This window comes from Leucoraja erinacea, chromosome 33 (assembly GCF_028641065.1).
Source record: "Leucoraja erinacea ecotype New England chromosome 33, Leri_hhj_1, whole genome shotgun sequence".
Lineage (NCBI taxonomy): Eukaryota > Metazoa > Chordata > Chondrichthyes > Rajiformes > Rajidae > Leucoraja > Leucoraja erinaceus.
This window is the reverse complement of record NC_073409.1, coordinates 16158773-16302951: the sequence shown is the minus strand read 5'-3', so window position 1 is coordinate 16302951 and position 144179 is coordinate 16158773. Positions and strand designations below refer to the sequence as shown.

The 144179-nt window shown below is 41.2% G+C and overlaps 1 protein-coding gene and 1 long non-coding RNA gene across 7 annotated transcripts; one reads left to right on the top strand and one right to left on the bottom strand.

Annotated features, from left to right (window-relative positions):
- Positions 1 to 32243: 32243 nt before the first annotated feature.
- glceb (glucuronic acid epimerase b) lies at positions 32244 to 87443 on the bottom strand. Of its 6 annotated transcripts, none has more exons than XM_055661452.1 (5): positions 87166 to 87443; positions 57783 to 57840; positions 55419 to 56044; positions 37203 to 37448; positions 32244 to 36362 (listed from the first exon to the last, which is right to left on the bottom strand). In XM_055661452.1, exons 3-5 carry the CDS (start codon positions 56029 to 56031, stop codon positions 35338 to 35340), a joined length of 1884 nt encoding a protein of 627 aa, XP_055517427.1. In that variant the 5' UTR covers positions 56032 to 56044; positions 57783 to 57840; positions 87166 to 87443; the 3' UTR covers positions 32244 to 35337. The 6 variants fall into 6 exon arrangements, with proteins under 6 accessions (XP_055517427.1, XP_055517429.1, XP_055517428.1 ...); XM_055661454.1 differs by lacking the exon at positions 87166 to 87443 and adding an exon at positions 86621 to 86895 and having other exon boundaries at positions 57783 to 57843; XM_055661453.1 differs by lacking the exon at positions 87166 to 87443 and adding an exon at positions 86621 to 86895.
- On the top strand, positions 87035 to 93371 carry LOC129712751 (uncharacterized). The gene is made up of 2 exons (XR_008726124.1): positions 87035 to 87125; positions 92082 to 93371. It is a non-coding gene; the product is annotated as an uncharacterized LOC129712751 (long non-coding RNA).
- The last annotated feature ends 50808 nt before the right edge of the window (positions 93372 to 144179 follow it).

The following is a 144179-nucleotide window of genomic DNA, read 5'->3' as shown; positions in this document are numbered from 1 at the left end:
GCCCCGGGATACACCCGGGCCACCCCACTTCAGCTCCCCCCTCCCACTCGCAACAATTCAGACTCACCCATGACCCCTAAGGAAAACTGCCGTGTGACAAAAACCTTACCCCACAGGAGTTGTAGGCCATTACCACAACAGCCCACCCAACCACACCGCACGCCCACCCCCATTTGAGACACACCTTCAAACAAACCCCCCTCCCCAGCACACACATCACACACCACCAACTTGAGAACAGACTTTTTCTGGAGGGCCGATTATATTCGACAGTTTTAGCCCCCGCACCACACTGACGCTTCCTCTCTCAGACCGGCAGTATCTATGCGGACAGCCCCACCACAAAGGGCCGATTGCACATTCAATCCCGAAGGGTCTACCAGCCGACGCATCCCCAACGGCCACAAAAGACCTCACTATCCCCCCTCTGCCACCACCAAGCTCTTTCATATATTAAAACAACTCTCCCGCCAGCACCCTTTTTTTTCCACAATTTCGTTTTGCTAGCCCCCAACATTTGATTTCTCCATCCCCACCATCATTACAGCATACCCCCCCACCTGAAATGTTGGACCTACAAATCCACTCATCACACCAAGAAGACCCCTAATTTTCAGACCAAACGTCGACAAGCCCAGGGCAGAAACACCAGCCGCCCCACCCATACCAGGCACAACGCACCCACTTGTTACCCCATACGAGGTAGCAGAGTCACGGACGACCAACATCTCCATCTTCCTATTTTCTGGACGCGCCTGCCCCCCTATTATATTCTGGCTCAAACACATTTGACACCCCCTGACGCACATTCTCAACTCTTCCTAGCCCGCACCACACACTCCCATAGCACACACCAACCACACCCAACAATCTTTCCACTCCATCAGCCGTATCAGCCCTACACAACCCCCAGTGCCCCACGAACACTTCAACAGTTTTAACAACACTGGTGCTCCAACACCAACCACCCTTTTCAACGCAGTTAGCGGGGACAGGTCGAAATATTCAAACCACAGGGCCCACACCAGGAGCACCAAAGCCCACTCCATTCGTTTTAACCAACAACCTCTCAGACAACACCCCCCCCCTTCACGGCACACGCACTCCACCACGATTGGATGCCGACCGATGCTCCGACCCCCTTTCTTGAACATCAGCAACCTAGAGTCCTTTATGGGTTCTGTGATCACCACCACCCATGCGCACACACCCCCAAGCGGCCCTATCACACCAACCCCATCTACCTGCCACACAGCTTCCATCTTACCACACACCACCCCACCTTAACGACGTTTCTTTTATATTCCAAACCCCATACACCGGCCCAGCCCTAGCTAACAACCTCACCCACAATTCCTTTTTCCCCCATTGTTACACCACCAATCCACCCCACCCGGTCTTACCCTTGACACTTGTATTAACAAACCAGCAACGAGCCAACTACCAAACACCTCCCCAGGTCTATCCAAGGCGACCGCATAAAACAACACATTTAACCCACATCTGAGCACACGAAGAAGCCCCACCAACGTATAACTGGCTGTTGGTTTATGAAGTACAGGTCTTGAGTACTAACAACTACTGAGGCACCCACCCCAGCCACACCGAGCTAAAGCACCCCCACACAACCTGAGTAACACGAAGTACTCTACGTGTTCATGGTACCCACAGGATGTTTACGTTTATTATTCAATCAAAGTCACCCTCACACAAACAACCATGTTTTTCTGAACAAATACTCCACTCCACCCCCTTCCTCCCCTTCGAGACAGGTTAATAGCGCTCCAAACAAACAAAAAAACAACAAAAAAACCAGAAAAAACAGAAAACTGTTGGAGATAACCCGGGAGTTACTCTCAAGTCAACCACGTGTACAGATACCAGGACAGGGAATACGCCCAATGTAAGTAAAGTCATTGCAGCTTGAGAGGGTAAACGCCCATGAGACGGAGTGGCCCATGGGAGATGGTCCCGTGATTATGAACTCATGGGCCCCCTACCAACAACGAAGTACCCCCCCTCCACTGAGGGTCGGAACCAACAGGACGAATGGTGGTACATGGATGGTCATCGCATGGAACCGGCAGCAACTTATCTTAAGCAGATTAACAACCATGGTCTTGCCCCGTCGCGAGCTAGACGCCACCCACAAACCATGATATTTTTGCGAGGACATAACCCCACCAAAAAAACACTCACCACGGACAGGCTTCCCCACAGTAAACACACCCATCATCACACACACCATCCAGGGAACCATACAGCGCAATAGTCACACAACCACTCACCTACAACTCTATCCATCCACGCACCACATCGGTGGGATACACCGACCCGTAACACACACACACCACCCAAAACACCCCCAACGGACAACAACACAAACCATGTGGACCATAGGGAGTTCCCCCTCTCTCCACACGGTGGGACTGGTCCAACCTAATCACCCAACACCCCCACCCCCAATGGAGGGCACAGGCACGCTTCAACAGTAAACACCCTCACCACGCCGACCCAGGCACGAGGAGTAAACCATGTGACGGACCCTAGGGCAGAACCCCACACACCATCCCACCCCCCACCCCCCGATCACCTTTTCCCCCACACCCCCCCCACCCCCCCACCCCCCCCACCCACCCCCCCCCCCCGCCGCCGATTCTACCACGTGGACCAGTAGCGCCCCTCCTCATCTGTACACCCCCCACCATCCTTCCCTACCCACCGCTTCCCCCCTTTTCCCGCATCGCGCACCCCCATGCGCCCCCCCCCCCTTCCGCGCAGCCCCCCTGTGCTCCACCCCCCACCCTCCTGGGCCCCCCTCTTGCGTTTGTCGCATCCGTTCTTCAGCGCTTGCTCCTTTCCCCCAGGCCTCGCCCTGCTTTCACTCCGCTGACCCCTCTTTCGCTTTCCTACCGTTTCCTTGCATTCCTTCTCTCCAATTGGACCCCCCCCCCCCGTTACCCCCGATTTTTTCTCCGTACCCCCCCCACCCCCCCCCCTCGACCCCTGCCTCTACCCCATTTTTTCTAACAGTTTACCACCCCGCCCTCTGGTTTGCCCCTACATTTTACCTTTGCGCCTCCCTCCCTCACTGATAGTCAACCTGGCCTGTAGTTTTCTGTCTCCTTACAGCTCTTTTCCTTCTCACATAAAGCCATTGCAAGGAAGGGTTTTAGGAAGCTTCCCACTTTCCCTATTCTGATCAGGAACCTGACGTTTCCGTCGCTTAGTTTAGTTAAAGCTACCAGGGTGGAAAAACAGACCCTGCGTCCACCACCCCGCCACCCACCACAGCCCCCAATCACCGTACATCCCCTAACTATATTCCTACACATTAGGGGGAGAGTTTACAGAAGCCAATTAACTTACCAACCTGCATGCCAATTGGACTGTGGGAGGAAACTGGAGCACCCAAAGAAAACCATTGGCGGTCACAGGGGGGCACCCCTATGCGAAGAACGTACAACACATACGAGTCAGACCACCCTCCTTCCCGCAGACTCAACCTCTGTGACCCCCGACATCCACGTCGATTAACCCCAGCGCCCGGTAGGACAACTCCCCAATCTGCTATTCTAGACCGGGCCCCGAACTCTGACTATGCCCCTGTTTATCTATGACTAATCATAGTCTTTTAGTTTCGACTGACCCCATTCTCCCCGCCTCCCCCTCCCCCCCCCCCCGACCCCCGGCTGCAATAGTTTCTGTATTACCCAACTCTCTATACCGATGCACACAAGTTTAATATTTTCTGACTTTTTATTATCTCCCCTCGTTTCACCTACAATCGGGTAGACAGCTCCATGGGCTAATTTCCCCTTCGAGCAACTTATGGCTACACTGTACAAACGGATCTAAACGTTTCATTTCTGCTGCGCGTCCCACTCGCTGACCACTGATCCGACTCCACCTTATTCCTTTGAAGAACTGATCCGAACTCTGTGTAAGAGATGTGCGTCATCACCAATACTGACAGTAGCGGACATATGGGACTGTTGTACCTGTTTTGTCCCTGCGGTTTTTTCATATCCCACTGTAAAAATTTTCATTTGTCGCTTGTTACACACAGTATCCCCTGCGTTTTCGTAGTTTTTACTATATTTTTATTATCTCTTTTCTTTATTGTTTGTGTTGGACAGTGGTTTTGTTGGTGTTGTTTGTTTGTTTTTTTTTTTCTTTGTTTTTTTTTGGTCGGCTTGGGTTTTAGTTTTTAGGCTTAGCACTGGTTCTCTTCAATCTGATTTGTTGTTATTTTGATACCATTTTCGTTTTTTTAAGACATGTCCCAATGCCTTGTTTTTTTGGTGGGTTTTTTGGTCTGTTTTTCTTGTTTAGAAGTGTTGCTGTGCGGTGGGATGGGTTTTTTTTTGTTTCTTCTCTGTTTATAGGAGACTAGTACTCCATGTTATTTTTTTTAATATTCTTTTGTTGTGTTTTTTTTTGGTTTTTTGGGGGTTATATCGTTTCAGGACTGGGTGGCTGTTTCTTTTGCATGTTTGTTATGATTTTTGTTAGTTGTGTTTAGTTTTTGGTTTCCATTTTTGTTGGATGATCCTTTTGTGTTGAACGGTGCAACCTTCTGGAGGGTAAATAGGGATGGTTGTTGGGATTGTTCTTATTGTTGTTTTCTAATAGATGCCAGCTTTGTAGCCCCACAAGATGGCCTAAAATGAGAAATCAAAACCCTAATCACCATCATCACGACCCAATGCCCGTATTTTCAATGCAATGCATATGCTGTTGGGTGTTGTTGGTTGAAGAGTTTTTCTTTATGATTTTTTGTTCTGTCTTTTCCCTGTTGTTTGATTTGGTCCTGGACTTTATAACTCATATGTCTTTTTTTTGTTGTTGTTTTTGGTTTGGTCTTACTTCACCCAGAGTGACACCCAGCCTGGGGGAACGAGGGGGGGTCCCCTTAGCCGTTGGGATGTAAGTGTTTGGGAGAACCCTGTGGGAAGTTGGACGGCCAAATGTGTCATATCCTGTCCAACATTTTAACTTACCTATTCCAGTTTGCATGCTTGTTAACCTTGGTGCACATGATGATAATAAGCCTGAATTGGCATTTGCTGGAAACTGGAACAAGAGGTGTTCATTAAAGGAGATGTACGCGGCAAGTATTCTTACACAGAAAATATTGTATATCGGGAACGAGCTCCAAGGAATGGTGGCAGATATGACAGAGGCATTTTGGAGGCTTTTAGATAGGCACATGGATATGCAGGGAATGGAGGGTGATGGATCACATGTAGGCAGGTGAGATTAGTTTACATTGGCATCATGTGTGGCGCGGACATTGTGGGCTGAAGGGCCTGCTCCCGTGCTGTACGGATCTATGGTCGATGTTTTGTGTTCAGGGGCTGGTGTGGGAAGTGGACAAATATTGTCAGAGTGGCCTCCTTCCGAGACCAGGATTGCAGCAGGATTTAGTGATGGGCGCGAGCAGTTGACTCTGTCCAAGGTGAGCAGATAGAATCTCGTGCCTCACCGTTACCCCAGCAATGAGCCACAAGCTGGGGGTCACAAGCTGGAGGGGGGGGTCACAAACTACATTGTAACTAATGAAGATAACTTTGTAGATTGGTTATTTCCTACTAACCAATTGTAGTGATTGTTAGTAGTTGCACCACCTAATATGCGATTCATATTGCCAAGAACTTGCCTATGCCATTCAGTATGAGTAGCTGCCAGGAACTGTAATGTCCTGCAGACCGATGCTGTAAGTGAACTTTACTAAACATTTGTTGTATCTTGATGTGTGTTTGACTCGACTCATTACAAACCTCCTACAAGGTTAACTATGGGTCACAGCTGGTAGAGCTGCTACCTCACAGGTCCAGAGACCCAGGTCCAATCTTCACCTCCAATGCTGTCTGTGTGGAGTCTGCACGTTCTCCCAGTGGCCACATGGCTTCCCTTTGGGTGCTCCAGTTTCTGCCCACATCTCTAGGGTGTGCAGCTCAGTAGGTTAAATAGTTGCTGTAAATTGTCACTTGTGTCCCTGCAATGTTAAATCCAGTTTATCAAATAGTTTCACCTAAACACCCTCATTTGCCAGACTACACACCAAAGGCTGAGCAATCCCCAGCCAGAACTTCACCAACCTCTACAGATGTGTGTAAAAACGCATTTTATCAGGGTGCATCACAGCATGGTTTGGGAACAGCTCCATCCAAGACCATGGACATTGCAGAGAACTGTGGAGGCTACGCAGACCATCACACAAACCACCCTCCCTTCCATTGATTCCATCTGCACTTCACGCTGCCTCAGCAAGGCCACCAGCACAATCTAGGATGAGTCTCACCCCTGGTAACTCCATCTTTTCCTCTCACCCATCAAGCAAGAGGTTTAGAAGTGTGAAAATGCACACCTCCTGTTTCAGGGACAGTTTCTTCCAAACTGCCAGAAGGCTACTGAACCATCCTACCAACAACTAAAGAATGGTCCTGAGCTACTATCTACCTCATTGGAGACCCTCGGACTATCTATAATCGGACTTTACCTTGCACTATATGTTATTCCCTATATCCTGTATCTGTATACTTTGGACGACTCTATTGTAATCATGTATAGCCTTTCTGCTGACTAGAGAGCACGCAACAAAAGCTTTTGACTGAGCCTTGGTACACATGACAATAAAGTAAACTAAACTAAATCAAACTAAACCTGAAAGAACAACATATATTGAAGGCCACAGCTACCTCCATGAATGTCTCGTACAACAATGTGTCACAAGTCAATACCATCCTTTTTTTTGGAAAAAGGTACACTTATACTTACAAACATTGCTTGCCTCTAATACTTAAATGTATTCACTCCCAGGATGTGAACAACATTAACAGAGCCAGTATTTACTGCTCACTGACTCCCCCGACTCTGTCTGAAGAAGAGTCTCGACCCAAAACGTCACCCATTTCTTCTATCTAGAGATGCTGCTGAGTTACTCCAGCATTTTATGTCTACCTTCGATAGACTGTTCATAGTTAATCCTATTTCTCAAGATTTGAAGATGCATATAGGACATCAAATCTTTGAAATAAAGATGATGAGGGAATACTAGGAGAGCAGAGAAAACACTTCAAAGATGTTCTAAAGCTTCTTTGAAAACATCTCGTCAACAAGGGGAGCAAAGTGGCGCAGTAGTAGAGCTGTTGCCTTACATCACCAGAGACCTGGGTTTGATCCCGACTATGGGCGCTGGAGTTTGTACATTCTCCCTGTGACCACGTGGGTTTTCTCCAGGTGCTGCGGTTTCCTCCCACACTCCAAAGTGGCTTCTGTAAACGATGTCCCCTGGTGTGTAGGATATTGAACTAGTGGGAACGGGAGATTGATGGGCGCTCTGGGCTTAGTGGGCCAAAGGGCCTCTTTCCGTGCTGTATCTCTAATCTAAACTTGGCCAATGAGTGGTCATGAATGTCCATGAATGCCCTGAGAGCCTCATGTCTCCATCTCAGATCCATGTGGTTACCAGGAAAAGGGATGGAAGTGTACGACACTTCATAAGGTCACGAGGGATAGGAGTTGAATGAGCTATTTCACTGAGCTATTTTTTCCAGTCTTGGCCTTCAGCTTTTAATCTCTATTTGCATAGCGTACACATGCATAAGTCACCATAAGTCACCTTATTATGGCATTATTTGCACAAGGAAAAAGTCCAAAGTCTGGAGTCCATACACCAGTCCATACTTGTATAGACTGGTGTATATACCCTCTCATACGTCCATACCTGGTGGTTCAGAGGTGACAGAGGCCAGAACTCTGAAAAAACTAGGCTCAATAATGACCAACCCCACTCACCCACTCCACGCCCTGAAGGTGATCAAGTGCAGCATCTTCAGTCAGAGACTGATTGCACCAATGTGCAAAACGGAGAGACATAGGAAGTCTTGTATACCAGCTGCTATAAGGTTTTATAATGCACAAAAATTTTAACTTATTATGTATTGAAGATATCTGTTGAAATGTGTGGTGTTATGTCTGTCTTGAAGCTGTTGTGGCACTGTAATTTCCTGTAAAGGATTATTAAAGGTTATTCTATTCTATTCTATTCTACCTGTTCATAAGTGATAGGAGTTGAATTAGGCCATTCGGCCCATCAAGTCTACTCTGTCATTCAATCATGGCTGATCTATCTCTCTCCTAACCCCATTCTCTCCATAACCTCTGACACCTGTACTAATCGAGAATCTATCTATTTCTGCCTTAAAATAAATAAATATATATACATATATATATACATATACATATACATATACATATATATACTTCCTCAAATTCTCAGCAGCCCCATCAACCACTTCCTGCCCTACCCGTGCAAGCCCAATGGGTCTGGCACTCATCCCTTCAACCAACTCGGCAATAGTGGAAGCAAATCATTCTCAACTCCAGCGGAGAGAGGGGGAGGAATGATAGGCCAGAGTGGATGAGACATAGGGATGTTAGCAGTGGAACCTCTACACCTTGAGGGAAGCTGAGAAGACAATTCAGAGATCCATCATGAAATCAGCACCCTTTCCTCCTTTGCCTTCTATGATAAGGATGGTCACGAGTAACTCTGTGAGTGCGTCGTGCTTAGATTCTGTCCACTTCCCTCCAGGTGGAGCTATTGTGTCAGGAAATGGAATAGTTTACAAATGATAAACCCCTGGAGGAACTTCGTGGGTCAGGCGGCATCTGTGGAGGCCAAGCAATGGTCGACATCAGGACCTTTGTTTTGCCTCCACAGAGGCTGCCCAACACATTGTTCCAATGGTTTGTAGAAGCAAAGAACTGCAGATGCTGGTTGACAAAAGAAAACAAAAAATGCTGGAGTAACTCAGCAGGTCAGGCATCATCTCTGGAGAACATGGATAGGTGACATTTTGGGTCTGGACCAAAATCAAAAAAGGGAAATCGGAAGAAGGGTTCCAACCTGAAAAGTCGCATATCCATGTTCTCCAGAGATGCTGCCTGACCCGCTGAGTTATTCCAGCATTCATGTTTTCCAGAGGTTTTTTCCCCCCAGATTCCAGCCACTGCAGCCTGACCCTGGTCTCTGCCGTATTGGTGACCCTTGGGGGGGGGGGGGGGGGGGGGGGGGGGGGGGGGTGGGGGGGGTGGGCGGGGGGGGGATCAGTCAAGGACTGGCTCAGGCTGAACTTCGACCTCCTCTCCCACCATCATCGACACTTCTTACCCAAGTTTCCACATTCTGGTTGGATTTGACAGTCAACAGTAGCCAGTGAGGGCCAGAGAGAAAAGGAGGGTGGGAGCAGACATTAGTGGTGGAAAAGTCCCATAAAAACAGCAGAACATATGATAAGCAGCCATGCAAAATAAAAATCTGGGCACTATCTCTCACTCAGGAAATGAATGCATTAAAATGCTTTGTATAATTTATGGAAATAATTGCAACAGTGATATGATTTGCTGGGAGCTGATTAAATGCCAAGCTTGCAAACTAGGACATTTGATAATTTTGAATGGTTCCCTGCAGTAACTATCATTATTGCAGTCACTTCTCATGCTGCTGTTGATGCTCAATAGCAACACTGGCATGCAACATGCAATGTGTAACATACAACATGCAGTGTGTAACATGCAACATGCAGTGGGTAACATGCAACATGCAGTGTGTAACATTAATACTGAAATGGAGTGAAATCATATTTTACATACAACCTCAGGAAGAATAGAATCATTTTTATACGGTTATTGAACATGGACTACAGAAACAGACCCTTCACATCAGATCCACAGACTATCCCATCGTCCTAGCCCAACACTCATCCCTGGAACACCTGGATAAGAGAGACACCTACGCCAGACCCCTATTCATAGCCTACAGCTCTGCCTTTAATACCATCATACCATCCAAGCTTATCACCAAACGCACGGTACTTGGTGTCAGCATTCATCTCCAAGACTTGATCCTTAACATCATGACCAACAGACCCCAATCAATGAGGATCGGGGACAAACCATCCTCCACGATAGTCCTCAATATAGGGGCTCCTCAAGGATGCGTTCTCAGTCTCCTTCTTTACTCCTTGTGCACCCACGACTGTGCAGCCATGTACAAATCCAATTCACTTCTCAAATTCGCAGACGACACCACCATTGTGGGCTGGATATGAACGAATGATGAGATGGAGAACAGGAAGGAGATCGAGAACCTCGTGTCTTGGTGTCGAGACAACAACCTTTCTCTCAATGTCAGCAAAACAAAGGAGATAGTGATGGACGTCAGGAAGTGAAGCGGTTTACATACCCCAATTTGCATTGATGGCACCAAAGTAGAGATGGTCGAAGACTTCCTAGGAGTCAATATCACCACCAACTTCTCCTGGACCACCCATATTCAAGCAACGACCAAGAAGGCATACCAACGCCTCTACGTCCATAGAAGGCTTAGGAAGTTCGGCATGTCCCCGACAACTCTCACCAACTTCTACAGATGCGCCGCAGAAAGCATTTTATCAGGATGCATCACAGGTTGGTTTGGGAACAGCTCCATTCCAAACAGCAAGAAATTGCAGCGAATTGTGGACGCAGCCCAGACCATCACACAAACCAACCACCCTTCTATCGACTTCACTTATACCTCACGCTGCCTCGGCAAGGCTGGTTACAATCAAGGACGAGTTACACCCTGGCCACTCCCTCTTCTCCCCTCTCCCATCACGCAATAGATATAGAAGTGTGAAAACGCACACCTCCAGATTCAGGGACAGTTTCTTCCCAGCTGTTGTTAGCCAACGGAATCACCCTACCACAACCAGAGAGCAGTGCTGAACTACTATCTTTCTCAATGGGGGCCCTCATACTATCCTGGATTGAACTTTGCTGGCTTTACCTTGTACTAAACGTTATCACCTTATCATGTATCTGTACACTGTAAATGGCTCAATTGTGACAATAAAACTAAACTGAAATTCAGCTCAATCTCTGTGCTGTACACGATGCCAAGTTAAACTAATCTCATCTGCCAGCACGTGATCCAGATCCCCCCATTCCATGGGAACTTTTAATTGGAAGTCTTCTTTTCTGTGGTGGGTGGGGGAAGGGGGAAACTGTTTTGATCCCAGTCCTACCTGGTCGGAGATGCGGTTTTCTTCCGAACCGCTTCTTCGTCCTCTCTGTGCGGCCTACCATTGAGCTGGAGCAGCGCTGGAGCGACGATTTCCTGCTGGGATTACAGCTTCGCTGGCGGTGCAGATGCTGGGACACCAACACCAGCATGGAGCGGGCGATGGCTTACCGGATCGCCTTCGGGTAAGCTCCGGGGCACTGGGAACGCCGACTGCAACATCGCTGAGCTGCGGTTGCAGAGCGTCCAGCCGCGGGCGGGCGGCCCAGGATTTCAACACCGCGGGGCCTGGTGTCCGAGTTCACCAGTGTCAGAGGTCCGGCCAGCGGGGCCTGAGAACTTTGGACATTGCAGTCTTCAGGGAGGAAGCGGCCGCTTCAGTCCTGGCCGCTGAAGAATGTTCACCCGACGCCGATGATCCAGCTTCGCGGCAGAGGGCCCGAGAACATCGAGTTGGCTGAGGAGGCCACATATAGACCCCGACCTCGGGTGGACTATGAGGGGGGAGAACTGGATATTTTTAGTGCCTTCCCTCACAGTGAATTCTGCTGTGGGGGGACGTTTCATGTTGATTTCTATAGTGTACTGTTCTGTGTTTTTTTTTCTTTTTTTTTTTCTTTTTTCTCTTTTTTGTTTTGTATGGATATATTGACATTTGGTCTGTTCTATTAATTTAATCAAACTCTGTAAAGCACTTTGGCTCAAATACTGGTTTTGTTGAAAAGTGCTATATAAATAAAGATTATTATTATTATTATTCCCTGCATATCCATGTGGCCATCTAAAAATCCCTTAAACACCACTACCGTATCTCCCTCCACCAACACCCCTGGCAGCATATTTCCAGGCACCAGCCAACCTCAGCAGACAAAACCTGCCCCACATATCTCCTTTGAACTTTACCCCTCTCAACTGATCAGCATTATAGTCTTTTGACACCATTGGATAAAAGATGCAAAGAAATCTACCTTATCTATCCCTCTCAATTTTATATACTTCCATCAGGTCTCACCCCACCTTCAATCAGATCTCCCCTCAACTAATCCAAATCTGTCCACCTCTTCCCGTAGCTAGAGTTATATTCATATATGATTATATACTTAAGTGGTTATTGATTTATTAAATGTTATATATTATTCATGTGTACTGCGTGTGCAGGCCGGTTAAGCTGCTGCACTGTTATGTATGTGACAATTAAACACTCTGGAATTAGACAATTAGCAATGAACGGAGTGAGATTTGCTTTATCAAGTATTACACCAAGTACCAGGCTGTTAAGGTTCACATTGTACTGTCTGTCACCAGTGCTTCTCTTCTTCCACTGTGTTATCTTGTGGATTAGACAGTGCACAAGATTGATATACTGAGTAAATATGTACAGGACCAGAGTTGAGATAAAGAGTATTCTCTTTTGAAACATAGCATGGTTATAATCTGCAAGAAAGTGGATATAGACCAGATAAATCCCTGACCGTGTTCAAATATAGTTTTTTGGGTTATTTCACTGATAAGAAGGTACACAATCTCGATAACAAACAGCTAACGTCAAATTAAAGGCTTTGTGTGATCTATACTATTTGTTATGCTTTAGACATACCGTACAGCGTGGAAACAGGCTCTTCGCCCCACCAAGTCTGCGCCATCAACAATCACCCCATACACTAACACTAGTCTTGCACACTAGGGATAATATTATTATTTATGTCTGAAGAAGGGTCTCGACCTGAAACATCACCCATTCTTTCTCTCCAGAGATGCTGCCTGTCCCACTGAGTTACTCCAGCTTTTTGGGTCTATCTTAGGGATAATACAGTTTACAATTTTTTTTCATCGAAGCCAATTAGCCTACAAACCTCTAAGTCTTATCAGGAGAAAACCAGAGCACCCAGAGAAAACCCACGTGGTCTCGGGGAGAACGTACAAACGGACAGCACCCGTGGTCGGGATCTAACTGGGGTCTCTGGCATTGTAAGGCGGCAACTCCCCTGATGCACCACTGTGCCGCCCTTGTTGGTGTAGAAGTTTGGATGAATGGAAGGGGAATTGTTTAATATGGCTCATCCAGTTGTAATTATTGAAAACATATGAAACAAGGCCAACAGCAGCATTACAGTGGAGACTGAAGGTTCTGCCCAGGTCTTTGTGGCTCTGGAGAAGTAGTTTGGTCACTCAGAGTGATGGGGAGAGGTGTAAACGCCTTTCTCTGCCATCTAGTTATTACATGGAGAAGTGAAACCACGACTCCATGAGAACATAAACAGAAGAAACGATGATAGATGGTGGGGCAGCAAGCCACATGAACAGAAGGAGTTATTCAGAGACTCAAGACTGCAGTCTCAAGCAAAACGCAAAGTGCTAGAGAAACTCAACGGGTCAGGCAGCATCTGTGGAGGGAATGTTTCAGATCGAGACCCTTGGTCAGGCTGATTGAAGGAGTTATTTACCATGCTCATGTGTTTCCTAAGCAGAAGAGTGGAGTGCAGATAAACTGCTAATTATGAAGATCTTCCTAAGAGACCTTCAGAGACATATTAAGGATGTAATTTAGACATTTCTCTTTGGTGCTTTTTATACTTGGTGACTAACATGTGAGGTTGTTCAATTATAAAATAAAATCCATTCACAGCATGCTTTAATGAGGCATATTAACTCAAGATGAAAGATGGGAGATCAGAGACCGGCTTATGACTCAAGACAAGCTGAATGAGAGGCATAAACACAGCAGATGGAACATGATGTGGAAAAAGATAAGGTTTTACACTTTGCTGCATAGAACAGGAAAGCTGAATATACCTTTAAGTGGTTCACAAGTTACAGGACTAGAATTAGGCCATTCGGCCCATCGCGTCTACTCTGCCATTCTATCATGGCTGATCTCAGCCTCCTAATCCCATTTTCCTGCCTTCTCCCCATAACCCTCCACACGCGTTCTAATCAAGAACTTGTCTTAAAAATATCCACTGACTTGGCCTCCACAGCACTTTGTGGCAATGAATTCCACAGATTAACTGTCCTCTGACTAAAGAGGTTCATCCTCACCTCTGTTTTAAAAGGGCGCCCTTTATATCTGAGGCTATGACCTCTGATCCTAGACTCTCCCACCAATGGAAACATCCTTCCCACATCCACTCTATCTGTGCCTTTCATTATTGTGTAAGTTTCAATGAGGTCCTCCCTCAAATTTCTAAACTCCAGCGAGTCGAGGCTCAGTGCTGACAAGCTCTGGGAGATGGGGAGAGTGATGATAGAAACATAGAAATTAGATGCAGGAGTAGGCCATTCGGCCCTTCGAGCCTGCACCGCCATTCAATATGATCATGGCTGATCATCCAACTCAGTATCCCGTACCTGCCTTCTCTCCATACCCCCTGATCCCCTTAGCCACAAGGGCCACATCTAACTCCCTCTTAAATATAGCCAATGAACTGGCCTCAACTACCCTCTGTGGCAGAGAGTTCCAGAGATTCACCACTCTCTGTGTGAAAAAGGTTTCTCCTCATCTCGGTTTTAAAGGATTTCTCCTTTATCCTTAAGCTGTGACCCCTTGTCCTGGACTTCCCTAACATCGGGAACAATCTTCCTGCATCTAGCCTGTCCAACCCCTTTAAGAATTTTGTAAGTTTCTATAAGATCCCCTCTCAATCTTCTAAATTCTAGAGAGTATAAACACCAAGTCTATCCAGTCTTTCTTCATAAGACAGTCCTGACATCCCAGGAATCAGTCTGGTGAACCGTCTCTGCACTCCCTCTATGGCAATAATGTCCTTCCTCAGATTTGGAGACCAAAACTGTACGCAATACTCCAGATAGATTGGGACTATCAAGCAGTGAGAGATTGGGACATGTTTCTGCTCAGAGACCCGGTGTAGTTGTTCACAGGTGAGTGCAACTCATGAGGCTGCTCATACATTCAACTTAGAGATCGTACATCTTCTGAAATAACCAGCCACATTCCCATTCCCATACTCACCTTTCTGTCTCGGGCCACTTTAAAAAAACACAAATAGTTTCTACAATCACTGGAGGAACATCTGTAGAACTCATTGCCACAGAGGGCTGTGGAGGCCAAGAGTGGATATTTTTAAGGCATAGACAAATTCTTGATTAGAACGGGTGTCAAGGGTTATGGGGAGAAGGCAGAAAAATGGGATTAGGAGGCAGAGATCAGCCATGATTGAATGGCGGAGTAGACTCGATGGGCCGAATGGCCTAATTCTACCCCTATAACGTGAACCTGTGAGAAGATCATGTACAAGTTCATCAGGTGGAAGGACAAAGTCCATTTCCTCCACAGATGCTGACTGACCCCTCTAGTTACTCCAACACTTTGTGTTTCACTCAGGATTCCAGCATCTGCAGTTATTTGCATCTCCAATCTGCTCAGCAGGTCAGGCAGCATCTGTGGAGACAAGGGGGTAGTCAATGTTTGGGGGGCCGTGATCCTTCAAACTGGACCGAGCTGATTGTTGCCCCAGATATCAGTTCCTGCAGTCTCTTGTGACTCATCTGCATGAAGGTTGCACACCAGAAATAATTTACTCTTCAAGTGATCTGAGGTCGACAAGGCTCAGTATAAAAGGAACCGTCTCCCTTGCTTTGCACTTTTAAAATTATCTTTCTACAAAGCCAATTTCTCACTCGTTGCAGCACAAATTCCCAAGCCTGACATTCAGAATTAAACTACATACCAATGCTCTTTTGTCACAGCAGCTTAAAAGCAACATTGCTCAAACTGAACCTTGGAGAAGGAGATGTGCATTAATATTTTAGAGTGCTTCATAACAGCAATCTCCACATCGGAATCCGAAAGTAATCCCAAAGCATCACATTCACAAATCAAACAAAATAGTTTTGTCCTTGAATATTACGGGGGCTTTCACAATGTTAAAGTGCAACTAGGCAAGCTAACCTTCGATGCCAATCTCATCCACTTCATACACTGAGATGTTTGAAAGATGCGAGTTGGTTAGAACTGGGTGGCACAGTGGTCAAGCTGCTGCCATACAGCGACAGAGACCTGGGTTCAATCCTGACCTCGGGTGCTGTAGATGGCTAGTGCATGTGCCTTTAACATAGTGACCTCACTTTCTACCTGCTAGACTCCGACAACGTTACTTTGCTGGGCGCCCGGGCGTGCCAAGACCTCGGTTCTGGTCTTCAATTGGAGGCGTGGGTTCGGATCCCACTTCTGACACCATGTAAAGAAAGTCTCACCAACACATCGTGTCTTTACTAATTGTTTATTAACAGTTCACAAGTACTACAGTTTTAGCTGTACGTGGTCTGTCACCGGAGCTAGAGAGAGAGAACTATAGGCGGGGAGGTTGCAATTATACATCTAATAAGGGGAGTGGTTAGTGGTGGTGAGGTCACTATGTTAAAGGCACATGCACTAGCCATCTACAGGTGCTATCTGTGTGGAGTTTGCGTGTTCTCCCTGTGACTGCATGGGTTTTGTCCAGGTGCTCGGGTTTCCTCCCACATCCCAAAGGCATGTGGGTTTGTAGTTTGTTCAAGAAGGAACTGCAGATGGTGGAAGATCGAAGGTACACAAAATTGCTGGAGAAACTCAGCGGGTGCAGCAGCATCTATGGAGCGAAGGAAATAGGCGACGTTTCGGGACGAAACGTCGCCTATTTCCTTCGCTCCATAGATGCTGCTGCACCCGCTGAGTTTCTCCAGCAATTTTTTGTACCTTGGGTTTGTAGTTTGATTGGGCTCTGTAAATTGTCCAAAACGTGCAGGGAGTGGATGGGAAAGTGTGAACGGGTGATCGATGGTCGTCTTGGACCCGGTGGGACAAAGAGCCGGTTTCCACGCTGTATCTCTTAATCAGAAACAGGTGACCAAATGCATGCTCGAAAAGATAGCTTAGAAATTGAAAGATTAGTACATTTAGGGAGAGAACTCGAGAACCTGTTGATGGTTCAAAGCCAAACGGTGATGAAGATGGGGACGGCGCAAGAAGCCGACATCGAAAGAACACAAATCTTTGCCAAAATACAGAGAAACTGCAAGCGATTAAAAAAACATAAAAACAGAAAATGCTGCCAACACTCAGCAGGTCATGTGGGGAGTCCGAGGAGAGAGAAATACTTAACGTATCGAAACTGGTTCTGATGAAGTGTCCCAGAGTTGAAACATTAACTCTATCTCTTCCCCGCTGGTGTTGCTGAACACCAAGATCTAGAGAGGTTTTGGAGATGGGAGAGAGGAGGTTATTCAAAATAAGGGCACGAGTGTTTGGAATTGTAGAGTTTTGGGGATGGAGGTTTGGTGGATCAGCGAGCAGAGGACAGATGATGGATGAGAGGAGTGGGCTGGCAAGAGTGGAGATAGATAACTTCTTGGTCAGTACGGGTGTCAGGGGTTATGGAGAGACCGCAGGGGGACGGGGTTAAGAGGGAAAGACAGATCAGCCATGTTTGAATGGCGAATGGGCCGAATGGCCTAATTCAGCACCTATTACTTATGAACACGTGTGAATTTATAAGAGGGACCGGAGTATAGACTCCAGACTTTGGACTGTTTTTGTGTGCAAATAGTGCCATAATATGGGGACTTATGCATGTTTAAGCTATGCAAAAAAGTGAGTAACAGCTGAAAGTCAAGACTGCAAAAATAGCCGAGTGAATGTATCAACATGCCTGGCAATGTGCCACTGCAGTACTGTTGGGCTTTTGATCATTCTGATTTAATCTGGGAAAGCTGATATCATCATCAGGGCACTCGGAGTTACTGAGCCCAGGAATGCCAGAGGGGGGAATTAACATCCGCACAGATAGACTAATTAACTGAAGGTGCTTCTGCAGTAATTGCACTGCTAATTCAGCTCCCCAAGTCTCAACAGATTCCCAAAGTTAGTTCTGGTGATGCCACCAGCATTCAGATGGAACTTTGCAAACACCAACTGCAGGGACCAGAATAATATTGCATGGTTTTGCAACACGCTTAACAAGGATGCCCGTAAATAGAGTCAAAAAGTGATACAGCACGGAAACAGGCCTTTCGGCCCAACTTGCCCCTGCTGACCAAGACCATTGTGCCATATCTACACTTGTCTCACTTGGCCCATACTGTCTAAACCTTTCCTATCCACATGCCAGTTTAAATGTCTTTTAAATGCTGTTATTGTACCTACCACAACTACCTCTCCAGCAGCTCATGCAGTGAACTCACCACCCTCTGTATGAAGATGTTGCCCCTCAGAATTCTATTAAATCTTACCTCCTACTCTGGGTAAAAAGACTATGTGCATTCACCGTATCCATTTCCTCATGATCTATAAGATATCCCCTGAACCCTAAAGACCACCTAAGCTAAAAGCCGACTGTGATGGCAGCTCAAAACCCATCCCCAACACCAAGAGACAAGAGTGGGAGACCTTCTTTGGTCTGAAGAAGGGTTCCGAGGCAAAACGTCACCCATCCTTTTTTCTCCAGAGATGCTGCCTTACCCTCTGAGTAACACCAGCACTTTGTGCCTATCAAAAGGACAAGGGCAGCAGGTGTGTTAGAACACCACCACCTGCAGGCCTCGCTCCACATTGCACCACATCCAGACTAGAAAATATTTTTGCTATTTAACCACAAGAGAATTGTCTAATTAAAAAAGCTTTCTAAAATTTCTTCTTCAAAACAGTCGATCAAATGAAGTCGCATGAAATCCAACTGCGGGTCCTTTGCATGTACGTTATAACACCAATTCATTAGATGCTGTTTTAACACTTGTCACTATAATGGAGGGTGAAAGAATTATTTTCAATACAAAAAGCAAGCAAACACTACAGGCATCAGAAATGTTGCTACAATTTGGATTATTGTAAGAGTCTTAACTTCAAGGAGATAGACCCAAAATGTTGGAGTACCCAGGTAAGGTTGCATCTCTGTAAAAAAAAAAGAGGGAATAGGTGACATTTCGGATCGAAATAATTCTTCAGACTTCAGGTTTTGACCCAAATTATTACCTATTCCTTTTATCCAGAGATGCCACCTGACCTGCTGAGTTATTCCAGTATTTTGTATTTATTTTCATTGTAAACCAGCATCTGGAGCACATCATATTGGGGGTAGGATATTGACATGGATAGAGAACTGGTTGGCAGACAGGGAGCAAAGAGTAGGAATTAACGGGTCCTTTTCAGAATGGCAGGTAGTGACTAGCGGGCTGCCGCAAGGCTCGGTGCTGGGACCCCAGTTATTTACAATATATATTTTAACGATTTAGTCGAGGGAATTAAATGTAAAATCTCCAAGTTTGCAGATGACACAAAGCTGGGTGGTAGTATGAGCTGCGATGAGGTTGCAGGGTGACTTGAATAGGCATGGCAAATGCAGCATAATGTGGATAAATGTGAGGTTATCCACTTTGGTGGCATGAAAAGGAAGGCAGATTATTATCTGAATGGTGTCAGATTAGGAAAAGGGGGAGTGCAACGAGACCTGGGTATGCTTGTACATCAGTCAATGAAAGTAACTATGCAAGTATAGCAGGCAGTGAAGAAAGCTAATGGCATGTTGGCCTTCATTTTGAGAGGATTTGAGTTTAGGAGCAAGGAGGTCCTACTGCAGCTGTACAGGGCCCTGGTGAGATCGCACCTGGAGTATTGTGTACAATTTTGGTCTCCTAGTTTGAGGAAGGACATTATAGCTATTGATTGAGTGCAATGTAGGTTCACCAGGTTAATTGCTGGGATGGCGGGGCTTACATATGATGAAAGAATGGGTCAACTGGGCTTGTATTCACTGGAATTTGGAAGGATGAGAGGATATCTTATAAAAACATATAAAATTCTTAAAGGATTGGACAGACTAGATGCAGGAAAAATGTTCCCGATGTTGGGGGAGTTCAGAAACAGGGGTCACAGTTTAAGAATAAGGGGTAGGCCATTTGGGACTGAGATGAAGAAAAACTCACACTGAGAGTTGTGAATCTGTGGAATTCTCTGCCACAGAAGGCAGTGGAAGCCAATTCACTGGATGTTTTCAAGAGAGTTAGATTTAGCTCTTAGGGTTCAAGGAATCAAGGGATATGGTGAAAAAGCAGGAACGGGGTACTGACGTTAGATGACCAGCCATGATCATATTGAATGGTGGTGCTGGCTCTAAGGGCCGAATGGACTACTCCTGCACCTATTTTTTTATGTTCCTCTGAGGATCTCAGAGCAGAGCCATGACATGTGGGCAGGATTGCATTTCTGTCTCAACCTGATCACAATCACATCCATACAGAGGCAATCATGGCCCAAGTCAATAAATTAACCAAAAGACCATACAAGCTAAAATAAATATAGCATTTATTCATACAATAGAAAATGCACAGACATTACAAGGCAAGTGCATTACAGATCAATCACAACCACATTACATTCTCCAGTGGAAAATCATTCAAGTTAAACAAGTTAAAAATAATTGTACAGAGCTTAATGTCTTGGAACCCAAGCTGTCTTTTGATTTAGAAACAAAGAACTGCAGTTGCAGGTTTACAAAAAAAATGATACAAAGTGCTGGAGTAACTCAGCGGGTCAAGCGCATTTCTATAGAATATGGATAGGTGACATTTCAGGTCGGGACCCTTCTTCAGACTGATTGTGGGGGTGGGGGAAGAAGAGGAGGGGCAGGACAAAACCAGGCGAGGCGGGGTTGGTAGACAGATAGTTGGATGCAGGCCAGAGATGAAAGACAAGGCATGGGACAAAAGGATTGAAGAGTTTTGAATTGTGAAGCTAGAGGAAGAAATGTAGGTGAAAGGAGAGGGGGACGCAGAGATATAGATGCAAATTCAGGTGGGGAACAGGGATGACGTTGGGTGGGGCAAAATAAACAGGGGCGGGGGCTGATAGTTACCTAACATTAGAGAATTCAATGTTCCTACCATTCGGTTTTGAGCTATCCAAGCAGAATCTGGAATGCTGTTCCTCAAGTTTGTACGTGACTGGCTTCTGATTTTCTCTCTATTTCTGTCTGTCTCTCACTATCTCTCTCATTTCCAATTCATGGATCTTGCATGCATATTTCCTTTTTAGCTAGAGCTATGAATTTCTTCACTAAATAAATATTGATAACAAACACTATTGGTTTACAGAATGAAATTGCCATTAGAACTCCAATAGTGTGTACTTACAGCTTCCAAAATTTACTGATGTTAATTCGACTACCAATGATACCAATAAAAAAAAAACACTTAACCAATTTAGCAACGTCAAGACAAATGTATACTGCAGCACACGACCCCAATTAAATCTCAAAGCAAATTCTCAGCTCTGTTCTATTCATATTCATTGACAGAAAACACTATTTCATATTTAAGAGGGCAATTTAAACTTGCTGAAATGAATATTTAAAATTTTACACACATACAGAAACCTGAAATGTCATGTATATTCAGATATTAGCTCAAAGAAAACAAATGCGGTAACAATGCTGCTGATGCAGGCAGTAATAATGTATTAGTGGGAAGCACTGCTCAATGTTGCGAGAGTTCTATAGATGGAATTTTCAGGACATTCATGAAATATTTAACTTTGTCAAAGTTTTTGTTTGAAAAAACTAATTTTCATGCTGTCCAGCATCACATTGCATTGCTATTTTAACTTCTCTTTGCAGTACTTTCACTTCTGGAACTAACCATACCCACTCCTGGCTATCGTTTCTAACTGCAGACTTGATCAAACATTTGGAAGATCCTTGTCATTTCTTGCTTTATTCACAGATTTATTGTAGAAAAGATGTCACTCCAAAAAAAAAAAATTCAACCTACATCACTAACTCTTTTTTATTTAAGAAGGAACTGCAGATGCTGGAAAATCGAAGGGAGACAAAAATACTGGAGAAACTCAGCGGGCAAGGCAGCATCTATGGAGCGAAGGACATAGGCGACGTTTCGGGCTGAAACCCTTCTTCAGACTGATGTGAGGGTGGGGAGGGGGGACGACAACTTAGAACATGAACGAATGAAAATGCTGCCGGACTCTTGTGTACTGCCTCAGTGTAACCTACTATATACACTCATGTACTTAAGTATAATTGTGCCTATGTATTGTAAGATTTTTATGATCTGTATGCAAAAAGGAATTTCACTGTACTTGGGTATATGTAACAATTAAGCACCATTGAGACTGGTTTCCTCAAAATGCTCAATCAGGGAATGTGTGTTTCATTTGGTCCCTTTGAACATGAGACAGGAGCAGAATAAGGCAATTCGGCCCATTGAGTCTGCTCCATCATTCTTCCATGGCTGATCTATTTCCCCCTCTCAATCCCATTCCCCTGCCTTCTCCCCAGAGCTATCAGGATTGAACCTGGATTACAGACACAGTGGGGCAGCTGCCCAACGAGCTGCGCCTCTCGTTTGCTCTGAAGGAAGAGAAATCAGAAGACTGCTTCTCTCGGTCTCATTTCAATTGTACAGTAGCTCTTGAAAGAGCACGTGACCCTGGCGGAATTGCTGCTATTGTGTAGAAAACCAGAAAGTTAACAAATACTTCAATTGGATGCAATCTTACACGCGATACTCCCAAGACACCAGCACAGCGGGGGAGGTCGGTCAATTGTTGGACGAATTGTTGGACTGTCTGGGAACCAAGTAGTAAAAATACATTCACCTATAATAAATATCTAAGGGAGACAAGAGAAGATTGTTTAGTCATTTATGTGAAGATGATCCAGAGAGCAATAACACAGGCAGCAACAGTAAAGAGTACCCATGGAATATATGGTCAGAAGATGATGGATGAGGCAATCTTGTGCACTTGCACAGCAAGACTACTTAAAGCCACTTGCTCATGTGCCTTCCACACATAAATATCCACACGATTGGATTGTGCAATGCCCTCCCAGCCCAAAATTGATTTCCCTCCCAGAGTAAACTGTGTCCACAATCATTTCCAAGTGGAAATGCAGCAGTTACAAAGTTAGCCTGGGCACCTCGGATCACAAACCATCCCTGATGTTTGCCTGCCATCAGATGTGCAGGCAAACATCCTACAAAACATGTTTCAATCCCGACCGACATAAACTGAAGATTAAATCGCTATAAACAACTGTTGTGGAACACAAAGGGGGCACATCATGCAATGGCCTTCACTTAGTCACGAGTTAAAGGGCTGACACTGATCTGACTGCACACTGCCAAAGCATCTTGTGGTTTCTTCAAAGAGCTCACATAGGAAGGGAATGTGTGCTGCAACATTTGGTTGCTCTGACCACAAGACATAGGTGCAGAATTGGGCCACGAGTCTGCTTCGCAATACGATCACGGCTGATCTATTTTTCCCTCTCAACCCCATTCTCCTGCCTTATCCCCGTAACCTTTGACACCCTTAAGGGCCTGTCCCACTTGCCGATTTTTTTTGGCGACTGCCGGCATCATTGACTGACGTATCAGGTCACTGAAGAATTTGCGGCGTGACGCGGCGGTGAATCGGCGTGATGACGTATGATGCGCAGCGTTTTTTTTCCCCAAGTGTTGTAACAATTTTTTGTCGCTGCTGGGTTTTGAAATGTTCAAAATCTTTTGGTGACACTGACATGACGCCGGTAATCGGCAAGAAAAAAAATGGCCAAGTGGGAAAGGCCCTTTACTAATCAAGAACCTATCAATCTCCACATTAACATTATCCAATGTCTTCCATCCGAGTCAATGAACTCCAGATTTACCACCCTCTGGCTAAAGAAATTCCTCCACATCTCCATTCCTTTTAATCGAAGGCTGCGTTCTCTAATCCTAGACTCTCCCCAATTTACCCATCCTTCATGGTGAAAGTCCAAGGTCATGTTTTGGGTGCCAGTCACAATTCCATTGTGGTTACCATCATCATCTTCTTCCATAACACTTCACTTTTGCTCGCTGTGCTCCACTGCCTCTGATGTGGTGGTGACGGGGATGTGCTGCTCACTCTCATATGCTCCGCTTCCTCTGGTATGGTGGTCAGGGGGCAATGGGAGGGTGAGAGGTAGGTCTCTCCTTTTATTCCACTAAGACAAGAGTTCTACATCGAAATGAAGCTTCTGATGGAGTCACACACAGTCAAGATGTTTTCTGTGGATCATTGCAAAATAAACTGTTGTCAGTTGATGTTCTCTCCCCAAAGCTTATGCCTTCCCTCTAAAATATACTATGCAGTATATACATGCTTCAAGAATTCCTAGCCCGAGGTGTTTTGCTCAGGGAAATCACACGAGGGAAACTAATCAAATCTTATTTTTGGATTTGATGTGGAATATTTAATTACGATCTAAAATCTCAGTCTCAGTGGTTTACTGAGAACAACTTGGTGTGAAACACACTCATTATTTCTTTGCCGTCATATTCAACATTCATTTGCCAGGAGTGGGCAGTTAACAAAGAGCTTGCAGAGATGATCCAAGATCAAGCAAGCTATATATTTGCTTCATTGTCGAAACACGGAATATTATCATTGTAGAAACACGGAATTTTTCCTGGTGCTCCTCCCACACTACAAGATGTACAGGTTTGAAGGTTAATTGGCTTCAGTAAATTGTCCCTAGTGTGCAGGATAGTGCTAATGTACGGGGTGATCGCTGGTTGGTGCCGAAGGGCCTGCTCCACACTGTATCTCTGAAGTCTAAAGTTAAAGAACATAAACATCAGTGCAAGATATAAGGAACTTGTAGCATGACATATTAAGGGTTGTAAGCAAGGCAAACATGGGCGACCTTTGATCCATCGCTGCCCAATCCTCTCCCCCAATAGGTTTTCTCACGTCTGGGTTTGATGTAGAATATTTAATTAATTTGAAAGCAAATGCTACAAATCTGTAATAAAACCAGAAAATACTGGAAATATTCAGAAAACCAAATTGTATCTGTGGAGAGAGAAACAGAGTTAATGACTCGGGACGCACTAGGAACTGCAGATGCTGGAATATTGAGTAAAGCACAAAGTGCTGGAGGAACAGTGCAACAGGCAGCATCTGTGGAGTGAATGGACAAGCCATGCTCCAGGTCTGGACCATTCTTTCACATTGAAGAAGGGTCCCTCTACGAAATATCATGATTATTCCCTCCACGGATGCTGCCTGAACTAGTGAGTTCCTCCAGCATCTTTTACTTAGGCTTCAAGATCTTTCTTCAGATTCATTGCTGATTAAACAACAATGTGTTTCAATACAAGGAACAGCAGATGCTGGTATACAAGAAAAGACACAAAGTGCTGGAGTAACTCAGCAGGTCAGGCAGCATATCTGGTGACACTTTGGTTGGGACCTTTCTTTAGGCAATTCCTTCACCTTTTTTTACCAAATGAAGATTACATCAGAAAGTCCGAAGAAGGGTTTCGGCCCGAAAAGTTGCCCATTTCCTTTGCTCCATAGATGCTGCCTCGCCCGCTGAGTTTCACCAGCATTTTTGTCTACCTTAGATGTATATTAAGCGTTTTTGTTTTCCCAGCCAGTTTTAGAGATTTAAATCAAACTTTAAGAATTTCTTCTCTCTTGGCGTTAGTACTGCATTATTTTTCTGGATACTACAAGTTGGAAAATCAGCCTCCACAAATTAAATATTCTGCATTGAGCTGGACTCTATCTCTGATTTGAGCAATTTAAAACTAAAGCACATGTATCCAGAATTAAGGCACTGAGCATTTCTGTATTTCCCCATTGAAGACATTAAGCAACTGGCAATTCAAAATGATCACCAAGATAATGCTTTTCTTTCTCTGCCTTAACTAGAACAAAGTTGATAAATATGACAGCGGATGATGTAAAAGTTAAATTAAAAATAACACATTTGGTTCTGGTTGCCAAATACATCTGCTACTTGAGATCAAAGAACAGCATTAATTTTGCAGCTGCTTTCATAATGTAGCCACGTAGCCTGGTTTATAATAATTCCCCCGACTCTCACCCACATAACATGGAGCAATGACATGCCGCTTTCCAGAGCTTAAAGCAATTATAATTTGATTTCGCTTTGCAGCCCATCACCCCTCAGGGTTATTAGACTTTCCTATCACATCTTGCAGATTCCACCCTGCACTCTCTCCTCCCCCAACACAATCCCTTTAATTGCTGCAAGTCCAGGCAGTCAACTTCTCCATGCACCGGAGAACATCTTGCAAAATTATTCTTCAGCAGAAGAAAATTGTAATCTTTGCAAACTTGGGTTACAACCTGGGGCATTACTGAGGGAGGGGGACCATTGCTAAAGAGGCAACCTTTTAGGTCAGCTTTGAGAAAGTGCATGGAAAAAGATCCTTTGACCCACTGAGTGCACCGAGTCGAACATCGATCACCCGTTCACACTAGTTCTGTTATCCCACTTCCTCATTCACTCCCTACACATTAGAGTCAATTTTATAGAGGTCAATTAATCAACAAACCCACACTTCCCTGGGATGTGGGAGGAAACCGGAGCACCTGGAGGAAATCCACTCAGTCGTGTGCAAACTCCACACAGACAGCAGCCGAGGTCAGGATTAAATGTGGAATTTGGTGCCGAGACAGCAGAACAAAAATCCGTGCCCGTTTCCTTAGTTAATTGGCCCACCGAGTCTGTGCCGACCAGCAATCCCCTTACACTAGCACTACCCTACACACTAGGGACATTTTTACAATATTTACCGAAGCCAAATTAACCTCCAAACCCGTACGTCTTTGGAATGTGGGAGAAAACCAGAGCACTCGGGGAAAACCTATGAGGTCACTGTGAGAACGTACAAACTCCGTACAGACAGCACCCATAGTCAGGATTGAACCCAGGTATCTACCACTGGTTAATGTGTGGCCCTTAGTGGAGCAGAATAAATCTTACAGTTCAACTTATAAAACACAAGTTTTCTTGCATCCCAGTCCTTCATAACATATTAAAAAAAAATTTTAGCTCCAACCTAAGAATTTTAAAATTGTTTTTCCTTGTGCTTGTATTTCAAAAACCTTGGACAGTCCTATTAACGTTATTCGTATCAGGCTCACAATCCGATCGGCCATCCCCTTTCCAGCTACTATTGAATGGTGAAGGCCACAAAAAAAAAACACAACTTCATCCATCTGTTTGAGTTCTGCAACGTTAGATCACAGTTAATTCTCTCAATCCTCCCCCTCAGGGTGTACTGGTTATGATTCAGCTGTTGTTATTAACAGCTATCTTTACTTTTTATCTTCCTCCACTTATCACTTCACAGGGAAACAAGACGGCAGGATCAGGATCACGGTTGATCTACTCCAGGCTTTGTGCTAAGTGGCCCTACCACTCAATCCTCCTTTCTCCCAAACACTTACCCACATCCACTCTAATCAGCTGGCTGCCACAACTCTCTGGGTCAGAGAATTCCACACATTCACCACCCTCTACAAGAAGAAATTTCCCTGTACCTGGGTTTTAAATGACATGCCCCTTCTCGAGTCCCTGGTGAAAACATCTCAATATCTACACTGTTGTGACCCGTAGGATTTTACAACTTTCAATAAGATCATCTCTCATTCTTCTACAAAGAATGCAGACCCAAAATCAGTTTAACCTGTTGACGGGATAATCCTCATGCCACGAATCGGCCTGGTGATTCTCCTTTAGACCATTCCAGTGTTGTTGCATCCTTTCTTAGGAACCCGTTCTTAGTGCTCTGGGTGAGGTCTCATCAACATCTGTATAATTGCAACTTCCTGATTTCAAAAAACCAACTCCTTTGCAATAAGGCAAATTGTATATTGGCATTTAAATACTTGTTGTATCTGGTTACTAACCTTCTTGTGGTTGATGCACAAAAACACTTGGATCCCCTTGCACTCGTTTGCAGTCTTTCCATTTAGATTACCATTTTCATTCCTCTTCCTAACCCATGCCGTCTGGCACAAAACTCCATTCGACTGGATTTCACCAATTTACTCATCCATTTATTATCCATTGCAGAATCGTAATATTCCGTTCCACCTTTGGGGTCATCGGCTAACCTGGGTACCTTGTATCTGCCCCTTTCATCTGACATTTTAAAAAAAAGGGGGAAATAAATGCTGAAAATGCTCGGTTCAGTCAGAATTCTCAGAAAGAGAAAGAGTTAACATCTCAAGCTGGAGATTCTGCTTTAGAGCTGGGAAAGTGGGGAAGCAAGAGTTTCTGATACAGGGTCTTGACTGGAAACGTCCACCATCCCTCTGCCTTCAAAGATACAGTATTAGGTACAGTTCCACCAACAATTAAATTTGTGCTTAAGTGAAAAAGGAAATCAGTTTAAAGTTTCAGACAGGGTGAATGAGGAATGGATTGGACAAAACAGGAATTCCCAGGCTTCTGAGATATGATGATTTGCATCCTTGGACATCTTTTAAAACCTCCTCACCAAACCTGCCTTTTCATTTCTTCCCACCATAGAAAACACCTGGTCTTTTGAATACTTCCGTCAATGCGTTCTTTTAATTTCAATGACTAAAACGTGACAGAACATTAAATCATGGAGGAATTAGGAACTGCAGATGCTGGAATATTGTGTAGAACACAAAGTGCCGAAGTTACGCAGTGGTCAGAATGCTGCCTTTCCCGCTGAGTCACTCCGACGTTGTGTTCAAAGCAATAATCATACTTGATACTTTTCTGATGGAAAGTCTGTTTTACAGCAAGCAGTATTGTCATTGTTTGAACCACTGGGGCAGCCGATCAGACACATTCAAAATGGGGAGGGCGAGGAGTCCAAGATCACGGCTCATTTCAGTACCAATAAGTTAAAATAAGGGTGAGGTCCTTCAGGCAGAGTGTAAGGAACAAGGAAAGAGGTTAAAAATAGCCAAGTTAACAACAGAAAAATCTGATATTCTGGTACCCAATTGAAGGAAATCTTGTGGCTGGCTCACTCATTGTGGGCAGCGGTAGAGTTGCTGCCTTAAAAAACATGCAGTGCCCGAGTCCCAGGTTTTATCCCGACCATGAGTGCTGTCTGTACGTGGGTTTTCTCCGCGATCTTCGGTTTCCTCCCACAATCCAAAGATGTACAGGTTTGTAGATTGACTTGGTATAAAATGGAAATTGTCCCTAGCGTGTGTAGGATAGTGTTAATCCACGATAGCGGGAATCGCTGGTCGGCGCGGGCCCGGTGGGCCGAAGGGTCTGTTTCCGCGCTGAATCTCTGGACATTGTCTGCAGTTTGAGCTAGCAGTTTCGAGTAACAGCAGGGGGTACAACAAGAGACAATGGTCAAGACAGCGAGTAGGATTTGCAGTCATATAAACAATCGTTGATTGAGAAAATAAATGAAAGGGTGGAAAGACAAGTTAGCAATGGACAGATTACATGAATTCAGCAAAGGTCAGCAGTCAAGAGTTTAATTGTCATATGCACCAAGAAAGATGAACCACCAGTGAGGAGAGGACAAGAGTGGTATCAATTTGAAATAATAAGGAATATAATCGTAAAAATTAATGTTAGGTCAGAAAATTGGAAAATATTTTAAAACCAGCAAAGCCTGACTAAAATATACAAGGGAGAAGATAGAATGACAATAAATTAGCAATTAGCAAATAATATAAAAACAATAAGAGCATCAACAGACAATAAAAAGCAAGTTGTTAAAGTCAATGTGAAAGAAGGAACTGCAGATGCTGGTTTAAACCGAAGATAAACACAAAAAGCAGGAGTAACTCAGTGGGACAGGCAGCATCTTTGGAGAAGGAATGTGCAACACTTCGGGTCGAGATGTCACCCATTCAGACCCATTTGGGGCTAAAGAAGGGTCTCAAACTGCACCCATTCCTTCTCTCCACAGATGCTGCCTGTCCCGCTGAGTTACTCCAGCGTTGTGTATCTTAGCCAAAGTCAATGTTATTTTGGTAGAGAATGCGACAGGGGAATCGATGATGGGAAGTGAAGAAATAACAGAAATGTATCTTGCCTCAGTCTTTAAAGCACAAGACAAAAAAAATCATCCTGATTATAGATAATTAACGCACTATAATGATAGTGGATAATGGAGCAATGTAAAATGATCCCCACACAGAAAAAGCACGAAAATCAACAAGTCCCCAGGACATGATGCCTTATATCCCAAGGCCTTAATAAGGGAATGACAACAGAGATGGTAGATTGCACCAACAAATCCATGGCAAATATAATGCCACAATTCAAGAAAAGGGGAGAGACAGAAAGAAGGAAACCTGGGGCCAGTTAAACCAACATCTGGCATTGGGAAATGCTATAATCCATCAAGAAGAGGCATGAAAAGGGGAGTAGCTAACTAACAGAAAGCGTTGGGATAAATGTACCATTTTTGGATTGGTAATAGTTTACCGCTGTCCACCAAGATGTTTGCTGGAGCCATGACGACTGATGACCTCCATTGAGGACTTGCAGTAAAAGACCGCAGCCTAATGTGCCAATGATACAAAAGGTAGATGGATTGGACAATAATAAGGATGTCACAAAGAACTAGCAAGGGAGTACAGTAGATTAAATAAATGAACAAGAGGTTGCGTGTTGGAGAATAAATACGAGATAAATGTGAGGTTATTTGCTTCGGAAGCAAGAGTGAGATGGTAATTATTTAAATGAAGTGAAACTAAAACATGGAAGGGATTTTGTGGTCTCAATGCAGCTTCTGTAAATTAAGGTGGCTAATAAAATGTTGGCAAAGGGTATGGAATATACAAGCAGGGAAGTTATGATACTACTTTGCAGCGCAATCTTGGGGCTGCTCATGGGATACTGCAATATGACTTTGATACTGCATAGGAAGCAGTACAGAGAAGATTCACTCCTGGGATGATGCAGTTGATGCAGGTATGAATTGTGGTTGAGTGAGTTGGGTCGAAACACAGATTAGAAAATTGAGAGGGGTCATCTTGAAGCACAACATTCTGAGAATGACGACGGGATGGTTTTTGCTAGTTACGGTTATCCAAATCTAAGAGGTCCACCCATTTTCAGCAGAGAAAAAAAAAGGAATTTCTTCCCTGAAAGGCCTGTTAATGTTTCCTGTTAATGTTTGGAATTCTACCAAAGGGAAAATTATTTTTTATCAGTCTTTACAGTAGAAGACACCAATAATGGGAGACATTGAATAAACCCCAGGCCAGAAGACTGATAGAAATGTACAGTGCCCTCCTTAATGTTTGGGACAAAGATCCATCATCTACTTGCCCCTGTACTCCACAATTTGAGATGTAATAGAAAAAAATAAAAATCACATGTGTTAAAATGTACATTGTCAGATTTTATTAAAGGCCATTTTTATACATTTTGGTTTCACCATGTAGAAATCACAGCTCCCTTTGTGATTAGTAAACTCACCAGTGCTCTCTTTCTTCTTAATGATGTTCCAAACAGTTGATTTTGGTAAGCCTAAAGTTTGGCTGATGTTTCTAATACTTTTATTCGTATTTCTGTCTCATAATGTCTTCTTTGACTTGCATTGGCAAAACTTTGGTCCTCATGTTGATAAAAAGCAATAACAGTTTTCAAAGGTGATGGAAAGACAAGGTGCTGAGAGCTCTATTGTACCTGCATTAAGGAGGCTATAAAACACACCTGAGCAATAACAAACGCCTGTGAAGCCGTGTGTCCCAAACATTATGGTGCCCAGAAATGGAGGGATGATGTATGAATATAGTTGTAATTTCTACATGGTGAAACAAAAATGTCAGATTTTATTTTTATACAATGTGCACTTTAACCACATGTGATTTGTTCTATTACAAATTTCAAATTGTGGAGTACAGAGGCAAATAAATAAGTGATGGGTCTTTGTCCCAAACATTATGGAGAGCACAGTAAGTAACAATGCAAAGAGTATGTGGTGAAAGCAGGAATATGGCAGAACCACAATTGGATCAACTCTTGACTTACTGATTGGCAGAGCAGGCCAAAGTATTGATTGGTCTACCATAGTTTTTATATAAATTCAGAAGTATATTTGAAAAATATTTCATAAAGCTAATTTTTTCTGGGAAAGGACAAAATAAGTGTACATTTCAATCAAAAAGTGACTGAACTCAAAAGCATTTATAAAATTGCATTGTTCATAAGCAAAATGCATTTATCAATGGACAAAATGGATGCCAAGGATGGCTGAAGGGCCCAATTTCTGTACTGTACAAGTCATGAATCTTTGATGCAGTGGTGGAGGTGGAAAAAAAATGGGAAGTTTAGAAATCAGGGCAATTTTAAAGACATTTTTAAATCTTGATGTAAACAGTATATAATAGTGGATTAACAAACAGAGCTATGAAGTCCCTTTTTAGAAAACATTTTATTGTATAATTCCAGTAAGCAAAGATACTCAGCACAGCAAAGATTAATCCAACCAATTTTCTTTATATAAACGTAGTATATGGTCACTTTATTTGAAAAATTATGATTTTTGCCATGTACAAAATAGCAATGCTGTACTACTGTGTGCACACTGTGCTTAACAAATGCAAATTGGTACAGCTCTACACTGTCCTCACCCAGTCAACAGGCAACAGTGTTTAGTAAACAAGTTATTGCATATTCAACATATGGTTCAAATCCACGTGTAAAAATACAAGTTAAAATCAAAAATACAGTGTGAATGAAAATAGCAGCTTTCAGTGAAAGTCTTGCGCATTGTTTCGACAGGGTACATCAGCACAAAGTTACTATTCCACGCATCTATTTGCATATACCCACCTGCAGCTTAAATTCCAATGCATTTTATGACCAGAAAAACGTGTAATATTTCAACTTGATAAGAAATTGCTCAAGTTTTGAAAGGATTTTTTTTTTTTAATGCTTTGGTATTCACATCACATGATCTGAAGAGAAGTTGAATTTGAATAAACAGAATCCCGGATTGTGAACAAAAAAGACACAGAACAATACATTTCTAATGTAAAACCATTATCAAAATGCTTCGCCAAAAGGAACCAAGCCATGACAATTGTTAGCGGGTCGGGGACAAAGATAGAAAGAAAAAATATAATGTTGCATTTGAAAACGCTTCAGCAACAGAAAAGGCTGGATAAAAAATACATGTGAAATATTTTGCATTCATAATTTAATCTCCATCCAATTGGCAAAATGTATACCTTTGATATAGATACACTGTTTTGAAAAATCAAATATGCATCAATTTTTAAGATAAAATACACATCAGTGGACGATAATTTTGCAAATAAATAATCTTCAGTATCTTTTTCCTAAATAATTGGATCTAAGCAGTGAATATTTTACATCATTCCATACTTGGCACTAAGGTCAGAAAAGCAGGCACAGGCACAAAAAAATGGGGGGGGGGGGGGGGGGGGGGAATGCGAGAGAAAGGAAAATAGTTTTCCTTTCTCAAATCCATTATTAACTAAGCAGAACTTTGAACGTTGATTCACAGATTTGGATTAACTAATCATTACTAGGAAATGGGAATTATCAAATGTTGTAAATTTTATAATTTGACTCCTTTGAGCTTAAAAATAGGTTTAACAAAATTTCAGGAAAGCTCAAAGATACAAATCACCTCAACGAGGAATCAAATGATCATGTCATCATTATAGCAAATGTTCTATACATCAATACAGATTATCAAAAATCAATTTGGTCCCACATGTGGAAAACATATATTGAAAGTTTATATTTAAAAAGTCATCGTAATATGTTTAGAACCAATGTGGTAAATACCCCAGTAACTATTTTAGATCAATTTGAGAAAGATGAAGTCCTGACTTTTGAACTAAGGATACACTCTGGCAACCAAAGTAGTTCTGAAAATATTGTACAAATGATTTCAGCATTCAAATCCATTTCTGGGCTGGTGATTTTATTGTCGAATGCACACTTTAAAAATACAGTAACAATATAGCTTTAACCACCCCTTCTGTACCAAATTGCTTCATAGTCATTCAGTTTAGGATTTGAAATGAAAATCAAAATAGAAGAATTATGCAAATCCAAAATACAACTGTAATAAATTAGAGATACAAAAAAGGTCAGTCAGCACCTACAAAAATAATCAATTGCCACTTTAGGCCCATAATCATTCATTAAACAAATGAATGCAACACATTTAGTGCCACTAACCAACCTTCTTCACCACTTATTCTGGTGCATTTTATGTTTAAAACAAAGGGAATAATAAAAGAAATGAACTCATTTTTACTCCTTAAATCAACACACCAAAATACAAGATACCCATAATATTTACAACTGTTATTGAGGCGTGAGAAAGAAGCAGTGCTCGAATTACAGGAACATGTTTCAATCAAACATTTTTTCTTTAAAAAGCCAAACAATAACCAAAGTTAGACAGTCATTGTTATGATGTACCCTCACCCCAGGATGCTAAGCACCACACGAAAATCAGACAAATTGAAACAGGTCTGCTCATGAATGAAAAGGGGTGGGATAAAAATAGTGGCAAGGCTAAAAAGGGTGAAAATGGCACAGTTTGGGGATCAGACCTATTCCACCCGAAACCCAACCAATCCCTTACACTGTATTACAGAATCCACTATACATATATATTACTATATTTGTGCAGTTACATTTTAAACTTTTTTTTTTTCTGTTGTGCTTTGCCATGTGCATCAAAAACTAAATGAGCAATAAGCTTCAAATGACTTTTTTTTAAAACATACAATGGAAAAATATTCTGTGCTAGTTACAGTTGAACATTATGAATGAATTTCAAAGTTCATGCTACTTTCTATTCCTTTTTAAGAACAGCCTCATCCCCAAACAGAAAATATGCCCACAAACCACCTTAGGGGTTAATCACAATTTTCAACATTTCTTTACACAGAGAAATCAACAAATTAGTTGGATTCTTGAGATAGGGATTCAGAGTCCCTGAATGCAGGTGATCAGATTGCTGCCGCACCAGGAATACCAAATAGATGCTGACATTTTTTTTTAAATAAAATTATTTATTCTACTATTGAAAAGGTACGTGATTTAATATAATCAAGTGGTTGCAAAAACAAAATCAAGGCAGAAGAGACAACAAAAATAGCAGTAGGCAGAAATGAAAGCAGCGCTGAAAAATCAGCAAGTGCCATTCACATGATAGTTTTGCCAGAATAGGCTGAAGGTGAATCAGTATGCGGAGTTGAAAGTTCAGTTCATGATTGTGCCCCCCCCCCCAGAGAACGGCAACTTCAACCAAAACAAATGTTTAGTCGCATATTGTTTTGCAACCATTTGATTTTTTTTTCTTTAAAATAGTTAGAGTGTTTGACTCTTAAAAGTGTGCCATTGAGAGGGTGGCAGGGATACAAAATGTACTGTTTGTACACTTAGAAAAATGTTTAAATTAGGGAACCTCCTCACATATTATAATGATTGATTCACAAGATAATATTTTGGCTTTCAGCTCTAGTTGTGCTTAGCCCTCCCTCCTTTTAAATAGGACTTCCATCTTTTCACAAATTCTTTAAAGACAGGCGCATCGTCGACTGTGCTCAGCAGTTGCAGCTGGTTGATGTGGGTGGTGTGATAGTCCCAGCGTGCCAGGTTTGGAGCTGTACCAAGCATGAAATGGCGGAGATCATAGATTGTACCTGAGCCAGTGTCAAACAGTGGAAGCATGGCTTTCAAAGAGTCCATGCCTCGATCGTAGAGTTTCTTCGCTTCTTGTCCTAGTTTATCACCTGCTGTTTCTTTCAGATCATATAGACCTAGTAGAGAGTATATGAAGCCATTCAAAACAAAAGAGCTGGGAGCAGTTGGGTATTCTTCATACCAATCGTATTTATTCATGAACACAGCTTTTACCCCATGATCCTCTGACTTGAGCGTAAAGGGCATGATTGCCCGTAAGGCTGAATTGAGGTACACCTGTTCCCTTGTAAGCAGGTAGGCTCTTACAAGTGTAGACATGGCTTGACCTTGGGCCATGGCCGAATACCAGCCAGGCTCCAAAGACTTGAATCCCTCGCCTAGTTTGCGCGTCACCATAATTGGCCAGCCACCTTTATCGTCCTGATTTCTTACCAGCCAGTCACTAGCAGCAAAGAAGGCAGGCATGTGTGCCGTAGTCACTATCGTGATGTTGTCAATAAAACCTTTTCCCTTGGCAACAAGCCTTACGACTTTCTTGGGCATTATTTTGGTTTGTTTTACAGCCTTAGTGTTAGACAAGCCAACTCCTTTCTTCAGGTCAGTCACAAGATCCCTCGTGATAGTACTCCAGCTAGTCCGAGGACCTATGCCATAGTAAATGGCTTTATCCTTGAAGGCTATAAGTTGTGAATTTGTGACATAGTGAATTGTAAACAGCTGGTTCTTTTCAGTCGTCTCCAGTACCACTGAAACACTACCGTTTGTGGAGAATTTAATCTCAAATGAAATGATGAAATCTTTTGTATTTCCAAGCAGCAGAGAAACTCCCTCTGAAGATTCTGAAAGGATAAAGTTTCAAAGTGAAATATTTGTACAATACTTCAGTTTTATAAACAGGTAAATTTAGATTAGTGATGCGTATTAATACCATCAGTCACTCCTGCCTCCACAAAGCTATCGCAATAATGATGCTACATTTTAACACCATCACTTTAAATAGATAAATTATTGCACATTACAGCAGGCTTAATTTTAATCCCCCAAATGGTTTTACAAGACTTTCTCGAATTAACTGTACAATTCTGCAAAACATTCAAGTTTAAAATTATTTCCTTTAAATATCTGGGCATTTTCATTAGGAGACGGAAACTACAAACATTGGACCGTCAAAACCTTTCAAAGTGTCTCCCCACATTATTAACACTGATATCGCTTTCATGATTTAGACCTGTGGAAATAAAATTCGATGCAACCTTGCAACAGATTCTAATTCTATCCTTAGTGCTGAAATAATTGCTTTTTTTTGCACTGCAGTTAAAAAATGTAAAAACATTTTTTTGGGCTCAGAAAGCTTACAGATATTGACCATCTTGAGGAATATCTTGACTTTTCATCTTTTTTAATGTCAATGTACAAAGACTTTGAATATCAAAAATAATGGATTTACAAATCTATTGGTTTGCCCAAGGCTCTCAGGGCCTAGAAATTGCCACTAATATGAGAATCTAGAATACATTACACCATATAACTATGCCCTCTTTCTTACACACAATATCTTCACTTGGGTTCTTCACAATTCTGCAAAGATCTAGAGCTTTAGCGCTAACAATTACTTCAATGATTTTCTTAAATAGAGGGCACATTCAATTTAACAAATATTATGCAGCAAGGTAAAATACCTGGGGTGGCGAACTGGTTTACATTGCTGGATCTTGTTTTGTCAAAGACTGTAGAAACAGTACAACCTTTGGGCACCATCCAGTCAGTTTGCTTTGTGCTTTTGTCTCTTTTCTCCACGTCTTCATATACTTCAGCATGTGGAGGCTTTTCAGTGAGGTTTTTACTGTAATGACTTAGCCCATATTGTGCTATCTGAATAGGGTAGAAATAACCTTGCGGTCCCCACTGTGTGGACAAAGGAACGCCTATAGGAGAGGAAAGAATGGCTAGGTTTAGTACGGAGAACATCAAGGATATTAAACAACTTATTAAAATAGTTAAGTCAAAAGGATGTAAATCAATTCTAGATGAAGTTTTTCAACACACTTTGTTTACTCAAAAATCCAAAACACATTTAAGAGCCTAATAAAATGCAAGTTCATCATTATTGGTGTCAATTAGGCATTGAGCAAGCTAAACATTGTTTTTTTGTGACCCATTTTAGGATTTAAGTACTTTTAGACAGCAATATCGCCAGGCCATCCATAACGAGTAAGCATCTTCAACAAACTCAGCCTCTATATTTATTTCTTATTCCCAGAGCTGAAAAATATGAGACCCACAATTCAAATGTTCTACTAGCATAGCAAAAATAATCTCTTATTACAGCGGATGCTCCAAATCCAGCGCCGCCCGCGGCCGGATGCCCGCAGCCACAGCTCCGCAATGTTGGGAGTCGGCGGCCACAGCGCTCCGGAGCTTACCGCACGGTGACCCGGTAAGGCATTGCCCGCTCCCTGCTGGTATCCCAGCGCTGTGGCCGCCGACTCCCAACATCCAAAGGTTTTCCTTCTGCTTGTGCTAGTCACAACAGGGCCTTGCGTGGTCTCAAACATTACACACAAAACCATGCGAGCAAAACAAGATTGTAGATTGTTCTCAAGACTGAGTTGAACATATCATGTCAGCAGCAATGAATAAATATCCTTCTAACCCAGTGAGCTTAAATTCCAACATTATCAATCAATGTCATATTTGGGCTTTTTTTAAAAAATGCGAATGCTAATGAACTTCTAGTGTTCTGTTACTGAACAAAGACATACTATTGTTTTATTGACACCTTACTGGGTCAATTGGATTAAATTGGTAATTATTTACACAAAAAACAAGGATCGCCATGCTCAGTGACAAATCATAAAAGGCGGAACTAATATGGGTTACTAATACATTTTATATGGAATATTAAAAGTTGCTTTAGTTATCTGGATACTTTAAAGAAATTTCATGACAGCATTAGAAGTGAATTCAATGGAATAGAATGCTGAATGGTTATAAAGAGTTAGGTGTAATGAGCAAAAGTAATGACGGCGGCAGATCAACTTTACAGTTATATTCTAAACAAAACATTTGGCTGGTGGCTCAAACTATGTGCATCTATCATGAAGGCATTTCTCTAAAGTCGTCCAAAGTCCTTTCTCCATTCAAAAACACAACATACTGCTGAGAAATCCTGCATATTCTCCAAACTAATATTTCCAAACAATAATTGCAATGTGCACAGCTTTGCATTCTGTTTTCATTTGGTACGGAGCAATTTATAGTTTTAAGAATACTACAGGAACTGATCTACAATAACAAAAGACAAGATTCTATTAAAGAGGGGAATTTCATTTGCTTTATCATTTAGAAAAGGCAAGATCTTTAGCCATTACTTCCTGACAAATGGAATAAATTTCAATTAGTAAAGGAAATCTATAAAATGTGTTCTATATCAGCCACTGTGTCACGGCACTAGACAGAATCCAAAGTACAGAGCATAGTAACTACTTGTACAAAGGTGATGCTGGACACTTTAGTTCAACAGCAAGAAGGTATTGAAAGAAGCAATTACATTTATCTAACACTGAAACAATAAAAAGTTACTGAAATCATCAATATTTGGAAAGCTACTTTGAAGTTATTTGAAGAAAATAGGTTGAAATTAATATAATTTCATTATACAGTGAAGCTATTTTTGAAAAGGCATGATCATCAAATTTAATCAAACTATATGCAAGTCAAATTCTAAGGCAGATGTGGACAATCCAGTTAAAATAGGAAAAATAATTGGGTTTTGATGTCTCAGAACCTCTAAAAGATGACCTAAAATGCTCATTAAACCTTTCAGAAAGGAATCCAAAGTACAAAAGCCCTATAATTATAAAATAGTAATATTCCAATACCCAGAAAGGCTGAATTCCATTACAGAATATCTGAGATATGCTATTTCATTATAATACAAATTAATTTGGACAGAATTCTTGTTGGAGTCTCAATGCCCCATTTGATTGTTTCTTTACCAGAAAGATTTTCCTTCAGATGGGAAGTGCTCTCATGGCCCACAAATTAAGTACCACAGAATAACTGCAGCATACAAGACGCTATTCAACCCGTTGAGCCAGTGCCAGCTTTCTATATGGGAATCAATTAGTCCTGTTCTGTGGCTCTTTTGCCATAACTCTGCATTCACCTCCCCTGTATTCTCCCTCCCTCCCCTTCAAATATTGAAACAATTTATTTTCCAAAGCCATGATTGAATGCTCTTCCACTGAATATTTAGGCAGTGATATTCCATACTTTAACAACTCCTGACATGGAACAATCTAACAATTTTTGCATTTCCTTGGCCAATCTTAAACCCTCACCTTTCTTCTAAAATGATTTAATTACTTAAACTCTTTGGGTATTTTAGTCAAGTGAAGATATATTATTTTAGCTAAGCACAATAAAGGCACTACATAAATCAAAGTTCTGCTGTTTTTAATTGGAGGTTTTATTAGAGACAATAGTGATTGAATTTTTAGTTTCACAAATCTCAATGAAATTGCACATATTCTCTCGTCAGCAATGAGAATACATCCAATATGCAATAAAACGTAACCGTCGCAAATTTGCCTTCCTTACTAAGGCTATGATTCATTCTTCGGCAATAAAATAACAGTTATGTTAATATGATGTGGAACACTACATAATTTTTACCATTAAGATTGTTATCTACATTTGAATGATAATGAATATAAACACCCTTCAATTTGCTTTAGCTTTAATTCAAGAACACTTAAGCCAATGCTTTGTTATCTTAAACAGACTTGTTTGGGAGTCAACATTCTATTTAGACTTGTAAAATCAAGAATGTACCATGGTGACTTTGGAATAAAATGCTGGGTTCCATCTCTCAGCTTTCTTAGTAGGTTGGATCTCAATAAAACTAAAATGAGCCATTTTGTCCTCAAACAGTGAGGTAGCAATATGAACCTGTTTTTCAAATGCTGTTGACGTGGAGTGAGTTCAACCCACAAGGACCAAAATGGAATTTAAATGTAGTACATGAATAAGAAATTATAACCAAATCATACAGAAAAGATGCTGTCCAGATTGCAGAGTTGAAAAGTCCACTTGCAGACAAGCAGAAAAGTCCAAAGAAATTGCTCAGTCTTGAAATTTCTCAGACTTCATGCGACATACAACTTAAATATTCTGGGTCAGATTCACCAGATACCTAATACTGATAATAATGATAAGTCTAGTAGTGAAAAACAGCCTTTTTTTAAATATATATAGAAGCTGACATTCACTTAAAATACTTTTCAGAATTTATTTTTCATTCAATCTCCTTTCAGATAACATGCGTGGCTATCAAAAGGGAATTAGTCGCTGGAGTGATGGCGAGGAAGAGGGGCAAGAATGGTGAGTGAAAACAATTAGAAGTTTTATTTTTTAATAAAATGTAATTTATAATGTAAAATGATTGGAGTTCAGGAATTTGTGGTTAGTTGCTTCCTGGGTTGCAACTCCCTTATTGGCACGTGGAAGTGCTTGAACACACCTTGAAGCAATGGGAGTTTGCTTTTGTTATAAATACAATTAATTCATGGTCCGTAGCCAGCACTTTTTGCCCATTCCTAATTGCTCTTCAGACAGTGAGGGGTGAATTGCCTTCTTGAACTGCTGTTTTTCTGGTGGACTCCACAAAAAAAGTCTTGTGAATATAAATGCTATATTCAAAATGTGGTAGTACACAAAATGTGTTATGCTCATTAGAAAATTTCACAAATATCAATGCAGCCAAATATCAATTCAAACAAAGTAGCCATTGTCAAGATTTAACCCGTTTACTTTAGAATTCAGGATGAGGTCCTCCACAAATTTAGAGAATTCATAGCATTTTGAAACATCCAAAAGTATAGTACGATGAATCAATTCATCCTGTTGGAGTGTTTAATCCAATTGCTAAACTTTGCCTTTCAGCATAAAATTGTGTTGTAAAATGGTTGAACTTTCAAATTACTGGAATCCATCCCTATTTATCTACTAGACAGCTCAAGCTAAGTACTCAGAGCAGTGAAAAAAATAAATGGAACTCTGTTTATGATCAAAGCAGTCATTTATCTTCAAATGGGAGAAGCACACAGCACTATTTCAATGCACAACTGCACAAATGAAACTGTACATCACCCAGCTTGGCACTAAGGAATACTTTCAAAAGTCTCCAGACATTTGGCACTTGCTTGGTTAACCGTGCAGCATAGGAGAAATAAATAGCATCATGCGAGGATAACCCTCAACAGCAAATTATATTATAAATAATATTACTCCATTTTTATCTGTTGTTTTCCAGGAGAATATTGAGGGAGATGGAAGTATTTTTTTTCCAGAGCACTAATCCATTTTGTACTTAGAGACAATATTTTAATCTGAGGTACATACCTCAGAGAGCACCTGCCAAAACTTCCTTAAAATATTCAGTGTTAGTCTTTAGACTTCCAATTTAAGATCACAAACATAACTGAAAGACGATTTGTGCCAATTGAGCCAAGCTGACATCTGGTCACATACAGGATGGTTTAAAATCTATAGGTTGTAAATAGACGAGACCACTAGAGAGTACAAACATAGGTGAATTTGGAAAACAAAAAAGACAACATGCATCATTTAGGATTTTTTAAGGTTACGATGCAGTGCAAATGATAATGTTAACTACACTAATCATGTTCAACCATTACCGAAAGAAAATCAGCATGAGATTGCATTGGTCTTATTTGACAATAGACAATATGTGCAGGAATAGGCCATTTCGGCCCTTCGAGCCAGCACTGCCATTCAATGTGATCATGGCTGATCATCCCCAATCAGTAACCCGTTCCTGCAGTCTCCCCATATCCCCTGACTCCGCTATCTTTAAGAGCCCTATCTAGCTCTCTTGAAAGTATCCAGAGAACCGGCCTCCACCGCCCTCCGAGGCAGAGAATTCCACAGACTCACAACTGTGTGAAAAATATGCGCCAATTTGGAACCATGAACTGGAAATTACAGAGTTGTGATTGGAGAGGACGCTTTGCTTAACACAACAATTTCTCCTCCTATCCATTCTAACTCCACTGAAAGATGGATTCTGTTGAAGCAGTCTTAAAAAATAACTTGGTGTGTAATTTATGTAAAATTGTGTTTTTGTGTTTAGTCTGAGATGCTGCAGCAAGCACAATTTTTCAATGTACCTGTACCTCAACATACTTGTGCTCATGACAATAACCCGACTTGACAGTTGGCATGTCCCTTCATCAAGATTATATTCTGAACGCAAGATTTATAACAAAGTACATCTTGGGCAGACACATTTGCTGGAGAAACACAGTGGGTGCGGCAGCATCTATGGAGCGAGGGAAATTGGCATCTTTTCGGGCCGAAACCCTTCTTCAGGCTGGTACATCTTGGACTGACTTACTCGCCAGCTCCCAATAAATTCTCAGTGGATGAATTTGAGAAAGATAACCCAACAATATCAACAAAAAATATATCCTCAAACTTTAGATTTACAAACAAGTTTAAAACTGTTATTTCTTGATCAATAAGGTAATGTTAAAACATTTAACGTAAACCTTCTGAACATAAGAGTAGTTTTGCTATTTTACTAAACAGTCTCCTTAGAGATTCTCCCTACAATTCTAGAGACTCACAGATGTTTAAGTATCCAGATTAGCATTTGAATCACTGGACATCAAAGATTAAAGACCAAGATGGAGGTAGATGGGACAGACGGATACTGGATGGTGGCATGGTCGGTATAGGCTGTAGACTTATTTCTCTGCTGCAACTATTAAAAATTAAATATTTAACAAAGATTAGCTAATAAAAGTTCTAAGCATTTTTACATGGAACCCAGGATGCCAATTTATTTAAAAGAGAATGTTCATATTTTCTATTAAAAGCAGATGAGTTTTCTCTGAGGTGCCACAGAGCGAGTAACAAAATTTAAGCAAAGTGATAAGACATTAGGCAAATCTGAAGTTGCAGACCCAATCATATTAGCTCCTTAGAAATAGTTCCTCAGTCGGCTTCAAGAGAACATAACGTAATATAGTTTAATTGCATTGAATATTTTTAAATCCAGGCCAACAAAATTACAAATATGAAGCGACAATTTTCTAGCTTCTTCACTACTTAACATTCATGTATACATTAGGCATTGACTGGGTAAAGAAAATCTAATTTCCATTTTAACAGCAAGTACTTCACAGCAGTCATTATAATTCAGTGAGCATTCACAATTCAATTAATTTACTCCACCTACCGCTCCATAACCTAAACATTGCATTCCAGGTCATTGAAATGGGGGGAAAACAGCCATTAAACAATGCTGAGTAATATTCTACCCACCTTAATCAGTATATAATAATATTCCTAAAACAGAAGGGCACACTGAGTGTTCTATGTAACAATGGAATCAAAAGATTGCAATAAATAAATTAAACAAAACTCCAATTGTTTTCTCCTCGTCTTCAACTCATTCCATAATTATATACTCAATAAAAACTGATGACTTTCTTGCACTATGCACATACAATGTTGCAAATTTAACTGCACAAAAATGAACAAATTAAATGATACACATTTAATGTTATCACATCTCTTGAATTAGTTCAATATTTGAAAAACTGCAACTGCTCAATTGTGAGACTCATTAGGTAAGTTAATCAACTCAATAAACTCTTATTAGGATCAAACCAGGTTTGTGATGTGCCAGAATTCAATCCTAGTCCCAAAAGCATAGAAACCTGGAACAGATGTGATATGACTGAGAAGAACATAACAAATCAGGAGGAAATAGGCAACGTTACGGGTCGAAACCCTTCTTCAGTCTGAAGAAGGGTTTCGGCCCGAAACGTTGCCTATTTCCTTAGTTCCATAGATGCTGCTGCACCCGCTGAGTTTCTCCAGCTTTTCTGTGTACCTTCGATTCTCCAGCATCTGCAGTTCCTTCTTAAATAACAAATCAGGAGGTGGTTATTCAGTCCCATGAGTCAGTTCTGCCATTCAACAGACGGTTTTCCTGTCCTATCCCCTTATTCTCCAAATATGTAAAAATCTAACAATTTGTTTTAAATGAAGCGATGAGTGAGCCTCTATTGCACCAAGGTTGAGAATTCCAACGATTCACCACTTTGCTAGAACATGTATCCTACTTCCATCCTAAATGGCCTACCCTTACTTTGAGATCATGGTATCCAGTTCTAAATTCTTCACCCCGTAGAAACATCCTCCCCGCATCTAGTTAAGCATTTCAAGAATTTTATATGTATGAATGTTGTCACGTCCAGACCTCGACTCTGAAGAAGAGGTCCCGTGTCAGACTCATTATCCCAAGACAATCTTCACTGCACTCCCCTACAGCGTAAGGAAATGAAAATTGTACAGCCAGTCACATTTATTAAGTTATATTGCCTAAATGCTCCTCCAGGAAATACAAATAGGGTTTACATTACTTTACTTCTAAAAGGCTCTGTAATTGGCATGCAATTATCTGGATAAATGCACTTTTGTTCCAAAATAAACTACTTTCATTCTTTCATAATGTAGGACCTGAAAAGTATCTAATAATCTATTCATGGCTAAAACGATTCTCCCCCAGTTCTCCAAATAAAATTATACATACCACTGTAGACAGAGTCAATAGTGGGAAGTCTGGTCTGTGTGATGGACTGGGCTACATCGACAACTCTCGGCAATTTCTCGCAGTCTTGGGCAGGCAGAGCTGTTCACAAACTAAGCTGTGATGCAACCTGACATTATACTTTCTATGGTGAATCTGTAAAAACAGTATGCTTTCTAAGTGCACCAGCCGCACTACTAACCTACTAAAAATCTAATTTACTAAAAATGCTTTGGGTTCTTAGGAGAAAATGCCACGGTATAATTACATTTATGTCACAATGGGTGTGAAAATGGAAGCCATTTATTTGGTGGGAGAATAAGACAAATTCTGGAAATATTTGTTTGTTAATACATAGAAAGAAAATACGACCAAATTACATGTTTGAGACCTCTCAATACCGTCAATTATAACTACTTGTATCCTATCTTTACACAGCTGCCTTTACACATTAGCAACCAAAATACAGGTGTAACTGGACAGATACTGGCTCGTGGTATTTTTCAGGAGCTCTTGCTGAGACTAATTTACTAGAAATTCATTTGGATATTAGATTAATGCCCCAATCTTAACAGGATGCAGGTGAAGAGGCAAGGCGGTCTTATCCTGCTACTCTGGCAAGATGGTACACATGGACCTTATTTATGTTGCTGGGTTCCCAACGTCAAGTAGATATGGTCTGCACAGAAAATAAAGGCGCTGGCCTTTGATCAACTGCTGCTTAAATAAAGCTAACAAATAGATCTGGATAGAGGAATGGGTGACGTTGCAGGTTGAGACCCTAGTATTGATAAGTAAGATGGTCAGCATATAGTGGCTCAAATGCATGCTTCTATGCTGTAAGACTTTATAACAAAGGACTTAATTTTCCTTTTATTTTCTAAGTTAAAAACGAAGATGGTCAAGACAAAGCTAGATGATTTGATTCACCAAAATGAATGCAAAAACCCACAAAATTTGAACAGTAACCATATAACAACTACAGCATGGTAACATTCATTTCCAAGAAAAATTCATTTCCTTCCAGTCAGATGAATCCTTTTATCATAATTTTTGATGGTGGATTACATGCTTGAAGAACTTTACCTAATATAACAGGAAATGTTGGTTAGCTTCCAAATCAAATTCTGCTTTTATCAAAACATCAATTGTCAGAAAATATTGGACTTCATTCTGGACCATCTGCGGGCATCATTGCAAAGGTTGCAGTAATTGGCTCCATTATTTTTTCCCTTGAAAATACCCGACCTCATAACAGCTACGCCGGAAGCAATATTGATGTCATATCCCACAGACGAGTGGGCCACTCACTACGGTGTAGGAAACCCAGACACCGTACATCTATTTTATATACCTTTTTTTTTTACTACCACAATATGGGGGATTAAAATATAAGTAATGATAAATTACAAAATAAACCAGAGTCCTGAGGTATGGATGACCAATTATAATACAAGGTCACATTAAAAAAAGTAAAAATGTATTTTTTCCAAGGACAATCGTATCAGAAAATTAATGGTGGATACTAGCTTATTTAAAAATCATATTAACTAAATGTGCAATACACCTATAAAAAAACATACAACACCTACAGGAAAATATATAAAATATAAAATTCCGCTATTTATTTCTTCTATACTATCTAAACAGGTTATAATAAACATAAGCCAATCCAAAAATAAAAAAATAATTCTAAATTATAAAAAAATAGGTCATATGATAAGATTAAGATAATTAATTTAAAAATATAACAAAATAATAAAACACCTTATAAGTCATTATAAAATTGTAATTAATAAATATTTAATTCTTAAATTAAAAAAACCTAAACCTTATTTAATCTATAAAAGTAAAAATCATAAGTGATAATAATGTTTTAATAAATAATATGGTAATAAAAAAATCAGTATAAAAGGTTATGAACAAAAATAGGAATTATATTATATCAGATAATTGATAAAAAAAACTAATACTATTAATGGGATGGTCAAATAGTATTAACAATATAAGATCTAAAATAAAGTGTGTTCAATAAAAATTAGATATGGTTAATAAATAAAGCATATAATAAATTACCCAGCAAATAATTTTATCATTTGTTGTAACCATAATTAAATTCTCTGTACCCTAAATTTTTACATTAAAATTCCAATGAAAATTTCTTAAGTAGATTGTAAATTATAAACATATAAAAATTATTTTCAATTTTTTAAACCAATTTGTTTTAAAATAATTATAATGAATAAGAATTAATAAATGTCACTTACGTAAACGTTCTTTTTAAAAAACGAATATAATGTAAGAATACATACTATGATTTACTTTAATATAAATCCTAATAAATTCTCTTTGGGCAGGTATCAACTCGTAGATATTAATTTAATATAATAAAAAAATTTTAGAAATTTATCAAATTCTAGGTGTAATATTAAATTTAGTTATATAATTGGTTAAAAGAACAAATAAATCATAATTATGAACATAAATAAAAAATTTCTATTAATTAACATCTAATGAATATTTAAACATAAGTACTTATTAATAATAATTTCAATGACGCAACTATTAAAAAATTAAAAATTAAACATTAGATTAAAGTAATTAAACTTATCTAATTAGAAATATTAAAAAAAAAAAAAATGAACGTAAATAAAATGGTATATAATATTTTCTATTAAAATAAAAAATATTATATAATATATAATACATGCATCAAGATAAATAATTATAAAATTCGGCAGAATAAATAATAAACTGGGAAAATTTAAATAGGAAACTCAGATGTATATTGTTAAAATATAATATATTCAGTTATAATAAAAATATAAGCTATTAATTATATAAAATAATTAAAAACAATTGCATTGGCAAAATCATATATTTTAATATAAATATTAATAATATGTAAAACAATATATATAAAACAATAATATATCCTAGAATTTATATAATAACAATAAAAAAATAAATTGATTAAATATATATTATATAATATATGGTGAAATTATAAATATATTAACAAATAAATATAATTATTAATATACTAATTATTAGTTTTAATAGAGATTATAATGTTACTAATATATACCAAATTTTATTATCATTATTTCCAACCAACATTTACAATAACATCCTAAAAATTTATATAAAAATATATATAAATATTTTAATTATAAATAATAAATTAGTATAATATTATATAATAATATTAATATATATAATCCATAACTCTAAAAAATTATTATGAATGATAATTTACGATAAAATATATTAAATTTGAAAATAAAAGAAATTTCAATATTTATACTACATAATAACTTCAATTTCAAACTACTAAAATTTTTATATGCATTTTAAGTTGAGTGAAGCATTTTATTATTAATTATAATTTATAAGGAACTCATTAAGCTTTAATATATAATTTTAAATCGAATTCATAGTTCGGAAATTTCGTTTTAAATTAAATTTTATAAATTTTTCAAAAATCATAATTTTGAATTAGAATTGCATTCCGAGCATAAAAAAATATGATAATTCTATGCATAAAACTCCTCAAGAAAAGTATAGGGTCCTGAGCTGAACTAAAAATCTTAAAATGGTAAAAATGTATGGCAATGTAATATAAGGGTATTAATGAACATTAAAAGGGGGATAAGATACTCAGTTGAAAGCATACACACGTTCGTAAGGAAACTCATAATCAGACAGATTGAGGGCTAACTGGATAGGCCAAATATTTCACTCTTCATTCACTTCTAAATCTAGAGGCACTGCAATTATTATCCGTAAAGGAATCCCATTTAAATCAAAGAATACTATTTCAGATAAGGAAGGGAGATATCTTATAGTAGCAGGAGAGATCAATAATATGCCAATTACGCTGGTAAATATATATGCGCCCAATTTTGATAACCCTCAATTTTTTACTAAAATTCTGAATAAAATTGCCGAATTTAATTATCAAAATGTTATAATCGGAGGGGACTTCAACTGTGTTTTAGACCCTTATTTAGATAAATCGATGCAAAAACAAAAAGGTAATATGAAATCTAAAACCAGTGAACTCTTACATACATATATGGAAAACACAAATATATCAGATGTATGGAGGATTGCAAATCCGACGGGAAGGGACTACTCATTCTATTCAACGGTGCATAAAACATATTCACGGATAGATTATTTTCTTGTGGATACAAAATTAATTACACACACTATGAATCCTAAATACCACATTAATGCGATTTCAGATCACTCTCCTTTAACCTTTGTTTTAAAATTAGAAGGAATGTCCATGAATAAATCGTTCTGGAGGTTTAATTCGCAACTTTTAAAAGACCCACAAGGGAGTATATATCTAAAAAAACAGATGGACTTATTCTTTGAGATAAATGATACACCAGATATATCCCCCACGCTATTATGGGAATCCTTTAAAGCATTTATTAGAGGAGTCATTATTTCATTTCAAGCTTACCAAAATAAAAAGAATAAGAAAGAACAAAGACATTTAGAAGAACAAATAAAACAATTAGATATAGATAATGCTAAAGATCCAACTATGGATAAACATAATAAAATCCTATTATTGAAATTCAAGCTGAATAAATTATTGTCAGAGAAAGTTATAACATTATTCCAAGTTACAAAACAAGAACACTTTGAATTCGGGGACAAACCCCACAAACTCTTAGCACGCCAGTTGAAAAAACGGGAAAAAGAGAATGCAATACTAAAGATTAAATCAGATAGTGGGGAATTATTAACACTACCCAAGGATATCAATAAAAGATTTGCTCAATTCTACGAAAATTTATATACATCTAAAACGTCAATAGATAATAATAAAATCTCAGAATTTCTGGAAGATTGTAACCTTCCAAAATTAGAATTGAGGGAACAAGAGGAACTGGGAGCAATAATTACTTCTAAGGAGATAGAAGACACAATAAAAACACTAAAGAATGGTAAAACACCAGGACCAGATGGATTCAGTAGTGAATTCTATAAAGCCTTTTATGATATAGTTACCCCACGATTACAGAAAATGTATACACACGCTTTTAAAGAGCAAAGCTTACCCGAAACATTAGCAGAATCAACGATCACATTAATACTTAAAAAAGATAAAAACATAGAAGAACCAGGTTCATATAGAGCTATTGCTTTGTTAAATACGGATCAAAAAATAATAGCGAAAACACTAGCCAGTAGATTAAGCAGGTACGTTAGTAGATTAATAAATGGAGATCAAACAGGATTTATACCTAAGAGACATTCATTTAATAATTTGAGACGTTTGCTTAACATAATGCACTCACATAAACCTCACGACCAAGAGTTATCTATTATCTCACTGGATGCAGAAAAAGCGTTTGATCAAGTAGAATGAGATTATATGATTAAAGTATTGCAAAAATTCCAATTGGGAGAAAACTTTATCGCATGGATAAAACTAGTATATATAACAAACCTACGGCTAGAATATTAACTAATAATATCTTATCCTCGAAATTTGAACTATCAAGGGGCAATAGACAAGGATGCTCATTATCACCGCTGCTATTTGCTTTGATAATTGAACCCCTTGCTGAAAAAATAAGAACTCATCCGGATATTTATGGTTATAATACAAAATACTCAAAAAATAAAATATCCCTATATGCCGATGGTGTACTACTGTACATCACAAAACCACAAATTAGTATACCAAACATATTAAACTTAATAGAGGACTTTGGATCCTTTTCAGGATATAGAATAAATTGGAACAAAAGTGAAATTATGTCGATAAAACCAAAAGACTCAACACAGCTTCGGAAATTTCCCTTTAAAATAGCCACAGAAAAATTCAAATATTTGGGAATTGAAATTACTAGAAATTACCAGGATATGTTTAAAGCCAATTATAATCCTTTACTCAAGAAATTGAATAATCTGATTAAATTCTGGAAAACACTTCCGATGTCCTTAATAGGCAGAATAAATGCTATTAAAATGGTTTCTTACCACAAATTCTATACCTATTTCAATCAATACCTATATACCTCCCAAAAAAGTTTTTCAAAAAATTGGACTCAGACATTACAAATTTTATATGGGATTATAAATCCCATAGAATACAAATAGCACACCTTAATAAACGAAAAGAGCTGGGGGGTCTAGCGCTCCCTAATTTTATGTATTATAACTGGGCAGTAAATATTAAAAATATGATTCACCTGCTGGACAATTCTGCACAGCAGGCGGACTGGATGGTAATGGAAAAAGGGGACTGCTCCCCGAGTAATATAGGAGCGATCATCCTCTCACCAACAAATTTGAATAATAAAAATTATAATAAAAATCCAATTATACATAACACAATAAGAACATGGAAACAAATAAAACAGACTCTAAAATTAAGAAACCTATCTCTTTTAATACCAATAGTCAATAATCCATCGTTTAAACCATCAATCATAGACAAATCATTTATACAATGGGAAAGAATGGGAATTAAAACGCTCGAAGATCTGTATGAATTAGGGAATTTACTGTCATTTCAACAACTACAACTGAAATATAATTTGAAAAATAACCAATATTTTAAATATCTTCAAATCTGTGATTATTTGAAAAAATACACAAAAGACTATCATAATATGGCTTCCGACTTATTGGATGAAGCAATGAAGACCAAGGCGGAATCAGCTAATTTAATATCGTACTTATATAACATCATTTTAAACATAGAAATACCCACAACAGATGGAATTAGAAAAGATTGGGAACAAGAATTAGCTATAAAAATCTCAAAAGGGACCTGGGATAATCATTTACTACAGGTGCATAAATGTTCGATCAACGTACGGCATACGCTCATCCAATTTAAAACATTACATAGATTATATTATTCAAAAACTAAATTAAATAAAATCTTCCCTAATGTTTCACCAATCTGTGATAAATGCCTATGTCAAGAAGCTACCATAGCGCACTCTTTTGTTTTTTGTACAAAAATCCAAAAATTCTGGTATGAAATATTGATATTTTTTCAAAAATTGATCAAAATAAAACTGGTACCAAAACCAGAATGGATTATCTTCGGAATATCGGAAGATAACCCTGAATTAAACGAGTTTCAAAAGAATTTATTTAATTACGGGCTAATAATGGGAAAAAAGCTTATACTTAAATTCTGGAAAAATGCGCCGACACCAACAATAAAAATGTGGATATCAAATATGTTTGAAACATTACACCTGGAAGAGATGAGATTCCTCCTAGCAGGTAAAGCAGACCAATTTCAAAAGACGTGGTCTATGTTTCTGGACCTATTACAAGTATGAGGTGCAATAGTAATCTAAAAAAAAAACAAATATATAAATAAGCGGAATCAGGACCTGGTAACGGGAGGTAAAATAACAAAAACAGACTTGGTTGGTAGTCCCCTCTCTGCGGAGTTTAATGTTATAATAGAGCGATTGTTTCTACTTTCTCCTTCTTTTCTTTCTAGGGTCTATTTTCTCACTTTACTTCCTTCTCTAACTTCTTTCCTAAGGGGCTTTCTTTTCCTTACACTCTCGCACTGCACGACTCTCTTGCACTTTCTTTACTTTCCTAACTTCTACTTTTTTTCTTAAAGCTCTAAAAAAAAAAAAAAAATGAAGCGGTATAAAAAATGTATCAAGATATGTGTTGTGTAGAATTGTAATTTACCGTACTTCTAATAAAAATAAAAAAAAAAAAAAAAAAAAAAAAAAGAAAATACCCGACTTCACTTAAAAGAGATAAAAAGCACTTTCTAATATCCTGATGTTTTGAGATAAATTTAAAAAATAAGCCCTATAACACAAATCATTAAGTGTTCCAAACATGTTCAGCATCCATAATCAAATGAAAAATGCTCACGTCTCAAGTGATCATTTCAAGTTTCACAATTAGCCAGATATACAATTTAGTAAAATACTAGACTAAGTGGGACCCCCATTGGGTCCCATGTTCACACGGGAGGGCAGGTCCCCCGACGCAATATTCCACCTCTCCACCAATTCCAATATTGGTGGCCAGTGGGGGGGTGGGGGGGGCTTTCTGGAGTGCTGGTATGGGTTCTTGGGGGTGGCAGCTCAGTCCCTCAAGCCTGATCTGCTAGCAGCTCACTCACGGCTGGTGGGCTGGCAGTTAACTCACGACTATTCCTTGAAATTCCATTTCAAGCCGGGTGCAAGTCCACCAAATTCAAGTGCAGTTTCTTACCACTATGAGCAGGGTGCAAGGCCACCGAATTCAAGTGCAGTTTCCAACCACTTCAAGCTGGATCCAAGGCCACCAAATACAAGTGCAGTTTCATACCACTTTCAGCAGGGTGCAAGGCCACCAAATTCAGTGCAGTTTTATTCCACTTCAAGAAGGGTCCAAGGCCATCAAATGCAAATGCAGCTTCATACCATTTCATGCAGGGTGAAACCACCATAACATCACACCAAACACCAAACTCACAGTTCAGTAGATATTCAGTGTGTTCAGTTGATTCACAGCTCAGAGTCATGACCTCTCCCTCGCCCATCATGCAGAGACTGAGCCACACCCACACGTCTGGGTTTTATAACCCCTCCCCCTCCCACCGGAAAAGGTGTGGCTTTCAGGGCGTGATTGACAGGAGAGAGATTCGAAAACATTTTTTTAAACAGTAATAACACTTATTTTTCATTGATGGGAAGAATTCTCTGCACCTGCTCAGCAGAGGGAGGACTGAGTAAGATGGCCAAAAATCATAGCCGTAAATGTAGTGTTTTATCTAAAATCAATATACAGTGCAAACAGGAAGTGCATTTGCAATAGTGCCTTTTAACTTCAAGCCAAAGCACCCAAGCCGCCATTTGCAGTAAGTAGTGCCTTTCAACTTTAAATCAAAGCTCCCAAGCCATCATTTGCAGTAAATAGTGCATTTCAACTTCAAGCCAAATCACCCAAGCCACCATTTGCAGGCAGTGCCTTTTTACTTCAAACAAACCACATTAAGGGTACACAGCTGTGTAGACATTTGTTCAGTGTTATTCAGAGCTCAGAGAGATGTGACCCTTGGCTTCATCCATATTGCAGAGTGAGTGAGGCACACCACTTCCTGGTTTTATAGTCCCTCCCCCCAGCAGATGCAGCAGAGAGAATGGTGATTTTTTTTAAACTTCAAGCCAAAGTTCCCAAGCCACCATTTGCAGTAAGTAGTGTATTTTGAACTTTAAACCAAAGCTCCCAAGCCACCATTTGCAGTAAGTAAGCCAAAGCCCCAAGCCACCATTTGCAGTAAGTAATGCCTTTCAACTTCATGCCACCATTTGCAGTAAGTATTGCCTTTCAACTTCAAGCCAAAGCATCCAAACAACCATTTGCAGGTAGTGGCTTTTTACTTCAAACAAACCATATTTTCATTTTCAAACCACATTAAGGGTACTCACAATTATGTAGACATTTGTTCAGTGTTATTTAGAGTTCAGAGACGTGACCCTTGGCTTCATCCATATTGCAGAGAGTGAGTGAGGCACACCACTTCCTGGTTTTATAGTCCCTCCCCCTCCCTCCAGCAGGGGCAGCAGAGAGAATGGTGATTTTTTTTAAAAAACATTAATATCTCTCCGATTTGTCATAGATGGGAAAAATCCTCCGCACCCATAAGGTGGAGGGGGGCTCTGGGCGGGGTGGCCAAAAATGACGGCCGTAGGTGGCGGTGTTCTGTCAGAAATCGCAGCACAGTAGGCCAAAAGCGGTCAAGATCAGAGAATCAGTAATATAGATAACGTGATTATACTTCTGTCTTTATATTGTGGGTGTCCCTCCAATATACAAATTGAAACTGGAGCTAAATTCACAAGTAGCCCATGTAGTAATTTTAAAGGGCACGTATAAAGAACCATAAAAGTATGTTGTTTATTATTTCACTTGGAGTTCTATGCATACCTATACCATTTCAGAATAAAGACAATTGGATGGGCTTCTGCGCATTATTTAGTTTAAATGTTTTTTAAATTAAAGCACTGTAATATATATATATAGCACTTGCCCTCAAATTTATAGTTTGCCCTATCAAAAAAAATGTGCATGAATCTATCTGTTGAACTATTTTGTTGGTAACAAAGCACAGAAATAAAGCCTCTCATTGTGGCGAGCAACCACGTTAATACATAAAATCCTCGACTAGTAAGCACAGGAAAACGGCTGTCGAAAATGGTTTGAGGTACCATTTGGTATGTGGGAAAAATTATAACAGGTAATTTTCTAAAGCAAAACCTACCTTCAATACCACTGATGCACTTCACACGATCGCGGACTTCCACATTGTAGCCTTCAAATGACATGAATACCCCATCTGGCCGGTAAGTACCCCGTGGGGTGTATACTTTTGAATAACTGTGAGAAAACTCAAACCGTTCGTAACCATCATACTGGGCAATCTTTCCATAAACCTCAAAATATTTCTCAATCCAGTTGAAGGGCAGATAAACCTCATTGCCTTCCTGCCTGCCTTTTATTGTGTAGTCATCATTTATTAAACAATCCATTTCTTCATATTTAATACTCAACAGTTTATTGGCATTGTTGTTCAGAATACTGGCAACAGGAGGAGCCCTCTGCTGTTCCTGGTGGAATGCATCTGCAGATGGCTGCTTTGCTGCAGGCTTTCCCCCTCTTAAAAGGTTAGCCAGATCGTTGTCGTCTTCAGAATCAAATTCTCTCTTTTCCAATGCTCCTTTTCCAACCAGGTTCTCCAGGTGGCTGAGATGTCTTGGAAAATGAATTGCTTTGTCACTCGAGCATTTATTCCACAAAAGTACAGTGACCAGTGTAAATAGAGCACAGATGATAATCAAGGTCTTGTAGTTCACTCGAGCTGCCAAGCAACGCATATTCACATCATACCTGTATATTAAAAAAATAAAAATACACCAGATTAAAAATAATGACCATTTACGCTTTTTCTGTTCTGTTCAACATTTAAAAAGTTAAAACTATGAAACTGGACTTTTAGTTTACAAGTCATGGTCTAATAATTACAGAAATTTAGACTATACTAGACCAAGTGGGACCCGTTGGGTCCTTGTCACATGGGAGACCTGGTCCCCCAACGCAACCCTTTCCCCAAGGCAATATTCCACCACTCAACCTTTTCTACAACACGTTCCCCCAACGCAAGATTCCATCACTCACCCATAGCCGACAACTGAGCAGGGCTGCTCATTTCGCCTTATTCACCCTCCCTTATTTTAACAAAAAATGCAATTGCACTTGCTAGCAAGCAGAACTTGTCAAAGTTCTTGTTGTCTTAAAAGCAGATAGCAACAAAAACTGTTCAAGGTAAAAAGTGGCGATCTACAATGAGCACAAACGTTGCTCAGTGTTTCTCGGGCTCCCACTCTCAGAATAACGATGAGATAGCACAATTATACATTTTTCTTATCAGTAAAACACTCCTACCAAGTCTGAATATGGCATGACTGAAAGATTCTGCACTTTCAGAAGATAGGAAGGCTGGGTCCAAATCGAGCTCATCCAATAACAAGTTATTACATCTCTGGAGCATCAGCTATTTTTTCCAATCTTGGCTTCTTTATGGCCTTGAATGAAGTACATGTTATTACTGCAGGCTGCCATCTTAATGTCTTCATTGAAAAGGCAACCTGTCCTCCACATTGTGTTTATTCAATTTACAAAGTCATTCAGACTTGGCACTGAGCCATTCTTTTGTTCTACTAGATCATGCTTTTGTCGAAGAACGACTCCATTTTAGATTTAACTATTAGATTTGAATATTAGCTGTGACATAAAAAATGCAATTGCACTTGCTCAGGCTAGCAGGACTCGGTGTACTTGGATAGCAACAGGACTACAATCAGGGAATAAGCAAAAGACAGTCATTTTTATTTCAAAGTTTTGCCAGATATTTGAACATTTTCATTAATAACTCGGGAAATAAAGCATGAATTCTTCAGATGCCGATTTTGGACTGCAGGGGGAAAATCTCTACCGGAATATGTAGAAATTTTGCTGTTCGCGCGCCGTTTTTTTTTAGAAGGTGTGATTACACACAAACCCCAACGCATCTGTCCCCTACAGGAGGCGTGGTTCTTCAACACAACCCGTTGCAGACGGTAAGATTCGAGCACTCCTCAGCAAATATCATAGCTCGTGAGCCTCCCCAGCAATGGAGTTGAAAAAAACCCAATCCCCAATTGCAATACCAATCGACCCTTCCCCTCCTGTCCTGCCAGGAGCTATGATGGCAACATTGTTGCAAATGTCTGCTGCACTTGCTATGAGATGCCATTGAGCTGAAAGGTTCAGAGTGTTGCTGGCAGTGTTCCTGTCCTGCAACTTTGTACCAAAGTGTGTTGGAAGCTCTGAGGATTGATTTTAAAGTAAAACTATTTTAAATCCAAAGTATTATTGAACATTTTTTATAAATAACTCGTGAAATAAAGCATGACATTTTCAGGTAGGGCAATTTTGGACTGCACAGAAAAAATCTCTACCGGAATATGTAAAAATGTTACGTGTCGTTTTCTCAAGAAGATGTGATTACACACAAACACAAATAAAGAAACAAGATCAGAGTTTGAATAGTTATACGATTACCTCAAAATGCATTTATATACTTTACCTTTACATTGATGCTGTGCACAAAAACAGATGTCAAGGTCTTTGTATTCAACATCAATCTACTGGGCATAAAATAAATCAGCATTATGATTTTGTGGTAAAAGCGAAAAAAGGTTTGTGACAGGTCTCAAGAAATACTTCTATGTCTTATGCTCTTATGACCCAAGTTGAAATCTTATTGTTTCTTTACTTGATGACCGAGGTAAATATTGCAATTTGTGCTCAAAGCAATAGTTGTTGTTATAGGGGCATGGAATATTTCTTCCCATTTCAAGTGTTCAAAATTAAACATAACATTACCTAAATTACTCAGAAAGTCTTGCTAGTTTGCCCCAAAGATACGCCTCAATAGTTTAACTTCAATCCCAGCCGACCCACCTGTGGGCCGAGGAGCTTTATTCTACTGTTTCGTGACCCGTCACCAAACTACATGAAATTTTCACATATTGTGTAAAAGAATTATATAAATCACCCCTGAAACTCGTCATGAACAAGACTTGCACATTATTATTAAATTAGAGAAATACCGGAAAAAATTCGGGTAATTTTTAGTCCAATCAAAGCACGTTTAACATTGAGTTGTATGCCAGTTGCTTCAGGCTAGCACACAAAATGGCTGAGGGTGCCTCTACAGATGCCTGTTTTACTGGAGATTCCGATTTGTTGTTCTGTGGAATAAATATCGTGGAAACTTGCAGCAGGGTAAATGAATTTAGTGAGAAAAGCATTAAAAAGGCTGAAGAATGTGCTGCTAAGTGGATAGAAGAGGAAGAAAGCCTAACTTATCTGTACTTATCTTTCTGTTGTGGGCCTCTTCCATTGCCAGAATGAGGACATGCACAAACTGGAGGAACAGCTCATCATTTTCCACGTGTTCCAATAACATGAACATCGAATTCTCCAATTTTAGATAACTAACAGACAAATAAAGGGGGTTGTTTGTAGATCTGCCTATTATAATATCCCTCCCCCCTCCCTTACCCATGCTCCACTTGGATTTGCACCTATTTCCCCATCCACCTCCATTCCTTCCTTGGCTTCACATTCACACCTCTTCTATTCTTATCTCACACCTTTTATCTTTTCATCTCTGGCCTTTAACCAACCATCAAAAGCACCCGCATGTGTATCTACCTATCACTCGCCTATCAATTAGTATAACTGAAACGATCCAATTTTCTAGATATTTCAGCAATTAATTTTATTTCAAAAAGTGGTGCACAAATTCCCCCAGTGCATTACAGGGATCATACACAAATCTTACTTGGGAGATGAATCCATTCATGTAATGATTCGCATCAGGAAAAGCGATTAACTAATAAAATGGCAGTCAGCAAATCACAATGAAAATCTACAGAGATTTAAAATTCATCTCCCATTACTCAAAGTTGGAACTATTATATTACTGGATGTCTTGACGTCATTGTTTTTTTGATGATAGAAATAAATATAAATTCAGAAATAAATATACAACAGCTTTTGTCCACAGCCTCTTTGCTCATCCCAACATGCAAATATAATCCAGGTAAGAATATTGCACCATCACACCAGAAATTTGAAAATGTGCCACTGACCACCTATAACAGCACATTATGAAATATTACATAAATTAGTATAAAAAATAACATCACTAGGCAAGTTCTACAATAAAGTAAAGGGCATGGATGTTAAGTTCAAAAACAAATAATGGATTTCATGTCAGACTAAAACACAAAATAAGGAGTCGGTTTCACTTCTGGTCAGCTTGGTCAATTATCCGGGTGCCTATGTTAACACACGTCCATGCTCTGATTTTACTTACTTCACTGGTTTATAAACCAGCACAGATATAGAAACATCAAACACAGCAATTATTCATAAAGCGCTGAATTAAAGTGCAGTGGCCTTTTTACTTTTTACTAACAATTAAGAGCTCCAACAGCAAACAAATTTCATGGGATTCAGTTCGTTTCCCATAGCAAGTTAGAGTGATCAGCCTCTGAAAATTACTGTCATAATTGCCCGCCCTTTTAAGGAATGGTCCAATAAATCCAACTAATTACCAGATGGGTACTGTTATTAAAATCTTTGCTAATGGCACAAATAATAAGTTCAAACAGTGGCAGCTGCTGACAAGTGTGCAATAACATTTTCCCAAACAGTACCACAGAGTTGAATGATCATTTTACTGGGAGCTTGCTGGAACACAGCCGAAAGAAAATTATGCTTCATAAATACAGTTCATTTTTCAAAAGTGTTTTCCTTGCAGCTTTATTGCAAGATCAATATACATCAAATATAGCTCTTATAATCATGCCCAGTATTCAAGCAGAGTGCTAAAGAATTCATTAGCAACAGGCAACGTCAGGTTATTACGAAATTATGCTAAGAAATTAAATATCTTAAAGACTACCAAACTCCCCACCCCCCTCCTACAATCCAACCATCAAATCAAACCTGAAATATACCATATTTAATATGCCTGAAGAAGGGTCTCGACCCGACACATCACCCATTCCTACTCACCAGAGATGCTGCCTGCCCCGCTGAATTGCTCCAGCATTTCGTGTCTACCTGAAATATACCATGCTTAATCACTGTGATAATTTAAACAATCCGTTCAACTTTACTAACAGCACCTTGCAAATATGCCCCATTCTTAAATCAGACCACACATTTGCACTGCACACTAATTGACTAGGCAACCAAAAATTGAACAGCCAAAACAACCTGTATTATACATATCCTTTCTTTGTAATCATCACATCATTTTATTTTGCCTTGAATGTCCGATTTCAAAATCAGTTACATTCATTTAAAATGTTGCCAATAACCTTCATTTTAAACCAAAACATGGTACACAATGTCACATAAACCTATGTCTATTCTATTATTGAATGCATAACTTATTGGGAATTTTATGCAAGGGGAAAACAAAGATTGAACATTAAGGAAAATAACAGATGAGAGGTGAGTGCAGTAAAGTAGCAAGGTAAAAAAAGAGCCATGAATGACAGAGCAGGTGCCTGTTCCCATTTCCTTTTTTTAATCATTCTAATTTCCTCAATATAATTCAGCACAGTGACCTTTAACCACAATTGTTCCTTCATTGAAAAGTAAAAACAGTCTTTTAAGCAATCTTGTGTAATGGATCTACCTCGTCGACCAGTTGAAAGGAATTCCTGTACACTTTATTTTTAAGTCTCGACCACAACCAAAAACAAAGACGGACTTCCTCTACACAGCCACTGCACATCGATCTGGGCAAACTACTGAAATGTTCACAGCACATCACAGCAACATCACACTGGTCAGACATGATCATCACCTCCGAAGTGACAAAACAGCTGATCATTCTGGAGCTTTCAACGCCCTGGGAAGAGCGTATTGAAGAGGCTAATGAGAGGAAATGCGCAGAGTACCAGGATGTGCCACGACAGCGGCTGGAAGACATACTATGAGCCCATAGAGGTGGGCTGTAGAGGCTTTGCAGGATGCTCACTCTGCAAAGTCCTCAACTAGTTGGGCATTACGGGGCTGGCAAAGAAGAGGGCCATTCAATCCGCAAGCGAAGCCGCAGATAAAGTCACTAGGTGGCTTTGGATTAAGAGGGCTGATCCGTGGGCGGTTACTGCTGGGCCGCAAGTCGGGGCTTGATCAACCCCGGCTGGGTCGCCTGGGCAAGGGCGTCTGATGTTGAGACCCGAAACACCCGATGTCCCCGGGTCATATCACTGAGGATGCATCCCAGTGCATCTAGAAGATGTATTTTTCATACATTGAACACTTGTTCAAGCAAGCCAAATGCTGGAAACACATTTAAAATAAATCATGGGGATATTTATCTGGTCAGGCCGTGTAAATGGAGAAAAGCATTGAAAAGCAAAGAAAATGATTGAACAATACTTTGTCACACGTGCCTAGGTGCAGTGAAATACTATGTTTTCCATACAAACCGATAAAATCCATATTGGAGACCTCACCTAGGCAGTACATGAGTGTCACCACGATTTGGCGCAAAGTTGCAAAGGGTTAACCCACTGCCTTTGCTCTCATTTCTTCACATTCTCCTTGCATCGTCTAATCACCTTTTGCTTAATTACATACCCAAGGAGGAATTCCAAGGTTTAACCATAATAAAGCCTTTGATTTAAATAATTCATAGACAAGATATCTTAGGACTCAAGATGAAAACCTCACGCAATGCCAAAACCTACATTATAAATTCAAAAAAGCAGCAATTTTATGATAATCTCATGTAGATTCCAGTGACATTTATAAATTGCAAGATTCATGTTTTATGGAGCCACCTGAGAATTCAATCATATTAATGTTTTACAAGACAAACAATTTTGGGATTTTGCATTTTATGAGGAATTCTCAGAGCAAATTAAATTGCAGAAAGTGCATGAAATGATTACGCTGAAGCAGATGATTTTACCCCCTTTAAAGTGCAGAGCAGAAGGTATTATACTCTGCCATCACTGATCTCTGCAGTTCAATTTAGTCTGGTAATAAATTGTTCATTCACATTATACTTTGAAGTGATTGATCCAACTCAAAACCACTTCACCTGTGGCAACAGTTCAATTACAGATAAATATATAGTTTACTTGTTGGTAGTAAAAAGGAAAATGGAGGAAGATTGGTGAGGAATACACTGCAAGCAACTGTAAAAAACAAGCATCAAGTAGATATCATTTCTCAAGATCACAACTTGTCAGAGTTTATTAAAATAAATAATTCAAAAGGGAAGAATAACACTAATCAAATCATATCAATTTAAAAATAAAAGCTTTATTTTATACCCAACCCTTCAGCTCTGCAGTCTCTCCTTCAATTGTGCTCACCTTCTCCAGAAACTCCCACCTTCACTTGCTTGCTGGACACACCTCTAATCCAATATATGTTGACTCAACATTCACTTTTAAACCCAACACCACCAATAAACTTTCTATAGCAATCCTCATTGTTTAAAATTACCCGCCATATTTCTGTAAAAAGTTGAAGCATTGGGTTTATCTTATTACCCATATCTCTGCAGGCTTGTTGCAAAACTAATAGCCCCAAAATTCAATGGTCATTTTAGTTCTGCAATAATTTTTTAATACCACCCACAGTAGAAACCAGCTTTTGTAAACATTTCAACTCTGCTGACATGGTTCTGTTTACTTTGAGCTAATGAAGCTACATTTGTTGACAGTACTTCTCCCTGTGTTACCAAGCTTGTCAACAATGCTTCTATAAGGCAGCACACTATCTCAATGAGCTGGATTTGGACCCAGCTTTCCTATATTGTGAAAGGCTACAGAATCTTTCAGTTATGCTATATTCAGACTTGGTAGGAGTGTTTTACTGATAAGAAAAATGTATAATTGTGCTAACTCGCCTTTGTTCTGTGAGTGAGAGCACAAGAAGCACTGAGCAATGTTTGTGATCATTGTAATCTTGCCACTTCCGTCTGACGAATCAATTAAAGATTGCCATGGTGTCTACCTTCAACGTTGGTTGCTATCTGTTTTTTAAGCAATAAGCTTTCACAGACTTGGCCCTTCAAGAATTGACCATTTTTTATCTTAGAAAAATTCCTTTGTTGCATTAGCAGTATGTTTGGGATCATTGTCTCGCTCTAGAATGAATTGCCAGCCAATGGGTTTTGAGGCATTTGTTTGAACTTGAGCAGATAATAGGTATCCATATACTTTGCTCTTGCCTTCACAAGTTGATCTTTGTCTCATCTGTTCACAAGCCCTTTTTCCAGAACTGTGGTTGCTCTTGCTTCTTGGCAAACTGAAACCTGGCCATCCTATTTTTGCAGGTAACCAGTGGTTTGCATCTTGCAATGTAGTCTTTGTATTTCTGTTCAGGAATTCTTCTGCGGACAGTGGTCATTGACAAATCCACACCCGACTGCGAAGAGTGTTTCTGATCTGTCGTACAGGTGTTTGGGGATTTTTCTTTATTATAGAGAGAATTCTTCTGTCATCAGCTGTGAAGATCTTCCTTGGCCTGCCAGTCCCTCTGCGATTAGTAAACTCACATGTGCTCTCTCTCTTCTTAATGGTGTTCCAAAGTCTATGGAAAGACTAGGTGCTGAGAGCTCTCTTATATCTGCATTGAGGCAGTTAAACACACCTGAGCAACTACCTATGAAGCCATGTGTCCCAAACATTATTGTGCCCTGAAATTGGGGGGGGGGGGGGGGGTAATTTCTACATGGTGAAACCAAAATGTATAAAAATGGCCTTTAATAAAACCTGACAAGGTCCACTTTAACCACATGTGATTTTTTTTTTTCCTATTACACATCTCAAATTATGGAGTACAGAGTCAAATAAATAAATGATGGGTCTTTGTCCCAAACATTATGGAGGGCACTGTAGTAGGTGGAGTACACGAGTGGGCTGCTTTTCTCTGGATGAGTGCTGACTTTTAAGTGTTGATGGAGCTGAAGTGGACAGCATCCCTTCACACTCCTGATTTCTGCCCTCTAGATGGTGGAAAGGCTTTTGATTGTAGGGAGGAGAGCTAATTTGCCACAGGATTCCCATCTCCAACTTGCGCTTGTGGGCGCAACATTTATCATATTGTTTGTGAGCGATGGTGATAATATTCACTGAATGTGAAGAGTCAAGTGTTTAACTCACTCTAGTTAGAGTAGGCCAATGCCTGGTACTTTTGTGGCTTGAATGGCACTTACCATTTACCAGCCCATGCTGAGGAGCTTCAAATGGAACTGTGCATTGTGCCATCATTGGCCTCCAATTTTGACCTTACGATTGAAGGAAGGTACAGCTGATTGTGATTGTCCTGAGAATGACCTTGATTGAAAGTATTGACCACAAACAATCAGTGGTTTTTCTTGCATTTTCTCCTTTCCACTGCTAAATCTCTGCTGGTGAGAGAGAGAAGGAATCCCATCGGGTCAAATGGTAGCTGGGGTGGAAGATTGCAACCTTCCCGTTTTGACTAATGCAATCAACTCGACGATCACAAACGGAAGATCAAATAGAACAAGTTGTCCAACAACTTTAGGCTGTGCACGGCAAACAAAAGAAGAAGACATTGTAGCAATGATTGTGTCAATCAAGCTACCCATATAAAACCCTTCCTCCTACTTCAGCATCCCTAGTAGACATAAAAGAGCCTACTTAGTATATGAAAGTAAGTACAGAAAAGAAAAATGGGCTAGGATTTAGGAACAACTAAATAGGAACAAATAGTGAAGATAGTTGTGAAAGATTGCAGCAGGATCTTGATCGATTGGCCAGGTGGGCTGAGGAATGGTTGATGGCATTTAATAGAGAAATGTGAGGGTTTGTATTTTGGGACATCTAACAAGGGCAGGACCTACACAGTGAATGGTAGGCCTCTGGGGAGTGTTATAGAGCAGAGGAATCTAGGAGCGCAGGTGCATGGTTCCATGGAGGTCGAGTCGCAGGTAGATAAGGTGATCAAAAAGGGTTTTGGCACATTGGCCTTCATCAGTCAGAATATTTAGTATAGAAGTTGAGAGTTATGTTGCAGTTGTATAGTTACATTGGTGAGACTGAATTTAGAAAATTGTGTTCAGCTCTGGGCCCCATGTTATAGGAAAGATATTGTCAAGCTTGAAAGAGTTCAGAGAAGATTTACGAGGTTGGTGCCAGGACTAGAGGGTCTGAGCTATAGGGAGAGGTTGAGTAGGCCGAGTCTCTATTCTTTGTAGCGCAGGAGGGCAAGGGGTGATCTTACAGAGGTGTATAAAATCATGTGAGGAATAAATCGGGTAGATTAACAGAATCTCTTGCCCAGAGTAGGGGAATAGAGGACCAGAGGACATAGGTCAAAGGTGAAGGGGAAAATATTTAATATGAATCTGAGGGGTGGCTTTTTCCCTAAGAGTGGTAGAGTATGGAACAAGCTGCCAGGAAGTAGTTAAGGCTAGGATTATCCCAATGTTTAAGAAACAGTCAGACAGGTACATGGATAGGACAAGTTTGGAGGGATATGGACCAACGCAGGCTAGTGGGACTGGTGTAACTGGGACATGTTGGCCAGTGTGGGCAAGTTGGGCTGAAGGGCCCGTTTCCTCTCTATGATTCTATGACTTTCAGAACAAAGTGGATACCAATGTGGGAGAGAAAAATGTAGAAACTAAGATGCAAAAAAAAAAGGCCCAACATTAAAGGTTATAATTTCATTGTTCAAAATACTGTATACTTTTCAATTCTTTTAATTTATGTCATGGCAACACCACGCTGTAAAATGAAATGATTGCTATTTCTGATTCTTCCATTAGATGGAGCTGTTACCTGTAATCGTCTCCCTCTGTAAAATGCTTGTGAAAAATCTCACACAAACAGAACCAAACAATGTACCATTCTGTGACTAAAAATGTATGTCACTCACAGTTTACATATTCATATTTAATGTAAAGTAATCATATGGCATTATGTGAACTTCATGCTTTCAAAGCTTTTGGTAAAAGAAACTTAACAGATTCTACAGGCAATAATATTTTAGAATATTTTGTAGGAAATAGATATCAGACCTTAGATATAGGAATATAATATATCAAATCGCATCCTGTTATGCTGTCCTATACAGATACACGTCTCAGGACCACTAATATCTTATGCTGCACTGAAGAGTGACATCATTTTATGTGAAGCTCCTTAAAACAATTTTGACCAACTACAACTGCAAAGAATGGTGGCACAGCCCAGTCCATCATCACGATACCTGGTACAATGAAGGCTAGAAATATCATCAACAATTCCCTTTTCTCTCTAATCACAATAATACTTTATTACCCAAGTATGTTTTGCAACATATGAGGAATTTAATTTGCCAAGTCAGTCATACAAATAAAAAGCAACAGAACACACAAAATGCATTTTAACATAAACATCCACCACAGTGACTCCTCCACATTCCTCACTGTGATGGAAGGCGAAATAAAGTTCAAATCTCTTCCCTTCTATGCTCTCCCGTGGTCAGGGGCCTCGAGCCCTCCATTGACGGGATGATCTTGACTCCCATAGCCGCCGGTGTTTGTGCCCTCCGTATCGGGGCGATCAGCTCCTGCATCCGGGGGTTTTCCCCCGACCCCTCCCCCCACATAAAACAAACCGGAGAAAATTTACACAAACTTAACACACACTAAAAATAAAAAAAGATGAAAAAACAGACACAGGTTTTTTGCACTACTTCAGATTGCATGACAATCTTTGCACCATTTTATGGAAACAAGGAACTGCAAATGCTGGTTTACAAAAATGGTGCTGGAGTACATCGAGTCAGCGTTTCTTCAGTTTGAAAGGTCCCGACCCAAAACATCTACCCATGTTGTAGAGAGATGTTGCCCACTGACTTACTCCAGCACTTTGCGTCTTTGCACCATTCCCGTTTAGTCATTAGAAAAATTAGTCTGATTTCATTCAGTATAGATTTGTTTAAAAAAAAAAAATTCTCAAAGGGCAAGGAAGTCGACTGAATTTATGTACACAAATGCATGTTCCTACAAGAAATATTCCAAAATATATTTAAAAAACTATTTTATGAAAATATTTTCTAAGTCAATTAAAAGCAGCCCTTGAGCAGTTAATTCCTCTCCCCATTGCTACATGCAGAGCTTTGATGCCATTACCACACCCTTAAAGAAAGCTGGATTTGTCAGAGATCCCCATTCAGCTCAGCAATGGAACAAGTCAGGACCATCCCTTTGTTACCCACCTGCTACCCACTGGATGTTCAGAAGCAGGATAGGCTTACATTGGTTCTGCAACTCAAAAATATTTACATTATGGAGACAAAGTAATACAGCACTGATAAAGATCATTTGGCCCACCATGTCCATGCTGACCTTATCTATACCAGTCTGGTTATCCCACAATTGGTCAGTAGCCTTCTGCATTGGCAATTCAAGTGCTGGGCTAGACAAATATTGCAAGAGTACCTCATTTCTTGTCATTCGAATCACTCTCCTATTTCCCCCAAGATAGTTTCTAAATCTTCCCCTTTCACTTTATACCTATGCTATTTAGACATCCCCCACCAACAGAAAACAACTCTCACTGCCTATCCTATTGTATTAGGTCACCCTTCCACCACCTCCATTACAAACCTAACCATCCAATTTTCCCTTGTAATCAAAGCTATCCCAAGCCAGGTAACATTGTGGTGCATTTCCTCCACACTCCGTTCAATGCGTCCTATAGTGTGGTGTTCAGAACTTGCTAATGACAGAAGTGCAGCCATTTGTCCCATGTATGCTGCCAGAATTAACATTGGCCCCAGCCTTAATTTCTCTGCAAACTATTCACACATATGACCACGGATTCCCGTTATTCAATACTTTTCTACTAAAAGGCATAATTTACAGCAACCAATTACTTAAACAATATTCTGCGGGAGGAAAACAATAAGGTTATATATAAAAAATACAATGCGACTCATTACAGACACAGAATTAAATTGGAAAATGCCAATTACACAATACTATGCAATAGGAATGCTAATGTGTCCCAGTTAATTCCGAATTAAGTAATCAACATATTCCATTGCCACGAACAACACTCAAGGAATACATAAAAGGCACATCAATAAATCGCACCAGTGAAAGAAAAACAGCAGGCAATTATCATCAGATAAAGTAACTTGCTGAAGCAGACAAGCAAAAGTAAAAAAGTCAATCCGAGAGAACTAAATTCAGTGTAGAAATATCAGTTGGGAAGACCACAACAAGACAAAAAGAATCAATTTCGTACACTATCACTAACCTACGAGTTAAGAGAATTTACAATTTTATCAAAGTCAATGAACCAATAAACTTGTACGGCTTTGGAGTGTGGGAGGTAATCGGAGCACCCAGAGAAAACCCACGTGGTCACAGGAAGAACGCACAGACTCCGTACAGAGAGCACCCATAGCCAGGATTGAACCTGGGTCCATGGCACTGTAAGAACAGTTTTACCACCATACCGCTGTGCCACCCTACTTAATACTAGAGGAAATGTTGGTTTCCCATCTCATTCCTTGGCTCATGGAAATATCTTGAGTTAGTTATAAAGCAAGAGAGGATGCAAAAAGTCAATTTATTACAGTGCTGCAATGGAAGATCACCACATTCACTGAAAACTAGCTTCCCTAAGCTGAAAATAATACAACCTGCCACTAAGCAAACTTCCAAACTGACCATTTCCAAATCAACAACCACATACTAATGAAACTGCCCATCTTGTATTATTTGTCTAGGATATCAGCAAACAATGCACAAAGCTAACATCTATATTTACAGTACTGTTTGGACCCATAATGTAGGTGACCTAGAATGGTGTGACTGCAAGAACGAAAATGAGATATGGACACGGGTAAATAATTCCTCCCCAATGGCAATTCAGAAACTGCGGCAATCAAACACGGATTATGGGTGTGTTTGTTATTCTTATCTGGACTTGGAAGGAGCACAAGTCACTTAAAAAAAATGTCTGCCTCTAATTATTTACCAGGAGCCGTTATAACATTAAATGTCATTTTCCTATTTGGTAATAGACATCAGAACTTCTCTACTGATATTTGTGCGGGGTTTTGTTCCGCTTCCATTTTATTATTCTGCCTATGCATGCATCTAATTAATGGGACAGATAATATTTGACGATTTAAACAACCCTGGGGCACGAGTTAAGTACAGTTCAAGATTGAACCTGCATGAAAACCTCATCAGATGGAGATTGCATGACTCCCTCCATTGAATACCAGGTTAAAGATTTGTTTTTAATGTTCTATAGCCAAGATATTAAGAGTGCTGCTTAGGATCATAGAATCTTCAGATTCACAATAAACCCCTGCATATTTTCAGATTCTCATTTGTATATGATCAATCATTTCTGAAAGACTTTCTCGTCTGTATATTTCTTGTCATCTGCTTGGATTCTTTCTACATCTCTCTCTTTCCTCATCCTCCCAACAGCTGCCTAGAACCAGATTCAGAGGGCACATTGCCTTCAATCAAAACATGTTAAATTATTAGCAAGTCTAAAAGGAAACTGGAACCTGGATTGGGGTACACACTGCCAACTAAAACCAGCTTCCATTTGTTGTTACATAGGATGCAGAACCTCAACTAAGAAATAATGTAGTAGTCACTGCAAGACCAATTCCAGGATGGACATGAATCAATAATCACATTTCGCATAAAGTTCAGTCTTCATCTAACAGCAGTTGGTCTTCATCTAACAGCAGTGTCAAATGGAAAGCATGCCATTTGCCTAGTTATTGCACTGACAGTAGGATCTCAGATTTTATTTGGTTAGATGGATTATTTTTGTAGTATAATTTTTATGTTTAGATGCAATTGAACATTTTTTACAATGAAGTAAGAAATGTTTAATAATGTCTTTATTATAATAGTTTCATAAAAGCTCAATGTACTAAACTGTACATGCTGAAAGAAACAGGTAAAACATTTTGTGGAAATCAATTTACAATGTTAATTTGAAAATAGCTATGTCTGAACCAAGTCCTCATGTCTCCTTTAAATACGGTCCCTCACCAAAAAGTCATTGTTCAGCGAAAGACGTGTACAAGCTCTTGCAAGTAAACAAAACATTGTTTGTCTTGACTAAATAAGCTCTACAAGATAACTTGAATTCAGTAACATTTCAATGTATTACTGTCAGTACTCAACATTCATTACAGTGACACTACCATCAGCATTCAGAATGCTAATTACTATGACTTCAAAGTGTTCCGTTCAGCAGAAACTGATTGCCCTTCACTCCTTCTGGACTACACGTCACATAAAATCTGGATTACACGTCTTCCCACCCTGCCCCCTGTAAAGACTCCATCCCCTACTCCCAATTCCTCCGCCTACGCCGCATCTGTTCCCAGGATGAGACATTCCATACCAGGGCATCGGAAATGTCCTTGTTCTTCAGGGAGCGGGGATTCCCCTCCGCCACCATAGATGAGGCTCGCACCAGGGTCACATCCATACCCCGCAACACTGCTCTCTCTCTCCCCATCCCCGCACTCGTAACAAGGGCAGAGTCCCCCTGGTCCTCACCTTTCACCCCACCAGCCGGCAAATACAACACATAATCCTCCGCCATTTCCGCCACCTCCAACGTGACCCCACCACTCGCCACATCTTCCCATCTCCCCCCATGTCTGCCTTCCGCAAAGACTGCTCCCTCCGCAACTCCCTTGTCAATTCTTCCCTTCCCTCCCGTACCACCCCCTCCCCAGGCACTTTCCATTGCAACCACAAGAAATGCAACACCTGTCCCTTCACCTCCCCCCTCGACTCCATTCAAGGACCCAAGCAGTCGTTCCAGGTGCGACAAAGGTTCACCTGTATCTCCTCCAACCTCATCTACTGCATCCGCTGTTCTAATGTCAGCTGATTTACATCGGGGAGACCAAGCGGAGGTTGGGCGATCGTTTCGCCGAACACCTCCGCTCAGTCCGCAATAACCTACCTGAACTCCCGGTGGCTCAGCACTTCAACTCCCCCTCCCATTCCCAATCCGATCTCTCTGGGTTTCCTCCATTGCCAGAGTGAGCAACACTGGAAATCGGAGGAACAGCACCTCATATTCCGCCTGGGCAGCTTGCGTCCTTATTGCATGAACGTTGAATTCTCCCAATTTTGCTAGCCCTTGCTGTCTCCTCCCCTTCCTTAACCCTCGAGCTGTCTCCTCCCATCCCCCTGCTCTCGGGCTCCTCCCCCTCCCTTTTCTCCAGCAATTTTGTGGCCCTTCTCTCCTTGACAAGTTCACCTCCATTCTTAGCTCTCACTGAGGTGGAGGCCTTGGCTGCTGGCCTTGATAGCACTGAGGATCACAGATCATGGCTGTCAGTGAGTTACTGGTCTGCCAATATTCTTTCCACCCACCACGTGTTCTGTAGATTTCAACTTTTTAACTAGACCTTGGCTTTTAGGTGCCAATAAAGCTGTTACATTTCCCCTCGAGGCAGGTGAAGTTTCCAATCCAGGAGAGACTTATGTTTTCAGATAATTAGCTTTTGAATCTCCTGATCATTCTCATCAAGCAAGTCTGGCTTCTTCTTAAAGAAACCAAAATTAATTTCACAAATGTTACTTATGATTGACTTGGAAAGAACTCAACTACAATACTAAAGGAAAATCTCAACCTACATTGCCTCCTCTTCAGAAGGTCACCCCGATAGTGTCAAACTGTAGTGCACAGATAACACCTGGATTTTTAAACATTCAGAAGCATAACACCATCATTAACTATGTTCATTAAAGTCTCATGCTCCTCATTCATAAACAAAAGATTCTCTGCCAACTTCCCCTGCAGTCCATTAAAACTTCCCAATAATAAAAGTTCATTGTGAGAACCAGGAACCTTGACTACTTCCACATCTTGGGAACAATGAAAGCAGAAAGCTCTTGATCCAATATATCACCAATGCTTCAAGGAAACTGTGCAGCCCTGTTTCGCATAAAAAGAAAGCAAGACCACAGGTAATGGAAATGTACCACAAATTCAGTTTCTACAAAATCCACCAATTCACTGGGATGTTAAGGTGGATAAGTGTGAGTAAACTCACCCAGGCTGACACTACGAGTCTCAGGTCCTAACTACATTCATCACCTCTGCTGGACAGGCCATGTCATTCACAAGCCCACGACCAAATTCCCAAAATAGTCAGCATCCAGAGCTCTGTCAGGACACCCCGAATAGGTAAAGGATTCTTGGATGTTCTCAATCCCTCTGGGAAAATAAATACAATATCATCAGGAATACCTGGCCCATGGCTACCCCAAGTAGACAAAAATCATCCAGAAAGGTATTAAGAAACACAAGCCAGGAAGTGCAGCGTAAACGCTGGAAGGAGCACACAACGTCACAAACCAATCCAGAGGGACAAGAGATGCCATGACCCGATAGACACGAAATGCTGGAGTAATTCAGCGGGACAGGCAGCATCTCTGTAGAGAAGGAATTGGTCACTTTTTGGGTCAAGACCCTTCTTCAAAATGTCACCTATCCCTTCTCTCCAGTGACGCTGCTTGTCCCGCTGAGTTACTCCAGCAATGCGTCTAGCTTCGGTTTAAACCAGCATCTGCAGTTCCTTCTGACACACGTGCCATGAACAGACAGGCTGGCAGGTAGTCTTGTCACCCTGAGGTGAAGGATCAGCTAAAGACGACAACTTGCTCTGTTAATTTTGCTGCTGAAATGCCACATTTGCAGTTACGGTAAACTGTACTCATTTGCAATTATGAGTACACAGGTGGAAGAAATTGTGGCATATGGTTTTAAAATTAAACCCTGCTCCAAAACCTCAAAACAATCACTCTCGAGACTGAAAGGAGGGAAAACCCGTACCTGTACTGTAAACATTTTTTAATCCACCTGGAGCCAGGAAATGCTACTGCAATGGATTTCAAATAAAATATACATACCAATGTGCACAGTTAAGCTTTCATTAAAGTGCGAATGTGTGTGGAAGAAGAAGACACTTGTTCTCCATTCTGTCATTTGAATAAATGGTAATTTCAATCTATTTTCTACTACAGAACACAAGATTTACATTGAAAGAATAAAGAATGTATTTGCAACTGCAAGGGATCTTTCTAAAAACGTTTTTTTTCTATTTGCATGTAATGAGACAGTCGAGGGTAATGAAGTGAATCTTACAAATGAGCCATACACCCTAATAGTTTCAATCATTCTACCGATAGAAAATAACTGAAACTAGCACGTACAGTATATAAACAGGAATACTGGATGTTGAATGAAATCAAAATTTAAAGATTTCCAACGCTCCCCAAAACTGATATAAAAATTCATGATTTTCTTCACGTACATGCTTTCTTGCAACTGTAAATAAAGTAATCATAAAAAAAGCTAAGTCAGAACCAATGTGCTCGTGGTTCTGCATATAGACTAAAAATGATTTTTTCATAAATTACATTTTACTTTGATATTGACAATAGGAAGCCATCAATGAATTAGATTCCTTCGCTCCATAGATGCTCTCTCACCCGCTGAGTTTCTCCAGCATTTTTGTCTACCTTAGATAAAAACCGAGTTTGTATAATCCGTTCAAAGACAGTTAAAATAAAACATAATAATATGCTATGTTCTCAAATACATGACTAGGCAAGAATAATTCTACTTTAAAATTCCTGTGCATTCTCCAGACTAAATAACTTTGTGGATACAATTTTATCTGAAAAGCATTATTGAAAATATATCACAACCTTTATAAAAAATACATTTCCCTTAGATGCAAAATGATGGAGTAATTCCATGGGACCGGCAACATCTCTGGAGAGAAGGAATGGGTGATGTTTCAGGTCAAGACCCATCTTCAGATTCCTGAGACTTCTGAAGGGTCTCGACCAGAAACGTCACCTAGTCCTTCTCTCCTGAGATGCTGCCTGGCCTGCTGAGTTACTCCAGCATTGTGTCTATGTTGGGTTTAAACCAGCATCCGCTGTTCCTTCCTACACAAGTTTCCTCGTATATATCTTTCCATATTCCTCAAAGAGCATATACAAATCATTGTAATTCAATCTTTATTCCTCAATATTCACACAACTCTGTTCTATAATGAAATTTGAAAATACAGTAAATGTGACGAATAAAACCGTATTGTATTGTGAATGGCGGTGAAAGTAGGAAAAAATATTGGGATTGAATCATCTCCCAAAAAGAGTTGTGAAAATGGGCAAGATGAGAAAGAGTTCTTCCCACAAATGTACTTTATTCATAATATACTGTAATTCCTGATCAGGATACATTTACCTCCCTCTCCCTCCTCTTCCCTCCCCCCACCTTCTCACCCCCTCCTGCACCCCTCTCTCCTCCTCCCTTTCCCCCACCTCTCCCCTACCCAGCTCTAGCTCTTCCACCACTAAAATGGGCAAGATGAGAACCAGATTTCCCCTCTCCCACAAATGTACTTTATCCCCCTCCCTCCACTCTCTTCCCCTTTCCCTCCCCTCCATCCCCTCCCTCTCTCCTCTCCCCCATTCTCTCATAGCCCCCCTGTCCCAAACCCCTCCCACTGATCTCTCCCCTGCCCATCTCTGCCTCTTCCACACTCTTACCCTCCCCTCCTCCCATCCCACTCTCCCCTCCCTCCACTCCCCCCCCACTCTGATCCTCCCCCTCTCCCTCCCCCCCCCTCTCCCCCTCTCCACCCCGTCTCCCTCAGCCCCTCCGCCCATGTGTGTTTGGGGGGTGGTTAGTGTGAGTGTGATGCCGCAACTCTCCTCTTCCTTCCTTCCGTGGTTCCCTCAGTATGTACCTCATGCACCTTGGAGTGCGCCATTCAGCGGCATTCACTTGCATCTGCTTACATTGAAAGGGCAACAACCTTCATTCAGACCAAAGTGCATCTTTCACTGATGATCTTCCAGCAGCAGTTTTGTTTACTACATTCTACATACTTGAAAACTGCCTCCAGAGTATAGCTCCTGTGTAATGCTGCTGCTCGAGGCAAACCTCAAAGGCCACTACATCCATTTCCAGACCTTTGTGATAAAAACAGTCCACAAATAGATGAATGATCATCACATCTGAACCACAACCAGAGCAGAGCAATGATGAGAGGGAGGCAAGAACTGTGCTTGTAGGTTCTCACGAGGAGGGTCCCTCCCATCATCTGCCAAGCATGGTCGGTGCTTCTACTTTGAGTGTTATTGCGATAAAGCATTCTGCAAAATAACTTTGCTGGTTTGCTCTAGGGACCATCCCACAAGATATACTATCTCCTTTTTGCACAGAGCTATCTTGATATTTCACACTGCCTGCCTGATGGACTTTTGGTCAAAGGTATGTTTCCTACAAAAGGCAAGTTACACGACACGATAGATTGAATTAATTGATCATATTACAACAAGAACAAGCCGATCATTTGCAATACAAGGGACATATTACAGCCTCAGCACATTGCAACATATGGTGTTTGCATAGTCCAGCCATATTGGATACATATGCCCCACCATCTTTTCTCTGGAGACCCATTCTGAAGTGGCAGACAGAACGATAGATGGGTCATGTGACGGAGGAGACATAGTGGAAGAATACGCGCCATACCAGTTTCATGTGCAGTAATACCAAGAGCACCTCACAGCTGGTGAGCAGGTTTTTGTCTACTGTCAAGCGGGAACACCACTTCCATATTCTCAACTTTCACTTTGGTTATTAAATCCAGCTAATTCATATCAGATTCCCAACAAATATTCAGATTTAATGCTGAAGGAAATGGAGTAAAATCTGCAGGCCAGTCGCCAAAGAATATTGTCTCACTCTTGGTACAATTGACTTGGACTCACCTTGGGCTGTGTACCAATGACTGCGTAAAGCAGTTATAAGCATTTCCCGATTCCTTTCCAAAACCAATTGCAAGGACCCAATGCAATGTCATAAATGATCAGAACAGGATCCTTCTTAATTCCTATGCCTGTTACCCACACATCATATTTACCATTCATTTGAAAGAGCATCACAGTTCCAATAAAGATCTCAGAATAAACACCATAACTTAGATACAACTTAATTTTTAAAGAGAAACCCTATTCTTCTTTTGCAGGCGTTTCAGATTTTTCACCTTTGCTGGAATAGAATTCTGTTTCCAAGTGCAGAGTGGGTCTATTTTTAATCCATAATTATAACTCTCAGGCTGTCACAGGTTTGTGATAATGTGCCCACAAGGTCTTTGGTAACTGTGAAATTGAGATATTTTATTCCCTGTACACCTGATCTCCACTTTAGCACTCAAAATGTGGTAAGAAAGAGTCACGCAGCAAGAGAATAGTTACTAAAGATAGCAGTTTCTTCAGCTACCAGTGACAATACACAGAATTATACATGACAGTTAGGGAAGCTGCTGTCTGATTGTTCACGGCCACATCAACTCACCTGTACCTGCTAGCAATGGTGTAATGCTGCAGCAGTTATCCAAAATCTTTTTGCCAGATATTTTCTTGCACACTGTTCTTAAGAGATACTTTGCTTGGCTACTCAAATTCCCACATCTAACGGCACATTTCTGATATCGCAAATCCCCATCCCCAAGGTTAAACAGGACTAAAATACCAATGACACAATTCTAATTTTTTAATTAATCATTTTGGGGGAAATGGTTAACTTTCAAAAATTATTCAAAGATGGATCTCTTACAATGCAAAGCAAGTATTAATTTATAACACCTCAAGTGCTATCATTTGACAATAAACCTGAAGCTTTGGCAAACTGTTGATGTGTATTGTTGATGCCAGGATCAACTGACATGTAACATCACATCAAACTATTCAATACTCATTTGGAATCAGTTTATGCCGTGCCTTGTAATGAAAAAGTACAAATTGTTTGACGAGTAAAATAACACAAATGCAAGAAATTGCTAATTTGATAAAAAAGTTTATCAAATTATACTCCACATTAGCCTCATATGAAGAATGCTACTTGGCTAAACTACAGGACAAATGGCATCCACAGAAAAAAATCCTTCCTTAGCAACAAAGTCAGACAGCATCTGCAGAATGAGAAAACAAAAATCAATATTTCTGGCAATTCAGATTACCCGAAATGTTGCATCTTTTTGCCCCACAAATGCTGTTAGACAAAGTGTTTTCTGCACCTTGTTTTATTCCCAATTTCAAGGATTGGGGGTATTCTACCGTATCCTCACAACACTGTTAATGAAAGTGCAATGTAACAGATGGGGACGGACAGGGGTGATTGGTGCAGGTAAGTGGCTCACCTCCTGTGACCTTGGAGGGACTCTGGGGGGGTTCCAAGGTTAGCTGTGGGAGGCGAGGGATGGCATGTTTGCAGGTTGGTGTGTCTGCATAGTGGGCTGCTGGAAGCTGTTAAAGCCGCGGGAATTGCTTGCATCAGGCGCTGCTCGAGGCCACAAGAGGTCAGAAGGGTGTGTGGATTGGCCACGGCTTGCAGTAGTACGTCGTGCCAGTCGAGGACACCATCATCATTGCAAGGCTTGGCCAACCATAGCAACTTCAACACAGTGCTGCCGCCAAGACAAACGGGTCGTTAAGCCCAAGCTAAGACTAGATTTTTAAGAACTTCGAAACTTGAAAGATACAATAAAGCATCTGAAACGTGGCGACTCATGTACTGCCTCACTGTAATCTACTATTCCTACATTCTTGTACTTGGGTTTTACTGTGCTTATGTATAGCAAGATTTTACTGAATTGTATGCAAAAAGAATTTCACTGTACATAAGTACATGTGACAATAAAGTATAATTGAAAGATAATGAATTGAAAGACGAGTTGAAAATCGGCTTTACACCATGACAGTTAAATAGAAAATATTCAGCAGGTTACACTGATCAAATTTCCCGATCTGCACAATGCTTGCAGTATTTTCGGTTTTTGGTTGGATTTCCAACATTTGTAGCTTTTTGATTATCAATTAAAATGTTAACCTTAACAGCAGAAGAATCTCTGAAATAGAGCCATGGAATTGTTTTGACGAGAATTGTCACGAAAAAAAGCAGAGAAAAAAAATGTGCATATTGGATTCATGTCACGGCGATATGGATTGGAATATTTCAAGAATATTATTTTACTGGCAATATATTACTGATTCAAACCAAGACTCCAACAGTACTAGATTTGAATTAGAATGGGCCATCTGAATCAATATTTGAGAAAAATGGATATGGAGGCAAGACCCAAGAAAACATTTGGTTCACTTTCATTTTTCTTACCTCTATAAAAAAAGGTCCATTAAAAGATTATCGACCAATTTTATTAGCAAACAAATTGAATAACTGGCAATCCAACACATCTAAGCTTTAACTGAACTTGCAATTCTGTTACACTATTCCAATAATTTAGTACAAAAGCAGGAAAGATAATCTCCCATCTTAAAAGTTTGAAAACGGATTAAATTACTGAACTAGATATTCTACCTCCATCACAAACAAACTTAAATCCACAAAGCACTCAAATAACAGATTTGATAAGATGCATATGAACAAACAAAACAATGGCATTATTAAATAAATATGGCATTGCACTCACTGTTCCCTTTCTCTATATGCATCTCCCCTGCCAAAATAAAAATAACTGGTAACCAAACATAAATAACAATAAGTTCATATTTACTCTAATGTAAAACTGTCACACACAGAAGTGACTCTATATCAACCTATTGCGTAGAAAGAGTGACAATATACAACTTAATGAAAATTCATACCAGATTAGGAATTACCATCACCTTGTGAATGGTACACAGCAGACATGGTGCATTAAAATCATAAATGTGAAATGTAGACATATGACTGTGGTGAAACTGCTCAAATGCAAGGATGTATAATCTGAAGCACTCAAAATATTTTATACAATAAATTATACATCTACATACACCTGGAGCCTTCAAGACTTACAAAGTTTGGACAAATCTTGACGACAATTTGTTCCTTAATTTTAGTTCTCCTGCTTACTTCCATTTAAGCAGTGTAATAGTATTGTTCGATGTACAACTTCATCCTTTTTCTAAAGCTTCTTATTGGAAGATCAATCAGGTATCAAAACGTTACATTAAATTTAATCCGCTTACTCGAGAATTTCAGATTCATACTGGCAGGTCACCTTCTTGTGATAGTAAAGAGAATTATTCCTTTGGGAAGGAGATAGATAGATAGACACGCACACACATATATAGTATATTTATTGTGGCGTCAGCTGATAGACAGACCACTTACGGTCGAACCCTCATCATTGGTTACGAGAGCTGTCGCGTGACGTCATGGGTTAAAGGGAGTGTCTTGCTACATAAGCATATCGACAGGTAGCTGAGCTCGAGACAACATCCTCGTTCAGCTACAGCAGCAATGACAATTATGTTAGTTGACCAAACTTGCATGTAAAACCTGAATAAAGCAACTGTTTATTCAGACAGCTACAAACCGTCTGAAGAAGGGTTTCGACCTGAAACGTTGCCTATTTCCTTCACTCCATAGATGCTGCCTCACGCGCTGAGTTTCTCCAGCATGTTTGTCTACCTTTGTTTATGCACCACGTTTGGTGCGGCTACATTGGTGACCCCGATGATCCAAATTTGGGATTTAGGATTTCTCCCGACTCGCGCAGCCTCGAGACACCTGATGTCTGCAGCCGCCAACCCGGCCCTACAGTAAGGTATGCCGCAGGCCGCCGGGGTCAAGGGGTGCGGTCTGGGACACGCGTGACTGCCGCCAATCTCTCCCACATGCCCTGCCCGGAGCCGACCACAATTACGGATTCTTCTGTGCAGAATGCTACTTTTCAGTCCAGAAAGAGAACTGCAAGCTTCTAATTGCCTCTCACTTCAGTTCTCCATCCTCTTCTCATTCTGACCTCTTCGCTTCCTTGTTTTACTCCAACAGTGTCCAATGCAAACTTGAGGAGCAGCAACTAATCCTTTATCTTATTATATTGCAACCCTCCAGCAGCATATTAAATTATTAGGCAACATCTCCGGAGAGAAGGAATGGGCGATGTTTTAGGTCTAGACCCTTCTTCAGACTGATGTCAGGGGAGTGGGCATGACAAAGATAGAATGTAGTTGGAGACAGTAAGACTGGTGGGGAGAACTGGGGAGGGGATGGAGAGAGAGGGAAAGCAACGGCTATTTGAAGTTAGAGAAGTCAATGTTCATGTCGCTGGGGTGTAAGCTACCCAACCAAAATATGAGGTGCTGTTCCTCCAATTAGCACTGGGCCTCGCTGACAATGGAGGCCCAGGACAGGAATGTCAGATTGGGAATGGGAGGGAGAGTTGAAGCACTGAGCAACCAGGAGATGAGGTAGGGTTAAGGTGGACTGAGCGGAGGTGTTCAGCGAAATGATCGGCAAGCTGTGCTTGGTCTAGCCCATGTACAGAAGGTGACACCTGGAACAGCGGATACAGTAGATGAGGTTGGAAGAGGTGCAAGTGAACCTCTGCCTCATTTGGAAAGATTGGTGGTCCCAATTCCCCGACATCAGTCTGAAGCAAGGTCTCAACCCGAAACGTCGACTATTCCTTCTCTTCCGAGATGCTGCATGTCCCACGAGTTACTCCAGCATTTTGTGTCTACCTTCGATTTAAACCAGCATCTGCAGTTCTTTCCTACATATTAAATTATTAGCTATAGATAACCACCCTTGCCCCTCCCACTCCACAGTTGCAACAGTATCTCTGTTTCAATGCGTTTCCTTCTATTTCTAGCTGGGGCTTTTTTTTTTTAAAGCAATTATCAACTTTGTTCTGCACCCTATCACAGGCACCATTTCTGCCTCTATCCACAATCAAAGACTCGTTTTCTCAGTTTTGCTGTTCCGATGAATGGTGTTTGACTAGAAAAGTAAACTTTGCTCAAGTTGTAAGTGCTTTCAGGATTGCGTGTTTTGGATTTCCAGCAACTGCATTATCTTTTCTACTCTAGTTCCCTCTCTCGTCCTAAATATGAGCATTACATTTACTACATTCCAATCAGCTGGCAGTGTTCCAGGTCCAAGGAATCTTAGAAGATGATCACTAATGCATCCACATATTCAGTAGCCATTTTTTTTTACAACAATGGGATGCAGGCCATAGCTCCAGGGCATTTATCATATTTTAATTCCCTTAATTTATCTATTTTCCCTTTGATGATATTAATAACGAAGTCCCTCACTATCATTAGATAACAAATTTCCCTCCATCTCTACTAGTAACGTCCTCCACAGAGGTGACAGACGGAATTTTTTTTAATGCTGGAGTAATTTTTTTACTTGCCATTGTAATTTCACTCACTCATCTCCAAAATGTTTGCTGCTCTATTTTAAATAAATGTATAACTATGCATGGTAGAACGACTTTTGTATTTCTTGCTAATGTACTTTCAGTCAACCTTCACCCTTTATGATACTTTTTAGTTGATTGTTACGTGTAATCATTCTTTTACATTTTATACCAAGAAAGGTTAGAGCATTTCAACTATACTAATGACTCCACTTAATGTGAGAACATATAATAGTCTCAAAGCATTTCTTCCTGCTTGAACCTGCCTTTGCTAATCCTGTAATGATAATAGCAGATTTTAAAAGTGACATTATAAGAAATGGTTGCCGTGGTAGTCTGGCGCGTCGATCTCTACAAAGCTGAGGCCATGCGCCAACTCTCGGACACTTCCTCCTACTTACCCTTGGACCATGACCCCACTGACGAGCACCAGGCCACCATATCTAACACCATCAACGACTTCATCAATTCCCACGCCCTGCCCCACCAAGCTTCCAACCTCATCGTTCCCCAGCCCCACACGGCCCGTTTTTACCTTCTCCCCAAAATCCACAAACCCGGCTGCCCCGTCAAACCCATTGTCTCTGCTTGTTCGTGCCCCACCGAACTCATCTCCACATACCTCGACTCCATACTATCCCCCTTGGTCAAATCCCTTCCCACTTATGTTCTAGACACCTCAGACACTTTCTGCCGCCTCCGCGCATTCCACTCTCTAGGCCCTCACCCCCTCATCTTCGCCATGGATGTCCAGTCACTCTACACCTCCATCCCCCACCAGGATGGCCTCAAAGCCCTCCGGTTCTTCCTCGACCAGAGGAGCAACCGATACCCAGCCACTGACACCCTCCTCCGCCTAGCGGAGTTGGTCCTCACCCTCAACAACTTTACGTTTGACTGCTCCCATTTCCTCCAAACACAAGGCGTAGCTATGGGCACACGCATGGGCCCCAGCTATGCCTGCCTCTTTGTCGGGTACGTTGAACAATCCTTGTTCAATACGTACCAGGGCCCCATCCCCGACCTCTACCTCTGTTACATTGACGACTGCTTTGGGGCCACCTCCGGCACCCACACACAACTGACTGACTTCATCCACCACCACCAACTTCCATCCGGCACTCCAATACACCTGGACCATTTCCGACACTTCCCTACCATTCCTTGACCTCACCATCTCCATCGCAGGGGACAGACCTCTGACCGACATACACCACAAACCAACTGACTCACATGGCTATCTGGACTACACGTCTTCCCACCCTGTCCCCTGTAAAGACTCCATTCCCTACTCCCAATTCCTCCGCCTACGCCGCATCTGTTCCCAGGATGAGACTTCCACACCAGGGCATTGGAAATGTCCTCGTTCTTCAGGGAACGGGGATTCCCTTCCACCACCATAGATGAGGCTTGCACCAGGGTCTCATCCATACCCCGCAACACTGCTCTCTCTCCCCATCCCCGCACTCGCAACAAGGGCAGAGTCCCCCTAGTCCTCACCCGTCACCCCACCAGCCGGCAAATACAACAAATAATCCTCCGCCATTTACGCCACCTCCAACGTGACCCCACCACTCGCCACATCTTCCCATCTCCCCCTATGTCTTCCTTCCGCAAAGGCCGCTCAGTCCGCAACTTCCTTGTCAATTCTTCCCTTCCCTCCCATCCCCTCCTCTGGCACTTTCCGTTGCAACCGCAAGAAATGCCTGTCCCTTCACCTCCCCCCTTGACTCCATTCAAGGACCCAAGCAGTTGTTCCAGATGCGACAAAGGTTCACCTGTATCTCCTCCAACCTCATCTACTGCATCCGCTGCTCTAGATGTTAGCTGATTTACATCGGGGAGACTAAGCGGAGGGTGGGCGATCATTTCGCCGAACACCTCCGCTCAGTCCGCAATAACCTACCTGAACTCCCGGTGGCTCAGCACTTCAACTCCCCCTCCCATTCCCAATCCGACCTCTCCGTCCTGAGTCCCCTCCATTGCCAGAGTGAGCAACACCGGAAATTGGAGGAACAGCACCTCATATTCCTCCTGGGTTGCTTGCATCCGGGGGGCATGAAAGTTGAATTCTCCCAGTTTTGCTAGCCCCCCCGCCCTCGGGCTCCTCCTCCTCCTCTCGCCTTTTTCTTTCCTTCTACCCCTCCCCCCCACCAGTCTGAAGAAGGGTTTTGGCCCGAAACGTCGCCTATTTCCTTCGCTCCATAGATGCTGCTGTACCCGCTGAGTTTCTCCAGCATTTTTGTGTACTTGCCTACTTTCAATGACTGGTGTACCATGACACCCAGGTCTCGTTGCATCTCCCCTTTTTCCTAATTGGCCACCATTTAGATAACAGTCTACTTTCCTGTTTTTGCCACCAAAGTGGATAACCTCACATTTATCCACATTAGACTGCATCTGCCATGCATTTGCCCACTCACTCAGCCTATCCAAGTCACCTTGCAGCCTCCTAGCATCCTCCTCACAGCTAACACTGCCCCCCAGCTTCGTGTCATCCGCAAACTTGGAGATGTTACATTCAATTCCCTCGTCCAAATCATTAATATATATTGTAAATAGCTGGGGTCCCAGCTCCGAGCCTCGCGGTACCCCACTAGTCACTCCCTGCCATTCTGAAAAGGACCAGTTTATTCATACTCTTTGCTTCCTGTTTGCTAGCCAGTTCTCTATCCACATCAATACTGAACCCCCAATACCGTGTGCTTTAAGTTTGTATACTAATCTCTTTAGAAGGATATTGGCATGTTTCTGTGCCATACAACTATGAATCTAATAATACAATAGTATGCAAAACAAACGGGTAACATGACACCGGCAAAAATCAACCAATTCATTCCACATGCTTGCACTATCTAGCAACATCCTGAATGCCATAATTTATATCACAGCAGATGTCGACAGATGTTAACTATTTTTACAGTCGCATATTGCAACAATTATCAGTGATCACATAACCAAATACACTCAGGCAATCGTCATGTTCGTTTCTAACCTCTCTGCACCCACACCAGAAACAAATTTTCTAACCCCAACACCTCCTGAATTCTCTGAAAGTAATTTCTGGTACTATCCTCAAAAAGTACTTAAAAGGAAGCAAATTCAATTTGTTCTGCCCACATTTCTATTTATTTTTATTCAGCATAATCCTTGCCACAGTCTTATGCATTCAAATATCACATTATAAACACCCATTGCCCTCAGTTGAGTTTGGTATGTAGAGAAAAAAAAAGTACTTGTATCCATGTGAAAAATAATATAGGAACACCATCAGAAAAAAATATCATCATTTTAGAACTATCCCTATATTAATTCCAAAATGTGTTCTTTTGAAATCTGCAAATGTAAATAGCAACTCAGACACAGTTATGCACACAGTTTAGTTCAAATTATTGCTCTGCTTTATCTCCGCAATATACAGATCACATGTCAAATCTGCAGTCTAATAGCTTGTACTATATCAAAAAGCAAATCCAAAGTGTATCCTGTAAAGCACACTAACTTAAAATCTACTTAATTTGAAAGAAATTGTTCATAATCCTTAGTAGAATTTCAACCAACAGGACTTTGGACAATACATTTTGACGATTCATCAACTAACTAACCGTGAAGTCAGGCCGGGCCGGGGGTGGGGGGGGGGGGGGGGGGGGGGGGGGGGGGGGGGGAGCTGGTATTGAGGTTGTAATGCCTAATATATGGCAAGTTCAAAACTTAACATTTGATCGAGGGATCATGATTGAATTATCCATTAGGAACAGTAAGCAATTAGCTGTCATATTGTCCTGCATTTCAAGCCCTGCAAATCCCTCATGTTCATATTAAATTAATATCTAAACAGTTGCATGGTTAATGTGGTACAATGAACAGAAATAAATAATCAATTTCAAATCAAGAATAACAGCATGTCATTTTTCAACTTTAAAAAGTCTGTTTTCCCTTTCCTTTTGGTCTTCTCCAAAACAAATCAAATAAACACTCATTAGATTTAGTCACAAAACCAAAATATGCACAATGAAACAAGATGCCTTCAAAATAAATCATATATTTTCCCAGAAATAAGTTAAAAACACTTACTATGGTCAGGTCCCTTATCAGGCAAATGTTAAAATCGATTTGATGTAACTGCATGATCCCCATGTAGACTATTCCACACCCTGCATCACAACAGTATTTCCCAAAGACATTTCTATAATCTACTCGAGAAGATCCACTGAAATAAATGCCGAAATACAGTACCAATATACATCTCGTCAAATTCCCTAACTGATATTGTCCAAACAACCAACAGATATCTCACCCACCTGAAAATATGTATTGTACAATCCCCCATCTTAGCACAAATCATGATAAATAACATTGTATCAATGAGTGTTTTGTCAAAATGCAAACTATAAAGTAACCATATAGTTATGCCTTAGTGCAACACCAATGACATTATTCAGAACTCAATGTCAACAAATTCCACCGATTACAAAAACATTTTTTTTACAACATTCTATTATAAACAAAAAACGTTAACAAGCGTTGGAATCCCGGCAGCAACTTTCGAGTGCTCAATCTTCATTCTTGGAGAATGGGAGACTTTAAACTTGGGCTCTTAAAACAGTTTAAATTATGGTGTGCCCGTTTTGGTCTTGACCACAATCAAAGTGTGTCAAGAAGCCGATATTTTAAATCACATTTGAAGGCACACAAGTTCGTTCTACAGCATACTTTATCTTACAGATTTCCGATGACACATCGGGTGAGATAACAAACAGAAGACTCTGAAGTTACTATTTGGCAAGATAATATTGTTTCTTAAAAAAAAGCAAACAAAAAAAACTGCTCTCAAATTACATACCTGTTACTTCCTTGCTAAATGTCTATATCATCATATGATTTGCCACAAGATAACGAACTTGAAATGTTGGTGTTCAACATGAACCATCTTAAAATCTAATTCCTTTTCACCAGATAAGCCAAGCGTAGCAGTTAAATACACATAGGCTGCGCTCGGGAGAAAAATGGAAAGAAAAACACTACAAGTGGGCGAATGTTGAACTGCTGGTTTGCAGAGAAACTGGTTCAGAGGTATTTTCAATTTTTTTTTAAAAGCAAATATCTTACATTGCAGTTCCACAGGATGTGTTCGACCATCACAACAGTATCAATGGAATTTTGACACCAAGTGGTTTGTTTTACTTCAGGTTTTCCTTCCGGGCGCACAAGTGCAGGAATATTGGCGGAATGTTAAAATTCGTAGGAGTACAAAAGGAGGTATCCGCACACAGGAAACAGCAGGATGGCCGAGGCTGCCAACTCTACGTGGGTTGCCAACCGAGCGGGCGGGCGAGCGAGCAGGAACAAGCTCGCCTGCCAACTGCACCCACAGGCATCCCAGCATGGGGGGGGGAGGGGAAGGGAGGAAGCACGCATGCGCATTGCCCATTCCTCCCCCCCCGCGGCCGGTTAATGGACAGCCGAGCGGCCAATCAGCGGGCACAGACCCCCCCCCTGACCGCGTCACGCACCCGCTCAGCCAATGGGAGTCGGCAAAAGGGGCGGGACATGAGCGGTCGCGGCGCGGGCTCGTCGGACGCCAACGGCCGCCGGTAAACCGCACCAAGAGTAGGTAAGGCCGATAGAAGTAACCGCACCTCATGCACACCCACCTGGACCGAAGGGAATCCGATAGGAAAGTCCTTTTTTAAAATTTATCTCGTTTGGAAAGAAATGCAGGCGTATCAAATCAAACGCCGCCTTTGATTATATGTCGCGGTACAGGCACATTTCTCCTCACGGGTAGAGTTTCTAAGGGGAGACGAGATGTGCTCACACAGCCGCCGGCTTTCTCGGAGTTTTTATTTAATCCACAAGCCGCTGCTATTCGACCGAACTTGACGAACGGCCGGTGTCGCGCGGCGCGGCGCGGGGGTTGATTGACAGGAGCCAAGGGGAGGGGCTAGGCTGAGCCAATCAAGTGCGTGTGGGTGGGCGGGGTCGGTCGACCACGGGGTGGGGCTAGAGCGCACGCCGTCTGTCAATCACGCCCCCCCCCCCCCCCCCCCACTCCCGGCGGCAGGCAGGTGGCGCAGACATGGTGCCCATTGCAGCATGTGCAGAAGATGCTACCAGTGCAAGAGAAGAAATAATCATTGCTGTATGTCCAGATGATGCGTGGAAAGGAGAAAAAAGATGCTGCATTTTCTGGGTTGATGTATACCTGAAAAGCTCGGGCTATCCTTGATCGGATTTTTCTGGATTTACATTGCACTAAACGTTATTCCCTTATCATGTGTCTATACACTGTAAGTGGCTGGAGTGTAATCATGTACTGTCTTTCTGATGACTGGATAGCATGCAACAAAAGCTTGAAAAACAGAAAACATACATGGCTAGACACAAAATGCTGGAGTAACTCAGCGAAACAGCAAGCATCTCCCAAGAGATGTGATGTTTTGGGCCGATACCCTTCTTCAGACTGACTCAACCCAAACGTCACCCTTTCCTTCTCTCCAGAGATGCTGCCTGTCCTGCTGAGTTACTGCAGCATTTTGTGTCTATCTTCGGTGTAAACCAGCATCTGCGGTTCCTTCAAAGGTCTGTTTATTGTCACGTGTACCAATTAAGGTACAGTGATACTCGAATTACTGCAGTTCCTTCCTAAACATAAGTGGCGACTCTTTGCGTTCTTTGTGTATCGTATGCAAAAACAAACATTTCACAGTACCTTGGTACATGTGACAATAAAATATCATAGTCATGTCATTAGACAATAGGTGCAGGAGAAGGCCATTCGAGCCAGCACCGCCATACAATGTGATCATGGCTGATCATCCCCAATCAGCACCCCGTTCCTGCCTTCTCCCCATATCCCCTGACTCCGCTATTTTTAAGAGCACTATCTAGCTCTCTCTTGAAAGCATCCAGAGAACCCGCCTTCACCACCCACTGAGGCAGAGAATTCCACAGACTCACCACTCTGTGAGAAAAAGTGTTTCCTCGTCTCCTTTCTAAATGGCTTACTCCTTATTCTTAAACTGTGGCCCCTGGTTCTGGACGCACCCAACATCGGGAACATGTTTCCTGCCTCTAGTGTGTCCAAACCCTTAACAATCTTATATGTTTAAATCAGATAGCCTCTCATCCTTCTAAACTCCAGAGTGTACAAACCCAGCTGCTCCATTCTCTCAGCATATGACAGTCCCGCCATCCCGGGAATTAACCTTGTAAATCTATGCTGCACTCCCTCAATAGCAAGAATGTACTTCCTCAAATTAGGGGACCAAAACTGCACACAATACTCCAGGTGTGGTCTCACTAGGGCTCTGTACAACTGCAGAAGGACCTCTTTGCTCCCACATTCGATTCCTCTTGTTATAAAGGCCAACATGCCATTTGCTTTCTTCACTGCCTGCTGTACCTGCATGCTTACTTTCATAGACTGATGTACAAGGACCCCCAGATCCCATTGTACTTCCCCTTTTCCCAACTTGATGCCATTTAGATAGTAATCTGCCTTCCTGTTTTTGCTACCAAAATGGATAACCTCACATTTATCTGCATTAAACTTCATCTGCCATGCATCTGCCCACACGCCCAACCTGTCCAAGTCACCCTGCACTCTCATGGCATCCTCCTCACAGTTCACACTGCCACCCAGCTTTGTGTCATCTGCAAATTTACTAATGTTATTTTGAATCCCTTCATCCATTCATTGTTTCGCAATCACAGCAAGTACCATTCAACACCATTGTGCCAGAGCTACTGCACTCCAAACTTTCAAAGTTGACTGCCCGAACCCCTTTGTCGGTGGATCACCAGCTTCCTGACAGACAAGAAGCAGCATGTGAGGCTGGGAAAGCAATTCTCGGACCCACAGACCCTCAATGGGAGCACCGCAAGGTGTGATCCCATTGTGATGTCATAGCTGCAACTGCCAGCACTGAAGTGTTGAAGTGATTATTAAAGAGGATTTAATAAACCTAAAAATGTGATAACTTGTGAAATATAACGTCAATCTGAACGAAACTTGATACAAACAACCACAGGTCAATGGTGAGTAAGGTGGTGCAAAACCTTTTGCGCTATTGTGTACCCCTTTGGCATAGTTCCTTGCGATCGCAGGCATGCAGACAGACAGACAGATGTCCAAACATGACGAGAGTTTTAGAGATAGATAGATAGATAGATAGATAGATAGATAGATAGATAGATAGATAGATAGATAGATAGATAGATAGATAGATAGATATGATAGATAGAGCATGAACATTCTCTGTTTCAATCACACTCTGTTACCCTCTTCTTGCTTTCACATTGTCTCTGCTGCCAATTTCCACCCTGCTGTCAGCTTCACATGGTCCGTCTTCTCTTTCTCAAGGTATAGGCTGGCAGCCAACACCTACAAGCCTACTGACACCCACAACTAGCATAACCATGCTTCCTTTCATTCTGTTTTAAAATAAGGATGATATTACATTCCCCCCACTCACGTGTCAGGCAGATTTGACAGATTAATGTTTAATAAAGATGAGTAATGACAGATGGTGTGCCAAGAAGCACATTGATTTTTATGAAGTGATGAGCCAGTTGGACCAAATGGCCTTTCATCATTGAGAATATATAACTATTAAGATATTTGAACAGCAACAAATTAACTTAAGATAATAAATCATTAACCAGTGACATTCTCTTGTGTCGATTTTAAATCTATTTCTTTCTTCACAGATGCTGGCTGACTTCAGCACAGTTCAAATTTATGCATCTGCAGTATTTTGCTTTTTTTTACCAACATGCTTTCCTTCGGTTTGTTTAGAATTGACTGACCATTAGCAATGCTAAGGGAATGTAGTAAAGACACAGAGATGCTATTCTTAAGACAAAGCATTAACCTGATCATTGGAGTGGAAGTAAAGATTCCATCAGCATTGTTCAAAGAGTAGATAATTATCCTACCTAACATTTCTCCTTCAACAGAAAAACGATTAATTGATTATCTCGTCTAATTTGCCCTTTGTGAACCTTATGTGCAAATTAATAGTTGTGTTCACTTGCAGAACAACAGTGATTTCTGTTCAAAAACATCTTATTGTTTGAATATACTTTGTGACTCTATTTTTGCTGTTTTTAGCTACTTTTTTGAATACTTAGATATAGTTAACAGGTTATATGAATAGAAAATAGATACATTTTGCATCTGTGCCATGGAAGTATATTTCAGATCGATGAGATTTTGTTAGAACAAAGTACACAAAAAGATTTACGTAGCTCCTTCCATAGCCCCAAGACTATAGCATTTCACAACTGCAATTGACTTTCGAAGTGCAGTCACACTTTTCATGGTGGAAACTCAGCAAAGTCCCATAAGGAGCAATGCTATTGAATAATGTGCTTTAATAATGTTGGAGAACTTCTCTGCTCTTGAATAATGTCTTGTAAACTGTTATGTTTACTTGAGGGAGAATAGGATTTCAATCTAATATTTCAGAGCTGAATTCCTAGGTCTGTCATTGGTGTATCAACCTTGATAATGAGTTAAAGCTTTGATGATGGGACTTGAGATCAAAACCTTCAGACTTGGTGACAACTGCTACCAATGTGCCACAGTGAATATTATCTGGATATTACAACCACTATAGTTGGAAGAGTTGTGCATTTCCCTCCACAGAAACTGCCTGACCTGTTAAGTTTCTCCAGCAATTTATTTTTTGTTCAAGATCCCAGGTCCTGCTGCCTTTTGTGCCTTTTGGTCTTGTCTATCTTTGCAAAATAAAAACATGCCATTGTCCCTCAGGCTATGGGGTGCAATAACATGAGTACAAAGATGCTTGAAGTAGAACTTTACACTGCGATGCCTGAAACAATGAATTAAAAATGTCATAACAAGAAACTTTCTAAACTCTTACAGTTTTAGTTATTGGTTTTTAATTATCATATGTACCGAAACAGAACACTGAAATTCTTAGTTGCATCAGCACAACAGGTTTGTAAACACAATACACAATGGATAACCTTATAAACAACAAACAAATCCAAAAAAAATTAATAAACTTTAAAAAACCTAATATAATACAAAACAAAGCCTGAAGTGCAACCAATTCAGTTCATAGTTCTAAGTTGGTGTTTGTAGTGTTCAATTGCCTGATCATTGCGGGGAAAAAGCTGTTCCTGAATGATGTCACAGTTTACAGATTCCTATAACTTCTTCCCGATGGCAGGAGTGAAATGAGAGGATGGCTAGGGTGCTGTGGGTCCTTGATTCCTTGATGATGCTGGCTGCCTTTTTGAGACAGTTCTTCTTATCTCTGATAAATGTTTGGAGAGGTAAGAGGAGGCTCCCTGTGAAAGACATTGGCCATTTGGGCCGAAAAATATATATTATTTATGTAGATTGTAAGCATAAAAATAAGTGGTACACTTTGTGGGTGGCCCTCGAGGGAATTTTAATTGTCTTATTTATAACAGTCATGGCAGTGGGACAACCTACTCATTAGAAATTAATAATTTAAACATTTTGATATGGTTATGTGGCTCAAATGTTAATTGTGTTTTGCAATTAATGGCCACTGTTTGGATTTCCCTGCAGCTCTGGAGACCCAATGGCTGAAAGGAAATGAGAACAGCCGAATCTCTTACCAACGTGTTTTTCCACCAATGCCTATGGACAGAAGGAGTTCTTCGCCACAGCCATCAGACTATTAAACTCAACTGAAACAAATCTCTGAACATTAATAGACCATTATCTGTTTATTTGCACTTTACCTGCTTATTTATTGATGTGTATATATATTTATATAATGGTATATAGACACACATATGTTCTGTATTCATGCCTACTATATTCTGTTGTGCTTAAGCAAAGTAAGAATTTCATTGTCCTATCTGGGACACATGGCAATAAACTCTCTTGACTTGACTTGAGTAGGAATGCTTCCCCGGGCCACAGTCCAAGCATTCTGCATCTTTTTGCTGTCTATTTTATGTATGTTCCTTGCATCTCCCACCACAGCCCATTACTTATGATCCTACCTCTCAGGTAAGGTTTAGAGGGATGTGGGGAGGTGGAACTAGTGTAGATGAGGCATCTTGTTTGGCATAGGCAAGTTGGGCTGAGGGCCTGTTTCTGTGCTATATCACTCGATGATCAATCCAAGCTCTTGCCTTCATAATGCCTCCTTATGCAGGCGTTCCTGTCCAACTGTCATCCGATCTCTCAACCTGGCTGATTGCAGGCAGGAAATGAGTCCAAAAAATGTGAACTAGGTTTTGTAGTTAAATTAAGGATTACATACCTACTCAATAGGAAGAACTCTCCCGACTTCTTCTTATTAGACTCTGGTGGGAAATTCCTTGACATGGAAATATATTTTCCTTCTAAACATTAATTACTCGATCCACCTTTGATCTTGTCTCTTCTGAGATCTTCAGTGATGAGCACATATCATTCAGTCAAACTTTAAAGACAAACCAGTAGCGTCATTTGCAAACATACAAACAGTACATGTACAATTCTGCAGTAGACACAAAATGCTGGAGAAACTCAGTGGGTCAGGCAGCATCTCTGGAGAGAAGGAATGGGTGACGTTTTTTGGGTCGAGACCCTTCTTCAGCACAGAAATGTCACCCATTCCTTCTCTCCAGAGATGCTGCCTGTCCTGCTGATTTACTCCAGCATATTGTGTCTACCTTTGATTTAAATAAGCATCTGCAGTTCTTTCCTACACATCCTGTACAATTCTGCAGTCTGTAGATTAAGGAAGTGAGATACATCAAATAACTGAAAGTTGTTTGAAGTGGAAATACTCTGAAATGTCAGACAGTACCTAAATGAGTAATGTCATGTTAGAGGATCAAATAAAAAAATAGTTTAAACGCATTTGAAATATTGACTGTTTTCAAAGTATTCTCATGGATAGTCATAAAATGGAGGAGCTATGAGAAAATAAATCAAGCGATGCAATCAGGACAGCAAGCAGGTTCTGTATAGTCCACCTTTGATCAGCCATATCTCGAATACTCCTGTAGGACCGGGGTAAAGCTTAATACCCTTGGCTGAGTGATTTCCTGTGTAACACCTTTTAAAGCTTTATATATGGTCTTGAAAATTCAAGTCTGAGAGCAACAGAACGATCATTGCATTTTCGATTGAGGCATTGGCAACTATACTTACATAACTTAATGCCATCCAGATTGAAACAGTCTAATTGATTATCACCCTTGTCACTATAAATTGTATCCCCTTCAGCACCAACGCACTTCAGCTACAGTAGCTACCTGATGAAGAATTATTATAAAATTTAACGTGGCACTTTTCCAATTGCAAAGACGAACAGTAAGATTGTGAGAACACAAAGATTGTAACCATTTTGTCTTGCACATATATTGCCCTACTTAATTATTGCCTGTTCCCCAAGATTCCTTTTTTTTTTAACAAGTTTCAACCTAACATTAGTGAACGTAGTCAAATTTGCAAAAGTGCTGGTTCCAAACAAATTCACTCTTATTTTCAGAGGCACAAAACGGCTGTATGGGAAGTATGCCTTGACAGGCACATATATTATCCATATAAAAATATTAATTATTTGATCCATCTTTGATCTTGTCACTTCTGAGACATCTTCAGTGATGAGCACACGTCATTGCAATACGTTGCTGTTCTAGGATGTGCTTTACTGGGCAGAGTGGAGACACTGACACTAATAATGCACCTGAACTCCAAGCACTTGATGCTAACATCGTGTATTTAAATGGAAATTTATTCTGTTTCCCACCGATGAGTTCTCGCAAATTAAAGTGGACAATGTTAATAAACATACACATGCCGTCTTTGTATTTTCATTTTTGTGTTGCATTATATTTCAGTGAAATGAAATCATCTGAGAATTAATTATACACCAGAAAAATAACACAACTGAATATAGCTATTGGAATTGGTTTATTTGACAAGTGTACCAAGAATTGTTTTGCATGCTATCCAAGCAAACCATACCATACATAACAGGTTGTGCAAAATAGGGTGTTACGGCTACAGAGAAAATGCAGATTTAAAAAATCTGCAATGAGGTAGATTGGAAACTCGTGAATACATCATTAGTATATGAAAGGTGCATTGAAGACTCTGATAATAGCAAGGAAGAATCTGTTTGTGAATCTGGCGGTACGTGCTTTTGAGCGTTTGCATTGTCTGCCCGACAGGAGAAGGGAGAAGAGTGAATGATCGGGGTATGAGTGGTTGTTGATTATGTTGGCTGCTTTCCCAAGGCAGTGTGAAGTATAGATAGAGTCGATGGGTGAAGTTGATTTGTGATGGGCTGGGCTGAGAGCACAGCTCTCTGCGCTTCATTGTGATCTTGCACAGAGCAGTTGCCACACCAACCTGTGATGCAGAAGGATAGGGTGCTATCCATGGTGCATTTGCAGAAATTGATGAGCCATTGGAGACATGCCAAATTTCCTTAGATTTATGAGAACGTGTTGGTGTGTTTTGTTGACCGTAGCATTGATGTGTTTGGACCAGGTCAAATTATTGATGATATTGACACCTAGGAACCTGAAGCTATTGACCATCTCAATTTTAGTGGAGACTAGGTGTGTACTCCACCATGCTTCCTGAAGTCGATAACCAGCTCCTTTCTTTAGCTGACATTGAGGAAGGTTATTGACTTGACACCATATTACTAAGCTCTCTATCTCCTTCCTATACTCTGCCTTGGCATTGTTCAAGATCCTGCCCACTATGGTTAACCTGCATATACATACATGACCTTGTCAAATTTCCTCCTCAAATGCTTCTTATAGAATTAAATGTTCCCATAATTGATATTTCTTTAATGCAATAAGGTATACTGAAGAAGGGTCCCGACCCGAAACGTCACCCGTTCCTTCTCTCTAGAAATGGTGCCTCTCCTGCTGAATTACTCCAGCTTTTTGTGTATCTAAGGTGTACCAATTGTTATTTGAGCAAATGCAACACAAGACTAAGTACAGCCATAAATACATGCTAGTCTGGTGATGTTTCAATGAGAGCAATTAGCTGAGAGTGAGAGATCTTATTCCTTGAATATTGCCATACAATCTTCAAATCTAGCTGAACCACTGTTCAATACAGCCTTTGATTTATTATTTGGTCAGGAGGGTGATATTTTTGACAAGGTAGTTCTGCAATAATGTGTTCATTAAGATATTTCAAAAATGCAGAATACTTCATGACAAATTATGACAATAATCAAAATTACTGAATTCTGGTGAGGGATTTTGTTGACATGTAAATTGCAAGATTCAGTTGTGGATTTCATATTAATGGTTTTCTAAACCATAGTAAATTGCAGAGTCCATATTCTTCACTTGCACAATATTAAATATTTATACACAATCCCCAGCACACACTGGGCATGTGGAAGTCATTTCAATTTGCCTGCTATATGAATTAAACAGTTCATTTTCCTATGCTACAATGATGACTGCACTTCAAAAGAAGTACTTAATTAACTCTAAAACTCCTTGGGAGATCCTGAAAAGGACATGTGTGACACCTATATACTTGCAAGTTCTTCTAACTTTTTATCTTTTTAGTTTAGGGATACAGAGCGGAAACAGGCCCTTCGGCCCACCGACCAGCGATCCCCGCACATTAACACTATTCTGTACACACTAGGGACAATTTACACTTATACCAAACCTGTTTGTCTTTGGAGTGTGGGAAGAAACTGAAGATCTCAGAGAAAACTTATGCGGTCACAGGGAGAACGTACAAACTCTGTATAGACAGCACCCGTAGTCTGGATAGAACCCGGGTCTCCGGCGCAGCAAGCCCACCGTGCTGTGTTCATTTTAAATTCAAATCACATCAACCACTGACTATGCCTAAATAATCATATTTCAGGTATCTATATATGTAGGAAAGAACTGCAGATGCTGATTTAAATCGAAGATAAACACAAAATGCTGGAGTAACTCAGCCGGACAGGCAGCATCTCTAGAGAAGGAATGGGTAACGTTTCGGGTCGAGACCTTTCTTTAGACTAGGATTCTAGGAATCACATGGAATTGAGCTTTCTATCTTATTAATAATTTTTGAAAGCCGTGGTTACTGCTTAGTGTTCTGCGTGATTTCAATGTTAAAAGCTGTGGATGTGTTAAAATGGGACCAATCGGCTGACTAGAAATGTTCACGCTTAGACTGGTTAGACTGTTACAGTTACAAAAATATGTGAAAATATGCAGCTGCAAAGCATAATTTCATTGCTATTTGTTCTTGGTGTTTTCAATTCATAAGGTCATATGGTTATGAGTGATAGGATCAGAATTAGGCCATTCGGCCCATCAAGTCCACTCCGCCATTCAATCATTGCTCGTCTATCTCCCTCCTAACCTCATTCTTCTCCCCATAACCTTTGACACCTGTACTAATCAAGAAATTGCATCAGAATTTAATTGATACATAATTTCATTATTAATAAAATTCTACAAACATTTGCCCTAAATAAATCATCTGATTATGGTAGAGCTATACAAATTAGGAAGATTAGAAGTTCCATTCCTAAATCTTCAATGAGGATCTTAGTGAAGACATAAACTGGCATACTTGATACCCCAATAAGAGGGGAAAAATCAACAAAAATTCTTCATCAGGATTATATATTTTAGACAAGCATTTTATGAGTATTTTCTTTCACCGATTTTCTGTAAAATCCATGCATAAAGATGCTCCCGCCAAACTCAGATCTCTGAAACTGCCTACTGCGAAGCCACACATCACCTCCTGCAGTGTCTAGTACAGGCACGTGCCGTCAGGGTGGGCAAGGTAGGCACTGCTGCCCTGACTAAAATTATAAAATGATAATTATTACACATAAATAGTAAAGGCACGAGAGAATTATGCCTACCTAAAGAGATCGATCTCTTAGGTAGGCATAATTCTCCGTGCCTTTCATGCGCAGTACATGTAATACGGTAGTACATGTAATGCTTCAAGCCGTCAATTTCAAGCAGAGCTGAAGGCAGCTGAAATTTTGCCTTTGCAGCATGGACTGTGTACTGCCCATGTGTAGCACAAGCGGCTGTAAAGTGGGAAGTGGTTGTAAAAGGACAGCGCCGTTGGGGGAGTTCCTTTCACAGCATGTGGGGAGTCTGACCAGCGGTAAAGTTGCGGGAGGGCAGGAGCGTTGAAAAGGAGGGGGTCGGGGATCATGCCAGAGCAACCAGCTCAAGAGCGGGTCAGCGGGCGATGGATAACAGGACAGCGGGCGGGGGGCTTACTCCATGTGTCAGTGTGAGTAACCTCAATTGGTCCCTTGTTCGCGCTGACACAGGAGTGTCCACTGCCCGCTGTCCTGTTATGCATCGCCTGCTGATCCACTCCGCTCTATGATCTTTGCTCTTGGGCTGGTCCCCTCACTGTTCAGACGGGGAGCACTGCCAGAGGTGAGCGGGCTGGCAGAAGGCGCTGAGGTTCAGCGGCCGCTCGCAGCCACCCGAGCTGCTTCCCTCCCCGGCCACAATGCTGTGGCTCCGCGCCGCGGCAGCGGTAAGTGAGTGAGTTGCTGGCATGATCCCCGAACCCCTCCTCAACGCTCCTGCCCTCCCCGCCACGTTACCCCTGGCCAGACTCACCACATGCTGTGAAAGGAACTCTCCCCCCAATTGATCCCTTGAACTAGTATTGTCATTCAATAAGATCACAACTGATTCAACTTGCTCCCGTTTTCCCCACCATCTCTCCACCTGCCGTCACCCTCCACCCCCCACCCATTCAGTAATTCAGAATGAAGGAGATTTGGAAGCCTTGGGCACATTAAATTGTTACTTTCTTTATTTTTATTCTTTATTTTTACGGAGAGTAGAACAATCTGCACAAGCGTGGTTTAAGATTTTTTAAAAAGCCGACTGACTGCCTTCCCTGAGTAATTACTCATGGCACGTGCCTGGTCTAGTATTAGTGATTATTGGATTGGGCTTCCTGATCTCCATTCCTCTCTTAGGTCGGTACCCTGATATCATTTTGAATAAGATCATTGTTTGTAAATGTTCAGGTATTTACCCAATTCAATTTTTTTTACAAAGATAACGATTTAGCTGGTCCCATGTTTCGAGCTAAGCAATAAAGAAAAGGAAGTCTGGCTGGTTCTTTCCCCCTTTAACATTGTTGGAAGTCTCCCAAATGATACTTAACAAGATAATCGAACTCAACACAAGCTACTGTCTGCAAGTCAAATATCTTAGTCAGCTGAACCGACATGGAAACATTTCCTTAAACATGAGACTACAAGTCTGAAGTTTAAGCACCATGCACAAACAGGAACAAAAATACACCCCAGATTTATGTTATTTATATCTTGTATTAGAATTTGAATGTGTGCTAAATCTAATAGTTTTGGTGTCATAAAGCTGATCCACATATATATTAGCGCTGAATCTAACATATTAACACTTTATGAGTCAGCATTAAAGTATATGAAATTAATGTATCAGATGTAAATTTATAGCATTGGCTCCAAACTATTATAGATTAGTGATAGGAATGAAAGCAATGCATCAACCTAATTAAGACATAATCCTAATTAGAATTCTAGCATTTATTATAAGGGCTGAGTAGACTTTTGAAAGGCAAATAATGCATTTTGCAGAGTACTAGGATGCGCTTCCTTATTGAGAAATGATTATCCCACGCCCTTTGCAAACTAACATTAATACAAGTTAGCCATCGTTTGAATTCTGTGATCATTTAAAGTTAAATAAATGTACGACAGTTAAGACAAAAAAATGCCGAGAAAATCCCTCTCTCTGACTACCAATACTTTGGATGCTAATTGGATCTATGCTTCAGAAGGTGAATTGACATCCCTTCTGATATTTTCCTTTATTTAGGTAGAGCCATTGTGCATTCACTAGATACTCTCCCAATTGCTCTACTTAAATAAAAACATTCTATATGACTTTGAAATTATACCGTACAATACTAGTGCATGAATACTTAGCAGATCTGTGGTTTCTCTACTACAGTATTTTAATAGAAGAAATCTAAAATGTGAATATCTTAATACATCAAATTAAACATCAGAGACATAACTTTTATACAGAGACATTGTACATTGCAGGGTGCACTTCTAAGCCCTTTAGGATTAATGGATAATTTGACCCGTCTTCTCAATCAATGGCATGCTATTTTGTCTGTCATCAATGCTATTCTCATTTTTAACAATCATAATGTTCATATGAATTGCATAGCACCAATGTTTCATGTCACCTAGTGACTAACTTTGATCCTGCAAAGTGACTGGAGTAACAGTGGTAATGGTGTTAACGTAAGGGGTAACCTTCAGTGCTACTTTTTGACTTTGTGTTTGAGTTCAGTGGGTGGATTAAATGAAGATCCAAAGACCACAAATTATATTTGAATCAATATCTTCATTAACTGTTAGTAATGGGTTACAATATTCTGAGTAGGCATTCCACCACTTGAGGCAAAAGCACTCAGAAATCTCCTTTCCAAAACTCCAATTACTTTCAACCATGACACCTAATAAGAAATATTATATTTCTGTGCTCCTGTCAAGAAATACCACTTGCAGTACGAGGGAGTCAGAATTAAAGCTACGATGTTTCCTTATCAACTCTGACTCATTGCCTGGACCACAGAAAGCTAAATTATGCTAACAAACATAAATCAGACTGTGTTACCTTGACTTTGTGGATCAAATGTATGAACTGAAGAGCTATTTTAGAGTAATATTTCTCATGCCATTACATCTTGACTCAGTTTATGCCAAAATGACCTTGTTACAAGTACGAATTTAAGATCAGTAGACAGATTGGGAATCTGCACCCTGGCTGATTTTCTCCTAACTTGCCTGCAGAGGTTAATTATAGACATTTCAGAATGTTGATGGTTTAGTTCTATCTATTCTGCCTGATTCAGTATCATCTTTATACATACTAATGGTAAAGCCAAGCCGAAGGTAAGGGAATTCCTGTATGCTGATGATGCTGCACTCATTGCCCAATGGAAGAAGGACTTTAGGTGTTGATGGACAGACTGTCTCATGCTTGCTATGAATACACAGTAACAATCAGCGTTAAAAAGACTCTTGTCATGGGTCAGGGCACACCACCTCCCCCCTGAAATTACCCTAAATACCACTCTTGGAGTCTGTCAACAAATCCACATTGCTACGAATGGGATAAAGTGTAATGATCTTTTGAAGACAGTTGCTGTTACGCCAGATCTTTTAATCTTGAAAAGCCATTTGGACAGTTACTGTGACTATATTTGCTTCCCATTTGTCAATTGTCGAGTGGCACAGTAGGATATCCTACCCTCCCAAACTGCCAGAAAAAAGCTATAGAAAATAAAATACTAACATGAAAATGAAGCACACAAAAAAGACAAAAAAAAGTTCCACTGCTTAATTGCATGAATCTTAATTCCACTTTGTACCACTTGCATTAATTTAATCTATCTTGCAGAATTAAAAAGTTATGTGCATAACCTATTGATGGATCCTCAGATTTATCTGTTTAATGGTGGACCTGCTCTTCTGATCTGACTGTCAGATCAATGAGATTTAGGACAGCTGACTGTACCATTTAGTGACATGCAGAAGTTAAAATGCAGCATGAAAAATTGATTGATTAATTTGAAGACTTATGAATCAACCAGGCTCACTGTCGCAGTGCCAAATTGATTCTGTCTTTTTAGTGCTTGTCATTTCCTGCTTAATTTCATTCGGTTGGCACTAGAGACCTTAATACAATTAAGACAGTTGTAAAATTAACAATCTTCAAAGAAATAAAAGGGGTTGCGGAGGGGAACAGAAATCAATCTCGCTTTGCAACCCATTAATGTAAGCATTTGCATTCTAAACATAATCAAGCAAAATGATAAAATGTTGAAAAGTAAGTACTTTTATGTTTTTTATGAACATCTTGTAGTTGAGTTCTCAGATAGACAATGATATTGATGATGCTGCTCAAGCAGGATCCAGTAAAGGCAAAAATATTGACAGCAATCAGCCAAAGACTAATTTAAAGTTTCTCTTAAGATGCTTTCATGTTTACTTTTATTAGTGGTAATAGTGCCACTTGCTTTCAAGATACGAGAATAGCACAGCCATAATAGTGGTATAGTAAATTTACAGATTTATTCAGTTGAATACTTAACTTTGACTGACTTTTGGACTCAGCATTCTCCCAGCTTCATGAGAATTGTGCCATAACATTGGATCTTCACAAAAAGCTTATATAAAGACACCAAGATTCAAGTCTGGCAACATAGTGGGCCTGTCTCACTTAGGAAGAAGAAAGGGAGAGGTGGAGCCAGTGGGCTGAGGGACAGATGAGAAGGGGATCTATCATCTATCCTCATCTATTGCATCTGCTGCTCTGGATGTCAGCTGCTCTACATCGTTGAGACCAAGCGCAGGCTTGGCGATCGCTTCGCCGAACACCTCAGCTCGGTTCGCAATAACCAACCTGATCTCCCGGTGTCTCAGCACTTGAACTCCCCCTCCCATTCCGAATCCGACCTTTCTGTCCTGGCCCTCCTCCATGGCCTGAGTAAGGACCACGGTAAATTGGAGGAGCAGCACCTCATATTTTGCTTGGGCAGTTTGCACACCAGCGGTATGAACATTGACTTCTCTAATTTCAGGTAGTCCCTACTTTCTCCTCCCCTTCTCAGCTGTCCCTCAGCCCACTGGCTCCACCTCTTCCTTTCTTCTTCCCGCCCCCCCCCCCCACCCCACCCTCACATCAGTCTGAAGAAGGGTTTTGACCCGAAACGTTGCCTATTTCCTTCGCTCCATAGATGCTGCCTCACCCGCTGAGTTTCTCCAGCATTTTTGTCTCCCTTAAATTTGATTTTATGATCTGTAGCTGCTTTTTTTTGCATCTGTAACCATAGATGTAATAATGCAATTGAAAGAGCATGAAAGAAAAGGGATACAATATTTGGGTCATATCTCTGGTAGGATCATGTGTGTCTTGAACCAGGTACCAGATGATGCTTGCAACGATGCAACGATGAGTTGCTTTGTGAGACTGATTTCCCTACCTTCACTTCTCTCTCCAATCAACCCTATTCCCTTCCCTACATCACAATTTCCAACCACACACATCATCATTTCCTTAAGGATTGTTCAATTTTACACCTTTATTCATTAAGGTTTCAGTGCCAAAGGTGTGAATTAGGAAATAACAAGCCTAGCTAGACAGAATAAATTTGACATGCCTAAATTGGACCTAGTTGATTCTCTGCTCTTAAAAATTGCAAGTTTAAGACAGTGTTATTGGATCGTATTGCAAATACAAGCAGATCAAGATAATCTGAATTGGAACAGATTAAAGTTTCAGATGGGACCCAAAAACAATTCTGATGAAAAGTTCACTAGCTATTACAGCTGAAAGAAAGATAAAATTTAACTTCCAGATCAGTCTAAATCAGTCAAAATTAGCTTTTAATTATTAGATTCACAAATTTGCAAAATCGTCTGTTTCATAAGGTTTAGATTATGTACTCCATCTACTGACACTGGAGAAAGCATTGATATTGTCCATAAATCTGCCTCTTGTACAATGTTCACTTAAAAAAAAATATATAAATCCTTAAAAAAGTAAATGAAATTGTACCAGTATTATTCCCATTACAATATTATTTTCAACACAAATATAGTGCATAAAGTTATGCACTTCTCCCCATCTTTCCCATGTCCGAACCAGAATTCCAGAATTATGATCTTTAATCCATCCTAGCTGTCTTTAGAAAGCTCCTCACCTCAGTGGTCATTCTTCACCTGGTGGCTTTGATAGTGAGAGTCAGTGTTAGATTTGGAGGAGGAACCTCTGAACTAAATTCTGCCCACAATGAACATCCAGAGGTTTTTTCTTTTTGGATATGTGCATTGCTGACAAAGTCAGCATTTATTGCCCTAACTTAATGAGAGTAAGGTATAAATTTGTTTAAGAAAGAATTGCAGATGCTGGAAAAATTGAAGGTAGACAAAAATGCTGGAGGAACTCAGCGGGCGAGGCAGCATCTATGGAGAGAAGGAATAGGTGCCGTTTTGGGTTGAGACCCTTCTTCAGACTGATGTCGGGGATGGAGGAGGGGGGGGGGGGGGGGGAAGGAGGAGACAGTAGGCTTGTGGGGATAGCTGAGAGGGGAAGGAGGGAGAAAGCAAGGACTATCTGAAATTTGATAAGTCAATGTTCATACTGCTGCGGTGTAAACTACCCAAGCGAAATATGAGGTGCTGTTCCTCCACTTTGCGCTGGGCCTCACTCTGGCAAAGGAGGAGGACTCGGAGAGAAAAGGTCAGATTTAGAATGGGAGGGGGAGTTGAAGTGCTGAGCCACCGGGAGATCAGGATAGTTAGTGTGAACTGGGCGCAGGTGTTGGGCGAAGCAATCGCCGAGCCTGCATTTGGTCGATGAAGAGAAGTTGACACCAGGAACAGCGGATGCAGGAGATGAGGTTGGAGGAGGTGCAGGTGAACCTCTGCCTCACCTGGAAAGACTGCTTGGGTCCTTGGATGGAGTCGAGGGGGGAGGTCAAGAAGGAACTGCACATGCTGGAAGTAGCATTTCCTCCGGTTGCAAGGGAGAGTACCCGGGTAGGGGTGGTATGGGTGGGAAGGGACAAATTGACCAGGGAGTTGTGGAGGGAACAGTCTCTGCGGAAAGCAGAAAGGGGAGGAGATGGGAAGATGTGGCCAATGGTAGGATCCCGTTGTAGATGGCGAAAATGTTGGAGGATTATATGTTGCATGCGACGGCTGATGGGGTGGAAGGTAAGGACAAGGAGGACTCTGTCCTTGTTACGAGTAGAGGGATGGGAAATAAGAGCAGAGCTGCTCGAGTAGGGGGATGGGGAGTAAGAGCGGAGCTGCTGTCCCACCATACTTATTTCCACATACCTCGACTCCATCCTATCCCCTCTGGTCACGTCCCTCCCCACCTATGTCCAAGACACCTCACACGCTCTTCGTCTCCTTCATGACTTCTGTTTTCCAAGCCCCCACTCCCTCATCTTCACTATGGATGTCCAGTCACTCTGCACCTCCATCCCACACCAGATTCAGATTCAGATTCAATTTTAATTGTCATTGTCAGTGTACAGTACAGAGACAACGAAATGCATTTAGCATCTCCCTTGAAGAGCGACATAGCAAACGATTTGAATAAAAAAATAATAATAAGTGTCCGGGGGGGGGGGGGGGGGGGGGGGGGTGATTGGCAGTCACCGAGGTACGTTGTTGAGTAGAGTGACAGCCGCCGGAAAGAAGCTGTTCCTCGACCTGCTGGTTTGGCAACGGAGAGACCTGTAGCGCCTCCCGGATGGTAGGAGGGTAAACAGTCCATGGTTGGGGTGAGAGCAGTCCTTGGCGATGCTGAGCGCCCTCCGCAGACAGCGCTTGCTTTGGACAGACTCAATGGAGGGGAGCGTGGAACCGGTGATGCGTTGGGCAATTTTCACCACCCTCTGCAATGCCTTCCGGTCGGAGGAGGACCAGGAGGGTCTTAAAGCTTTCTGTTTCTTCCTCGACCGAAGAACCAACCAATCTCTGTCTACTAATACTCTTCTCCACCTAGCGGAGCTGGTCCTTACTCACAAGAACTTTTCCTTTGACTCCTCCCATTTCCTCCAAATCCAAGGCTGGACTACAGCTATGCCTGCCTCTTTGTAGGGTACGTCGAACAATCCCTGTTCTATACCCGAACTCTACCTCCGCTACATTGACGACTGCATTGGTGCTGCCTCCTGCACCCATGCCGAACTCACTGAATTCATCCATTTCACCTTTAATTTCCATCTGGCATTCAAATTCACCTGGACCCTTTCCGACATCTCCCTACCGTTTCTACATCTCACTATCTCCATCGCAGGCAACAGACTACTGACCGATGTCTACTACAAACCCACTGACTTCTAGCTATCTTGACTACACTTCTTCCCAGCCTGCTTCCTGTAAGGACTCTCTCCTACTCCCAATTCCTCAGTCTACGCCACATCTGCACCCAGGATGAGGTGTTCCAGACCAGGGCATCGGAAATGTCCTCACTCTCTAGGGAACGGAGGTTCCCCTCTTCTATTATAGATGAGGCTCTCACCAGGGTCTCCTCTATATCCCGCAGCTCCGCTGTTACTCCCCCATCCCCCTACTCGTAACAAGGACAGAGTCCCCTTTGTCCTCACCTTCCACCCCATCAGCCGCCGCATGCAACATATAATCCTCTGACATTTTCGCCACCTCCAATGGGATCCTACCATTTGGCCACATCTTCCCATCTCCCTGGTCAATTCGTCCCTTCCCACCCAAACATCCCGATCCCCGGGTACTTTCCCTTGCAACAGCAGGAAATGCTACACTTGTCGCTTTACCTCCCCCCTCGACTCCATTCAAGGACCCAAGCAGTCTTTCCAGGTGATTGCAGAGGTTCACCTGCAACTCCTCCAACCTCATCTACTGCATCCACTGTTCCAGGTGTCAACTTCCCTACATCGGCGAGACCAAGCGCAGGCTCGGCGATCGCTTCGCCCAACACCTCCACTCAGTTCACACTAACCAACCTGATCTCCTGGTGGCTCAGCACTTCAACTCCCCCTCCCATTCCAAATCTGACCTTTCTGTCCTGGGCCTCCTCCATTGCCAAAGTGAGGCCCAGCGCAAATTGGAGGAACAGCACCTTATATTTTGCTTAGGTAGTTTACACCCCAGCAGTATGAACATTGACTTCTCCAATTTCAGGTAGTCCTTGCTTTCTCCCTCTTTCCGCTCCCCCTTCTTAGCTCTCCCACATGCCTACTGTCTCCTCCTCTTCGTTTCTTCGTCCCTCCCCCCCCCCCCCCCCCCCCCCAGACATCAGTCTGAAGAAAGGTCCCAACCTGAAACGTCACCTATTCCTTCTCTCCATAGATGCTGTGTCACCCGCTGAGTTCTTCCAGCATTTTTGTCTACCTCAGCTATAAACCTGAACCATTTTGATCTTCTGATAAAGACACACCACAGATCTCTTGACGAGAGAGAACTATGATACATTTGTAAATCAGAATGGTGTTGTCATAAGAGGGAATCTTCCACCATTGTCGCTGTGCTGTTGCTGCCCCGGTTCTTATTAATAACAGGTTTGAGAAGTGGTATTAATGTAGCCTTGACAAGTACCCACAGTGCCCTTGGTAGATGATAATGCACAGTTACCATCTGATAGTGAATATGAACTGAGGACACTGGTGGTTTTTCAACTCACTAGCTAAAGTTGTAGTGCGACTTCCAAACCCCAGCAAGTATTATCAAGGGTCTGTGCAGCCTGTTTGTACTGTATTCACAGGACAACTATAAGTAAATAATTCTAGTTAATAATTTGAAAAAGAAAGCCAAAACATCACTGAACCAATTTGGTCGCACAGCTTTGTAGTGCAGTATGTAATTATTCAAAATGTTCACGAGGATGGATCATAATGTGCATTATAACTGAAGTCATTTGAATAATTTTGTAATAAGATGCTGTGAAATTCAAACATGCAGTTATTTTCTTATCCTTGCCCTTTAATTAATGCAGACGTCAGTACCTCTTTTCAGCATCCATCATGATTCTCATAAATCAATTGACTCACACCATTGAAACACTAAATGGATGCTCAAACATATTTTAAATAAGTAAGGGTGTTGAAATTCAATAAAAATGGGAAAGCAACTTCTAAATTATGTGATTTACAATACAGGTTTTTCAGGAACAAAAATCATTCCGTTCCACAGCTCCACAGGAGGCCTGGAGTATGTTTATTTGCACCATACATGGTATAATACCCCATGTGAAATTCAACCTGACAACAATTAACTATAGGTTGGTGAGACTTCTATCAGCGGTAGGGAAATTATTGGAGAACTTTCTAAGGGAGAGGATGTGTGTACATTTATATTAAGCAAGGTGTTGATCATGGAATATCAGCTTGTCTTTAGCACCTTTGGCTGAGAGGAGAAAGGGACAATATCTAGTTAGAAATTGCACTGTGACTCAAAAGGGCCATTCAAGCAACATTGCTTAGAAGTAGTCAATAGTCAATTTTATTTGTCACATACACCCAAAGGTGCAGTGAAATGAATTTGCCATCAGCGGTACAATTAAAAAAGAACACACAATACACAATAAGATTTAACACAAACATCCACCACAGCATTCTTCACTATGGTGGAAGGCGCAATGTTCGGTCAGTCCTCCTCGTTCATCCGTGGTCGGGGCCATAAACCTCCGCAGTCGCCGCTATGGACGGCCAGATGTACAGGCCCTCTTGTCGGGACAGTTGAACACACTCATTGTGGCTTGGAGGTCCCAAATCGGCGCAATGTTTAGAAAGGAACTGCAGATGCTGCTTTAAACCGAAGATAGACACAGAAAGCTGAACTCAGCGGGACAGGCAGCATCTCTGGAGAGAAGGAAGCAACTGCAGAAGATGCAACACCTGTCCCTATACCTCCTCCCTCGACTCTGTCCTGGGATCCCGGCAGTCCCTTCGGGTTAGGCAGAGGGTTCACTTTCTCCTCCTCTAACCTCATCTACTGTATCCGTTGTTCAAGATGTGGACTCTTATACATTGGCGAGACCAAACATAGACTGGGCGATCGTTTCGCTGAACACATTCGCTCAGCCCGCCTGAACCTACCTGATCTCCCAGATGCTAAACACTTTCATTCTCCTTCCTATTCCCACACAGACCTTTCTGTCCTCTTCCCAATTGTTAGAGTTAGGCTAAATGCAAATTGGAGGAACAGCATCTCATGTTCCGCTTGGGCAGCTTACAGCCCAGTGGTATGAATATTGATTTTGCCCACTTCAGGTAGCCTGGGCATTCCCTCTCCATCCCTCCCCCAACTAAGTCGTATTTGCTTCGTGTTTTCACCCAACAAACAACTAACAATGGCCTGTTTCCTTTATCACTTTTTTGCATATCTTTTATTCATTGTTCTTTATCTGTCCACATCATCATCTATATCTCTTGTTTCCCTTATTGCTAACCAGTCTCGACCTGAAATGTCACCCATTCCTTCTCTCCAGAGATGCTGCCTGTCCCGCTGAGTTACTCCAGCTTGCTGTGTTTATCTTCGGTTTAAACCAGCATCTGCAGTTCCCTTCTAAACATTGGTTGGAGGTCCAATTTTTGTAAGTGCTCCCAATACCAAAATTCTGAGGTGCACCAGAAGATTAGAGGTGGTTTATGGCGAGAGAACTGGGAGAAGCTGGTGAGGTAGAGTGGTTGAATGGGGATTGGAGTAACAGATAGAGAAAGGATAGGGATATGGATCGAGAGGATAGGGATTGGAGGGAATTGGCGATGAGCTAAGGAATTTGGGTGAGAGTAGATAGAAGAATCAGGAGTGAGTGCAGAGAAGAATTAGAATGAGAGAGAGAGTGGGGTAGAGAATGAGGTGGGTAGAGAAGATTGAAATAGAAATGAGTGCAATATTTGTGTGGGGGTAAAGAGAGGATCAGAAGGGCAGTTAAATGGGAGTTAGATGTGGCCCTTGTGGCTAAAGGGATCAGGGGGAATGGAGAGAAGGCAGGTACGGGATACTGAGTTGGATGATCAGCCATGATCATATTGAATGGCGGTGCAGGCTCGAAGGGCCGAATGGCCTACTCCAGCACCTAATTTCTATGTTTCTATGTTTTTAAATAGAGGGAGAGAAGTTCAGGTAAGGTGGAGAGCCTTCTTTACAGTCTTTTGATGCAACAATGAGTTCACAATTTCAGATCATAATTACTATTTATATTATATACTACTGCTGCCTTTAATACCTAATGTAGACAGATCTTTGCTCACTCTTGTTCCATTACTTCACCGTTCTGCCTTGCAATATTGAACTTTAATTCAATTCTTAGTGTCCTTCTATTTAATGCACAAAACAGTGACACATTTGACACTATATACTCCGAAAAATTGTAAAGTAACCACGGGGTTTTACTAATAGACGATGGCTAAGAGTCATTTTGCTGCAGAGTGAGTGGAGGAAATTTTATTGAAAAGGTCAAATTCAAAACTAATTATTCACACCAGTCTCATGACATTTTCTATCCTTTGGGTTTTTTTTAAATTATATTTCTTGCTTAAGAGCAATATTTAAAAAATCATTTAAATGTAAATTGTGGATAACACTGTTATCATCATGGTGACTGGCTGACAATAATGGCCTGAGGCATTGCAGCAGGATGAATTTGGATTAACATGCACACGATTGAAATGACAATATCGCTGAAGCATCCTGCTTTAATGATTATGCCCACTAACGGTAATTCACTCCCCCATGTTATTGCGTTCAAAGAGGCCCTGTTTGCTTTGCACCTTCCCCCACTGAGTTCACCTATTGCACATTATTTTAACAAAATTAGACTTTAACTTTTCCATAAAATAGTATAAACTAAAATCTCCACAAAAAATAATCTCTAAAAGGTGCTGAAGCAAATGATCATTTTTAAGGGGGTTGGAATTGCTTCGAACGTTAATCATTCATATCCGAAGGAGACAGAACAAGTGTAGGAAATAACATGATATACAGCATCAAGGATTTGGCATCTTTTATTTCCATTTAATATCTCAGCAATCCAGAGGGCATTGTTTATGTCGGTGTATTTTTCCTCATGTGCTGATAGTCCCAGGTACTTCACTCAAATGGCAATTTGTCATCTAGAGAGTGAGTTGGAGAAGTTACTTCTCCTTTGGGTGTCAGTAAGGGTGTCAAGGGGTTGTGGGGAGAACACAGGAGAATGGGGTTGAGAGGGAAAGATAGATCAGCCATGAATGGCGGAGTAGACATGTTTGGCCGAATGGCCTAATTCTGCTCCGAGAACATTGTGGAGGATGGAGTGTAATATCAGAAATGAATCATATCCTAATCTCACCCAGGCGTGCACTTTCCCTCATGGAATCTGGAAAATGATCCAGATGCACCCATTCCTTTTTCACCATCAACCCTTCCACCCATCACCATCGCATGCCCCTCCCAATATCCTTGGTACAGAGATTCTGAGGCCATTTGTAGTGCCAGAAATATAATTCTCACCACATTCAATCTCGAAGTGGGAAGACTAAGTGCTAAATGTGATGAAAACTTACATGCAGCTGTATTCAAAATGGAATATTGGAGAAGTGTTAGAAGGCACACCAAATTCAAATTGATATATTAAAAAAAATCCATACTTCATTTCATTTTCTCCTGCCACCTCCCCAACTCACTTTTTTTCCCACAATGTTATTTTGTTGATATTGAAGAGAATTTTATGTAGTTGCCTGCAAAGCAAATTGTTCTTTTATTTGCATTTGCCAAATGACTCACAATAAATGGATCTTCTTAATAACACAATCATTAGACACACTTGCATGACAGATAGCCACAACTTAACCCTCATAACCTCCTTTTAAAGGCCCTTAGGCTGCAAGGGAAAAGCAAGTAATAAATATTCAACGGGGAAGAACTGATTTTATCCCATTTTCTTATTGCATAGATCATTCACAGTGGAGTCAGGAAGTGATCGTAATGTTCAATGTGAGGTTTGAATGCTGTCAGGAAGATGATAAATGATTCAGAGAGGGAGAATGCAAAATCCAGTGGATTGGTTTGAAGTCTATCAGGTTGCTGGTAATTTGTATTCAGGACGGGGTTCTAATTGTCACATTGTGATGTGTTGCAGTGCCAGGCTTTAACTTATTAGGTCCTGTATCTGTTATTAACCTCTCTGTCATGCTTGAAGCCACTGAAATGAAGAAAACAAAGAATGTGATGGAATCATTTTAGTGGAGTGTTATGCTGGGAGCAACAGCCCTATGGACAGCTACCTTGTTCCACACTATTGTTTCTGTTTTGAACAAAACTGATATAGTAGCAAGACTTTTATTTAAAAACCCTGAACGTTTGATACATTATTCTATTTTCATCCTGCGTAGCACAATTTTGATTTTCCCCCATTTTGATTCTTTAAATAGCTCATAACAACATGGGCCTAGAAATTCAATTGCAAAGAATATTTTGAGGAGAATTTGCAATCAAAAATTGATTTGACCTGCAGTGATACGAGATAGCAGCCATTTCTAGGCCATTTCACATCACTCTGGAAATATAACCAGTCATTCCTGGACAACAATTTACTTATAGAGCACTTGATTAGGAACCCAGTTAGTCCCTCACTTACCTCTAATCCTTCTAGCTGTTCCCTTCCTCTCTCTTCACTTTCCTTACTTTTGCCAAGTCCAGGCTTCAATCATCTCTACCGTCAATCAATACTGATGCTATGGCAACTTCAAGGTCTCTCCCCTGCTAGACCAAGATAGCAGGATCGCTTGAGGTCATGGCACCTCTCTCCCCTCACCATGTATTGGCTCAAGCAATAACAAAGGCTTTGATCTCAAACTCCCATACATAACCACCTACTGCCTCCTAGCCACCTACCCAAAGACTGGCCCAGCACATGCATTTCAATCCTTAGAATAGATTTTCCTCCTGGTCTCTGATCCCAGCTCCTCTCGCCCGCAACCAGGAAATGCTCCATCTGTATGCAGTAGATTCAGAGTTATACAGCATGGGAACAGGCCCTTTAGAAAAATCTTGCCCTTGCCGACCAAGATGCCCCATCTACACTAGCCCCACCTGCCTGTGTCTGGCCCATATCCCTCTAAACCTTTCCTACCCAGGCACCTATCCAAATGTCTTTTAAATGCTGTTATTGTACCTGATTCAACTACTTCCTCTGGCAGCTTGTTCCATATATCCACCACCCTCAGTGTGAAGTCAAAGTCAAATTTATTCATCACATGCACCAACTAAGGTACAGCGAAATGAATTTGCCATGCAGCGATACAGTTGAAAAAAAGAACACACACAATACACAAACATCCATCACAGCATTCTTCGCTGTAGTGGAAGGCAACAAAGTTCAGTCAGTCCTCCTCCTTTTGTTCATCCGTTGTCAGGGCCATAGACCCTCAAAGATTTGTACCTCAGGTTCCTATTAAATCTTTCCCCTTTCACCTTTAATCAATATCCTCCGGTTTTTGATTGCCCTACTATGGGTAAAAGGCACTATGCATTCAGTCTATCTATTCTCTCGTGATTTATACACCTTTATAAGAGCACCCCTCAGCCTCCTGCACTCCAAGGAATAACGTCCTAGCCCACCCAACCTTTCCCTATATCTCAGGCCCTCAAGTCCTGGCAACATCCTCGGAATCCTTCTATGCACTTTCCAGCTTAGAATTTCTCGACCATACAATAGATTCATACAACTTCCTCAGTCCAATTGGCCTATTTTGCCTGTATCAGCATGTTTAAAGATGTACCCTCTGCTTCTTGCACTTAGCCCTCCATTTATTTTCTTTGCATATGAAAAATGTGCTTTTTGCAAATTATGATTGAATATTACCATCACATTTATGGCAGTGTATTCCAAATCATAATAAGATGCTGAGTAAAATAATTTATTCTCCTACTCTTTATTTTATATCTCTGTCCTCTATAAATGACCCTCATAATTCTCACCCTACAATCAAACACCAGCTCCAGTTCCACAGATGCTGGCACTTCTCAGATGACCATCCTTCATGTATGAACAAAGACAGCAGGCTTTCTGCCCACAGGAGGCATTGGACAGCTCTTTACCTCATCAGCTATGGAAACACATACCAATTATTTTTTTCTCTTCCTGAGGCAGTCATAGAATCTTTATTGGCATGCAGAAAAGCCAGCACTTCACTGGTATGCACAATCTAGAGGAAATTAGTCCTTCTGACATTTTGTCCATTACAGAAGTTTAACTTTACATTTTACAACAAGATGGATGACCTAGATGCTGTAAAGAAATAGTGTTATTCTTTGTGACTAAATGTTATGTTTAGTATCATCACCACCATTCCAGATGACCTTTATCTGCTCTATTCATAGATCGCTGACTTTGCTGATACTTGCTTTGTTACCGTCATTCCTCAGGTAGTCGAGTCAAGTCATGTTTATTGTCATATGTACAAGTACCGTGAGGTAAAGGTACAACACAAAGTTTGCTTGCAACAGCATCACAGGCACCTAGACTCAGACAAACAGACAGAACGTAATGTTGCACGTAAAGTGCACAACACAGTGAAAGTAAAATGACTGCAAAAGAAGACATTAGTGCAAAAACGCAATTAGAAGCAAGTCCACGTTAGTGCAAAAGGTGGTCCATGGTGTTCTATTGCTCAGGTAGGATTAGGGTTGTGCAGGTAGTTTCAAGAACCTGGTAGTTGTAGGAAAATAGCTGTTCCTGAATTTAGTGTACTTAAAGTTCCTGTACCGACTGCCCGGCAGTAGCAGAGAGAACAGGGCAAGAGGTGCCGATCCAGATGTGGGGATCCTTGATGATAGTCGCCATCTTCTTGAGGCAGCCTTGTCTAGATACTTTTGGTGGTGTTGAGTATTTGGCGAATGCCGGATCTCTTGCAACTTCTTGGACAGTAGAGGCACGGGTGTACCTATTTCATGAGTCTTGAGGCTCAAGTTCGAGTTACATTTATTATCACATGCACCAATTGGTACAGTGAGGTTTGAGTTACCATACAGCCATATGAAGCTGATCATATTTTCACGAGTCCACCTGACTCGGTTGACTTGCAGCACTGATGTGCTCTGTATTCATATTGCACTTGAGCAATATGAGCAATTGAACAATATGTTCTCTCAGGAATAACCTCATGATTAGAAACACAGAAAAGCTGCAAGAGAAGTGGGACATTTGAACCATTCAATTTGATAATGACTGTTCCTCTATCTCTGTACCTTATTCCTACCCCTCCCCCTACCCCACTCATATCAAAGTGCCTTTTATATCCAATATCCTTGTATCTTCTTTAAATGTGTAGTGCTAGCAATCCACAGCCTTCCATAGAAGATAATCACATTTCTCATTGCAGTCCTAAATCCCGAGATTGTCACCTCTTGCTCTGGACTGCTAGGGAAAACATCCTCCCCACATTCACCCCATCAAATCTTGTCAGCAATTTGTATGCTTGATTGTAGTCTCCTCTCATTCTTCTAATTTCTGGTGAGCATAGACCTAATTGACCCATCTGTGGACTCCCAGATGTTTTAAATATCTGGGAGTCCACATCTCCGAGGATATGACATGGGCGTCACACGCCTCAGCACTCGTGAGTAAGGCAAGGCAGCGCCTTTACCACCTCAGGCAATTGAGGAAATTCAGAGTGTCACCGAGGATCCTCCAGTGCTTCTACGCAGCGGCGGTGGAAAGCATCTTGTCCGGGAACATTACCATCTGGTTTGGGAATTGCTCTGCCAAGGACAAGAAGGCTCTGCAGAGAGTAGTGCGTTCGGCCGAACGCACTATGGGAACTTCACTTGCCCCCCTGCAGGAACAATACAACAGGAGGTGCAACTCCAGAGCCAACAATATCATGAGAGACCCCTTCCACCCCTGCAACGGACTGTTCCAGCCGCTACGGTCAGGCAAACGCCTCCGTTGCCATGCGGTGAGAACGGAGAGGTTGAGAAGGAGTTTCTTCCCAGAGGCCATTTGGACTGTAAACGCCTATCTCACCTGGAACTAACTCTACTGAACGTTTTTCCTTCCATTATTTATTATGTAAAATAATATGTGTGTTATGATTGTGGTTATAGTTTGTTTGGTTGTTTGATTGTTTGTCTTTTTGCACAAAAGTCCGCGAGCATTGCCACTTTCATTTCACTGCACATCTCGTATGTGTATGTGACAAATAAACTTGACTTGACTTGACTTGACTTGACTTATTCCGTTCACACCATCCCCGGAATTAGTTCCTGATTGTCTTCAAAGGCCATCACCACATTGATCATTAACACTATTTTTCTGCACTATAATCTTATCACATAGGCCTGCGCTACATTGCTTCAAAGGAAACCATTTTGTTTTAGATAAGCCTGCCTTGGCTTGGTTTATATGTGTGCAGTTGTGGATTGTAAACCACCCTTTAATTACCACCAATTTCCTGTCAGCTTCAGATTCGGCAGTCTTGTTTTCATTTTAAAAATCAGCCTTATTTATAAATATGGAATACAATATAATCAATATAAGTTTTTTCTCTACATTCATTGTATCATCAAATCAATATATTCTTTGTGCTATCAAACCAATACATTCTGTTTACAATACAATTCTAACTCATATTTCCTCTGTTAAGCAGTCTTCTTTATGTAACAGAGAACAGCCTGGTACAAAATCATTGTTTGGTATTTTTCTATAGCTTTGCTCTGTGCGTCAAAGGTTCTTTTCCTTTTTAAGTGCATGCGACCAGAGAGACAATCCAACAGATTGTTGAAACCTGCTGATCCATGCAACATGCTGTTGTTGCCTTTTGCCTGATGAAAGGAGGGGAGTGGTGGCTGTCCTGTAATTATTATTTATTTTGTTAGTATGTTCTTCAGTCTGCCCCAGGCACTTGATATGGCTTCTGAGAATTGCGATGAGATGACATTCCCAGAGGTTCTGCCATGTATTGTTACTCTTGACTCCACCTCATTAAAATAATCTGGATTTGGACTGCAGGCTTGCACTATCCTGCTTTTATGCACTCACCGTTGTATTTATTATTCAATTTATCCATACTTTATGTATATTGTTTATTCTGTGAGCTTCGTGAGAACAAGGAATTTCATTGCACGATATCGACATGTATGTGACAATATCGTAATCTAATCCAATGTCCACTGAAAGGTGTGCAAATGTATCCTAGATGCTAAGCATGTGATATTTTCCCAGCTCCCTGCGTATTATTGACCAGGCCCAGCAAGGGATTATCCCATGATACATGTCCCAAAACCCAGAATAAGTCACAGACATGAACCCTGTGCCCTTCCGTTCTAGGAAAGATTTTTTTTTTGGGGTACAAAATGTGTTTTTTTCTGGAATGTATTAACTTAAACAGTCTGTTTCAATCTTCAGAGAAAATGTCAGCTGTGACTCAGTGGTCACACTCTCACCTCTGAGTCAGATCCCTCTCCAGAGACTTGGGCAAATAAAATGTGTAGGAAAGAACTCCTGCAGATGCTGGTTTAAATCAAAGATAGACACAGAATGCTGGAGTAACTCAGTGGGACAGGCAGCATCTCTGGAGAGAAGGAATGGGACATCATCGGAGATGTCCTCATTCTTTAGGGAAGTTTATAGATAAGCCTCTTCCATTTTGGATGAGACTCTCACTAGGGTCTCCGCGATATCCCGCAGCTCAGCTCCAGCTCCCCCTCCCCCCCATTCGTAACAAGGACATAGTCCCCCTTGTCCTCACCTTCCACCCCATCAGCCGTCACATACAGCACATAATCATTTTTGCCACCTCCATCGTGATCCCACAACTAGCCACATCTTCCTATCTCCACCCCTTTCTGTTTTCCACAGAGACCGTTCACAACTCCCTGGTCAACGTCCCTTCCCACCCAAACCACCCCCCCCTCCTCAGGTACTTTCCCCTGCAACAGCAGGAGATGCAACACCTGTATGTTTACCTCCCCCCTCGACTCTGTCCAAGGATCCCGACAGTCTTTTCAGGTGAGGCAGAGGTTTGCTTGCATCTCCTCCAACCTCATCTATTGTATCCACTGTTCCAGGTGTGGACTCCTGTATACCGGCGAGACCAAGCGCAGGCTCGGCCATCGTATTGCTGAACACCTCCGCTCGGTCCACCTAAACCTACCTGATTTTCAGATTGCTCAACACTTTAACGCCCCCTCCCATTCCCACACTGGCCTTTCTGTCCTGGACCTCCTCTATTGTCAGAGTGAGGCCCAGCGCAAATTGAGGGAACAGCACCCCATACAGTATTTCGCTTGGGTAGCTTACACCCCAGTGGTATGAACATTGACTTGTCTAACTTCAAGCAGCCATTGCTTTCCCTCTCTCTCCGTGCCCTCCCCCTTCCCAGTTCTGCTACCAGTCTTACTGTCTCCGACTACAGTTTATCTCTGTACCGCCCAATCCCCCGTCATCAGTCTGAAGAAGGGTCTCGACCATTCCTTCTCTCCACAGATACTGCCTGTCCAGCTGAGTTACTCCAGCATTCTGTGTCTAACTTGGGAAAATAATCTTGGGTGATAATTCAGAGCAAGGAACGCTGATAAAGCACTTGACTGTTAATTATATAATGTTTGTGAAGACACCCACCAGCTTTTCATTTCATCATAAAAGACCCTCTAAAGAAAAGTATGAGAATTTCACAGCTGAAAACCAAGTACTAATAAATGGCATTAGTATAGATGGGTACTTGAAGGTCCGCGTTGGATTGAAATTCTGTTTCTGGGCTGTGTGATTCCTTGACCCTCGGATATCATGTTAATATCTCATCTTCAACTATCTCTACTGCACTACAACATCTGGCGACGTTGCATTGATAATTGTGAGATCTTACGCAGCATAAATTAACTTTCATGTTTGCCTACATAATAACAACACATCAAAAATTGTTCATTGACTGTGCTGAATAGTTCATTGAGTTTTTGTAATAAACCCTACTGAATTTACATTGCACTTTTGCGATAAATTTATTTCTATTTATATTGCATTTTTAAACATTGCCAGATTTACTTATTTGCTTATTTTTGATATGTTTCACCACATCAGACCTGAGATGGCCGTGCAATAGTGTTGTGGTTCAGTAGCCGGACCAGCATCCTGAGCATTGACCTGGTTATGAACTTGAACCCCACCATAGCCAATGGGGAATATAAATTCAACTTATTGAATGTTTGGATTGTCTTCAAAGTTATGAAATTACTGTGCAGCTCATCATATCCACCAAGGTTCCCCAGGGAAGGAATTTGCCATCCTTGCGCCTAATAAGTTCATAAGTCATAGGAACAGAATGTGGCCATTACGTCCATTGAGTCGACTTAGGAAATTCAATTATAGCTGATCATAATAACTGATATGTGAACACAGACCTACCAATGTCTTAGACCAAGACCGACCACTCTTAGCATTTTCTTAACTTCAAGTGTAATTGGACAAAGGCAGTAACGACTGACATAGCAAATAGCATCCACATCACATGAACTGATAAATAATAATAAAGAAAGCTCCTCCATAACTACCACACAATAGAGGCCTGGAAGATACCAGTTTTGATCTTTGTTCTGAAATAATTGAACATACCAGCTTGTACATTATCCCCGTGACCACCTGGGTTCTCTCTGGGTGGTCCGGTTCCTTCCCACACGCAAAAGACGTAAAGGATTGTAGGTTAATTGGCTTTGGTAAAAAATGGACCTATTGTGCAGGATAATGTTAGTGTACGGGGATCGCTGGTCAACATGGACTTGGTGAGCCAAAGAGCCTGTTTCCACGCAGCATCTGTAAACTAAACTAAGTTAACCATTAGTTTGCACAAGGACAAGATGCTGTCAGTGCAACCGCAGTGTCTTAGTTGGTATCCTGAAACCTATCCTCTAAAACAAAAAAATTTGGACCTTGCTTCTGACATCTCTCACAAAAGAGCAGGCCATCAATTCATGCTTCGGCTGACCACTTGGCAACGTTTGAAGAACTATATTCAGGTTCAACACTTAATTTGTATTGAAGGTAACCTGGTGGTACATTTCCAAAGCACCTACACTTCATTATCTTCCATCGGGATAGGAAGGACTCAGCAGAGTAAAACTAGATTACAAATGCTAGTAGTCGAGTGGGTTTCTAGAGAAATAGCATTTCTGCATTAATATGCCCCATGCCCACAAGGCTCATTTAATGCCTTGATGAAATATGCTATTGACCATATTCCATACCTATTAATATTAATAATAACCTGGACAATTCCATTAAATACATATACGTAGGTAGACAAAAATGCTGGGGAAACTCAGCAGGTGCAGCAGCATCTATGGAGCGAGGGAAATAGGCAACGTTTCGGTCCGAAACGTTGCCTATTTCCTCCGCTCCATAGTGCTGCTGCACCCGCTGAGTTTCTCCAGCATTTTTGTCTACCTTCGATTTTCCAGCATCTGCAGTTCCTTCTGAAACACACATACGTACACTTTTTCTTCATTGTATGAAATTCTTCCCCAACATGGTGGGTTTTAGTATATTAAGTGTCTAATGATGAGGGTTCATTTCATTTTCACTTTATACTTTGATGCTTTTTTAAGCTACAGATTAATTCTCTTTGCACTGATCTTTGCAAATGTGAGTCAACTTTATCGGAAGAGGACAATATTTTTAACACTTCATTATCGCTAGTTCTCACTTGACCCAATGAGTGTCTCTTCACTTAGAATAAACTGTTTCGATGATTTAATTGAGACATATTTATCATTGCCTGAGCCTATATCACGGGGTGGAAGATTGCAACCTTCACGTGGTCCGCCCTGTTTCGATGAATGCAATCATAGAAACGTAGAGACATAGAAAAATAGGTGCAGGAGTAGGCCATTCGGCCCTTCGAGCCTGCACCCCCATTCAATATGATCATGGCTGATCATCCAACTCAGTATCCTGTACCTGCCTTCTCTCTATACCCCCTGATCCCTTTAGCCACAAGGGCCACATTTAACTCCCTCTTAAATATAGCCAATGAACTAGCCTCAACTACATTCTGTGGCAGAGAATTCCACAGATTCACCACTCTCTGTCTAAAAAATGTTTTTCTCATCTCAGTCTTAAATGATTTCCCCTTTATCCTTAAATCAACCCGGCGTGCCCAATCAAATAAGATCAAATAGAACATGTTGTCCTACAGCTTTAGGCTATTCATGCCATACGTAAGAAGAAGAATCGTATATCAATTTGCTGAGATACCAACAGATTTTTGGCTCTTGTGTGGCCATACCCTAAAGTCTTCATCAGGAAAGGCTAAAAGACTGTCCATTAGCATGAGGTGCCTTGAAGTTGGCTGTAGCGCAAGTTAACTCCTGCCTCAGAACTTGGCATTGGTTTATTATTGTCCTGTGTACCAAGGGACAGTGAAAAGCTTTTGTTTGTGTGCAATTCCATTCAATCAAGTACAGACAAGCCATACACAAGTGCAACAAGCTGTGCAAAAGGAAAAATACCAGAATGCAGAATATACTTCCACAGCATTGTAGCATAACAATTACATTTAAAGAAAACCTCCAGCATCTGCAACAGGTTGGAAGATCAGGACTACACACTAATTTATGGGAGGACCATTCAATATTCTGATTACAGAGGAGAAGATGTAACCTGGACCCGCTTCAAATTACCTATTGCCACATTAGGTCAGCAACTGCTATTTAATGCCTCTCCATTCTGCTCTGAGCTGTCTGGATAAGATGAACACCTACTTCAGGCTGCTGTTCATCAACTACAGCTCACATTGAACACTATCATCCCTTCTAAACTCATCAGCCATTTCCAAAACCTGGGCCCCTGCATCTCCCTGGGCATCATCTGGATCTTTGACTACCTCAATGGCAGACCGCGATCCTCGAGTGTGGATAGGTAACAACATTTCTACCTCTCTGACATGAGTGCATCTCAGGGCTCCATGTGTAGCCACTCTTCTCTACTCATTTTACGCCCATTACTGAGTAAGCACAGCTTCAGTGTCATCTACAAATTTGCCACCATTCGCTACTGCTGCAGGCCGAAATCACAGGTATTGAGGAGTCAGTGCACAGGAGAGAGACAGAACATCTGGTGGAATGGTAGCACATCAATGTCGACAAGACCAAGGAAGTAATCAGGCAATGTTTCGGGCCGAAACGTTACCTATTTCCTTTGCTCCATAGATGCTGCCGCACCCGCTGAGTTTCTCCAGCACTTTTGTCTACCCTCGATTTTCCAGCATCTGCAGTTCCTTCTTGACCAAGGAAGTAATCGTTGACCGGAAAGAGAAGATTGGGAGAACACGTACCAGCTTTCATCGGTGGGTCGTTGGTGAAGAGAGTTAGCAGCTTCTACTTGGTATTGGATTATTACTTGGTATTGGATTATTAGTGTCACATGTACTGAGATATAGTGAAAAACGGTCTTGTTTTTGTCCTTTCCTGTCAAGAGGCAGCAGTGCAGGACCATTATTCATAGTGGTAGACACACAAAATTGCAAATATGAAGGTAGTTTAAATAAATTATTAACAAATAAATTATTGGGCAGCACTGTGGCGCAGCTGGTAGAGCCACTGCTACACAATGTCAGAGATACAGGTTTGATCCTGACCTTGGGCACAGTCTGTGCAGAATTTCAATGTTCTCCCAATGACCATGTGCGTTTCCTCCAGGTGCTCCGGTTTCCTCCCACATCCTAAAGACGTGTGGATTTGTAGGTTATTTGGCCTCTGTATATTACCCCTGGTTTGTAGGCAGTGAGAAAGTGGTGTAAGATTGAACCATTGTCAACGGGTGGTTGATGGTCGGCATGGTCCAAAGTGCCTGTTTCCATGCTGTATCTCGAAACTAAACTAAACTAGCTCAAACAAGTGTTGGTTGGTGATATCAAGTAAATTTTCAAAAGCTTGTTGATTACCAAAGTCAATTTTATTTCTATAGCACATTTTAAAACAACTCTCGTTGACCAAAGTGCTTTACATCAATGCAGGTACTGATGTGCTACATACAAAGGTACATAGATATAACAATACATACATAAATACATACATACAGCGCTCCCTCAGAGGACCTCAAGAAATGCTTGTGAATAGAAATAAGTTTTAAGTCTAGACTTAAAGGGGGCAGGGGGTTAGTTTTGATGAGAAGAGGGAAGCTGTTCCACAGTCTAGGTGCTGGGATAATGGGTTTTGTTGGCAGTCTCGAATGGCGTTACACCAGCAAGTTTGGGATGTGCACACTGACACAAAGCTCTGAACTCGCTGGCATAATCCACCCTGATTTCCCACCTGTCACTGTAGACCAGGAACGTATTGGAATTCCCCACTACTCATCGAGGATATCCTGTCAAATCCACCACCAGCTTCAAATGCATTGATTTGAATGTAGATTTTACAGCTACAAAAAGAGTAAGTTACATTGTTTCAAATATTTGTATTTTTAGTAATGTTTTTAAATATTTAGAAGGGTTTTAGTTGATTTATTTTTGATAACATTTCAATTATTTAAACACTTTAATTATTTAGAAGTATTTTTAGCTGAGTTTATTTTTAATTATATTTTAATAATTTAAACATATTTTAATGTTTATTTAAAGTTTAATGCTTTTTAAATGTTTATGAATATCAGGAACATTGAAAACCTTGAGACCTTTGGCAAATTTCAAAGCAGGAGGTGGGGGTTTCCTGTCCAGCAAAGGAGCTTTATTTATGTGTGTTCTTAACTATCCTTCCTACATATCTCTGTTTTTACACACAAGATTTTCCTGCTACTCAGGGCCTTGCTGCCTGGTTCTAGGATGCTCTGTCAGCACAATTAGGAGGGTGGCACAGTGGCGCAGGGGTAGAGTTGCTGATGCCTGGGATGTCAGGACTTTCATATGAAGAAAGACTGGATAGACTCGGCTTGTACTCGTAGAATTTAGAAGATTGAGGGGGGGATCTTATAGAAACTTACAAAATTTGTAAGGGGTTGGACAGGCTAGATGTAGGAAGATTGTTCCCGATGTTGGGGAAGTCCAGAACAAGGGGTCACAGTTTAAGGATAAGGGGGAAATCTTTTAGGACCGAGATGAGAGATTTTTCACACAGAGAGTGGTGAATCTGTGGAAATCTCTGCCACAGAAGGTAGTTGAGGCCAGTTCATTGGCTATATTTAAGAGGGAGTTAGATGTGGCCCTTGTGGCTAAAGAGATCAGGGGGTATGGAGAGAAGGCAGGTACAGGATACTGAGTTGGATGATCAGCCATGATCATATTGAATGGCGGTGCAGGCTCGAAGGACCGAATGGTCTACTCCTGCATCTATTTTCTATGTTTCTATGTTTCTATGTTACAGCACCAGAGACCCGGGTTTGATTCTGACCATGGATGCTCTCCATACGGAGTTTGTACATTCTTGCTATGACTGTATGTGTTTTCTCCGGGCGCTCCGCATTCATCCGACACTCCAAAGACGTACTAGTTTGTTGGTTAATTTGCTTCTGTTACTTGTCCAGAATGTGTAGGATAGTGCTTGTGTATGGGTTGATCATTGATTGGCGTGAACTCGGTGGGCCAAAGGGCATGTTTCCACATTGTATCTCCAAGTCTAAAGTCTAAAATTACCCCTTGAAATGAGGACAAAATAAGTGCGGGTAATGGACAGAGTTTAGTATGTGTCGACTATGGGCCCTATTCATCGCAGTTTGATTTGATAAATTAATGTATTAGTCTAATTAAATTCCAACACAATGAGGATGTCTGGTTTAAGAATAATGTGAAGGATGGAATAGTTAGGGAAAGAAAAGTGGGAAGTTCAGTGTAGCTAAGATCTTACAATGTAAATCAAACAGAGACAAGAAAGTTTGCATGAGATTGGGGTTACAAGGTCAAAACCAGAACCATTAGTTATCAGTTAATACGGTCTGAAGTCATTGCTGAAGAAGGAATAAAATGGTAATCGTACAATACTTTTCAGAGAGTTGGGTCATTCCAAAGTACTTTACAATCCATGGATAATTTTGAATGGCAGCTGTTGTGATGCAATCAAAGGCAGCAGTAATTTAGCCAGAGCATGTTTCCTCAAACACAAGTAATCAGCTTTTTCAGGAGAAATGTTGTCAGATTCGTGGAAAATTGTCTTGTCTGTTAATCAGTGGTTTCATTTCCTTTACACCCATGCCAGCCTTAGTTTAATATCCCATTTCCAACAATACCCTGGGGTGGAAGATTGCAACCTTCACGTGGTCCACCCTGTTTCGACGAATGCAATCAACCCGGCGTGCACAATCAAATAAGATCAAATAGAACAAGTTGTCCTACAACTTTAGGCTGTGCACGCCATACACAAGAAGAAGAAGAACAATACCCTGCAGTTCAGGCTGTCACTTTTCCAAGGCACAGGCACCCATCTTACGTGCTCCATACCCTCAACTTTCTGTTCATACATCGACTGAGCCAGAACCATGAAGGCACTGCGCGTGTGAAGAAGTCCAGGCAACACCACCAAACCAGAGTACAACCATTGAAGAGGAGCATTTTCTAAGCAGGAAGATGGATGGTTAACAAGAAAAGCTTGCAACAATTGGTCTTTCTGTCACCAATCTAAAGCCTATTGGATCGGTTCATTAATGAACTGCAATTGGAGCTGGCAGCTAAACTCCGACATAAAAGCAGCTTTAAATCTTTTTATCGTGTAAGGTGTAATAGTATTAGCCACTCATTTCTGATCATAGAACAGATTCAGATTAATTTATTGCCACATGCATCAGGATGCAACATATTTCTTCATATGAAGCTCATAAGCAGTTTATAGTTACAATAGATACAATAATAAATATAACAGCAAATGCAAAGTAGCTAAATGATGTCAAACTTGCAGTAGTACAAGTAGTGTAAAATTGTTTGCCCTGCCATACAATTGCAGACAATACCATTTTCTCGCACTTGCCCTATGCCATTGATGTCCTCATTGAACACAAATTTAATACTCAACAATAAACGTTTCATTAGTCCCAAGATTCTCCCAATCATGAAAACATTTTCTCATTATCAGTGGTCTTTTCTGTCTAAAGAATGTAAGAAGCAACATGGAAGGGTATTGATTTGAGTTTTATTGTCTGTACTCATTCTCACCTAACACAAAGCGAACAATGACCTGTTTCCTTTCACATCGTTACGTTTTTGCATAACTTTCATTCATGTGGATCTATATCTCTCTACATCACCATCTGTATCTCTCGTTTCCCTGAAGAAGAGTCTCGACCTAAAACGTCACCTACTCCTTTTCTCCAGAGATGCTGTCTGGCTTACTCCAGCTTTTTGTGTCTATCTTCGGTTTAAACCAGCATCCACAGTTCCCTGCTGCATATGGAAAAGTATTATCCAGGTCACTTTCTATATCATGTACATTAGAGAGTCTACCCTCTCTGGCTGCTTTCTTTCAGTGTGTATGAGCCAAGAAATAGCTTCATTCTTGGATCTGGCAGTTTATCCATGCACCCCAGGAGCTGAAGTTGATTATAAGTTGATATTAAATTCTAACCTGCAAGTTTTATTCCCTCCCAAAGATCTGAACTGTGAAATCATGCTGTGAATAAATAGCAACCTATTTGAACTCCAAGATCAGCCATCACAAAATAATAAATGTAATTATGTTAAGTATCAATGCAAAATGCCACCAAAGTTAAATTTGTGGTTAACTCTCACTTGTTAAGATCACACGCCCTGTTAGGGAAACATGAAATCGTTTGTAAACTAAAAAACTATTGTCAGGGTTATCTGCCCAACAATTTGTTGCAAAATTCCCCTCATTTAACATGGGTATTTAACCACTTATTATGCATTATCATTGTAATGGGTACGCTAAATATCTAGCCTTAGTAAGTAACGACCTCTCTAGGCTGTAGTATCTTAAGTTCATAGTTTCTTCATATATGAAAGTGATATGATGATGCAGAAAGACTGGCCTTGTTAAACAAATTCATACAGCAGCAGGCAAAGCTGAATCAGGGCCAATGGCCAAAGTACAGAGATAAGGTTGGCACTCCTCCAATGCTTGCAGTCTCCAGGAAGTCAAAATGATTTCAATGCTGCTTTGAGCAGACCATTGAGGAATATTATTGGAGCAATAAAAAGGATGTCTTCTCATTTTCTTTGATCTCTTTAGTTATTAAGAATATTGGAGATGGCAAAAGAGACTGGTTAATTGGTTGGGCTGTTTGGAGATGAGAGGTGATCTGGCACGCAAGCCAACAGATTTGGCAGCAGTGATAATGCAGGATGTGGTTAAAGAACAGGAGAGAATGTGTGATTAATCGAGACTCATTGGATACTTGGAAGTCCAGAGCAGCAATGACAATTATTTATTATAAGTAAGGGGAGGGAGAGATTCCCTGTTTCAATGAATGCAATCAACCTGGCATGCACAATCAAATAAGATCAAAAAGAATAAGTTGTCCTACAACTTTAGGCTGTGCACGTAACAGATTATAGGTAAAATAAAGACCATAAAACATTTGATAGAAGATGGAGGGAGCACGAAGGATCATTTTATCAGGTGACAAGCTTGTTCCTACATCTGATCTCTATCCTCCGGCACAGTGGGAATGCAAAGATTTCAAATCAGTTTGTGATTGACTGTTTTAGGATTCAAGCGTGCCTGAAATATCCCCCGATGTGAAACCAGCATTCTGAGCCCATCGCTCAGTCACCTATAAACGTCTCTTGATATTTGTAACATCTGAAACGAGCACCAACATTTATCAAAATCACTGCAAGAAAATATTGCCTTATTTTCTCGAAAGTCTGAGGAGAAAGGACGAGATTAGTTGTTTGTAGCTAGAAATGGAGGGACAATTCTTCTCTCACTTCAGTTGGTTGTGGCAAGAGGAAAGGTGGTGTGGGAGGGATGAGGTGGGAGGCGTGGAGAGGCTCTGAGAGAAATTCAACTCTAAAAAATTGGCTCATAAATTGGATTGATCTGTTGGGTTCTACCAAATGCAATCCAGAAAGATAATCACAGGGGGGGTTAATAAAATGATTTTATGATTCAAACAATTTGGATATCACACTTCCCATTTTAAATTACCTTGCCTAGTTAACTGGCACTTTATTTCCTCTAATATTTTCACAAGAGTTAATTAAACTGTTTAAAGTAAATATATTGATATTCAACCTTTATAAGTGCACAAGTGATTTTTCTCCTTGAGCTGCTCACAGCAGTATTCTTTCATCACTGGTTTATTAATTCAAAATTAGAGCATATGGTATTGAGGGTAGGGTATTGACACGGATAGAGAAGGGTTGGCAGACAATAGGAATTAACGGGTAACTTTCAGAATGGCAGGCAGTGATGTCGCAAGGCTCGGTGCTGGGACCGCAGCTATTTACAATATGTATTAATGATTTAGATGACGGAATTAAAAGTAACATTAGCAAATTTGCAGATGACACAAAGCAGGTGGCAGTGTGATCTGTGAAGAGGATTCTATGAGGATGCAGAGTGACTTGGGTAGGTTGGGTGAGTGGGCAGATACATGGAAGATGTATAATGTGGATAGATGTGAGGCTATCCACTTTGGTGGCAAAAACAGGAAGCGGGATTATTATCTGAATGGCGTCAGATTGGGAAAAGGGGAAGTGCAATGAGACCTGGGTGTCCTTGTACATCAGGTACTGAAAGTAATCATGCAGTTACAGCAGGCAGTGAAGAAAGGTAATGGCATGTTGGCCTTCATAACGAGTGGAAGTTTAGTACAAGAGCAAATCGGTCCTTCTGCAGCTGTACAGGGCCCACCTGGAGTATTTTCTTCAGAAGGGTTTCGCCTATTTCCTTCAGAAGGGTTTCGGCCCGAAATGTTGCCAATTTCCGTAAGAAGGGTTTCGGTCCGAAACGTCGCCTATTTCCTTCGCTCCATAGATGCTGCTGCACCCGCTGAGTTTCTCCAGCATTTTTGTGTACCTCTCACCTGGAGTATTGTGTACAGTTTTGGTCTTCTAATTTGAGGAAGGACATTCTTGCTATTGAGGGAGTACAGCGTAGGTTCACAAGGTTAATTCCCGGATGGCGGGACTGTGATAAAATGAAAGATTGGAAAGACTGGGCTTGTATTCACTGGAATTTAGGATTGGACAAGCTAGATGCTGGATACATGTTCCCGATGTTGGGGGAATCCAGAACCAGGGGCCACAGTTTAAGAACGAGGGGTAGGCCATTTAGAATTGAGATGAGAAAAACTTTTTCGCCCAGAAAGTTGTGCATTTGTGGAATTTTCTGCCTCAGAAAGCAGTGGAGGCCGATTTGCTGGATGCATTCAAAAGAGTTAGGTAGAGCTCAGGGGATATGGCGAGAAAGCAGGAACGGGGTACTGATTGTGGATGATCAGCCATGATCACATTGAATGGCGGTGCTGGCTCGAAGGGCCGAATAGCCTACTCCTGCACCTATTGTCTATGTTTCTAAATATTGAAAATGAGTCTATTTGACGGGGCATGTTTGTTTAAGGTGGGAGGATCAGATGATAAAATCTCAAAGAATGTGTGTTGCTTGGGTAGAAAACAGTGGTGTAGAATTGCTGCCTCGCAGCTCCAGTAATCTAGATTCATTCTTGCCTTCCAGTGATGTCTGTGTAGAGTTTGCACATTCTTCCCATCACTGTGGTTTCCTCTAGGTGCTCCAGATTCCTCCAATGTTCAAGAGTCAAGAGTCAAGAGTCAATTTAATTGTCATTTGGACCCCTTGAGGTCCAAACGAAATGCCGTTTCTGCAGCCATACATTACAACAAATAGACCCCAGACACAACATGATTTACATTTTACATAAACATCCATCACATTGCTGTGATGGAAGGCCAAAAAAAACTTATCTCTCCACTGCACTCCACTGCACTCTCCCCCCCCCCCCGATGACAGAGTCAAAGTCAAAGCCCCCGGCTGGCGATGGCGATTGTCCCGCGGCCATTAAAGCCACGCCGGGTGGTGCGAGGTCGCACACCGGGTCTTGATGTTGGAGCCCCCGGCGGGCGCTCGCAGAGTCCCGCGGCCATTCCAAGCCGCGCGGGGCAGTGATGTTAGGCCCCGCTCCAGGAGCTCTTCGACCCCGCAACTCGGGCGGGAGAAGTCGCCGTTGCAGGAGTCCTGAAAAGCGGTCTCCCTCCAGGGACCCGCGGGCTCCCGGTGCCGCCGTCCGCAGACCCGCAGTTGCAGCCTCCGAGTCAGCAGCAGCAGCAGCAGCAGCAGCAGCAGCGCTCCACCACTGCTCCACCCGCTCTGGACTCGGCCAGCTCCGCGACGGTGACGGTGAGTCGGCACCAGAGTCCCCGGCTTCTTCTGTTGGAGGCCGCTCCTCATTGCAGCCCCAACGACAATGGAGACCCGACAAGAAAAGGTCGGGTCTCCAGTGCAGGGAGAGATTTAAAAGTTACCCCCTCCCTCCTACCCCCCCACACACACACCCCAACAAAAAATAACAAAAACTACATATAAACATAGACAAAAAATAATAAAAACGCAGACGGGCTGCAGAGGCCGCTGCTGACGTGAGTCGCGCCGCCGCATGTCAAAAGACATGCAGGTCAGCAGGCTAATTTAGCCTCTGTAAATGGCTCCCAGAGTGAAGGCAAATAGTCGGATCTGCAGTGACTTGATCAGAATGTGAGGAGAACAAAATAGATTGTTGTTAGTTTAGTATAAATGGATGTTTGTTTGATGCGTTCTCAGGGATCTGAAGGGCCTGTTTCAATGCTGTATGACTTTGAGACCCTTTAGACAATAGACAATAGGTGCAGGAGTAGGCCATTCGGCCCTTCAATGTGATCATGGCTGATCATCCCCAATCCGTACCCCGTTCCTGCCTTCTCCACATATCCCCTGACTCCGCTATCTTTAAGAGCCCTATCTAGCTCTCTCTTGAAAGTATCCAGAGAACCGGCCTCCACCTCCCTCTGAGGCAGAGAATTCCGCAGACTAACAACTCTCTGTGAGAAAAGGTGTTTCCTTGTCTCCATTATAAATGGCTTACCCCATATTCTTGAACTGTGGCCCCTGGTTCTGGACTCCCCCAACATCGGGAACATGTTTCCTGCCTCCACCGTGTCCAAACCCTTAATAATCTTATATGTTTCAATAAGACACCCTCTCATCCTTCAAAACTCCAGAGGGTACAATCCCAGCCGCTCCATTCTCTCAGCATATGACAGTCCCGCCATCCTGGGAATTAACCTTGTAAACCTACGCTGCTATCCCTCAATAGCAAGAATGTCCTTCCTCAAATTAGTGGACCAAAACTGCACTCAATACTCCAGGTGTGGTCTCACTAGGGCCCTGTACAACTGCAGAAGGACCTCTTTTGCTCTTATACTCGACTCCTCTTGTTATAAAGGCCAACATGCCATTTGCTTTCTTCACTGCCTGCTGTGCCTGCATGCCTACTTTCATAGACTGATGAACAAGGACCCCCAGATCCTGTTGTACTTCCCCTTTTCCCAACTTGATGCCATTTATATAGTAATCTGCCTTCCTTTACAACAGTGAAGAGTGAATACAGAAGATGTAAGTGTGCATTGCACTCAAATATGTTACAGCACCACTAAACTTAGACAAAGGAACTGGAACAGAGTATGTGCTTTGAATTATGTTGCATGGTGGAGTAATTGAAATCAATGCAATGTAAAACTGAAAAATATAAATATCTAGGTTAATGTGAAAGACTATCTAGAAACTGCCTGGCTGAATCTCTGCCTATGTAAAATAAGCATATTGTAACAGTGGAGTTACAAATAACACCAGTGCTCAGAATTAAGGAAAGGAAATGGAATATTTGTATAACCATGCAACAGGAACAGGAACAGGATTGATATTCCAATGGACTGCTAATGGACATATTGATTGTAGGTGTTATGTTGTAACCTTCTGATGTATCTGAAGCTTTCAGATCTTAATTGCAAATGCACTATCAACTTGTTGGTCCCAAGGTCAGGTTTAAGACTTGTGACAGGAGTACAAATGTTGGCTGTGTTGCGGCAGTCAGTTGAAGGAGGGCGTTGACAGCCCATGTCTCAAATTGGAGTAGAAAAAGAATCTTGGCAAGAATGGGAAATGAGGTGAGTGGCAAGGACTGGGTTGGAGATCAAGGTCGTTTTCTTGGGGCGCAGTGAGTTGTGGGGGTCTGGAGATTCACAGATTGCAATCTTGACATTTGGTTACAAGGGCAGGATGGGGTTTGAGGAGAGTTTGAGCAGGTTGGTGCAATGGTGAGGGTTGGTTGTTGGGGATGGGAGTTCATCAAAGTTTACAGGATAAGTAGAGCACTTGCCGAGTAGGGTTCCCAGTTCAACGTTAGATCATTCTGAGAATGTCATGGGACAAGATGGCCAAGTGCTCCAAATGTAGCCTTGCACAGGGAATCACACATCTTGATCACAGACCATGGAAACATTTCAAGCATGCGAGAGTGCAACCGTTTGAATTCTGCAAGAAACTTGAAACGAGTCATTATCATATTTCACTCCTGAGAAAAATATGATGTAAGTCAATTTCTAGGTTTCACTGCAGAAATAAAAACAAAAACTGGAAAGATGAAAAAAATTGAAAAAATGAAACCTATCCAAAAATTGAGTTTTAATTTGTTTTATAAGATCAACGCAGGCAAGAGAGACGTTTCAAAGCAATTGCACGTCTTTTGTTTGGGGTGCAGTTTATAAGCTGACTGAGTGAACGATCGCAACTCTTTAATGTGACACTATCTTAGAACATCAAGCTACATGTCAGAACCATTTGTGATCATCACACCAAACTCTATCCTTGTTAAAACATAGTCGCTGAGAGCCAAATATTTTCTGGGAAAGTTTAACAAATTAATTGCTTAAACACAACAAGAAAAGTCAGAAGCCAACATAAGATATTTCATGATAGTACCAATGTTATTTTCAGAACATCTTTTTGGGGCTTTTTTTTTAGCTACAGTTTTCTTTTCCTTCCGTTCTAACAATGTTGATAATGCCCCTGTCCCACTTAGGAAACCTGAACAGAAACCTCTGGAGACTTTGCGCCCCACCCAAGGTTTCCGTGCAGGTTCCCAGAGGTTGCAGGTGGTTGCCGGAGGTTGCAGGTAGTGGAAGCAGGTAGGGAGACCGACAAAAACCTCCGGGAACCGCACGGAAACCTTGGGTGGGGTGCAAAGTCTCCAGAGGTTTCCGTTCAGCTTTCCTAAGTGGGACAGGGGCATTAGTTTCTAAGGAATGTTTCAGGAACTTTGCTAAAGTCAGCCGTATGTTTTCCCAGACAGTGAATGACAGTAGGTTATTGAAACTGAGCTTCTGCCGATGGAGTTCAATCCAATCCCATCTTCTGTCAGGAACAGAAATATTTTCCAGGAAAGAAAACTGAATCTCGGGCAGATCCTTCACTTACTCTCACAACAAATAAACAATAAGACCATTTGTCCTAAAACTGCTGGAGGAGCTCAGTAGGGTCAGTAGCATATGTAGAGGGAAATGCATAGACCTTTTGTCCCATTGGTATTGTTGCTCGGTAAAATATGACGGTCAGTAGCTGCTGCTCATCTTACAGCAGGTATTGTAATCACCAGCAGGCACTCTTTTGGAAGCGGTGCTGTTGACTAGAATCAACAAGTGAATGATAACACCCATTACACACTCACAATAGACTTGAAGCATCTCTGTGCAGAGGAACCTCATAGCTCCAGAGACACAAATTTAACCATGACATCTAGTGCTGTTCATATTATCTCTGTAACTTCCTGTGTTTCTTGAGATTCATGTGAGAATAAGATAGGTAGCAGCAAAACTAATTGGGGAATGGGATTGTCCTGAGAGCAGACATCGACTCGATGGGCCAAATGGCCGCCTTTTAAGTCACGTGAAAGAATGAGATATAAAATATTGTAAATAGTTAGATAGCTTCATTCATAGCCCCTGCTCATCCCAAACAGATGTACTACCAATGATTTAACAATTGCTTGTATCGGTATCTCCGAACATCAGTTATAAATCATTACAATTATTTGGCACATGAGATTATGTCGACACTGGTTTATAATAACTGGAACATCATTACATATGTTACATATAATCACATAAATACATTACCACACAATGATACTTTAATGTCCTAACTTTAGTTAAAATGTTAGAAAATAAATTAAGACTAGACTAAGTGGGACCCGTTGGGTCCCAGCTTCACACGGGAGGGCTGGTCTCCCAACGCAATATTCCACCTCTCCACCAATTCCAACACACACACACACACACACACACACACACACACACACACACACACACACACACACACACACACACACACACACACACACACACACACACACACACACACACACACACACACACACACACACACACACACACACACACACACACACACACACACACACACACACATACTCACACACATACACTCACATACACACACACATACACATACACACACACACACACACACACACACTCACACACTCACACACACACTCACACACACACACACACACACACACACACATACACTCACACACATACACTCACATACACATACACTACACTCACACACATACACTCACGTCCAGACATCTGGGGTTTTATAGTCCTGCCCCCCACCCCCAGAAGAGGCGTTACCTTCATCGCAGTGATTTACAGATGAGAGGACCAATCAGCTGATCAAAGTTTTTTAAACACTCATAACTTTTTTATTTTTCATCGATGGGAAAAATCCTCATGGCTGGCTAAGCAGAGGAGGACTGTGAGTAAGATGGCCAAAAAATCACAGCGATACAGGATAGTGATTTTTCTAAAATCAATGGACAGCGCAGACAGGAAGTGGTCAAGATGAGAGGCTTTTAATTATATAGATGATTGGGAAGTAATATTATTCTAACCCACAGGTGGGGAACCAAATAGATTGCATGCACCAGCAATTTCACACACAATCTAATATTGGTCTCCATTGACTTCAATGGAGAATAATATTGCACTAAGCTTAAATCCTGCTTTCAACCCCATCTGTTCAGTTTCCACTGAGTGTATTAGGTTAAAACTGTTTCATACTACCTATGTAATATTTTTGGAAATAGATTACTTTGTGTTACCTGATGTGGGACTGGTGATATCTGCAGTGGCCGTCTGAACTGGTCTATTCATCCGGGACATGAAGAGCGCAAATTTCACACATCATTTACACCTTCCCCTCATGCTACTGAATAGAATGTATTTACTACAATTCTTAAACTGCCCGTCACTCCTGCCTCTACGTTGCCCTTTCACGTGAAGCTGAAAATATAACCCAATGTGTGTGGTGTGGAAATCCATCAACATTATATCTGAAAATCTATTTACTCTCAGAAAATTAAGATGTTACAAGAGGTTGGAAACGTTCAGACTATGTGAAAGATACAGATGGCGGAGAGAAGAAATTGGCAGGAAATGTCCACAGAGATGAGGTAAGCAATGGCTGCAGGTCAATGCTAATGAGTTGCTTGACCTTCAAATCATTCACTCTTCAATTCCTTCTCTGCCGCAAGGTGTTTTTGTATACTTTCCTAACACGCTGCTAATTACAACGACAACACTTAAAAGAAAATACATAATGCAATAAAACACATAGATGTAATTGTGGGTCTCCACAATTCAGTTTCCCATCTGTGGTGGCCTCCTGTTGCTATTTCTGACCTGTTTGCTATCTCATTTAACAGGCTGTTTAAAGATGATTAATTATTTTAAATTCTCTTGATGTTGGCCAAAGGAATATCGCTGTCAGTGAGTAAAATTTCCGACAAGAATTCATTGGATTTAGTCAGTTCACACCATTTGTTCTGATTTGAAAATTAAACGGCATTTAATTATTTTATTTCATTTCCTGGCATTGTTGATTTAAGGTGTGTACAGTCGGCTTCTGATTAAGCTGGATGGTTGCCGGACACATGATTGAGTAGACACAGTCAGTAGGAAGAAGCATGGAACAGTAAAGGGCAGCTCAATCATTCAGCTCGGCTATGTAGCGAAAGCAAACTCGAATATATAGATCTTAAAAGTACTGAAGAATCTACATAACTGGTGCTAATCTGACATTTCAGTTCAGATAAAAGGCCATTGATCTGAAACGTTAATTGGTTTGGAAATCAATGATGGTTGCCTCCATTGACAGATGAGAGTTGGGGACTTTCTGAAGGTTTGATTGCTGTGTGTTATGGACTTTTAACCCTGCCGTTACCCATCAACCGATTCCCTATCTAATATTCGGCTTCCAGCTGCATGGATAGAGTCTAGTGGTGCCTGTAGGAGCAGGTGGATCTACACCCTGGAAGTGTGCATATGGTAGAGGTGGAGGGCTCTGGTTTAGCGGTCAGGGCTTAGGGCTTAGGTCAGGGCTTAGGGCTTAGGTCAGGGCTTAGAGGGTTTAGGAGGGATAGTGGATGATGTATGTTTGCTCCACTTGTCTTGAACTGATGCTGATCACCTGAGGCTGGAGAGATTCAGCTACCCACAATAAAATCTGAAAATCAGTTGAATTCAGAAGTTGCTGGGTTCATTTTAAATACTTCAGTCAGCCAAACATACTAGTCATTTTCCTTTAATACTGTAGCTTTGTTCTTTTCCAGTGGACTCCAATCTGCAGTAGACCCATTGTTTCAAATCACTGTTTGTATTTTATCATGTTGTAGCTGTAGAAAGGGTGGCATGGTGGTGGCGCAGCAGTAGAGTTGCTGCCTTACAGCACCAGAGACATGGGTTCAATTCTGACTACGGGTGCTGTCTGTACGGTTTGTACGTTCTCCCCTTGGGTTCACATGGGTTTTCTCCAGGTGCTCTGGTTTCCTCCCACACTCAAAGACGTACAGGTTTGCAGGTTAATTGACTTAGGTAAAGATTGTAAATTGTCCCTATTGTGTAGGATAGTGTTAGTGTATGGGGATTGCTGGTCGGCGCGGACTCAGTTGGTCAAAGGGTCTGTTTCAGCTCTCTCTAAACCTAACTAAACTAAACTAATAGAGACACATCTCTGAGGACAGCCAAATGTATAAGGGATTCTCCATTACCCTGTCAGTTAATGGATTCATAGACTTTTGTGAGATTGTGAGTCTTGGTATACTGTTTGCTGCTGCTCCCTGCACTAGTAATGCCAAGGGGTGAGATCATGACCTTTGATAGATGGAAGCTGCCCTGCTGTTGGAAGGAGACAGTTGAGGAAGACCTGTGAGAAGAACTGTGCGTGATTACCACAGTTGGGTTTATCTGAAGTCTACCTAATGTGTCTGCTTTTCCCAGGGGAGGTTGTAAATTCACTGCTGAGGTTCCCCTCCATCATGTTTCAGAACTTCAGCAAGGATGCTGAAAGCTCCAGTGGCCCAATTATTTTATAGCTAGCGTTTGGCTGGGAATACTGGTGAAACCGTGGAATGGGATGGAGCCAAGGATGTTTGCATCAAACACTGGGGTGCGATTGTGATGTTCTTCACTAACTGCCTCTGGTCTTGATGAATTCCGTTCCATTCTTTGCAATCAGCAGGATGTTTGGTCTATAGATAGTGTTGGCCGAGTCGTATCCACATAAATGATCAACGCTCTGCGCTTGTGTGCTCCTGTGCTCTATCTACTCACCATCTGCTCTTTAGGTCACAAGTTTGTGTTGGCTCTCAGCCCTCAGATACCTGTAGATCTGGTTTATTTTGCTCTGATGGAGCTTCTAATCCAAGAACACCATGCATTAGTGGTTAACTGCCAAGGCATTAACTACTCCACTTGTGAAACATTGTCACATGTGCCAATTAAGGTACAGTGAAATTCAAATTACCATACACCCATACTACAAAAAAAGCAACAAGCTACACAACTACATAAAAGTTATCATAATAATAATAATAATAATAATAATAATAATAATAATAATGCATTTTATTTAGGGGCGCCTTTCAAAACACTCAAGGACACCTTACAGTTAAAACAAGCAACTTACAAAAGAATAACTAAAATTAACAACAACAAGAAGTCCAGGGTAGTAGGGACAGCAACAATATATAATTTGGAGAGAGAGCAGCGGCAGCCAGTCGCGCCAGTGTTCACTCTCACCTCCGGCAGCCATCTTGGTAACAGAACAATCAAAAACACATTTTAACATGAACACCCACCCCAGTGACTCCAACACATTCCTCACTGTGGTGGAAGGTGAAATGAAGTTCAAGTCCTTCCCTTAGTTCTTCCTCGAGCCCCTATTGACGGGACGATCTTGACTCCCGTGGCCGGGCAGCGTTTGGGCCCTCCGCATCGAGGCGATCCGCTCCCGCATCGGAGGGGGATGTCAGCTCCCCCGCGCCGGGCGATCATAAACATCCACCACACTGGATTCCCCACATTCCTCACTGTGATGGAAGACAATAAAGTCCAATCTTCTTTTGTGGTCCCGCAGGACCCAATCTACAATGAAACGGGCTTAGTTTATCTAAACAAATATTTTGTTACAAGCAGAAAATAATTTATTCCCATCAGTTTGGGTTGGGTTTGAAACAGGATCTCAGAGGTGAAAAACAATGTCAACAGGAAGGCATCGTCAACAATAGTTGCCTGAAATTGATCTTGGAAAACAGTTCCAGAGACAGCTGCCAAAACCCCAACTGGACCTGCCTTGACATGCCATGTAAGAACATTTCAAGCTAGAATGAGCTTCAAAAAGATACTGAAAATCAAATGAAATTTACAAAACAGTGTTAAATCAAGTAGGCATTATATATAATCAGCAATTGAAGTCTGAGACCGAGCTAATCATTTTTTTTAAAGACCATTTTAAATTGAATGAAAATTGAACCATTTTCCAATGATATCTTATATTGAATATAAGAAGCAAAGGTACTCTCTTGTTTACTGTTGCACCCAGACTATTAGTCTGCCTAGAGAATTTTTCTGATTTATTATTAATGTCTGGAGTGGATTAATATCTTTAGTTTTCAATTTCATTCCATTGATGCTTTGTGACATTCCAGAGCTCAGAGGCCTCAATAAAAACAGCCCCCAAATGCTCTTTGTCTGCAATGATAACTTAAATCCCCAAGTGGACTTGCAAAGCCTCGTCATCTCTTTTCTGCAGCTCAAAGTCAGTAAAATAGGTAAATTACCTGTAAATCACATGACTTCTTTTATCACTGGGGATAGTAGAACAAAAAAGAATGACGGTAAAATTATTTAAGGAACTAACTGGTTGATGAATGCACATATTATACTATGTAGGTATATGCAAAAATGTAGAGAAATGCTGGCACTTGAACAGATAGTTAGGGCGGTTTATGTCTGCATCCAAACAACATGCAATGCTGGAGGTTTGTTCTATAATTAATGGCTAGAAAGGGATCTGAATCAGCAATCTAAACTAGAAACAAAAACGACTAAATGAGGAACTGATTCTCGCTACGGACATGGGGGAAAAACACAAGGGGAATCATGTCCGATTTCACGCAATGTGTAGAGGTCTTTAACTTCACAAATCCTCCCCTTCCCTCCTTGAGCAGCTTCTAATTAAAGGCTGTGACGCTTCGAATGAGATGTGGTCTCTGCGGTTTCTGATCCGTGGGTCGACTGTCTCCTGCACCAGTATTTCATGCAGGGTGACAGAGAGAAGGCAGAAGGTTTACCTGTGACGTTGTTTATGGTTCAGAGTTCCAGCTGCTGCGGGCGTCTACAGCCCGGGATCCCTCGTGGGGGACTGGGGGAAGAAGAAGCCGCCATTGCCGGCCCGCGGATAACTTCTACCGCGGGCCCGGCATGGACTCACCATCACCCCTGCGGTGCTTCTGGCTGCGGCGGGGACTTTAAATCTTGACCGCCGGCCTGCGGCCTACACAATCTTGAAGCCGCGGTCTCTGGTGAGGAAAGACCGATCCTGGACTGGACTTTGGACTCTGGTCCGGTCCACTGGGGGGGCAAATTGAGGAGGACGGCCAAACTTTTTTGTGCCTTCCACCACAGTGATGAATGCTGTGGTGGATGTTTATGTTACATGTTGTGTCCTGTTTATGCATTTTACTATTTTGTTAACCCATCTTTATGCTTTGTATGGAACTGATTTTTAAATTATGTAAAGCACTTTGGGGTCAATGAAAATTGACTATAAATGTGCTATATAAATAAACTTATTATTATAATTATTATATTATTAAATCTGTTTGCAGCATTCCAAGCCTATCGATATTGTTCTTGGAGACCTAGTGAGACTCAAGGAGTCCTTCATTTGAGTTGTCTGTGGAGACTCAACTGTACGTTTTTACCATGGTTTGGTTCACGCGACAACTGCAGGTTAGATTATATTTTAAAAATCCCAGAGATTACTATACAGAGCTTTTCTCAGTCAGAAAAGGTCCACTGAATGTCTAGGATGAGCTCCAGAGTCTATGACAAGGAACCAATTGACTGGTGGGAGACCACTATCCTCTTCGACATAGAAAGGTACTGCAAAGGAAAAGGTCCTTCGTCCCACAATATATATATATGATGAACATAAAACTAGGATAAAATAATCGCATCTACCTCCACGTGATCCATACCCCTCCATTCCCAGCATATCCATGTGCCTATCTAAAAGCCCCTCAAACACAGCATTTCCTGAATGTGGCAATCTTGGGGTCTTGATGCAAGACATTAACCTGGTGACAACAAAAATCACTGAATGTGATGGACTTGGTTAAGTTTAGTTTAGTTTCGAGATACAGAGTGGAAACAGGACCTCGGCCCACCGAGTCCGTGCCGACCAGCGATCCCCGCACACTATCACTATCCTACACACTAGGGACAGTTTACGATTTACAGAACCCAAATGAACCTACAAACCTGTACGTCTTTGGAGCGTGGGAGAAAACCGGAGCACCCAGGGGAAAGCCCAAGCGGTCACAAGGAGAACATACAAACTCCATACCCACAGCACCCGTCACCAGAAGGATCAGCAGTCAAAGAGATGGCTCAGTACCATCTTTTCAAGGGCAATTAGCATTCGACAATAAGTACTAGACTCGTCGGTGATGCCGAATTATGGAAGTCAATCTGGGGTAAAATAACCCAAATATTGAAAAAAGTGCATTGTTCATTGTAGAAAAGATAATTATTTTCCAGAAAAGAAAAAAAACATTGTTTTGTTTACAGTAAATCACACTACAGGGTGTTTTTTGTGAATGATATCTGCGCAACATTTGCAAAATTGAACACTACTCAGTTGAGATTAAAGTCAGTGAGATTCTTCTTCTTGCATATGGCGTGCACAGCCTAACAAAACACTACATCTATTTGTTTGCGCAGGTCGGGTTGATTGCATTAGTCGAAACAAGGTGGACCATGTGAAGGTTGCAATCTCCCACCCCAGTCAGTGAGATAACAGCCTTTGACGAACAAGTTTGAGATACTACCTCCTGGCATATGACTGACAGGGAAGAGATTTGTAATGAGCACATGTTCTCATGCTACACCTTTCAACCCAATTAAGTTGAGTATCAGTCAATCAAATTAATTTGGGGTAACACTGAGGAGGTTCCAGCTTTTGGACTATGATGTGAACAGAATACTTGGTGGGGGCACCTGCTCTTCATTTTCAGTTCCTTTCTCCTCCACACACAAACACACAGGCACCCCGCAGAACACACAAGCAAAGATCATAGAAGGCTAGTATCTTTGCACGCAGGTACATGGTTACAAACACATGCACATGCATCATCTGCTCCTTCTTGAGCAGTTCCCTCAGATTGAGCTGGACTTCTACATCGGTGACTGAGGAGGCTAATGTAGGATGACTGAGGAGGCTAATGTGGAACCACAGACTCTTCCACAGATGAAGCATGTGATGACCAATTGGGTAGGTGGGCGGGTAATTTTGAAGTGGTCCTGATGGTGGGGATCCTGCAGAAAACCTGGGACTTAATAGGTAGATGGTAGATGGATAGAGTGCATGAGGTTCAGCAACTCATGGACATCGATGACATGCCACAGCCCAACACATAAGATCCCACCCTATTGAAAGCCAGGAACTCCCCAGAGTCAGAGACAGTTAATGCCTGCAGGAAGGAACATTCTAAAGACTCCCTAACTTTGACTATGTCTTTGACGTGAGTGCCCATGGCTCTGTTCCATATTCTATTCTAGTCAGCCTTGTTGCTGATCAGCAAGAAGACAAGGAGGCTCTAACCAGACTCAAAAGTAACAAGGCCTCAGGAGGAGGTGGTATCTCCACTGAAGTCATACATTTCTGCAGTTACGAGCTTCAGTTGCAAATCCAAAACCTCATCCGGGAAGAGGTTATTCCAGGGTATCTCAGAGATGCCATATTGTGATCATCAAGACAAGAGGTAAGTGTTGATAGCTACAGAGAGGCTTCCTTGCCATGTGCTATGTGCCATGTGGAAAGTCATTGCTAGAGTCAAGCTCAGTCTCCTCTTCCCAGTTGTCAAAGAGCTGCTTCCTGAATCACAGTGCGGACTCCATCCAACCAGAGGCCCAATGAACATGATCTTCACTATTCAACAACTAGAAAAATTAGGGGTATCACCGTAGAGTTGTTGCCTTACAGCACCAGTGAACTGGGTTCAACCCTGACTACTGGTGCTCTCTGTATGGTGTTTGCACTTTCTCCCCATGACCATGTGTTTTTTTCCCTGGGTTCTCTGGTTTTCTCCCACATTCCAGAGATGTATAGGTTTGTACATTAATTGGCTTTGGTAAATAATATACCTAGTGTGTAGGATAGTGCTGGTGTACAGGGATCGCTGGTCGGCACGGACTCGGTGGGCTGAAGGGCCTGTTTCCACACTGTTTCTCTAAACTAAACTAAAAATGTAGGGGTGCAGTACTAGCTACTATAGCTCGACCATCAGCCGAATCTCTATGAAGATCTTTGACTCCATCAATCAGAAATTCTTCTCCATCATATATAGTTTCATAGTGGCATGCAGACCGTGATACTAACCGATGGATTTACAACCGAGGCATTCTCAGTGAAGACTGGTGTTAAACAAGACTGCACCATCAGTCCAACACTCTTCACATTCTTTCTTGCTGCAGTGTTGCATCTCACCCCCCAACAAACTTCCCATAGGAGTGAAACTAGTCTTTAGAACGTACAAGAATCTCTCTGCAACCTATAGTCAATCAGATCCAATGATACCCAAATTTCAGTACAGGTAGTCGGTCACAAATATATCATAAACAAACATCGGAACACAAATAAATGTATTTTACATAAGGGCGCACAATCAAATAAGCAACATATGTACAAGCACATAAACATATCAATAGACGATATGCAAAAATGCTGGAGAAACTCAGCGGGTGCAGCAGCCTCTATGGAGCTAAGGAAATAGGCAACGTTTCGGGCCGAAATCCCTTCTTCAGACTGATAGTGGGCCCCCATCATTTTCTCCAGCATTTTTGTGTACCTTCGATTTTCCCGCATCTGCAGTTCCTTCTTAAACAACATATCAATAGACACCAGGTGCAGGAGTAGGCCATTCGGCCCTTCGAGCCAGCACCGCCATTCAATGTGACCATGGCTGATCATCCCCAATCAGTACCGTGTTTCTGCCTTCTCTCCATATCCCCTGACTCCGCTATCGTTAAGAGCCCTATCTAGCTCTTTCTTGAAAGTATCCAGAGAAGCGGCCTCCACCACCCTCTGAGGCAGAGAATTCCACAGACTCACAACTCTCTGTGAGAAAAAGTGTTTCCTCGTCTCCGTTCTAAATGGCTTACCCCTTATTCTTAAACTGTGGCCCCTGGTTCTGGACTCCCCCAACATCGGGAACATGTTTCCTGCCTCTTGTGTGTCCAAACCCTTAATAATCTTATATTTTTCAATAAGATCCTCTCTCAACCTTCTAAACTCCAGAGTATACAAGCCCAGCGATATCCTCTCATCCTTCTAAACTCCAGAGTATACAAGCCCAGCAGCTCCATTCTCTCAGCATATGACAGTCCCGCCATCCCGGGAATTAAATTGAGGCCTACTCTGCACTCCAAATACATACACGCCGGCAGAGGCAGATGTTTTAGTCCAGGTAATTTAAAGCTGGTTCTTCTTATCCCATCAGTTCAGTTAATGTAACACAAACTGGAGATCATAGTTAGACTTTTCTGTATTATACTCTTAAGCTCCATTCCAGACAGTTCAATCAGCAGCTAAGCCACAGGAAGCTTTGGGCATTTGAGTTCTGCTATACAAATAATCAAAAAAGTTAAATGAGAAATAAACTGGGAACTTGAGTGGTTTATAAATTCCATCTCAACATGAAGATTTAAAATAAGCTTTGAACTATCTCCAGAATAATCGTTACTTTATGTGAAGATTGTATAAATTTTAGCAGTCACTTATATGCTGCTGTCAGATTATAATGCTGATAACAAATCTGCTCCGTGGCATTGATCTGTGGTGACATTCATGGTGAATGATTAAAACCAGTCGTATAATTTTCTGCAGGTTTATTGAGCAATACATCATCATTCATTATTCTGAGTTTCTATAATCCACATTTATTACGTTGCGTTATTTTATAACATTTGATGAAATATCTTCACGATTTAATTGCTTTTTGGGGATGAAATTTATTTCCTTTGTGCTGGCTGAACGATATTGGTTTCCAGTCCAGTAAGGCCTCAATTTAATTTCAGCTCTCTCTTCTCTCTCCCTCCCTCCACCTTTCCTCTCTCTCTCTGTCACCTCTTCCATATCTACAACCCCCTCATGATTACACTATTCCACATCGCTTTTAACTGCTGTACCTTTGATAAAGACAGAAAGTCATACATCAGGAAAATAATATCCACTGAGCCCCCTCCAACTACAAAACATCTAGTTACACCATTGTACATTAACTACAGCTCAGCATTCAACATCATCATCTGCTTCCCATTTGTTATGTAAACTTCCACAAATGTATGGTAGAGAGCATATTGACTGGTTGCATCAGGGCCTGGTTTGCCAACTACGAAAAATGGTGGACACCGACCGCTCAGTCCATCACAGGCACTGACCTCCCCATCATCGAAGGGATCTATAGGAGGCGCTGCCTCTAAAAGGCAGCCAACATCATTAAAGATCTGTTCCCTGGCCATATTTCACTCCCGCCATGAGGAAGAAGGTACAAGAGTAAGAAATCTGTG

Coding starts and splice junctions, on each gene's coding strand:
- glceb (XM_055661450.1), bottom strand. Junction 37,449..55,418: donor GTGCATCAGTGGTATTGAAG/GTAGGTTTTGCT, acceptor CCTCTCCTATAG/GCGTTCCTTTGTCCACACAG. Junction 36,363..37,202: donor AAACCAGTTCGCCACCCCAG/GTATTTTACCTT, acceptor TTATCCTTTCAG/AATCTTCAGAGGGAGTTTCT.